Genomic DNA, 141,851 nt, shown 5'->3' on the forward strand with positions numbered 1-141,851 from the left:
ACCATGGTAAGGGGAGGCCTCTGCATCCACTCTGTGTTCACCGTGCACGTCTGTGTTGTTCAGGGAGCGAGGACGCCAGAGGTATCCCCGTAAGTCTCAGAAGCCTAGATAGCTAGGTAGGACCTTGTTCTCCCCCTCCCTGTTCCTTCTCCCCAGTGACCCCCATCCACAGTCAGACCCTGGGAAAACCAGGCAGCAAGTCCTCCACCCCAACTCCCCTGCTTCCCTTTGTCCCTCGCCATGTCTGCAAAATGAGAAACTGCAGCCCAGGCAGCGTTTTCCCTCCCAGCTCAAACAAAAAGATTCCACAGACTTGAACAACTTCTCCTTTCAGCCAATAACCAGCCTGGCCAGCCCATGATTCATCCCAGCAGCCTGGCCCTTCTCCCTCACCCCGAAAGCTCCCCCAGACATACGCCTCCCCCTCCCCTGTCCTGGGAAGGAATACAAGGCTTGGAGAGCCCCTCCTGCCCACCCGCCTGCCACCAGCACTCTAACCCAACCTCAGAATGTCTCCGGCTCTGTCTGGAACAACTTTGGGGGGGGGGAGCGGGGTCCCCCCTGGGACTGGGACCGGAAACGGCAGCAGAAGGCAGGCTGGCAGAAAGTGCTGACACAGCACAGAGCGAGGCTGAGCTCCAGGGCCGCCTCCGCCCAGCCCAGCCCAGCCCTGCACCAGGCAGTGTGGGCACCTGAGGGGGGAGAGGACACAGGGAGGGGAGGGAGACGGGGAGGGAAAGGGAGGAGGGGAGAGAGGAAGAAGAAGGGAGGAAGCAGGGAGGCAGGAGACTCCCTGCCTGAGGGGGTTTGAATCCAGCATCCCACAGTGAGGGAAAGAAAGCTAGGTAACGGTCACTGGCTATGGTGGCCCAAAACTCAGCACTCTACGACTAAAGACGCGGATGCTGCAATGGCATCCCCCTTCCACGGGGGTCCAAGAAAAGGTGCTCACCGCTAACCCACTAGGAAAACCTCTGACCTTCACCTCCAGCCTCATGACCTTCACCTCGGCCACCTGTCACCATTACCAACATCGTCTCCTCCTCCTCCATCACTGTCACCTCCGCCTCTTCCTCCCGCAGGATCACCTCCGCCTCCATCATAGCCTTTTCCTTCTCCATCATCATCTTCACCTCCTCCTCCTCCATCTCCTTCTCCATCATATCCTCCTCCTCCTCCTTCTCTTCCATCATCTTTTCCTCTGTCTCCTCCATCATCTCTCCCATCTCCTTCTCCATCATCATCTCCCCCTCCATCATCTCCTTCTCCATCATCATCTCCCCCTCCATCATCTCTCCCATCATCTCCTTCTCCATCATCATCTCCCCCTCCATCATCTCTCCCATCATCTCCTTCTCCATCATCATCTCCCCCTCCATCATCTCTTCCATCATCTCCTCCTCCATCATCATCTCCCCCTCCATCATCTCTCCCATCATCTCCTTCTCCATCATCATCTCCCCCTCCATCATCTCTCCCACCATCTCCTTCTCCATCATCATCTCCCCCTCCATCATCTCTCCCATCATCTCCTCCATCATCATCTCCTTCTCCATCATCATCTCCCCCTCCATCATCTCTCCCATCTCCTTCTCCATCATCATCTCCTCCTCCATCATCTCTCCCATCATCTCCTTCTCCATCATCATCTCCTCCTCCATCATCTCTCCCATCTCCTTCTCCATCATCATCTCTTCCTCCGTCTCCTCCATCATCTCCCCCTCCATCATCTCTTCCATCATCTCCTCCTCCATCATCATCTCTTCCTCCGTCTCCTCCATCATTTCTCCCTCCACTTCCTCCATCTCCTCCTCGTCTGTCATCTCTTCCATCATCTCCTTCTCCTTCCCTCCATCATCATCTCTTCCTCTGTCCTCCATCATCTCTCCATCGTCTCCTCCTCCATCATCATCTCTCCATTGTCTCCTCCTCCATCATCATCTCTTCCTCTGTCTCCTCCATCATCATTTCTCCCTCCATTTCCTCCATCTCCTCCTTCTTATCTGTCATCTCTTCCATCATCTCCTTCTCCTCCATGATCTCTTTTTCCTCCTCCTCCACCTTCTCCTCCATCATCACCTTCTCCTTCCCCTCCATCATCTTCTCCTCCATCAACTGTTTCCTCCTCCTCCACCTTCCCCTCCTCCATCATCTCCTCCTACTTTTCCATCATCTTCTCCTCCATCACCTCCTCTTCTCCTCCTCCTTGTCCTCCTCCATCTCCCCCTTCTCTTCCTCCATCATCTCCTCCTGGTCCTCCTCCTCCATCTCCTCCTCCCTGCTTTTCACAGCCACTGCCACCCCCCCATCACCACATCCACCCCCCCCCCAGCTCTGCAGGCCCTCCGCACTGAATTGGACATGGTCACCATCGCACTAACACCCTCCCGAAATGTGGGATGTGAACAGCAGAAAGGGAGGGAGGAGACAGCCCCCCACGGGGCGTCCACCTTTTCTTGTCTTCTTTGTTACAGGGTTGGAGCCTTACACATGCTAGACAAGGCTCCACCGCAGCGTTACATCCTTCACCTTGGTATTTTGAGTCAAGGTCTGTGCATGTAGCCCAGGCTGGCCTCAAATGGGTGGGCCTCTTGGCTTCAGCCTCCTGTGTGCTGGGATTACAGACAGGGTATGCCTGCCACGGCAGTTAATCCTTGAATGAGGGTTAAACCATCAGGTGGCTGGGCTGGAGAGCTGTTTGCTTGCTCATGAGCTTTCTGCACACCTTCAGGTGGCATTTCCCTGTCTGGAACTTGAATGAAGAACTACAGAGACTCTATATAACCCATGCTCCCCAGGTCCCAGGTGGCCTCCACCATCCCTTTCCCCAAGGACACAGCTCTTTGCCCAAAAGCCTCTGTGTGAGGCTCCCACAAGAGTCAGCCAGTGCCAAGGATGCCATGCCAAGTACAGACTGGCATCGACACCATGCTCCACACTAGAGGGACTCCAGAAGGGACCGGCCCAGCATCCCCAGGGAGCTGGGCCGTAGCAGCGCCAGGCCTTCCTCTCGGGAGCCACGGCAGGGAGGTGAGGACACAGGATGGACTGGGAGCGCCAGGGCGGAGACTGCGAGCGCCTTCTGCCCTGCCAGCCAAAGCTGCACACACACACATGGACACTCATGGGAACATGGCCCCCAGCTCTGTCACCGGGGCCCCCTCCCCCTGCCCAGGGAGGCAGGGTCTGAGCTGGCACCTGAGCAGGTGGCTAACAACCCGGGGGGGTGACTGTGGATGCAGCCACCAGCACCCTGGAACACGCACCACAGCCCCACCAGCACACACACCCCCTCCCAGGACCTTCTGCTGGCAGGTTCCAGAAGCATTTCCAGGTCAAAGGGCAAGGACATTTACAAACTTGCTAGGTGTGCCATGGGAGCCTCTGAAGGCAGATATTTGTCTTCCACTCTAGGCTGCTCAAAACCACACACTGTATGCTCAGATCCTGACCGGGGGAAAAATGTCCTTATCTTGGAAGAGGTCATGGGAAGAATTCAAGAGTCTTGCCTGGCTGTGTGCCGTGGCTCATGCCTATAATACTAGCTGCTCCAGAGGCTGAGAACAAGACGATGATGGCGATTGAAGGCCAGCTTACTTCATGGGATTCCATCTCAACCAATAAGCCAAGTATAGTGGTTCACACCTGTCATCTCAGCTAAGGGAGAAGCATGAATAGGTGGATCTTAGCACAGGCCAACCTGGGATTAAGGGTGAGACTTTATTCAAAACATAATAATAACAACCAAAGTGAAAGGGGCTGGGGTGGTGTGGATCAAGTGGTAAAGCACCTGCAGTATCATGTGCCACACTCTCCGTTCAAACTCAAGTGCCGTCCAAAAGAAAATGACGATTGCTAACATGGCAAGCCCAGTGGTTCTATCAGAAGTGGATGTGCGCAGGCTAGGCGAAAACTGGTCTTTGATGCAACCTGCTTGATATAGGTTAGATAAAAGAGGGGACTTCCTGAGCATGCTAGAGATGAGAGAGGGGACTATCTGGGCAACTTGATTGCTCCCATTCCCTGCTCCCCAGCTCCATCTCAGACACAGGGAAACCTGAGCTTGGGCTGGATTGCAGGCAGCAGGCATGGTCGCTAATGCCTGCGGCGGGAGGGCTGGCTAGGGACGAGGCTACCGTTTCCTCCTAAATATAAATGCAGCTCTTGCACAAGAAGGGCTGGGGAGACAGCCTTCCTGGCCTCCTCCTCCTTCCATGCATCCCAGACACCACCCCTTCCACTTCCCCATTGTAAAAGACCCTACCTACCCCCCACCCCCCGCCGCCAAGACAGGAGTTGTGGCACACACCTGTAGTCCCAGCACTTGTGAAATGGAGCTAGGAGGATCTTGAGTTGAATTTAAGGACAGCCTGGACTACATAGTGAGGCCCTGTTTCAATCTCCCTCCTCAAAAAGAGACAGACAGACAGAGCGAGAGAGACAGAGACAGACAGAGACAGAGATTGTTTCCACCCTGGGGTGGTGGGCCTGGCCTCTGGACCCCATGGGCTCTCAGCTCACCCCACATCGGGGCATCGGGGTCCAGGCCCAGGCCACTGGTGTCCGCAAACACAGCCTGGTCACTTACTGCCACCCAGGGCGGCCACTCCAAGCTGGCCCTTGCTCAGGATGGGTAATCGGCGGCTGCTTGTGTGAGGTGTTGGTCTGCGGGCTTCCCGCCAGGCCAGGCGGGCACCGGCGGCGGTGGGTGCTGATTGTGAGCAGACAGGAAGGCCCTGACGCGGATGGGAGGCAGATTGTGGTCAAAGCGTCTTCCGGACCCTTCCGCCCTGCAGAGCACATGGGATCCGGGGGGCCAGCAGCTGACCTGCGGGGCCTGCAGAAGTCTGGACGCGTTGGCCTTGGCCCCGTACCCTGATGTGTCATTCATTCGTTCCTTGCTACAGCTGGTGCCGAACAATGGTTAGAAGCCAAGGCCCCCTGAAGTTTAAAAGCTCAGCTCAGACATTGCCTAGCTGTGTGACCCTAGGCCAGCCCTGACCTCTCTGAGCTCCTCATCTTCCCCTGGGCAGCAGCAGCTTTCTCTCAGCTTCCTGGGGGGGGGGGGGGGGGGAGGGCAAAGCAAGTGCTTGGTACCGCCCCACCCTGGGCTCCAGGCTCAGGAAGCAATGGAAACCAGGGGCCCGTGGCTCACGCCTGTCATCCCAGCTACTCAGGAGACTGAGATCTGAAGATCACGGTTCAAAGCCAGCCCGGGCAGGAAAGTCCGTGAGACTCTTATCTCCAATAAACCACCAGAAAACCTGAAGTGGCGCTGTGGCTCAAGTGGAAGAGCTGAGGGACAGCGCCCAGGCCCAGAGTTCAAGCCCCAAGACAGACAAAAAGAAGAAAGAAAATGAAAAGAACCCAGCCTTGACAGGAGTGACAAGCTCCCAGCCCTGGCACCTGCCCCTCCCCCCCAGCCCCCCAGGGCCCTCCCACCCCCCCACCCCCCCCCCCACCCACCCCCCCCCCCCGCAGCTCCTACACACGCATCAACTCCCCAGTGTCGGCTCCCAGGCTGGGGGAGGGAAGATCAGGGACAGCTGAGCTGTGACCTCTGACCCCATGGGGGAGGGGTGACATAAGCTGGTCTCTCTTCGCCCCTCTCTCAACCTTTCACACCACCCAGGGGTCCCTGGCTGCTGTCACTCCTCTGACTTCCCCAGCATTTCCAGAACCTTCCTTCCTGCACGAATCACTCTGATGACTCTCAGATCGCTGATCCGACGGAGCCTCTAAGCGTGGCCTCTCGAAGAACCCAGTGGTTTACGCATGGAAATGTCCCTTTGCCCTGGGGCTGAGAGCCACGCGTGGCCACCACGGCTCCGTTCACTGAGTGCTGGGAGCCCACGCCACGGTCCGAGCCACGCTGTACCCCCTTCACAGACCAGGAAGCCCAAGCCCAGAGAGGTGACGCCATTTATCCAAGTCACACAGCTGGAGGGCTGAGCAGGCTTGCCTGGTGCACTGCACTGCCCGGCACTTATGCCCACGGGGTTCCCACTCAGAGCCTGCTGGGGCTCCCTCCAGTGTCCTGCCTTCTCCCCCACACCTTCTGCTGCCTCCAGTCCACACTCCTGTGCACCCCAAGGCCCTCCTCCGCCTCAGCCCCCTGCATTGAGTCTGGCTCCCCAGGACCCTAAGGGAGAAGGCCTCAGGGGACCCCAGGCGTCCCCCCAGGCCCCAGGGGGCAGTGCACATGGCAGCTGCCGCTGGCGTCACCACCCAGCAGACGCAGACTTAGGAGCTGCGCTATTTTCCACTCTGCAGCTGCTGCTTCAAGCCCTGGGCGGCCCCGGGGACGGGGAGCAGCTGCCAAGGACCCTCTGCTCTCCTGGAGCCAGCGCCAAATCCTCCTGCTATTTCTAAGCAGCCAGAGGAAACCTGAAGCAGAGCCCTGCTGTCCCCTCCCGGCATGCATCCACCACCCACCCATCCATCCACCCATCCACCCACACAGACATCTATCCATCCATCTACCCACCACCCACCTACACACCACCCCCACTCACCCACCCCTCCATCCATCCATCCACCCCCACCCCCCCACCCCCCCCACACCCATCCACCCACCCACCCATCCACCAACCCATCCACCCACCCACCCACACAGACATCCATCCATCCACATACCTACCACCCACCCATCCATCCACCTGCCCACCACCCACCTACACACCACCCCCCACCCACCCATCCCTCCATCCATCCATCTACCCATCCATCCATCCACCCACACACACACACACCCATCCATCCACCCACACACATACACACTCATCCATCCACCCATCCTTCTACCCATCCATCCATCCACCCACACACACACACACCCATCCATCCATCCACCCACCCACCCATCCATCCACCCACACACACACACCCATCCATCCACCCACACACATACACACTCATCCATCCACCCATCCATCTACCCATCCATCCATCCACCCACACACACACACCCATCCATCCATCCACCCACCCACCCATCATCCACCCACCCACACACACACTCATCCATCCACCTACCTACCACCCACCCACCCACCCACTCATCCATCCACCCATCCATCCACCTACCCACCACCCACCCACCACCCACCCATTCATCCACCCACCCACCCAGCCAGCCAGCCATCAACCTATCCATCCACCCATCCATCCAACCACCCACAGGCACACCCATCCATCTACCCACCCACTCATCCATCCATCCATCTATCCAACTATCCATCCATCCAGTCATCTACCCAGCCAGCCAGCCATCCACCCATCCATCCACCTACCCACCACCCACTCATCACCCACCCATCCATCCATCAACCTATCTACCCATCTATCCATTCACCCACCTACATACCCACTCATCCATCCATCCTTCTATCCATCCACCCATCCCTCTAACCAACCGCCTTCCACCATCTACCTCTCCCCTCATTCCTCAAAGAAGTAGAGCCCCATCAGAGAATACAGAAGCCAATGCCAGGTTCCCAGCTGCCCCTTTCTGGCCTCAGTTCCTTTTCTGGGACAGAAATGACAGACTCACTCCTAGGGTTGGCAATAAGTTCATGTTGTCAAGTGTTGGGGGCAAGGCCTGGCACTAAGTCCGGGGGACACGGAAGGGGCAAACCTGGGCTGATGGGAAAGGAACAGGGGGGTGGGGGGAGGGTGTGTAGATGACAAGGCATCCAGGGCAGAAGCTGAGGCAGAGGGAAAGTTACCCTGGCACTGGGAGAAAGGAGGGTGGAAGGAGATCATAGGCAGAAGGAACAGCAGCTAGAAAAGCTCAGAGATGATACCAATGTTGGTTCTGACCCGGAGCTCAGCTCAGGCCACCTCCTAAGTCCCCACCAGCCTCGGGGGACCCAGGCCAGGGCTATGGCACGTGCCTCGCCCTCCTGAGGACCAGCGGGGCTGCTGACCCCCAGCTCTCCAGTGTCCTGGGTTTGTCACAGGCGGGAGGCGGGAGTTGTGAGGATGCATTTCCAGCCTGTCAGTGCCTGAGTCCCGGGGCGGTGGGGGCGGGGGGGGGGGGCGGGGGGTGCTCAGGAGCAAGGAGCGTGATACCCACAGACACTGGCTGATTGGTTGACTTTGCCAGAGCCACACCGCATCCTGGCATTCCGCTCGGCCTCTTCCGGAGGTTCTCCACAGGAGCCGGGCTGAGCGGAGAAGGCAGGGCCGGCCCTCCCCACTGCGAGAGGCAGACAGAGGCCGTTGTGTGGGATGAAACCCAACCCGGGCCCCCTCTGGCTGAGGTGAGGCCGTCGGAGGCGGGTGAGGGCTGGGGAGGGGGGAGCCTCCTGCCCCATCCCCCGCCCCACCACCCTGGGGACCTCACACAGGCTCCAGCCGCACATCTGGATCCCAGCTGGCCACCAGGACCCAGGACGAGGTCTGGGGCAGGGGAGGGACCGCCACAGAAAACCATCAAAGGCAAGAAGGAGGCTGCCCGGAGGGCAAGGAGGCCAAGACAGAGGAGGCCGCCGCCCAAAGGCCGGCCCAGGCCACACACACACACACACACACACACACACACACACACACCACCACCACCACCAGGGCCTGGATCTGTTTCCTCAGGGAAGATGGCTCCCTCCCCCAAGAACTGTCCCCACCAGCCCCCCCCCACTGCAGCCTCGTCCCCACCCCCCAGAAAACCAGCGCCACCCAAGCCAGATTCCGATTTTATTATGCTGGCGTGTTACATCTCTGCCCCCGTGGGATCTGTGTGAAGGTTGGGGGGGCTGGGAAGGGGTTCCTCAGAGACACCCCAGAGAGGTCGGAGGCCAGGCTCCCTGTCGAAGAGCAGTGTGGCCTTCCGGCCATGTCGTTGTGAGTAGAGGATGCTGCCCACTTCCCTCCCCACCCCACAGCCCTTCAGGCTGCAGGCCAGACACCAGAATGGAGGGGGGACTAAGTGCGGCCCCCACTCAGCTTCCAGCCTGCTTGGGGGGGGAGGCAGCCAATAAGAAAGGTTCAATTCATGCGTGCACTCCAATAGCTGTAGTGGGAGGAGAAACAGCCCTGAACCTCTGCACCCCCAGCCCCAGAGCAGCTGGACAGCTAAGAAGAGGCACCTTCAGGAAAATGGGGAGCAATGTTTTTCAAAGAGGGAGTTACGGGATTTGACTTTGTAGCTGTGAAAAAGAAAAGAAAAGGAAAACAATTTGGGAAAGCGTTAGCTTAAACCCGACCCAACAGAAGCCCTTAAGGTGGTGTTGGGGGGCTGGGGTGAGGGTTTCTCGGGATGGAGGGGTCTCTCAGGGTGAAGCTGTGGAGGGAAGTCAGGGAGCGCTCCCTCCGTGCCTTTGATGTTTACACCTTGTTCCCCCCCGGGGAGGGGTGGCCCACGGAACCCCACGTGGGAACCCCTCAGGAAGGCCCTAAATCATGGTCTTTGCTCCCAGAACCTTCTGAGCCACAGGAAGATGCTGCAGGTTGGGGAGACACAGAAGGGGGGGTCCCTTTGGGTTCCCAAAGCCCAAGTTCCCAGCCGTCCACTTGCTCCGCCACCCATCCCGTGTGGCGGACGCTGTGGGGTCTCCTGGGGACACCCCAACCCCCATGAGCACTGGCAGGGCAGGGGGCAGCCCCTGAGACCCCCCAGGGGCATTCCAAGCTGCTGACATCTGAGGGAAGATTCCTGGGGTGCAGCAGAGTCCGGCAGCTCTGCCAGCTGGAGGACAGGGCCCCCAAAGAAGGCTAAGGAGGGGTGTCAGGAATGGTTGGAGTTGGAGGCCTTTTGCTTGAGGGGGTGAGCACAGCTCGGGGAGGGGAAGGAGAAGGTCCTCACGGTCAAGGCCAGCAGCTCCAGAACCTCTTAGACGCTGGGGGAGACAGTACTGCAGGCACATAGGCCTTCAGGGGGACCCGCTGGTCCCTGGGCTTCCTGGGCTGCGAAGGAGGTTTCTGGAGCCTCATGGCCCTCGCTGGCTGCCACAGCTCCCTCCGCTGAGCGCATCTCCTCTGGGACTTCTGGTTTCTCCCTGGAGGTCCCGGGGCCTGGGGCTTCCTGGGCCTCCTCCTGGCTGCCCTGGGCGCTGCCCCTCACCAGCCTGGCGCCCTCCCCGCTGGCAGGGGCAGCTCTGGCAGGTGATTTGAGGTTCTGGGTGGCGGCCAGGATGTCAGCCTGGAGCTGCAGGGAGGAATCGAAGCCCTCGTCGGGCCGGCTGTCGGGAGCTCTGTCGGGGACCTCGCTGAAGGCTCGGGGACCCCCGGCGCGGTCACTCTGGTCCACGTACTTCTTCTTGGGGAAGGAGGACGGGTAGTAGGCCGTGGCCTTGTGCTTCTGGCGAGTGATGACGGCGGCGCAGACGATGAACATGAGCAGGAAGGCCAGGGAGCCCACCACGGCGATGAGCATGGCGTACTGGCGGAAGAAATCCACGAGCCCCTCCAGGAGGCTAGTGGGGGGGGCCGGGCCCCCCCGGGGCGTGGGCTGCGGTCCCACGGACGGTGTGGGGCCCAGGGCTGGGGTCCCCGGGGGCGGGAGGCTCGGAGAGGAGGCCGACGAGCCCTCGGCCTCCCCGCTGCCTCCCGTGTCCTCCAGGAAGGCCGCGGGCAGGGACTCGGAGTGGGGGGCCGCAGGGCCTGGGCTCAGGAGCAGCAGCAGAGCGAGGAGGAGGCCGGGGACCATGATGATCCCCCCCGCCAGAACCTGCAGGGAGACGAGGGAGGGAGAAGTCAGGACCCAGAAACATGGCTGCCCAGACCCCGACCCCCCAGGATCAGACTATACCCCAGAAGTGTCTTCCCTTCTGCAGTTGAACCCCCACAGCACAGCGGGTCTCATTCATACAGAGGACGCCCCTGATCCCCGCCTCCCTCGGAGGTCCCGAGCAACGGCGTTCCAGGAACATCTCCTCAGTGGTGGGACTTTGTGGGAAGTCTGGTATACAGTAGGTGCTCAATCATTGCAGGTGGCCTGAATCAGTCAAGCACAGGCACACTTTCACCGTTTGGCGTGTCCTGATGCATTGGGGGTGGGGGGTTTGTTTGGTTTGGTTTGGTTAGTCATGGGGCTTGAACTCTGGGCCTGGACGCGGTCCCTGAGCTCTTCAGCTCAAGGCGAGCTCTCGGTTTATTATCAAAGCCTGGGCTGGCTTTGAACCGCGATCCTCAGATCTCAGCCTCCTGAGTAGCTAGGAGGACAGGCGTGAGCCACCGGTGCCCGGCTGGGTTTGTTTTGTTTTGTTTTAACCAAGGATTTCTCACTGAATTCTGAGAACGTCTTAATAAGGAGATACTACATTACCCCATTCTCCAGGTGGGTAAACTGAGGCTGGGAGGGTCAGAAAGGTCCTACGTCTCTGAGCCCTGCAGGAAGCGTGGAAGCCAGAGTTCCCCCCCCCCCGCCCCCATGGCTGACCATACCTGGCCCTGAGGCCCCAAGCAAGGCTGAGGGGGACCCTGGGAGACCCCCCTCATGTCCAAGGCAAAGTGGGAGCTGCCCTGATGGGCTGGGACCCCCAGAGAGCCCAGCTGATAAACAACTGCACACGGCCCAAGGGCATGGCCGAGTGTGGGATTAAAGCTCTAGCTGTCCCATTGCAGGAGAGTGGGCGGCTGGGGCCAGCGGGAGGCCCGGGGCCCTGAAGCTGGCCGGGCCGAAGCTCTGGCTCACAGACGCTTCCCAGCCCTCTCTTAGGTCCTGGCTTCGAAGCTCAGATGGGAGAATGGAGACACAGAGCAGGAGCAAGGCCAAACAGCAAGCTCCCAGGGCCACCTGCCCAGCCTTGAGGCCTCGGGCCCTGCTTCGGGACAAGCCGCATTGTCTGGGGGCTCAGGAGGTGAGGGAGTAAGCCCGGAGCGGGTGGCTCACGCCAGTCATCCTAGCTACTCGGGAGGCTGAGACCTGAGGATTGTGGTTCGTTGCCAACCTGGGCAGGAAAGTCCCTGTGAGAATTTTACCTCCAATTATCCACACACACACATACACAAAAACACTAGTGGCACTGTGGCTCAAAGTGGTAGAGCACTAGCCTTGAGTGAAAGAGCTCAGGGGCAGTGCTTAGGACCTGAGTTCAAGCCCTACGATCAACAAGAAAGGAAGAAAGACAGAAAGATGGAAGGAAGGAAGGAGGGAAGGAAGGAAGGAGGGAAGGAAAGGAAGGGGGAGGGAGGGAAGAGAATGAGAGAGAAGAAGAGAGAAGAGAGAGAAGAGGAGAGAAGGAGGTAAAGTAACAGGGCCAATTCTAGGTGACCTGGGGCCTTCGCCTGCAAATGACCGCCACACCGTACTTGTGCCGGCCACTTGGTTGCTCTGAATTCTTTGAGTATTTCCTGTCGTCTGCAGTAGGCCGGGCCTCGCGGCGGTCTGGCCTGAGACACAGGGCTGGCCCTGGTGAAGGGGCGTTTGGCCGAACTTGCGCTGGTGGCGGATGGCGCGGACGCACGTGGGGGCTGTGAGGAGGTACCAGGACGGGGGGGCTCCGTGGATCCCGTGCCTCCTTCCCCCTCCCCGTCCCAGTGGACCAAGGAGAGGAGGTGTTCAGTGAGGAGCTCCCCACTCCTGGGCTGGGCCTTGCCTCCCTCCTCCTTCCCCACCCCACCACCTCCTCCTCAGGTCAAGACAAGGGACTCAACTCTATCGAAGGTGTCTGGGCCACCACTGGGACAAACATGGCGGCCGGGCAGCCACATGGGTGTGAGCAAAGGGGCTGGCCTCCCGGCTCCACCACGGCTCATTCTGCCAGCTGACTCTTCCAGGCCTCAGTTTCCCCATCTGCCATGGGCCGCAGTAGGGGGTGGCCACTTCACGCTGTTAAGACCTCGTGAGGGGACACTGGGAAAGTGCTCACCCAGGAAAGGTGGAGTTCAGGAACAGAAAGCTTCAGGACTAGCCGGCTCCCCCCAACCCCCCCAAATAACTGTGTGAAATGAGTGCCCATTTCCTCAGGCCTCCTCACCCCCAGGAGAAGACCAACTTTGTACCCTTACCTCCAGCCACCGAGAAATGCAAGACCAAAGTTACACACACACACACACACACACACACACACACACACACAGCACCAATGTACCAGAGAAAGGACTTACGTGGAGCCACTCTAGCTCTTAGAGGTTGATACCCCAACTCTGAGAGTCCCCCAGCCCCTCCTGCTCCCCTGAGGAAGATGGCAGCCCGTAGGAAGGCACCGTCCGGCGTGGATCCCGCCAGGCCTCTCGGGAGGTGGCTGTGTGGCTCTGGACAGGCCCTCAGCCCTCTCTGGGCCTTGGCTTCTCTTCTGCAGCGGTGACAGCGTGGCCCGCGCAAGTCCAGCTCCCCCCCCCCCCTTCTCACGGAGGAGCTGGGCTCTGGGTCCTGCTTGCACCCGGACTCGAACCTCGGGCTGCAGGCGAGAGGGTTGGGCTCAGGCCTAATCCTTCTATTCTCCCTCGAAAGGAAACTGGAGCCCAGAGACAGCACGGCCTGCCCAGGGAGCCTCAGCGGAGCCCCGGAGGCAGCTGGGAAGAGCCACGAGGCACTTCCCAGCTGTGGGTGGCGGCGCGCAGTGCCCGTGGTGGCAGGCCAGTGGTGGGGCTCAGCCAGGGGACCCCCCCCCACTCCGAGGCCTCTTTTAGCATGAGATGACCCTACTTGGGGTCACAAATCTGCCAAGGCCTGGGTACTCCCCCAAGACTTGAGATGGAGGGGCTAGAACAGCTGCCCCACCCCCACCCAGAGACGGTGGCGGGAGGGGGAAGGGTGACCCACGGAAAAGCTGGCTTCAATTAGTGGGCTGGGGGGAGGGGGCTGGAGCGCACCAGGCTGGGGCGGGGGGGGGGGGGGGGGGGGGCCTTGTGAGGGGAGAGCGGGAGGGGAGATGCTGAGGGCCCAAAGCCACAGGCGTGCACACACACACCCACGCACACACCCACGCACACACACACGCACACACACACACACGCACACGCACACGCACACCCACGCACACACACACACGCACACACGCACACGCACACACCCACGCACGCACACACACACACACACACGCACACACACACACCCACGCACACACACACACCCACGCACACCCACGCACACACACACCCACGCACAGCCGTCAGCACAGGGGTGCACAAGCCAGGCACGGCAATAGTCCCCCACAATCCCGACACACAACTAAGATCCCACCAACTCATCCCCCCCAAACCGTCCCCCATCCCCCGGCCCGGCTCCCAGCACTGACACACAGCACAGGAGCCTCACACCCCACAACCCGCAGAAAGCCAGGCGGCCTGGGACAGTGCGATCCACCAACCCTCCTCACACCCCTACCTGCACCCCGCAGCCTCCAGGGGGCTCCCCAAAGTTCACTGGCCACCGGCCACGTGGATCCCCTCCACCAGTGCACGCAGCAGCCCGGCCCGGCCGGGGCCTGGGGACTCACCGCTTCCCCGCGGCCCGCGCTGCCCCGGGGGCCCTGGGCGCCCTGCAGCCCTGCAGCCCAGCAGCCCTGCACGGAGGCGCCCGCCCTGCCCGCTCTGCCTGGCGCCCGCCTCGGCCTCCACCTCCGCCTCAGCCTCGTCTCCTCCGCCCCACTGGGCTGCGGGGGCCAGCTTGATTTCATTAAGGGGTTTTGGGGTGGGGACAGGAGGAGGGCGGAGCTGGCAGGGCCACACACCATCCCAGCCCCCTCCACTCCAGCCGGTCTCTGGGGAAGGACTAGGGCTTCCTCCCCTGACCTCAAGTCCCCAGGGCAGGCGCAGACAGACAGACAGACAGACAGACAGAGGGATGCAAGCCGGGGGCCCACCACACCCCCCCACCAGGCTCCAAAGGAGACATTCCAGGCCCCTGGAAGTGTGAGAAGGGAAATTCCTCTTTGGAGTTCCAGCTGTGACTCAGGTTTTCCAGGCTGGGGTGCAGAATGAGCTGGGGGGGGGGGGGCGGGCTGTGCTGGGGAGGGGGGAGGCCTGGGTGGAAAGTGGAAGCCTGAGGCAAGGCGTGGAGTCCGGACACCTGCTCTGATCCAGGCCCTTCGCCTCTCCGGGCCTCAGTTTCCCCATTCCTAAGGGTGAGCGGGAAGCTGGCTGAGCTGCCCCTGGCTCTGACATTCTGGGTTCTTCGATCTGAACGTGATGGGAGTTATAGACCCACGTCACAGACGGGGAGGGGAGGCCCGGACCTCACCGGGTGAGGCCCTCATCCGGGTCCTCAGGTGAGCTGCTGCTGGCAGGCCCTGGGCCCGAGGCCCGAGCAGCGCCCCGCGTGCATGCTTTCATGCCTGCCCCGTTTGCTTCCTCCCGCAGCGGCTCAGGGCGTCTGTGACTGAACCAGCAATGAGGAGAGCTTGAAGGCCTAATCCCCAGAGGCTGAGACCCTGAGCACTGTGGCATGAAGCCAGCCCAGGCAGAAAAGTCTGCAACCAGCCAAAGGCCAGGCTGGAGGCGTGGCTCAAGCGGTAGAGCACCAGCCACGGAAGCAAGTTGAGCGTGCGCAAGGCTCTGAGTTGAGAAAATAAAAAGGGCCCACCAGGATGCACACACACATACATACATGGACACACATGCACAAAGGCCTAACACACACACACACACATGTACAGACCTACAGCAACATGCACGTGCACACACACATACACACACACACACACACACACACACACACATCGGAAAACATAACAGCAAACCTCGGTCATGATCACAAACCCAAAGAGGCTGTGCACCCTAACCAGACTCCAGTACCAATGAGGGTGTCTGCCCCAATTGCTGCCCTCTCTCAGGCCCTACAAAGTATGGACTTCAGCTCTGTGTTCCCTTGAATGATCTCAGGCTTCAACCCAGCAATGCCTTGAATATTTCCAGTGCCTTTGTGTGTGTGTGTTTGTGTGTGCGCACGCACGCACACGTGTGTTGGTCCTGAGGCTTGAACTTGGGGCCTGGCCTTCGCTCAAGGCTAGCACTCTACCACTTGAGCCACACACACCACGTCCACCTTTTTGGTAGTTCACTGAAGATAAGAGTCTCTTAAGACTTTCCTGCCTGGGCTGGCTTTGAACCATCATCCTCTGGTCTGAGCCTCCTGAGTAGTTAGGATTACAGGCGTGAGCCACCAGCATGGGGTCTCTGAGCCCTTAATTTCTATCTGTGCAGCCAGCAGACCCTGGGAGGCAGAGAGGAGCTAATGTGGACTGGAAGCTGCAGTGAGCAAGTTATCACAAGACTGGTCCCTCATTGCACACAGACCGACAGAGACTGAGAGGAGTCATGGGGGAGGGGGTTCCTACGGCCCCAGCCCCCACAGGGTCCTCCAGGAGGCAACAGATGAGGGGTAATTTAGGATGCCGAGGAGACAGAAGGGTTTTCGGCATGAAAACAACAGGTGCAAAGTCCCTGAGGTAGACGGTAGCATGGTACCCTTAGGACAGCTCTTCAGGAATATTGTCACCGGGCATGGCAGCTCAAGCCTGTAATCCCAGCTACTCAGGAGGCTGAGATCTAGGGATCCTGGTTTGAAGCCAGCCTGGGCAGGAAAGTCTCTGAGACTCTTTATCTCCAATGAACCACCGAAGAGCTGGAAGTGGCGCTGTCGTTTAAGTGGGAGTACCCAAACACTTGAGCACAAAAGCTCAGGGATGGCGCTTAGGCCCGGAGTTCAAGGCCCAGGACCGGCACCCAACAAAAACGAAGAGCCACAACAACAACAAAATGAAGTCTGTCCTTCAGGAGGAGATGAGCTGGGCCTGCAGGCTTTGCAGCCGGGCCTCGTCTTCCCACACATCCCCCCGTCCATGTGCTCTCATTCTGGGACGCGTGTGGGGCCCGGCCCGGGTCTCCAGGAGCGTGGGCAGGCCCGTGGCACTGGCAAGCTGTAATTTCAGAGGCCTGGCGCGGGGCCCAGACCCCGCCCAGCCTGAGGGCACTGGGAACCCCGCCCCGTGTCCACTGTAATTAGTGGCCGCAGCCCTGCCCTACAGAACAACCAAGATGGGGGTCTGGGGAGAAGCTCCCCCCCCCAGCCCAGGGCTTGGCCAGGATCACGCCCAGCTGAGCTCAAGGCCCAGCCCGGGCTTGGCCCACCTCAAGCCCCGGCCCCTCGTGGGTCCAAAACCACTTCTAATGACACAGTTCCCCCGGGGCAGAAATAGCCCGGCCTTTCATGTGGCTGGAGGGGCCTGACTGGCAGAGGGGCACCCGTGGCGTGGCCTCCTTGCCTGGTTGTTCTGTGGAGGTAGAATGGCCTCCTCCGGACAGACCAGAGCTGTGGGTGTGCTGTGATGCCTACCCGGGCCTCAGTTTCCCCATCTGCTCCATGATGGGAGCTTTGACCTGAAGACCCTCTCCAAACCTGGTAGCTCAGCGGTCACCAACTCCAGGAATCCCAGCCTGGGGGGGGGCCCGCTGGGTAGTGCCTGGGTACCCCTGTACCCCCAGGGGCTCCCCAACTTGATCCTGAGGACATCGGGTCTGCTGTGGTCTCTATACCCGACTCGAAAGACCGTGAGCCTCTTGGGACCAGAATCAGAGCTTTTCTGTCCCAGCACCTGCTCGACCAGTGCCCACCCCCTGGGCAGTCCATGCAGCCTGCCGGATATAGAGAGGGAAACCGAGGCCAGGCTGGAAGTGGAGACAGATGCAGAGGACAGATCAGCCAGGAAGAAGAAAAGTCACCAGCACTAAGCTGATGTGGAGGAAATAGAAAAGTCAAGGAGATGGTGTAGCTTGGATTGGGGCAAAGGCAGTTATTTTAGCAGCTGAGGGGTGGCCTCTTGGAGAGAGGCTGAACTCAGTGCGCAAAGGCAGAAGGAGCTCCCAGGCCAAGGGAAGAGCAAGTGCAAAGGCCCTGGGGCAGGAAAGGGCTGGCCTGAGACTTGCTCTGGGAAGACTAGACTGGGGACTGGGCTGTTCTCGCCAGGGGAGTGGGCAAGGCTTGAAAACTGGGAGGTCCTCTATGTGAGCTGAGCCTCGGTTTCCCTTTTCAGGCTGGGAAGGGTCAGCGCCAGATTCTCTACCCTCTGATATTCTGTGATTCTTGGTATAGTTTCTCCTTGTGTCAGGAATTCCCGCCTACTGCTGTCCCTCGGTGGGGGAAGGGACACGGATGTGGTGGGCCACGCATGTGCACGCCACGCCACGCCACGCCACGCCACGCCAGAGCAAAAGCACCCTTGGCAGGGCTGCATCGTCATGAAGCTTTAGAATGAAGGTCAGACTCGGGAGCTGTCACTTGAGGGAGGCTGGCCAGGGGCACAGGGAAGGTTCTAGAGCGGGGATGTGGGTGTGGCTCTGGGGTGCACACACGCACGTGCAAGCCTGTGCCCTTCAGACCTGCCTGTTTGATGACCTTGTGACTCAAAGGGGTGTGTGTGTGCGCTCGTGTGCGTGTACGTGTGTGCGTGTGCGCCTGTGCGTGTGTGCACGTGCGTGCACGCTCCCCCTCAGCCCACACCGGGCCGTGGAGATGGCCAAGGCAGGAGTGGGGGCCCACCGCCCTGGGCACAGCCGCCCTCCTGACCAGGGTGGATGACACGCAGGGCCCGGGCACGGGGGAGGGCGCGGGGCCAGGCACGGGGGGGGGGGGGGGGAGAGCGCGGGGGAGGGCGCGGGGGAGGGATTGAGAGCTGAACTCGGGGCTCTGCTCACCCCACTTCTCAGGAGCAGGGCCTCACACAGCCAGCCTCTCCCCCTCCTTGCCTCCCCTCCCCTCCAGTGACTTCTCCTCCTTCCTCTCCCCCCTCCTTCCTTCTCCTCTCCCCCCCTTCTTTCCCCTCCTCTCCCCTTTTGTCCCCCCTCCCCGTCCTCCCCCCCCCCCCCGCGCTTCCCCTCCCCTCCCCGGGCGAGAGGGACGCGGCCACACACACCTCAGGGCCCCCACCCAGCCAGCCCGCGGCTCCCGCGTGCAGCTGCCGACCCTGGTGACCCGCCGCCCTGCGCGGACCACCCGCGCTATAGCCCACCGGGCTGGGCCGCAGCCGAGACGGGGGACAGGGCCGGGCGCTGAGGCTGCCACCCTGCAGGCCCCCCGGGGTACGCTGCTGCTGCCGCCGCCGCCATCCCCAGCAGGCCCGGGCCTCAGTGTCCCCACCGGTGAGAAGCCTGGGCTGGGGTGGGGACGGGGTCCTGTCACCGCGGCCTGGCCTGGCAAGGCCGGGGGAGGGGAGGGCGGGTGGTGGCAGGGCCGTGGCTGGCAGGGTCACCCCCCCCCATTTAGCAAGGTGTCCCAGCCCTGGGGGACGGGGGAGGGGCTGCGCACACAGGCCCAGACACTCCCCCCTCCCCCCCAGCCCGATCCGCAGCTTCGCTGGGGGGGGGAACAGCTGGAAACATCTGGTTTGAATTGTCAGTTGGAAGCTGGGGCCGGGCAGCCAAGGAATCCGTGAGCTAATTTTAGGCCAACACACAAAGCCACAGGGCGGACAGGGCTGGGGGGAGCGGGGAGGGGGCAAGAGGCCTCCACGGCGCCCCCTGGAGGGTCCCATCGCCCCTCCATGGGGACCAACCGGGCGCCAGCAGGCAGTGCCCCTCCTGAACCCTCCCCCCTCCACCACACGCTGAGCCGGCAGGGCCGGGATTTGAACCCGGTGACCAGATAACGAGTCTTAAATCCGAGGCCCCACCAGTGTCCACCCCCCCCACATCTCTTCATCCCCAGATATCTTCCACAGTGCAAACCCAACCACACCACCCCATGCCAGACCATGCCCAGCAGGGGAAGAAAGCCGGGCACCCTGTAGCTCAGCTACTCAGGGGCAGAGATTGAGAAGATGGCGTTTCAAGGCCAACCCAGGCAGAGCGACCCCATCTCAAGCAGGCCGGGTGACGCACGTGCGTGTTGTAGCATACAGGGGGCATGAGCAGGAGGATCGAGGGCCATTTGCCCCCCCCAAGTGGGGCAGGTGGGTGGGAGGGGCTGCTAATCTCTGTGCCCAGCAGGAGTAACCACAGGGCCGGGGTTTTGCCAGCTGGGAAGTCCTCCACGCACCCCCCCACTTCCTTTCCCGTCCCCAATTTCCTCACACAGTTTTATCTTGTCCGCTGAGGAATATGAGGATCACAGGAAAAGTCAACAGCAGGAAATCCAGTTCACCCATAGTTCCACATGCCCCCCAATACTGGGATGTATTTCCACCCAGATAACTTTTCTTCCTGGGCTGGTTTTGAACCACAAGCCTCCTCATCACAGCCTCCCAAGCATCTGGGTTTTGTGTGTTTTTAATCCTTGTAGCTGCTGGATGAGGGTGGCTCACGCCTGTCATCCTAGTTACTCAGGAGGCTAAGATTTGAGGATGGTGGTTCAAAGCCAGCCCAGGCAGGAAAGTCTGTGAGACTCTTATCTCCAGTGAACCACCAGAAAACCAGAAGTGGTGCTGTGGCTCAAGTAGTAGAGCGCTCGCCTTGAGCAAAAAGAGCTCAGGGACAGCACCCAGGTCTTGAGTTCAAGATCCATGACCAACAAAACAAACCCTTGTTACTTGAGTACTTACCCTTTCCTGGGCACAATGCTATGTTGGCCTCTTTAACTCTCTGGACCCCCTGGGAAGGGGCCACCCCCCCCCCACCCCAGACTTGGAGTTGTCCCTTCAGGAGGAAGATAACCAGAGCCAAACAGGCCTGGCAGGACTAACTGCCCTATGGGGACCATGGACAGGCAGTGCCCAGGGTCTATGTCCCAGTGTGACACAGCCCTTCCCCACCAAGCTGGGGCTGGCAGAGGCTGAGAGTGGTTTCTGGGGAGGAATTCTGCAGCGGGCGGCGGCGTTGGCCCGGGGCTTGTCTGGGAGACTTGGCAGTATTGGAAAGCTGCCAGCCCTTCCTCCGGGAGCCGGGCTCTGGTCACTCACGGTTGGCACCAGTAGGTCCAAGGCGTTTGATCCTGTGTCTGGGATGTTCAAGCTGGTGCCTACACCCAAGTCCCGCAACCTCTCTGAGCCTTCGTGTACTCAAATACGAAATGGGACCTGAGAGAGGGGGACCTGGGTTTGGGGGGATTCTAGCCCCACCTACCTCACTTCCTACCTGCCCTCCTCCCTCCCCTCCCTTCTTCCTTCTCTCCTTCCTTCTCTACCCCCACCCTGCTTCCCCTTTCCCTCTTTCCATCTCTTTCCTCCTCCTTCCCTTCTTCCTTTCCTTCCTGCCTCCCTCTCCTCTCCTCGCAGACAGGACAGGACAGGACGGGAGGCCCAGGCTACTGAGGGCTTCGCGAGCTGGTGGCGGGTGCCCCCTGGTGGTTATTTGAATATCCACCATCAGTGCTGTGATTACTGGGGGGGGGGGTGGATAGGGAGGTAGTGAGAGGGGGAATAGTGGGGGGGTCCCCCTCCTTCTCCAGGTAGAAACCCAGACCTGTGCGATCCATAGCATCCAGAAGCCCTCAGGGAGGTGGGGGACAGAACCTCGGGGATCAGCTCAGAGTCCCCCAGTCCTTTGGCCCCTCGGTCTGCGACCCCATTGTGGGTCCTTAGGCTCCTTATAAAAATGATTCTCACAGCCGGGCGCCGGTGCTCACGCCTGTCATCCCAGCTACTCAGGAGGCTGAGATCTGAGGATCGCTGTTCAAAGCCAGCCCAGGCAGGAAAGTCCTTGAGACTCTTATCTCCAATAAACCACCAGAAAACTGGAAGTGGTGCTGTGGCTCAAGCAGTAGAGCCTCACCGTGAGCTGAAGGACAGCGCCCAGGCCCAGAGTTCAAGCCCCATGACCAACAAAGATAATAATCATAATTCTCACTCAGTCTCCTTTTGGAACTCCGATGGAAGGCCGAACGGGAGCCTGAGAGCGAAAGGACCTTTACCCTCTCCCAGTGGGAGGTATTTTCTAGAAGAGGTGAATTTTATTCCTCTCCAGACAAGGCAGCGCCTGCTTCCGGCCTTCGGAGGCAAGCAGCCGGCTCTTGGTAGAACATCCACTCTGCCGCGCTCACCCCTAAGCACACAGCTTCCCAGCGTCGGTTCTCTGCTCTGACCCTGGAAGGATGGATGTGGTTTTGGGGGTGAAGTCATGCCAATGCCTGGTGTGTGTTACCTAAGTAGGGGCCAGCAGCCCTGCTTTTCCAGGGGGGTGGGGGCTAAAGAACCTCTCCCGGTGCGGGTCTGGAAGCGCTAACATCGGAGGGTCCTGGCCAGCTGGACGGCTGGCCACCCTATGCTGAACTCAGGAGTCAGCACTCCACCCAGCCTGTTTGTAAATAAAGTTTTATTAGAACACAGCCGTGCCCGTTTGTTGATCCAGGGCACTGAGAATAAAGGGTGGGAAGTTAGAACACCAACGACGTGTTACGCACAGCCTGGAAAATTTACTGTCTTGCCCTTTGAGAAGAAGTTGGCCCCTTGGAATCCCCCAGGTGGGATGGGGGAGTGCTGTTAGTGGGCGGGGGGGGGGGCCAGCAAGGAAGGAGAGGCAGGGGTTCGTCTGGCCTGGACACAGACAGGTGTGTTTGTCTAAACTGGGGAATCTGATTCTACCGCCCAGAGCTGGGTCATGGGGTGGGGGGGCGGTGGAGGGGGGCTGAACAAAGTCCTCCGTTTCCCCCCCCACCCCGCGTGGCAGCATCAACCTAGCAGCCCATTTGAAGGGCCGAGGCTACGGGCAATCAGCTCAGGGATGATGAATTCAGGGAGGGCTGCCTGAAGGAGGCGACCTTGACTCGGTGAAGGACTTGACATTTTCCACCGTGGGTAGATTCTATTCTGGGCTCCACAGGCAGCCCTAGAGTCTGCAGTCCTTTCTCTAGCTGGTAGCATTTGCTAGCGAGACAGCCATGGCCAGAGACGACTCTATCTTCTTCAGGGGTTCTTACCTTGCAAACTCACAACAAAGGGCAAGTGGGAAGAACTTTACTCAGGAGAGAAGCGACCCAGTTAAAGGCAGCAGCTGCTCTGCCTTCTGAGGGCGGAGCCTAGGAGGGTTTTATACCGTGGGCTGTGTGCTGATTCGCCACAACCTATGTAAACCAACCAATCAGAGCAGACCTGCTGACTCCTACACCTTGAGACTGCAGCCGGCAATGGGCCTGCCTTTGATGCCCCCCACCCCCCAGGCACACACCTGACCGTTGTGCAAAACTAGGAAAGATGGAGATGGAAGTGGGATTATTTTTAGTCTTCTGTTTTCTGGAGTTTGGTTCTTCTTAAGCCAGTAATGCCTTCCGCGGGCTGCAGGGTGCTGGGGGCGGGGTCTTACACCTGCAATCCTAACTCCGCAGGAGGCTGAGATCTGAGGATCAAGGTTCGAAGCCAGCCCAGACAGGACGTCTGTGAGCCTCTTATTCAGAAAAAGCCGGAAGTGGCTCAAGAGGTAGAGCACTAGCCTTGAGCACAGAGAGGCTCAGGGACAGCACCCAGGCCCTGAGTTCAAGCCTTGGGGCTGGCAACATAATAATAATAATAATAAAAAGTTCTACAGGGGGCCCTGGGCTCTGACGAATCTCCTGAACGAATCTGTTGCCCTTCTCCACGAAGTCTACCCGCTCGTAGAGTTCTAAACGCCTTTGCTGCCGCTCTGCTGGTCCAGGCCCTGGGCGGCCGGGAGGTTGTGCGGCGTATGAGGCCAGGGTCCCCGAGGGCCGCATGGGGTCACTCTATCACCAGATGGACGCTGATCCCAAGAGAGGGTCTCCCCTAAACCCACCCGCCCCTCCCAGGCAGGGGTCTCATCCTGGGCCACCCAGAGAGGTGCCAGGAGGACCCCAGCTGTCCCTTGGGGGGGTAAGGGAGCAGGACATGGCCCCCTGTCCACGTGACCCTTCCTTCCTGCTGAGTGACCTGGACAAGGAGGGAAGTGGGCAGGCGTGGGGTGCACGAGGGAGACCAGAGACACAAGGAAGGAGAGGGCCTGTCTAGGCAACATGGCGCCTGCCAGGGTCCTTGGCCTGCAGGCCCAGGGGCCAGAGGGAGGAGAAGGTAGCTCTGCTGGCCAGTCCCACATGGCTGCAAGACCCTTGTCTCTGCTGAGGGCAGCCAAGGACCCCGGGGAGGAGGAGGGGGTCCAGTGGAGAAGCCCAGACCTGTGGCCTTGCACCGCTGCGGCCGGGCCACAGGGGGCGCCCGCGGGCCGAGGAGCAGGGGGGCTACGGGAGGAAGCTGTGCAGAGTGAGATTATCGCCGTCGTGGTCCTCTAGGGGCTCCGCCTTCCCGCACTGGCCCTTGGGCAGCCCCCCATTGGCCACGGCGGGGGCCCCCTCGCCCGCGTCGGGCAGCAGGGACGAGATGCAGACCATCTCGGTGGGAGAGTAGCTGCGCACGGGGTACGTGTGGCTCCGGCGGGAGAGGCGGACGGCCAGCACCACGGTGCACACGAGGAAGACGGTGGCCACCAGGGCCAGGATGAGGATGGCCAGCAGGCACTGCCTCACGGGGATGCGCCCCAAGGCCCCCGTGGGACTGGGGGCCACGGAGCTCACCGCGGGGACCACCTGCCCGGCCTTCCAGTCCGTGCCAGGTGAGCTGCTGGCAGCCTCCAGCGTGTTCTGGGGTGCGTCTTTCCCCCTGAAGACGGCGGCGAGAGTGGCAGGGGGTTCTGTGGACTGAGACTTCGTGGTGCCGGGCTCTGTGGACGGGGCCACTGTGGAAGGGGCTTCTGTGGACACAGCCTCCGTGCCCGTGGGCTTCGTGGTCAGCACCTCTGTGGCCGGTGGCCACGTGGTCTTTGCCTCCGTGGCCAGTGGTGGGGCAGCCTCTGCCCCCGTGGCTGCCGTGTGCGTGGCCTTGGCTTCCGTGGCTGCCGGTTGTGTCGTCTCTGCCTCTGTGGCTGCCGGTGGCATGGTCTGTGCTTCCGTGGATGCTGGTTGTATGGTCTCTGTCTCGGTGGCTGCGGGTCCCATGGACAAGATTTCGTTTGTGGTTGGAGCCACCACAGTGGAAACAGTTGCAGGTGTCAGTTCCGTGGCCCAGCCCGCTGAGACTGGTCCCCACTGTGTCCCTCCTGCACTGTGCCCTGCATGGGGGCCCACAGACCCCCCAGTGGCAGCATCCACAGTGGCTGGATCAGGGGTTCCGGGTCCTGAAGAAGCCCCTTGTCCCAGCGTGGTCGTGGCATTCAGAGGTTCAGCGTCTGCTCCCAGTGCCCTGGTGTAGTTGTCCAGTGTTTCCGGTGGGTCCGTGTCTACCGGGAAATAATCCTCATCCTGTTCTTCATCCAGGGCCACCTGTCTCCGGATGCGGGCAGGGACGGGGCCTGGGGCTGCCTTGGCTCCATTCCTCCAGGGGTCCCCCAGCGGGAGGCCGCAGCCCGGGCCCAGCAACGCCAGCAGCAGCAGGAGCTGTGGAAGCATCGTACCTGAGGGACACAGGGACAGCGTCACCCCGGGCTCCACCCAGGACCTCATGCCCGCCCGGGTCTGGTATGGGGTGGGTATTAGGGCTTGAGCCATGCCCGTGGACCCCGGCACATGCCTGGCCAGTCCCTCTGTGGGCGGCAGCTGTTATTTATTTTTAAAATTATTATTTTTATTACCTAATAAAAGTATTCCTCTTGGGGCTGGGAAGGTGGCTCAGTGGCAGAGCGCTTGCCTTGCATGTATGAGGCCCCTGGGCTTGAATCCTCAGCACCACATACACAGAAAAGGCCGGAAGTGGCGCTGTGGCTCAAGTGGTAGAGTGCTAGCCTTGAGCTGAAGAGCTGAGGGACAGCGCCCAGGCCCAGAGTTCAGGCCCCACCACAGACCAAAAAAATAAAAGGCATTCCTCCTGACAGAGTAGAGAAACTTTGCCTCTTCTTTCTTTCTTTCTTTCTTTCTTTCTTTCTTTCTTTCTTTCTTTCTTTCTTCCTTCCTTCCTTCCTTCCTTCCTTTCTTTCTTTCTTTCTTTCTTTCTTTCTTTCTTTCTTTCTTTCTTTCTTTTTTTTGCCAGTCCTGCAGCTTGAACTCAGGGCCTGGCACTGTCCCTGAGCTTGTTTTGCTCAAGGCTAGAGCTCTACCACTTGAACCACAGTGCCACTTCTGGCATTTTCTGTGTATGTGGTACTAAGGACTCGAACCCAGAGCTTCATGCATGCTAGGCAAACACTCTACTACTAAGTCACATTCCCAGCCCCATTTTTTTGGTCATATATATATAAATACTGGTATCTCACACCTATAATCCCAGCTACTCAGGAGGCTAAGATCGGGGATCACATTTCAAAGCCAGCCTGGGCAGAAGAGTCCATGAGACTGTTATCTCCAATAAACCACTCAGAAAAAGCTGGAAGTGGTGCTGTGGCTCAAGCTGTAGAGTGCTAGCCTTGAGCAAAAGGAACCCAGAGACAGCAGCCAGGCCCAGAGTTCAAGTCCCAGAACTGCAGGGGGACAAATGTGCCAGGCAGCCAAGTACTTGTGGCACATTCCTGTCATCCTAGCTTACTCAGGAGGCTGAGATCTGAGGATGATGGCTCACAGCCCAGGCAGGGAAATCCTCTTATCTCCAATTAACCAACAACAACAACAACAATAAAAAAAGGAGGTGAAGCTGTAGCTCAAGTGGTAGAATGCCAGCTTTGAGGGGAAAAGCCAAGTGAGAGCATCAGGCCCTGAGTTCAAGCTGCCTCAGTACCAGCACGCATGCACGCTCGCACACACGCACGTGCGCACACACACACACACACACACACACACACACTATGGCAGAGGCAGACAGACAGTCTTTGATGTCTTCAGGGCAACAGACCCCCCTCTCCCCTTCTGGGGAGCCCTCCTGGGGTTGGGGGCTGTGGGGGAGAAGCCTGGCCTGACCTTGGCCCTGCTTTCCTAGGGGGGGAGGGACTCCAGGAAGGAGCCACCAGCCCAGAGCCACATTTCACCACGGCGAAGCTGCACCTACCCACTGCCCCACTCGGGCAGCTCCGGTTCCCGGCAGCCAGAGCCCTGGCCACTTCCTGGCAGTGGGGGTGGGAGGGTGGGGGGTGGGGTGGGGTGTTTCTGGGTGGGGCAGGCATCAGGAAGAATCAGGGACCCACCTACCTTGGGGGGGGCAGAGCAGGTTCTGAAGGCCCCCCTCCCCATCAGATGCCCTGAGGCCTACAGCACCCATACTGCCCAAGCACAGAGTCACCCGGGGCAGGGCGTGCGGGCCTGAGTCCCACAGTCACCCCCCCCACGAGCTGGGCTACCCTGAGCTCCTCTCTGAACCCCAGTTTCCGCCTCTGTGAAACGGGAGGCTCCAGCGAGCGGGCTGCCACACCGAAGGCCTGGGGACAGAGGAGCAGGAAAGCAAGGCGCAGAGATCCCACCTTGGCCATTGTGCCCGGGATGTGGCCGGTGGGCACATGGCAGCCTGCCCACGCCCTGTCCCCCCATACTTCAAGCTCGTGGAGGGCAGGGACTCTGCGGGCACCCCAGCACCCCCAGAGGCTCATCCGGAGCCTGTGGCAGGCCTGGCAGCAGAGTGACCAGCCCCGAGCTGCCCAGCACACTGCCCCACCCACCCGAGCCTCCCGCAGCCTTGGCCCCGCCGCAGAACACTGTCTGGTGATGAGTTTGGGAGCTCTCCCCCTCCTCCCCTCCAGGACTCCGGGGTGTGGCTCAGAGCGGAGGTGAACAGACAAATGGAGGAGATGGACGAAATACCCATGTGCCTGGGCAGCCCAGCCAGGCCAGGCCCCTCGACCCCCTCCTCCTTCCATAGGGTGCGGAGAGGCCCAGGCCTGGCCCCCCGACGGGTCCCCACCAAGGACCACGCCCGGCAGAGCCGGCATCGTATTCCAGCTCAGCCCGCTCCTAGCCACGATGCCCGGAGGAGATGCTGCTCTCCAGGGATCTCCCAGTTTCCCATGGGTCAAAGAGACCCCTGTCCACCTCCTGGGGTGCTTGGAGGACACCCCGCCTTCCCTACTGTGTAGACCCCACTCAAGCCGAGCCCTGGATTCCAGGACAGGCTCCCTTCTACCGGGCTGTCAGAGTTTCACCCCTGGTTGCCAGCCAAGCCTGGCGGGCTGTGGCTGCTCCCCCAATCTCTGGGGCAATCCCCAGGGAGGCCCCGGACCTAGACCCTACCCCACCCCTGCCAAGAGGTGGGACCCTGGGCCTTCAAGCCCAGATCCCATCCAGAGACGGAAGGGTGGGGGGCCATGGCTGAGAGGGGGTACCCCCAGATAATAAATCTGTCTGTGGTGTGTAGGGGGAAATGCTTGGCTCTCAGCTCTCCATAGCCCAGAAAATACCCCAAACCCAGATGAACAGTATTCTAATTATTATTTGTTTTTTAGTTTTGATTGCATTTAATAATGCGTATCCTAAATCTAATTTTCTTTGTTGTTGTTGGCACCAGGGTTTTTGTGGGGTTTTTTGGCCAGTCTTGGGGCTTGAACTCAGGGCCCGGGCACTGCCCCTGAGCTTCTTTTGTTCAAAGCTAACGCTCTACCATTTGAGCCACAGCGCCACAGCCGGCTTTTTCTGTGTGTGTGGTGCTTAGGACCCGAATCCAGGGCTTCATGCATGCCAGGCAAGCACTCTACCTCTAAGCCACTTTCCCAGCCCGACACTAGGGTTTGAACTCACAGCCCCGCACTGGCTAGGCAGGCACCATGCCACTCCCTAAATCTAATATTTTCGTGGTTTGTCACGACCAATGCAGTCTTCTCCATCTGATTAAAAACCAAAACCAAAACTGCTGATGGCAGCTGGGCGCGCTAGCGCACACTCGTAATGCCAGCCACCGCGGAGGCTGAGGCAGAAGGATCGAGATTGTGGGTAGCCAGCTGGGCTAACACAGGCCAGCCTCATTGCAAAGACACAGAATCAGAACACAAGCCAAGAATGGCATGTTCACAGCTCCATCATATAGATGAGCTCAAGACAAAGCTCATGCCTGCCGGGGGTCGGTGGCTCACGCCTGTCATCCTAGCTACTCAGGAGGCTGAGATCTGAGGATCACGGTGCAAAGCCAGCCCAGGCTGGAAAGTCCGTGAGACTCTTATCTCCAATAAACCACCAGAAAACAGGAAGTGGTGCTGTGGCTCAAGTGGTAGAGCACTAGCCTTGAGCTGAAGAGCTGAGGGACAGCGCCCAGGCCCAGAGTTCAAACCCCACGACTCTCCTCCCCCCTAAACAAACCAAACACCCCCCAAAACAACAACAACAACAACAGAAAACCCACACCGTTCTCTTTTCTAGAACCAAACAGACTAAAAATCAGCTCTGCTCCTCAATAATAATCAATGCCTTCCCTTCTTTGGGCTTGAGTCTCCCTCTCCTGAAAGGAAGGGGTGGGATATCTTCGGGGGGGGGACCCCCAGTCTCTGTGGCCCCCACGATCAGAAGCTTTCCCTGGGAGCTGCCCCAGCCTCCCCGGGGGCCGGCCTTCCCACCTTGGGCCCGTCCCAGGCTGGAGGCCCAGGTCCCCGGTCCCCCGGGACCCAGCCACTGGCTGCGGTTTCCCGAGGGGCACTCACCGCGCTCAGTGGAGCAGGAGACGGCAGCCGCACGGGCCCACAGGGGACTCTGCTTCTGTGACACCGTTCGCACTGCTGGGCCACCGTGTGGCACCCCCAGCTCCCCGCCGTGGCCCCAGATTCACCAACCCCCAACAGCAGTGTGTGGAAGAAGGAAGCGAGAGTGTGGTTACTCAGGCTGGTCACGTGACAGCCCACACCCCCTTGTTTGTGACAGTTTGGGTGACAAAGTTGACCAAGAAGGGTGGGCAGCAAGACAAACAGACACCTGCCCGGCCTGCCATCGTTCTTGAACACACCAAGAACGTTCTGGAAACCATCTAGGGCCAAAGGGCCCTTAGGTAGCAAGAGGACCCAACAGATGGAACACTCCCCACCATACACACCCCAGAAGGGCTAGAGAGTTACTCAGCAGTCAGGGAACCGTAGGGTATAAAGGGGACCCTGCCTGGAAAAGGCAGGGGGGTGGGGTGGGGGTTGGGTGGGGAACAAATGAGGAAGAGGATGGGTCTCACGTCTCACCCAGGACCGGGCAGGAAGTAGAACCCACAAAGCACAGAGCTCCGTGGGGTTCACAGATAATGGTATAGTTTCACATTTAGACATTATCTCTGGACTCACGTAGGTCCCCGAGCAGCAATGAAGAAGTTCCCTGGGCATCGGGGATACCATGACTCACCTTCATAATCCCAGTTACTAGGGAAGTGGAGATGGGGAAGATCTGAGCTGGAGTCAGCCCAGCAAAATGTTAACAAGACCTCATCTCAACTAACAAGCTGGGCATGGTTGAATCTGTGAATAATCCCAGTGACACAAGAGGCTGGTATCAGACAAAAACTACCTAAAACCCGAGTCTAAATCCCATACCACCACCACCACACACACACACACACACACACACACCATTAGATTACAAGGCTCGGCTGAGATCTGCCGGTGTTATTTCCCTGGCCACCTCTGCCACCCCAGGCTAGACACATGTTGGGGCTCTTGGCTCCCCTGTACCCCCTGCACCCCAGGGAGGCAGGCTAGCAAGTAAACAAGAGGGCAGGCCATTACAACAGCCAGTGTGGCAAGCTTGCCACCTTGGGATGAGCAGGGGAGGGGAGGGGAGGGGAGGGGAGGGGAGGGGAGGGGAAAGGAGAAAGGGAGTGCTGGCCCAGGGCTGGCTGGCCTGACAATTCCCAGAACAGGCTCTGAAGGGAAGGGATGGCGCCCAAGGCCAGGGGTCAGGACCCCCCCCCACACACACAGAGAAGGCCGCACTCCACCTGCACACAGCTCGTGTGAAAATGAAACCCAGCTGGGCCACGGCAGCTCACGCCTGTAATCCCAGCTGCTCAGGAACCTGAGATCTGAAGCTCATCACGGTTCAAAGCCAATCTGGGGCAGGAAAGTTCATGAGACTCTTACCTCCAAAGAACCACCAAAAAAAGCCAGAAGAAGAGTTGTGGCTCCAAGTGGTAGTAGAGCACTAGCCTTGAGTGAAAAAGCTCAGGGACAGCGCCCAGGCCCTGAGTTCAAGCCCCATGACCACCACCACCACCACAACAACAAAATAGAAGCAGTGAGTGAGCAGAGACAGAGGCAGGATTGGAACCCAAACCCTTGATCATCTTCACTCCCAGCCTGTGAGCGTGCAGGCTGACTGGGGGGAAAGTGACACTGGCTATTCTTTGCATATCAGCAGGCTTTACATTATTATTATTGCTGTTGTTGTTGTTGTTTGCTGTTGCTGCTAGGGGTGAACCCAGACCCTTGTGTGTGCCAGGCAGACTCTAGCTCTGAGCTGCACCCCAGCCAGGCTGGTTCTCTCTTCATGTAAGGGACAAGGCACCTCTCCACTGCAGGTCAGACGTGAGCCTCTCGGTCTATCTTTGAGGGGATGTCACATTCACAAAGACTCCGGTTTGTATTGTCACTGTGAAGGCCGTGACACCGCATCTTCACTGCACCTGGTGCCTGCGAGATGCGAGTGTTCCGCATGAACGGACTTCTCCTTCTAGAAATGCAACCCAGAGCCGGTGCGGTGGCTCATGCCTGTAATCCCAGTCACTCGGGAGGTGGAGGAGGTTGGGGAGGTGGAGCTGTGGCTCAACTGGTAGAGCATCAGTCTTGAGCAAAAAAAAAAAAAAAAAAAGCCAAACAAGAACTCAAGTCTCTAAGTTCAAGTTCCAGTACCAACACCAAACACACAAACAAAAAACCAACACCTCAACAATGACTGGGTACAGTGGAGCAGACCTGTCACCCCGTGGAGGAAACCGAAGTAGGAGGGGTACAGCCCCACCCAGGCACGAAGCGAGGCTTCACCTCAAAAACAACCAACGTTGGGCTGGGAAGGTGGCTTAGCAGTAGAGCGCTTGTCTAGCAGGCATGAAGCCATGGCTTTGATTCCTTAGTACCACATACACAGAGAAAGCCAGAAGTGGCGCTGTGGCTCAAGTGGTAGAGTGCTAGCCTTGAGCAAAAGCAGCTCAGGGACAGCGCCCAGGCCCTGAGTTCAAGCCCCAGGACTGGCAAAACAAACAAAAAAACAACCAATGTTAAAGAGGGTTGGGGATGTGGCTCAAGTGGTAGAGTACTTGTCTAGCAAGTGTGAAGCCCTGAGTTCAGTCCCCACGGACCACCAGAGAGAAACAGACAGAGATAGAGAAATCCCATACTACGTAAATCTCCCTTGATGGAGACATTAGTTTTATTTATTAATTTTGTGCTGGTCCTGGGGCTTGAACTCTGCTTCATTCATACACAAGCAAAACCTAAGCCGTTTCTTGGGAATGACTTAAAGAAAAACAGAACTTAGGCTCCACCAATCACAAAGAGCCTATCAATTTAACAGTTGGTAAATAGGAACAAAGACCCATTCAGCCAACCACATGACCAGTCAGGTCTCTGCTTTCCTTCCCTGCCCAGCCATGGGCTAGCCTGGGAACCCTGGCTGTTTAGGAGCTGGGTGTGACTCAGGCTGGCTGGATCTCTGCGGCAGAGGCTTTAAAAATATCCCCACTTTGCAAGCCTCTGTTCCTGTGAAAGCGAAGGTCGGGGGACCAGGGATGTATGGGGGACCGGGGGAGGGATGGGTATGCCAATCTTAGTTATCTGAAGGGGAAACAGCTACTCCAGCCACCATGTTCAGGATTCTATTCCCCTCTTCAAACAGGAACTGAGCTCTGGGGCATGTGCATTTCAGCCCGATTCTGGCTGCTAGTCCAGGCCGCGCTAGGAGCTGATTTCCAGGTTACCGGGTAGAACCATTTCTCCACGTGTAAAGAACAGGGGTTTTCCTCAAGCTCACTGAGTAGCCTAGGCACCATGAAGCTTGGTCCCAGACCTCAAGAGCTACAGAGCGAAGATGAGCATGGTGACACATGCCTATAATCCCAGCTCTTGGGATACTGAGGTGGAAAGACTGGGACTTTGACAGCTTGGGCTATGTGACACACACACACACACACACAATAACCACCACCACAACGACAAAAACAATAGCCGGGTGCCTGTGGCTGACACCTCTAACCCTAGCTACTCAGAAGACTGGGCATCTGAGGATCACAGTGTGAAGCCAGCCCAGGTAGGAAAGTCTGTGAGATTCTTACCTTCAACGAACCACACAAAAACTGGAAGTGATGCCGTGGTTCAGCGGAGTAGAGCGCTAGCCTTGAGCAGAAAAGTTCAGGGACAGCACCCAGGCCCTGAGTTCAAGCCCCACGACAAGATACAAGACAAGGATCTGGAAGGCAAAAGCATGCTCCAGATGGAGTGACCATCCACAGCAGGGGGGGGGAGGGGAGGTGGGGCAGCAAAGGCTTCCCTTGTAGCAACCGTCCCTGGGCACAGAGCCCTCCTTGGGCTAGATGGGTGTATAGGGCCTGCTGCTGCAGGCAGGACTGCAGATCTCAGATCTCATAGATTACACACAGATGACTGGACTGCAGACAAACCCAACACTGCCAGACCTCAGGCACAGAGCTGGGGAGCCAGACCCAGATGCCTTGTCACCGCCGCTGTACCTGTTTCTACCCCACCCGCTCCTGGCTTCCGCAGTCCCCCAGGGACCTAGAAAGGAAAATTCTGCCCTCTCTGGAAGTTGTGCCAAGGGACTCATGGAACTCAGCCCGGGGACTGTCCAGGCTGGCTTTGAACTGCGATCCTTCGATTTCAGTGTCCTGAGCAGCCTGGAAAGGCGTGTCACCGGTGCCTGGTCAGAAGTCACATTCCTGGAGCCAGTGGGGAGTGACAGGGAGCCTGGAGGAAGAAGCCCCTGAAAACCAGAAGAATGAGGACGGGGAAGGCACGGGCCCCAGCCCCACTGAAAAGGTCATGGATTTACCGTGAGGAGAATGCGAAGCCACGTGGGCCCGTCACGATTTAAGGGCCGGGCAGCCTGTATGTGTCTGTGGCATGCTGTGCCTGTCCTGACCCAGCTCTGAAGAGCTTCACTTCCTACCCCAGGAAAGCGAGCGCGCTCAGGTTAATGTGGGGGAGGGTGACTTGGTTCACAGGCTGTGATGGCTAGTTCCGTCTGTCACCTTGCCTGGGCTACCAGTGTCCGGATATATAATATATGATCAAATGTTTTTTTTCTTTTTTCTGGGGGGGGGTAGTTGGTCATGGGGCCTGAACTCTGGGCCTGGGCGCTGTCCCTCAGCTCTTCAGCTCAAGGCTAGTGCTCTACTACTTTGAGCCACAGCACTACTTCCAGTTTTATGGTGGTTATTTGGAGATGAGTCTCATAGACTTTCCTGCCCGAGCTGACTTTGCACTGTGATCCTCAGATCTCAGCCTCCTGAGTAGCTAGGATGACAGGCGTGAGCCACCTGCACCTGGCTGGTCAAACTTTTTGAGTGCCACTTTTTATCCTCCAGACAAGGGGAGAACCGGACTCCTTCAGAGAAATTATTCTAGAAAGTTCTGGAAGCAGTGGCAGGAACAGGTGGATAGAGACCGGGAACAGAGTTGTGAGGTTGTGCAGCCCATGCCCGGCATCCTTACAAGGGGAAGTGTCTTAGGTCAGAGTTCATGAGAATGTTCACCTTGCCTCTCCCTGTGACAGTCCCACATCAGTGTGATGGTGCTGGGAACAGAACCCAGGACCCAGCACTCAAATAGCTGCTTATGTTAGAGACAGGGGTGACCACAGTGCGTGTCACTTGGAACCCCTATCTGAGCAGTGTGAAGCTGAGGCTGTGAACCACAGGTACTTGGTCTGCTTCACCCAGGACAGCACTTCCCGATAGGAACAAGTCTGCAACAACTTCCTGTGACGGAGGCCTAACTTCTGGTCCTGTCACAAACCCCAAAGCTGATGGGTTGTGGCGGTGATTCCTCTACCCTCAGCCCAACTTCAGACTGAACGCCTTTTCCAGCTTGCACATCATCCCCTACCATCCTCTGTCCCCTTCGTATAGTAGTTTAAAAACACATTTCCCAGTTCCTATGGCTTTTTTGGGGGGGAGAGGGGAAGGGAAAATCAGTATTTTCTTAATGTGGCCAATCTATGTTTTGTGACTCATTCCATTGCTTTGGTGTTTAATTATCTTTCTCCTAACCTGAAGTGGAGATAGTGACTCATTTCCTTTAAAAGCTTTTTTTTTTAAAGTTTCAGTTGGGTATTGGGAGGCTAAGATGATAAGGATCACAGTTTGGGGACACAAGACCCCATCTCAATGGGAGAAGCTGGGTATGGGCACACATCGATTATCCTAACTATGGCAGCAAGTCAAAAATAGAGGATCACAGTCCAGGCACTGGGCTGGGCAGGAAGACCCTATCTCAAAAAAAAAAAAAAAAGAAAAATCCACACCATGGGAAAAAAACTGGTGGAAGGGGCTGAGAATGAGACTTAGTAGTAGTAGAATGCTAGCCTAGCATGCATGAAGCCCTGAGTTCGATTCCTCAGTACAACTGGAAGTGGCTCAAGTGGTAGAGTGCTAGCTTTGAGCAAAAGCAGCTCAGGGACAGCGTCTAGGCCCTGAGTTCAAGCCCCAGGACTGGCAAAAAAAAAAAAAAAAAAAAAGCTGGCAGCCAGGTGCTAGTGGCTCATGCCTGTAATCCTAGCTACTCAGGAAGCTGAGATATGAGGATCATGGTTCAATGCCAGTCCGGGCAGGAAACTCCAATTAACCAGCAGAAAACTCGAAGTGGCACTGTGGCTCAAAGCAGCAGAGCACTAGCTTAGAGCTCAAGAGCTCAGGAACAACGTCCAGGCCCATAATTCAAGCCTCACAACCAACAAAAGAAAAAAGAAAAAAAGCTGGCAGTGTGGTTCAGTGGTAGAGTAACCCCCTCATAAGCCTGAGTTACCCCAGTCTCTTCTTGCAAGTTTCATTTCCCTCCAGCTATTCATTCCATTAGGACTATCTTGGTGTATGCATCCCTACTGAACTACAGTGATTATTTTAATAATTACTAACTTGTTAATATATTCAATTAAAATTTTGTTCTGGAATACAAAAATCATAGGGAACTGAGACTATTATAGTCACGAGTTTAAGACATTGTCTTGCTATGTAGCCCTCAACTGTCTCCAACTCGATCCTTTTGCTCAGCCTCTCAAGTGCTGGGATTACAGGTGTGGACCAGCCAGCCGTAGATATATTCTTAAAAGCTAGAATTAACATTGTTGGGTTGAAGGTCAGAACAAGGCTGGGTACTCGTGGCTTACACCTGTAATCCTAGCTACTCAGGAGGCTGAGATCTGAGGATCTTGGTTCAGAGCCAGACGAAGCTGGTCTGTGAGACTCTCATCTCCAATTAACTCCCAAAAAGGCAGAAGTGGAGCTATGGCTCAAGTGGTGGACTGCCAACCCTTCAACAAAATTTAAAAAGCTCAGGGACACAGCTTCTGTCCCAAGTTCAAGCCCCAGGATTAGCACAAAAATAAAGGTCAGAATGTTAAGACTATGGACGTTAGCTGGGCACTTGTGGCTCACACCTGTACTCCTAGCTACTCAGGAGGCTGAGATCTGAGGAGTGTGATTCAAAGCCAGCCTGGGCAGAAAGTCTGTGAGATTCTTATCTCAAATCTTATCTCCAAATAACCACCAGAAAACTGGAAGTGGCTCAAGTGGTAGAGTGCTAGCCTTGAGCTGAAGAACACAGGGACAGTGCCCAAGCCCAGAGTTCAAGGCCCACCACCACCACCAAAAAAGACCATGGATGTCTGTGTGCCTTCCTCCAGCAAGCTGTGCCATCTAACACATCATACTTTGCCACTGAGGGGACAGGGACTTCTGTCTGGGACTAAAGAGCCTCGTCCAGTCTGGGCAATGAATACTGCCCCTTTGAAGGAACGCTGTGCCCTTGATAAAAGACCCCATGACAAGTTTTGGCACTGAAGATGCCACCAGAAAGAGAAACGGCCACTTCAAAAATTAACAGGTTCTTAAGACCCAACAGACTTTTTCTGGACACAGAACATCAAATAAGTGAAGGAAGTAACTCTTTAAAAAATAGAAGTTGTCCCAGACAGGGTCTGGCTGGCCGTCTGGGGAGAAGCGATGGCCCCCAGGTCTGCTGGCAAAGAATCAGGCAGCCGAAGCAGACTTGTCCCCGCTAAACAGACCACTGTGCCTCCCGCCTGGCGCTGTCTCTGAAGTCTGCAACTCCTTCCTGCCAAGTGCTCCCTTGTCCTGCCTGCCCGATGCAGGCCTGCTAGGCCAAGGCCCCCCAAGAAAGAGATCATGCTGCCCTTGACCTCATTTACAAACGTTTGGAAAAAGGTAAATTTCTGGCCACACTGAAATGTCGGCAACGGCATCCTGTTAAGGGTGAAGTGGAGGGAACGGGGGTTCACAGGATTAAGACACCCATGCTACTGAAGGGAGCAAGCTGGCCATGGCAACGGCGGCAGTCAGCCACAGCGGGCATGCGCAGGTGAGTCTTGAACCACAAGGAATGTCACCAAGGGAAGGGCTCAGAGGCTGAGCTGGGGGGGGGGGGGGGCAGCAGGTCCTGAGGCTATTGTAATGGAGGAGGCCGGGTCCCCTTGAACAACAGAGACCCCTGGTGGCTCAGAGCCAGAGGTGTCACGGTGGGCAGCCTGGGTATGAAAGAAACACGGGACACGGAGCTGTAATCAATGATTTTTATCTTTGAAAATGGAAGCAAGTGTTTTTGACAGAACACTATGGCCGCTCTATAAGAGCCGATCGGGGGTGTGCACTGTCCTCCTGCGGACGTCTGGCTTTTAAAAGACGACGCTTGGCGAGCAAGACTTGGGAGACAGGAAAGAATCCACAAAGCTCCAGGCAACTCTGGGCCGTGAATGGAGGCTGCAGTCGGGCCGGGAGCGCCAGGCCCGGCCCCCCCTCTTCTGTGAGCCACAGTCCCCTGCGGCATCACCACCGTCCGCAACTTTCTTTCCCTCTTCTTTTGCTTTCAGAACCTCAACACGTTTCTGCATCTCAGAAGAGCTCATCCGAACAGTGCAGCGTGAACGACAAGTCACTGTAACTTTACATCCCATACCTATGTCAATATTAAACACACACACACACATGCGCACACACACATCACCACACCAAACATCCAGATGTTCTGAAACTGTGAGGGGAGCCGGGTATGGCTGGTTAGGAGTCTGGTTCCCTTGCCAGCGGCCAGGTCCCCCAGTTGGGCCATGCGATCTAACCAGCTGTCACGCTCCGCCTACATGCTGGCTCCCTGTACGTACCCATGCGGCCAGCCCCCGCCCGCGGCAGTCACCAACAGCCCTTCCGGGACAGAAGTGCCTTCCTTCAGTCTGCCTTCACAAGCATGCGCTGTGAGAACAGAAAAGCGCAAAGCTCCAGCGGGCCCAGGCATGCTGGCCATCCGTGCTTACCAGGGGCCTCTGTGATCAGTTAGGATGAGGACATGAGCCGCAGAGACAGAACGGGCCAGGCGGAGGGCTCAGAGGGACAGCAGAGGTCCTGTGCTCCTGCCCCTGCATCATTCTAGATCATGCTTTTCAGTCTCCACATCCAGTGTTCCCTGAGCCTCGCCTTGCTGACCGTGGTGAGGGCCGAGAGGCGGGCGGCCAGGCAGGACTGGTTGGGGAGCCCTGAGAGGTCGCAGCAGGGTGAAGAGGAGGAGGAAGGAGCGCTCTGTGGGTGTTGGGGACAGCAGGGGGTCATGCAGGAGATGGGACCATATGGCAAAGGCTTTCCCGAATGCCCTCCAGCCCCTGCTCTCGAGAACCAGGCAAGTCACTGTCACGGGCAGGGACACTCGGCAACATGCGAGTCTGCCCGTCTGGGGTGCCCTGGTCAAGCATGGACCAAACCTGAGCCGTCATGTTCAACGTGATGAAGGCGACATTCTGTGTGGGTAACAAAACCGCAGAAACGCATGCGAGTTTAGGTTAGATTATAATCGTCTGAAGCACAGGGTCAAGCAATGTTCCATTCTGCTACACCCACCCGATTTCTAGAAAAGAGAAAGGAAAGCGAGGAAGAGACAGGATGTGAGCTCTTTTTGATCAGGAGACTCGACAGAATGCGGATGGTAATGTGGTCCACGTGATTTTTTTCAAGTCTTCCTTCCATAGTCACTACAATGACCAGGTTTGTGCTGCAAAGGAGCCAGCACCATGTGGCTTCCGCTGATTGTTCTCAGATGAGTGTTTATACAAAATAATATCTTCATTTCCTTATAAACATACACAGTGCTGTCCCTTTCAAATTAAGGAAAAAAAAAACCCACACAAATACTGCAAAGTAGCAAAATACAAAGAAAAAAAAGCTACTTTTGGTTTTGGCAACATTAAAAAAAAAAAAAAGAAATACAAAAAGCAATGTGGCATTGGTCCCTAGTCATTAAAAAAAAAAAAAAAGGTACTTGGGCACGACACTGAATCAGAATTGATTTGTTTTCTAAAATTCAGAAGATCTGGGATTTTAAAAGTAGCACGTTTGTCTTTTAAAAGTTCAACAAGTCACATAACACTTAAAACGTCAAAAAAGCTTTCGGATAAAAAAAGCTCAGCTCTTGATTTTGCAAATTTAGGAGAGGAATTGAGTTCCTACTGGAATGTGGCCTATCGCTGGTTGACAGATCTGAATGGAATGTCTCCAGATGGCAGTGCCTCCCTTCCCCCCGCCCCCCCCCCCGCCCGAGGACCACACCAACAGCCAGCTACCCAGCACAAGTTCTTGCTCCCAAGGGTTAGGGGCGGGCCTTCAGGCGGCTATCTTTGCCATCTGCTGTTCTAACTTGGAAATGCGCTCATCTTGATTGCAGATTGTGTCTTTTATAGATTTGATCTCTTTTAAAATCTCATCCAACTTGGCTTCATTTTGCTAAAAGCAAAGCAGAGCAAACAAACAGAAAAGTGGTGAGCACAGGGCAGTAAACCAGCTCCATCCAGCACAGTCCTTCCAATGCGACTTTCTGTTCTGCAGATGGCAAGCCACAGCCACCAAGCGGAAAAAGGTCAAAGCCATGGCATCTGGGCCTCAGGAGGACACAACTGATACGGGTCAGCCCCGCTGAGAGCTCAGCGCGACCCCTGGTCCCGTGCCTACGCCTTACCCACCCGGGCAAGGACTCCCAGGTGGCAAAGTGCAGGATGAGAGCATCCCTCAGGCCGCCCGCCACAAGCCCACGGGAGCAGCTCCACAGCATCGCCACCCTCCAGCCTCCTGGCCCCCACACTCCCCACTCCACTCCTCTTGGCACCTGTTCCCCTGGGGTGGCAGTGCTCCAGTGGCCACCCCATCTCCTCAGGGGCAAGTGGTCCTGGGCCTCTGCCCCAGGCTCAGGTCATCTGTGTTGCTAGCCCCACCCACTGCTGAAAACTGCTGACGGAGACTATGAGCCACACCCCAATTCTAGCCACTTCCTCCTGCCAAGGCTTCTCTTCCTGCCTCCTGTGACCCCACACTTCATATCTTCCTATTTCTTCTCTATCAGGAGGGTCTAGGGGAAGACCCCCGAGGTCTTGTCCTCTCCCCAGAGACAGCAGGACACTGCTCTCCACTGCCAGCATTCTAAAAGCCCGAGCCGAAGGGGCCCAGTGTGAACGGAGCTCAGTGGGCCCCACGCCCCAGGACTCTTGCCTGTGCCCCGAGTCCACTGTCCACTCCCTGCATGGGCACGCACATTCCTGTCTGCTTACCACGCTGGCCGTGTCTGTGCTTTTCTTGGGGACATTGATCAGGTCACACTTCTTGTTTGCTGTGGGCTTGCTGTCCAGAATGTTCTTCTTGACCACTTTGAGATCCCTGTTTTTGCCAGGAATGTAGCCGTGCTTCAAGGAGATGAGGATGGGATCGGCATTCTTCCCCTCGAACCACTCCTCAGCCTCCAGCGCGGCTTCTGGCCCTGCTGTGTCGGGGTACAGGTCATCCTGGAAAAGGTCGGACTGCAAGAGACACGTGTGGGCCCTTCAGTAAGGAAGACAAGGTGTTGGCTCGCTTTGATTTTTAACATGTCTTGCCCCAAACTGGGTACCCACCTTCCTGGGGACTGTCATGATGACAGGCTCACACTTTCTCTCGTGGAGCTTGAAGAACCTTCAAAGGAGACAGAAAGGCAGCATCTCATGAAGTGACATGGGATGAGAGAGCGGCATCTCACCCACCTTCTCCCAGCGGCCCAGACAGGAAGTGCTTCTTACTGCCCCTCATGTGACCCCCTGGGCAGGAGGCAAGGCCCACAGTCCCACTTTACAGATAAGAAAGCCAAGTGGGTGGCAGGGGGATATTGGTACAGGCAGCAGCGCGGGAGCAAGTCCCTTGTGAAAAGTCACCGTGTCATTAGGCAGTGGGAGCCGGGTCCACGCCCTGGGTGCTGGGTCCTCTTGAAGTACTGGGGTTCGAGCCCAGGTCCTTATGCGTGACAGGCAGGCAAGCTCTCTACCACTGAAACACACCACTAGTCTGGATAAAATCTTAAGACCGAATCTATTTTGGATCACATCTTGGTTAGTTTGGTTTAAACCGCTATTTTAATTATTGGTGCCAGTTTTACTTCATTACTTTAGCTACTTTTTTAAAAAAAATAAATCTATGATGAAGCTGGATGTGGTAGTACATGCCTGTAAGCCCAGCACGTGAAAGGCGGTGGTTAGAGGATCTTGGTTTGATACCAGCACAGCAAGACCCCTTTCTCAATCAATCTTGATAATCTTTAATGACCAATAAAAAAGGGATTTATAATATTCTCCCATTTTTGGTAGAGCGCTAGCCTTGAGCTGAAGAGCTAAGGGACAGCGCCCAGGCTCAGAGTTCAGGTCCACGACTGGACCTCCCTCCCCCTCCCAAAAAAAACTTGGAATAAATATTCTCTCATTTTTTTTGGGGGGGGGGTCCAGTCATGGGGCTTGAACTCTGGGCCTGGGTGCTATCCCTCAGCTCTTCAGCTCAAGGCTAGCACTCTACCACTTGAGCCACAGCACCACTTGCAGCTTTTTCTACTTATGTGGTGCTAAGGAAACAAACCCAGGGCCTCATGCATGCAAGGCAAGCACTCTACCACTGAACCACCTTCCCAGCCCCTCTCCTATTATTTTTTTTAAAAATTTTTTATTGTAAAGATACTATACAGAGGGTTACAGTTACATGAGTGAAGTAATGAGTACACTTCCTATTGAGCATTGTTACCCCCTCCATTGTTTTCCCCCTACCATCCCTTCCCTCCCTACCTTCCCTGAGGTTCTTTTTTGTTTTTTTAATTGTGATTAAGTGATTACATAGTTTCCCAAATTTCACAGTATTGTGGAATAATGATGCTCATTTAAGGTCACAAGTTCATTCTAACTTTCCTGGAGCAAACTGTCTATCACGGTCTATAACATATAACGGTGTACACATATACACCATACATGTGATCAGCAGCATGGGGATATTTAGTAGTGGTTCGACCAGATGAGTGGGAGTTCTTTGTTTCTTAAGTCCTGTTAATTTTGTCGTATCACCTAATATTTTGGATTTAGCATCCACTTATCAGGGAGACCATGTACCGTTTGTCTCTTTGCTCTTGGCTTACCTCGCTCAACATGATTCCTTCTAGCTCCATCCATTTCCCTGCAAATGCCATTATTTTGCCATTTCTAATGGCTGCATAATATTCCATTGTGTATAGATACCACAATTTTTGGATCCATTCATCTGTGGTGGGGCATCTGGGTTGTTTCCATATCCTAGCTATTGTGAACAGTGCTGCAATAAACATGGAGGTGCACGTGTCCTTGTATATTGGTTCCTGTTGTTCAGGGTAGATGCCTAGAAGTGGTATGACTGGGTCGTAAGGGAGGTCAATCTTTAGCTTTCTAAGGACCCTCCAGACTGCTTTCCAAAGTGGTTGTATAAGTGTACATTCCCTCCAGCAGTGTAACAGGGTTCCTCTTTCTCCACATCCCTTTCAGCATTTGTCGTTGGCTGATTTGTGGATGTGGGACATTCTGACTGGGGTAAGGTGGTATCTCAGGGTTGTCTTTATTTGCATTACCTTCACCACCAGGGATGATGAACATTTCCTCATGTGTTTCTTTGCCATTTTTATTTCTTCATCTGAGAAGTCCCTCTTTAGTTTCCTTGCCCATTTAGTAACTGGTTTGTTAGGTTTGGGAGAGATTAGTTTCTTGAGTTCCCTGTATATACTGGATGTTAACCCTTTGTCTGATATATTGCTGGTAAATATTTTTTCCCAATTAGTTGGTTGTCTTTCTAGCTTGGTTGCAATAGATTTAGCTGTGCAGAAGCTTTTTATTTTAAGGTAGTCCCATTTGTCGAGTCTCTCTCCAATTTGTTGTGACCCTGGGACTCTGTTAAGAAGTTCCTTCCTGTGCCTATTAGTTCAAGTGTCTCTCCTACTCTGTCCTGCAGTAGTTTCAGAGATTCAGGTTTAATGTTAAGGTCTTTAATCCATTTTGAGTTGATGTTGGTTCATGGTGATAGGCTGGGGTCCACTTTTAGTTTTCTGCATGTTCTCCTATTATTTTTAAAGATGCAAGTATCAGTTCTTTCATATTACCAAGACAACAACACGCTTAAGTTCATATAGTTAGTTAGTTAGTTTGTTTATTTTTGGACAGTCCTGGGGCTTGAACTCAGCTGGGGTGCTGTCCCTCAGCTCTTCAGCTTAAGGCAAGTGTTCTACCACTTGAGCCACAGCATTCTGGTGGTTAATTAGAGATAGGAGTCTCACAGACTTTCCTGACCAGGCTGGCATTGAACCATGATCCTCAGATCTCAGCCTCTTGAGTAGCTAGGATTACAAGCGTGAGCCACCAGTGCCTGGCAAGTTCACATAGTTATGTCACACACCAGTACTCAGCATGATCACACATCTGTCAATCGCATACATGATTGTAAAGCTCTGGTGTTCACCAGGGCCGGTGGGCAGCCTCACTGTGGATCTTTTGTTGGGTGTGTGGGACAAGCCTGCTCTGGAGGAAGTTCACTAGCATTATGATGAGAGGCAGAAACCACAACACAGGCCAGCTTGCCAATCCAGCAACCTCCACCCCTGGCAGAAGCCTTGACTTCTCTACTTTAGGACACTTTTGGCTGGAACCTAGTTCTTTTCCTCAAGGACAGGAATGCCACTGGGTTTCTATCCCAGGGCCTGCCCGCCCACCAGGCCACGAGCCACAGCTTCACTCTGAAGAGTAAAGGTTTCATTATTTGATTAAGTTTGAGATATACTTAATCAGCTCCATGTGCCATGTAACTATTCCACTCTAGTAGTGAAGGCAGGAAAGAGATAATGCACTCCAAAACACACCCAGGTAGGAAGCCTTGCATTATAGAATTACTGGTACTGGCTAGAAGTCATGGTACAAGTGGTAGAGCACCTGCCTAGCAAGCTCAAGGCCCCAAGTTCAATTCCCAGTACTACCAAAAAACAAAAAAGTCCCTCTCTTAACTGGGCACCAGTGGCTCACAACCTATAATTCCAGCTACTCAGGAGGCTGAGATCCAGAAGGCTGTGACTAAAGCAGAAAAGCCCACCAGATTCCATCTCCAACATAACCAACAAAAAGCTAATCTGGCAACCATGACTTGAGTGGAAGAGCACCCGCCATAAGGAAGCAAGCCCAGCAAGAGTGTGAGGCTCTCCGTTCAAACCCCAGTAAACGAGTAACTACTGATAGTCATACTGCTCCAGCACTCACTAGACGGGTGGCACACCGCAGCTAGAATATTCTTTACCTGGCAATCTCACATTTGTTGACATCCAGTCCTCTCTTGGGCATGTAGCCCATGCCCCTCTGCGGCTCCTTGCTGCTGAATGTGTTGAGGTAGTGAACATACGGGGACTCGTCTGTGATCTCGAAGTAGCGGATACTGCTGTCACCCTGCAAGACAGCAGACGCAGGCCTGAGTTCCGTTAACGACAAGCCTCGCTCAGCAAGGCATCTCTCTCTTCCATATCCAGGTCCTGGGGTGGGACTTTGGAGCTGACCTCGCTCCTCCCTCACAAGAGGCTTGCCTACACACATGACAGCGTCTTTCCTGGAAGACTTCCCTCCTAACCCCCATTATCAGCCACGAGTGCACAGTCTCCGCGACCTCCTCAGGGCTCTTCCTTTATCCTGAGCCTAGAAACCAGGTCAAAGTTAGGGTGACAACAGCAATGCCCCTGATGAACCAGTGCCGATGATCTGACTTGACCGGGAGTGCGGTTTGGGACCTTAGGATTTGCTCACAGACCAAGGACATCAACACTAGACAACCAGAGGACAAGAGAAGATGACAGTTTTCTAATTAGAAATGTCCCTTTTTGTGAGTAGCCTAAAACTCAGGACAAGTACTGTCTCGTTGCACTGTGGAAAATTCTATGATGATCTTGCTTAGAGTGGTCAAATTCTTTGGAAAGGTGAAGCCCGAGGCCTATCATAATCCAAGTATAAAGAACTGTCACATAATCATGCTAGCCTGCACACTGAGGGTGACCCTGCCAGGGGGAGAGGACATGTGTGTGTTCATGTGCGTGCGCTTACGCACACTCACACAGACAAAAAGAATGGGGCAGTTTTATGCCCTGACAGAGCTCTTGGTTCTCATAGTCTCCATTTGTTTCGGTGATCTAAAACAATGGAGGAGAAGGCAAGTTTTTCGTACCAGTTGTTTTCTGAATTCCCAAAATGCATTTCCTCCTTGTGTGAACTCAGATCTAAACCACCAATCGTGAAGTGCTAGGATATGATTTTCATATCCTGGGTTCATTTTGAACCCAGAATGCCCCTCTGTTCACTGGACTGCCTGAGCAAGCAGTTGACTGTTCTAATTGCAGCTAGGCCCAACCCCGGCTTGGGCCAGAGCATCAAGCACAGGTTGCTATTCGTGACCGGCCTGCAAGACTCAAAACGCCAAAACTGTTTTTATCTCAGCTGGCGATGACCAAGTTCCCCGACAAATTAAAACCTGCTAGTGCTACAACACAGGGTCCCTCTCCTCAGTCTCTGGGGGCCAGGCAGGCACTTGACTTGAACCCACAGCCCACCTTCCCACACAGGTACACGACGCTGGTGTCGGGGTCATAGAAAGGCAGCAGCACCCCGTTGCTCGTGTCCATCTCGTGAAGTGCGATCGGTTCTTGCATGTTTTTCTGAAAACAAAATGTACACATGTGCGCATGTTTATAAAGGTCAACTCTTTTTGTGTATATGTGTGCCAGTGCTGGGGCTTGAACTCTGGGACTAGGCATTGCCCCTTAGCTTTTTCACTCAAAGCTAGTGCTCTGTCACCTGATCCACAGCTCCGTGTCCAGCTTTTTGGTGGGGCTGGCTTTGAAATGAGATCCTCAGATCTCAGCCACTTGAGTAGCTAGAATTATAGGTATGAGCCACCTATAATCTAATCTCAAAGACAATTATTTTTTCTTTTTGGTCGGTTGTGGGGCCTGAATTCGGGGCCTGGGCGCTGTCCCTCAGCTCTTCAGCTCAAGGCTAGCACTCCACCCCTTGAGCCACAATGCTACTTCCGGCTTTTTCTGCTTATGTGGTGCTGAGGAATCAAACCCAGGGCCTCATGCATGCAAGGCAAGCATTCTACCACTGAGCCACCTTCCCAGACCTAAAAGACAAATTTTTGTAATAACCTTATTATATATTCATGGATTAAGGGAGTGATTTTCCTCTAAGAGAAATCTAAAATTTGAACAATGTACACATAATCTTCATATACGTAAACACTAGATATCAAGCTCACTGAAGACTGTGTGCATCTGACATATCATTAATGCATACACTGGTGTGGGTCCATGTGATGGTGCCCTTCTCCTTTGTGCTGTTTCTCATTTTCTTAGGAATACTTTGGTTTTTATTGTAAAATAAATATAGGTAGTTCCAAGTATATAATATGATATATAGAAAAAAAATATAGAAATATATATCATGATTATCATAATAATACATGCTACAAAAGTAAGAAAGCAAATGTAAATAACTAGCCAGGAGCCTGGTGGCTCACGCCTATAAGCCAAGCTATTTATGAGGTTGAAACATAAGGGCCAAGGATCAAAACCAGCCTGAACACCAAAGTCTGTGATATTCTTATCTCCAATTAACTACAAAAGGCCAGAAGTAGAGCTGTGGCTCAAGTGGTAAAGCACCAGTGTTAAGTTTGAAAAAGCTAAGGGACAGCACCCTAGGCCCTGACTTCAAGCCCTGGTACTAGCACAATAAATAAATAAATAAATAAACAAACAAACAAGAACAAATACTTGTAAAAAATGAAGAGACAAGAACATAAAAGCCATCCCATCTTCCAGAACTGTCTAGTCAGTACAAAGAGCAGCATCACAAGCTGCCTCCTTCTCTGTCTGTCTGTCTGTCTGTCTGTCTGTCTGTCTGTCTCTCTCTCTCTCTCACACACACACACACACACACACACACACACACACACACACGTATGTGTGTGGAATGTATCATCCACACCACCCAGGAGTTCTCCACCTGTTAGTCCCGGTCACCAACCACAGCTCTTGTTTAGTTAGACATCTGATCGATCATTCACTGTGAAATACAACTAAGTGCAGAACTTAGTTACCAAGTTTAAAATTTTGGATTCTCTGTCCATTCTTTTCTGAAAGCACAGTTGACACACGCTGCTAGGGAACACCCAGAATGCATTTTTGTGCATATAGTTGCCCGTGAGTCTCCAGGAGGAGGAGCACTTGACAGCAGTTAAGAACCCTGAAACCCATTTCCCAGCCCAGAGCCCTGCCTGGAGCACAGAGAAGGAGCAGAGCCGAGGGCTGGGAAGGGGCCTACCGGGTTCCAGAGTGCCAGCTGCCGCTCGCTCATGCGGCTGAAGCCGGTGGTAAAGACGTTGCCATCAGCCAGGAAGATGGCTCGCATGGGCCTGGCTCCTTCGTGTGCTTTCTCCTTCTCCTGGGAGAGGGAAGAGAGGTGAAGAGGTCTATCATGTCTCACACACCTGGACTGCAAGGGAAAGGTGCATGGGAACCCCCCCCCTGCACCCCAAACCGGACCCAATTTCAGCCCCCTCCTCTGGATTCATGTGTGCTCTCCTAGGTGAGACCTCAGTGCTAACCAGCTCCACCCATTAGCAGACAGTGACACCAGCAGGCAAGAGCACCAGGATGCAGCTCAGATACAGGGGGCTCAAGGCTCTGCCAAGGGTGTGCTTCTCTAGATTCAAATTAGTCTACAATTTCACCCCATCACAGTTCACACAGAAGCCCAGCCTTCTTCCCTAAGCTCCTTGTTTAATGAGGGCAGGAATTCCCAACCTTGGGCCAGTGGTCACTAGGCCCGAACCTCTATTCAGAAGTCATGCTGCCAAACACATCACATCTCAGGAAGGGCCCTAGAGTGTGGCAGAAGTGAGGCATGCTGGGACTAAACTCCGACTGAAGATCCCATGTCCACCTCTTTGTCAGGAGATGGGCTTTGTGAGGCCTGAATAGAGAACCCCACACAGCTCTGAAAGGTACCAAGACAATACTCTTGGAGACAGGGTGAGGAATTAAGTCAACGGTTAGCAAGGCCAGGAATGAAGTCAGGCTTCGCTGGACCAAACTTGTAAACTCTTAAGGATGCCAGTGAACAGATCAAATCTGATCCTTCATGAACATGGCCACCACTTGAGTGAGCGGAGTGGAATCTGGAAAGAAAAGTGTCAGGGAACAGCCAGTAGCCTGAACCCATCCCTCTCCTCACTCACCATTGGCACCTGTGCTCAGCAAGGCCCACTGAGCGGCGGGAACGCAACGCGACTCATGTGCCACATGCACTGGGGTTTGTCCCAGACAATACTCACAGCAACAATCTCCTGTTTCCTTGGGTCGATGACTCGCACTTTCTTGTCTTTGGAAGCGGTACAGATGAGACTGCCGTTGCGGTTCCAGCTCACGTTGTAGATCATGTCTGAGTGCATATCGTCCAGGTTGATCAGGGCTTCCCCTGTCCCCACGTTCCAGATGATAATGGCATTGTCACAGCCTGCAATGAGCAAACCACGCCCCTGAGAGATGAGATACACCTGCACAGCAAACACTGGATAAACTGTGAGGCATCACGAGGACAAAGCAGATGCACGGGAAGGCAGGTGCTGAGGACCGGGGTGCTGCTTACTTGAGTCCAAAGTGACAATGGGAAAAGACTTACAGAATCAGACTGTAAAAGAAAACCTGTACCCTGTTAAGTTTGGCTTCATTGGAACAAACCAATCAACCAACCCCAAACAACACAAATCTACTTCAAACAGAATCCTACTTTTTGATGGGTAATTGGGCTAGTGGCCCCAAGTCATTTCAAGTTTCCTTCCCTAGTGAACACAAGCACAGAATCCAATTCTTCTCTTTTCCCAAAGGAACTTTAGATGGCAGGCTTTTGGCATGAGCAATGCTGTGACATCTGACGACAGAGAAGGGGGCATGATGGATCTTCATGCTGTCACACAGCAGAAAGGTAGGCCAGGAGCGGCTTGGTCCCATGACACGTGCGATCCATGAAATAGTCTGTGCATTCAGAAACCGAGCCCCAGAGAGGCTCATGGCCCTTCAGGATCACTAACCCCACCCTGCCGTCCAATTACTGTCACCCCAAGGCCTTCACAGGACACTAGAGTTCAGGAAGAAACAAAATCAGAGAAGGGCACATAAAAAATGAATTTTTGCCAATAAAGCCATTTTCTAAGTAGCCAGAAGTGGTGCTGCGGCTCAAAGTGGTAGAGCACTACCCTTGAGCAAAAGAGCTCAGGGGCAGAGCCCAAGCCCTGAGTTCAAGCCCCATGACCGACAAAACACACACACACACACACACACACACACACACACACACACACACACACACACACACACACACACACACACACACACACACACACACACACACACACACACACACACACACACACACACACACACAGAGTGCAGGCAACTTTAAAGGAGAAGATAGTCTCCAGATGGCCTATGTTGGCCTAGATGATTTACTCAGCAGGAAATTTCCATGATGGAATTCTGCCTCTGGGAGTTTCTTCTCTATCAGACTGAGGTTCTCAATACAACATTGAAAGAGTTCCCAAGAATGATGGACAAAGGTGATTTAAAAAAACCCTAAACCTCAAGCAGCATATCCTACAGTAATACCTTTTTTTAACCTAATTTTTTAATCTAATCTTTTTTTAAATCTAATTTTTGTTGTTGTTGTTGTTGGTCGTGGGGCTTGAACTCGGCCTGAATGCTGTCCCTCAGCTCTTCAGCTCAAGGTGAGCACTCTACCACTTGAGCCACAGCGCCACTTCTGGTTTTCTGGTGGTTCTTTGGAGATAAGAGTCTCACAGACTTTCCTGCCCTGGCTGGCTTTGAACCACGATCCTCAGATCTCAGCCTCCTGAGTAGCTAGGATTATAGGCATGAGCTACCTGCACTGGACTTAATCATAAACATCCCCTATTCCCAGTTTCAAATGGGCCTGTGCCTCCCTATACGCTTTCTTTTTACTGGCAAGGATAAAACCCTTAGAACTCCTACCATTAATATTAGTATAGTTTTGTAAAATAAGTCAGTGGTGTTAAGGTATAACATACTGTATATAATGCATCCATCTAAGTATACTTAGTAAATGTTTTGATGACAATCCATAATCCTGTAGCCACAAGCAAGACACAGCTTGTCTGTCCATCACCCCCAAGCCCTGAGTTGCCTGTTATGCTGCTTCTATGAAAGAAAATAGAATCTTGAATTTTGGGCAAAGGACAAGATTTCTGTAAGATAAACGCAGAAAACACTCCAGTGAGAAGCCAGTGCGCTCAGGAGGAGACAGACACAATGCTGTGAAGCATTTGTTTAGACAGTGGAAATTCCCAAACTGGACTGTTAAATAAACTAAGGTACACCCAGATAAAACTGCCTTCTGGAATGATCAGAACATTTAAGGCAGCGTGTCCCAATCCCCCTCTGGGTGTCAGGTAACCGCCATAGGTGTAGTTCACTGTTCTGCGCTAAGGCTCAGCTCTGAGACCATAGCACATGCGCACCAGTCAGTCACCCCCACACCCCACCCACACAAAGGACTTCAAGAGGCCCAGGCAGGGCACGGAAGGACTGCCAGCCCCTACCTGCACTAAGAAGAACGTTGCGGGCCGTCGGATGCCAGGCCACGATGCCGACCCTCTTCGAGTGGCCTTCCAAAATCACCACAGGTTCCGTCAGGGAAAGGGTAAGTCCATTTTCTGGGATCTGCCACACCTGTTGGGAAAGAAAGGCTGAGGAGCCACAGGAAATGGATCGCCTGTCCTCACCTTTACCACAATCACGCCGCCTGAAGTCCTGCTCTGCCTTCTGGAGCACACTGATATTGTGCTGGGATGAAAGGCACCTCACATTTCACTGTGAAATGATGGTACACGGTCTCAAGATGTAACATAGTAAAAATCAGAATAGTAACAGGCCTACAACGTGTCACCTGCCCTCTTTCATTTGGTATTACTTGGGATTTTATTTTAAATTCTCCGGTTAGAATAACATTCCCAGCACTCATGAGAAGGAGCACTGGGGCAAAAACCCTTAGGGGGAGATCAGTGAGTAACACAAGATGCTGGGTGCTCCCCCCGCCCCCCCCCCCACGTACCTGTGCATACAGACATATATACTCCCGTGTGCACGCACACACTCTGTCTTAGCGAAATCTCTAGTTCTTAAGGGAATGGTGCAATTTCCAAAACAACTTTTATAATTTTATGTTTGGAAGTGAAAATATTTATAAACACATACTATAGAAAATATCAACAGAGGGCTGGGAAGTTGGCTCAGTGGTAGAGCGCTTGCCTTGCATGCCTTAGGCCCTGGGTTCGATTCCTCAGCACCACATAAGCAAAAAGAAAAAAAGCCGGAAGTGGCGCTGTGGCTCAAGAGGTAGAGCACTAGCCTTGAGCTGAAGAGCTGAGGGACAGCGCCCAGGCCCAGAGTTCAGGCCCCACGACCGGACCCAAAAAAAAAAGAAAAGAAAATATCAACAAAGACAAAACCAGATAACTGGGTTTCATAAAAACTTAGAAACTTGTCCTAGGCATGGTGATCTGCACCTGTAATTCCAACACTTAGGAAGCCAGGGTAGAAATATCTTGGATTCAAGCCTGACCCAGGCTACACAGCAATGCGCTGTCTCAAAAATAAACCAATACAAAGAACTCCCGCTCATCTGGTTGAACCACTACTAAATATCCTCATGCTGCTGTTCACAAATATGGTATATAACATGTGAACACTGTTATATATTACAGACTGTGGTAGACAATTTGCTCCAGGGAAGTTAGAATGAACTTGTGACTTTGAAATTATGTAATCATTTAATCACAATCAAAAAAAAAAAAAAGAACCTCGGGGAAGGGAGGGAGGGGGGGATGGTAGGGGGAAAACAATGGAGGGGGTAACAATGTTCAAGAGGAAGTGTACTCATAACCTCACTCATGTAACTGTAACCCTCTGTATAGTAGCTTTACAATAAAAAAAATAAAATAAAATAAACCAATAGTTAGCTGTGTGCTGTAGCAGGCTGGGAAGACTGTGGTTCTAGGCCAGCCTAGAGGGGAAAGTCAAAAGACTCCATATCAAACAGTGTGGTGAGATGTGACACTCATCCCTGCTGTACAAGTAGTGTAACTAAGAGGATCAAGATCCTGGCAAGCCAAACAGGGCTAGAGTGGGAGGCCCAAAGTTCAAAACCCAACAGTGTTATAAAAAACAAAAACAAAAAAACTATCCAGGCACCAGTAATCCTGTAATCCTAGCTACTCAGGAGGCTGAGATATGAAGATCACAGTTCAAAGCCGGCCTGAGCAGGAAAGTCTGTGATGCTCTTGTTTCCAATTAATCACCAGAATAGTGGAAATGGAGCTGTGGCTCAAAGTGGTAGAGTACTAGCCTAAGCAAAAGAACTAAGGGACAGTGCCCGGGCTCTTAGGTCAGACCCCATGAGTGACCCCCTCCCCCAAATCCAGAAATAATGAACTCAATAACAAAAGGATAAATAACTCCCAACTAAAAGTGGGCAAGGAAAGCTGGTAGTGCACACCTTTAATCCTAGTTACCCAGAAGGCTGAGAGCAGAGGCTCATACTTCAAAGCCAGCATGGGCAGGAAAGTTCGTGTGAAACCATCTCTAAAATAACCATAAAAACGCTGGGCTAGAGGCAGGGCTCAGGTGAGAGTGCAGTCAAATAAGCAAAGCAAGTGGAAGGGACACAAAAACGAGGGAGGGAGGGAGGGAGGGAGGGAGGGAGGGAAGGAGGGAGGGAGGGAGGGAGGGAGGGAGGGGAGGAAAAGGAAAGGCAAGGAAACCAATTAGACATCTCTGCAAGGTACACAAATAGTCTAGCTATTCAGGAGGCTGAGATCTAAAGATCGTAGTTTGAAGACAGCCCAGGCAAGAAAGTCCATGAGACTCTTACCTCTGGTTAATTGCCAAAAAACTAGAAATGGAGCTATGACTCAAGTGGGAGAGCACTAGCCTTGATTAAAAAAAAAAAAAAGCTGGAAGTGGCGCTGTGGCTCAAGTGGTAGAGCGCTAGCCTTGAGCTGAAGGGCCGAGGGACAGCGCCCAGGCCCAGAGTTCAGGTCCCATGACCAACCAAAAAAAAAAGAAAAGAAACTTTGGGAAACACTGGCAGTTAAATTCCTCACGTGAACACAGACACAAAGCTATTATGAAACCTGGCTATTCTCCCAAGGAATCCAAGAGGAATGAAAATGCATGTCCACACAAAGATTTGTGTATGGATGTGTATGTATAAGTCAAAAGATAGAAACAACCTGTCTATTGATAACGAATAAACAAAATGTGATATACTCATGCCACAGATTACTATTTGGCCCTGAGGCAGAAGCGCTGGTCCAGGCTACCTGGGGAAACCCTAAAAGCATTCTGCTGAGTGGAAGACATCAGATACAACAGGCCACTGCTGTAGGCTCCCATGGTGGCAAGATGCCTGGCGTGGGAATCCAGAGGAGCAGAAGGCAGGCGTGACAGCTGAGTGCTTAGCGCAGGGGAAGGGATGACTGATAAAGAACCCAGGGTTTTTCTAGGAATGACAAGAATTTCTCAAGGTATCTGTGGGGACAGTTGTGTGTATCTGTGAATATCCTAAAACTCCTCGAGCGCATTTTACATGTTTTTTTTTTTCTTTTTGCTTATGTGGTGCTGAGGAATCGAACCCAGGGCCTCATGCATGCAAGGCAAGTGCTCTACCACTGAGCCATCTTCCCAGCCCCCTGCCCCGAGTGCATTTTAAAATGAATACTTGTATGTGAATTATATCTCAACAAGACTGCTCATAAAAACATCCTCTTATCCAGGTGCCAGTGGCTCACGCCTGTAATCCTAGCTACTCAGGAGGCTGAGATCTGAGGACTGCAGTTCAAAGCCTGGGCGGAGAAGCCTGGGAGACTCTTATCTCCAATAAAACTATTCGGAAAAAGCCAGACATGGCATTGGGGCTCAAGTGGTAGAGTGCTAGCCTTGAGCACAGAGAGGCTTAGGGACAGAGCCTGGGCCCTGACTAGCACAGAGAGGCTTAGGGACAGAGCCTAGGCCCCAGTAGTACTGGCAAAAAGAAAAAAAAAGTCCTGATTGGTGACAACATGTAGGTGAACCTGGGGTAGGTACTCTACCGTTGAAGCCACATCCTCAGACCATTTTGTTTTCTCAGTATTTTTTTTTTTTTAAAGATCTTGTGTTTGTGCCATGAACCTCAATCCCCTCCTATTTATACCTCCCACACAGCTGGAGGGAAGGCATGAACCACCTCAACTAGCTCACTGGTTATGATGGGCTGGCCTCCATCTCCTGAGTACCTGGGATTATAGACCTGAACCGCTTTGCCGAGCCCCACAGGAAGATTTTTTTTTTTTTTAAGGAACTAACTAGTTCATGAAAAAATTAGCACTTGCTAGTGAAAAGTCACTCAATGTGGAATAAGTGAGAAACAGCATTTTCCTTTGTAGGAACTTTGAAGGAGACAGAGCAGTGACTGTTTTCAATTGCTTAGTGGAGGGCAGGGTTCTAGACTAGATGAGTTCTTTTTTTTTCTTCTTTTTTTTTGTCGGTCGTGGGGCTTGAACTCTGGGCCTGGGCACTGTCCCTCAGCTCTTCAGCTCAAGGCGAGCGCTCTACCACTTGAGCTACAGCGCCACTTCCGGTTTTCTGGTGGTTTATTGGAGATAGGAGTCTCACGGTCTCTCCTGCCCGGGCTGGCTTTGAACCGCGTTCCTCAGATCTCAGCCTCCTGAGTAGCTAGGATTACAGGCATGAGCCACCAGAGCCCGGCTAGATGAGTTCTTAAGGTTCAGCTCAGTTGTTTCCTATGAGAGACAGAGATAGAGACAAGAGACACAGAGAGAGACACACACACATACACACACACACACACAGAGACAGACAGAGAGAGAGAGAATATAGCTGGGCCTAGTGGTATACTCTTGTGATCCCACCACTAGGGAGGCTGAAGCAGGAAAATCTTGCGGTCCAGGGCAACCTGAGTGACAGAGTTAGGCCCTATCTCAAGTGGGGGAGAAAGAAAGAAAGAAGAAAGGGGGAAAGAAAGAAAAAGAGAGAGAGAAGAGAGAAATGGATGTTATCTTTAAGAGTAAGAGGGAAAGTTCTGATTCATTCAAGCCTGGAGGTTACCTGATGGCCCCTATCCCATCCTCAACCAAAAGCTGCCTGGAGGTAAAGGCTTCTCCTCCCCCTCACCCAGAGCACAGCGCCTTCTGCCGTGAACAGGAAGCTGTTCCCCCCTCCCCTGAGAGGGTGTGGGAAATGGCTTCCCTCCAGCAGGACAGGTCTGCTTTCATCCCAATGTGCACTGTTATGATTCCAAGGTTTATGATTAGCAAAGACAGCTCCACACCTCACTTGACTATCCAAATACAAAGCGGAACTGAAATTGTGGACACAGAAAACAATCTACTAATTTGATCAAAGCATGAAGTCAGCAGAAAAAGTTATGAAATGGGACTTTAGTGACTCAACAGGAAATGCATTTTGCAAGATGACTCTGACCCATGCCTCTAACAGGAAGTGTGGTGACACCAGCCGCCACCGCCAGATGGCGCCATAACCACAGACTGACGGAGGACTGCAAAACCTCTGCCCGACTGACCAGGTAAATGCCGGGTTTCTAAACCCCAAGGGAGCAGGAAGCCATGGTAGTTTTTGGTTATATGTAATGGGCATTTTTGCCCCTAAATATGAGGCACAAGCAGAGTTTGTAATGAGACTTCACCTCTCTCTAGCTTCAGCCGTCTCTAGTTTTTTTTTGTTTTTGGGTCTGGTCATGGGGCCTGAACTCTGGGCCAGGGCGCTGTCCCTCAGCTCTTCAGCTCAAGGCGAGCGCTCTACCACTTGAGCCACAGCACCACTTCCAGCTTTTTTCTTTTTGCTTATGTGGTGCTGAGGAATCGAACCCAGGGCCTCAGGCATGCAAGGCAAGCGCTCTACCACTGAGCCACCTTCCCAGCCCCGAGCCGTCTCTAGTTTGAATTGAGAGAACATGTTAATTATGGAGCAAGACACAGAATAACTTTCACAGCGAGGCAGCTCGGTGCTAGCTCCTGGCGCTCTCCACCGGCTGATGCATCTTCTGCCTCAGTCACACATGCATGCAACACATTATTCAGCAGATCTCGTCCCAGTGACCACACAGGGGCCTGAGCTAGAGCAGTTCTTGGAGCAGAGGCTTCTGGAAGAGTGAAAATCAAAGATACCATGTGATGGGCTGTAGATAGTTAAAGGCGGCCTCTGGAGCTAGGTGGACCCTGGTTCAAATCCTGCCCAGACTACTTACACTGCAATGATCCTGGGCAGACACAGATGAAGAAGCGGTGCCTATACCTCCTAGAGCTGCTAACGGGACTTGAGTAACCAGTGCCTTGCCCGCTTCTGCCAAGTGTTCAATGAAAATGCAGTGCTACCAGCTGCCTTGCCAGCCAAGCCAGGAGAAGGTTCCTACGAGACCACCGCTAAGAATGAAGCGTTAGGAGAAAGGAAGCAAATCAAAACAAGCAGCACAGATGTATAAAGCTGTTTTCTAAGAAACAGGGGCAGCATTGAAACAATGCCCCGGAGAGGCTGGCAGAGAGGCCAGCAGAGAAAGGCACCAGGCAAGAGAGCAACCCAGAGGCTGGGCGGACGTCAGCCTGGGTGGGGGAGTGGCAGAGAAGGCCTGTGAACTCTGGCCTGCTGGGAGGCGTGCACCACGGGGAAGCTGTGGGGCTTTCCACGCTAAGCACACTCATCCCCGGGCTGATGTGGACGGGCCCATCCTCACAGCCTGGCATTACGTGGCTTTCTGCCCTTCCTGGTGATGCCTGCCAAATTGGACTGCAGCCTTGCCTCCTGCAGCGCGTCCAGGACAACAAAGGGCAGGAGTGCTCCTCCTCTGTATACGGCCAGTCGTGTGTGTGTGTGTGTGTGTGTGTGTGTGAGAGAGAGAGAGAGAGAGAGAGAGAGAGAGAGATCTGGTACTCCGGCCCCTGGGAGAGCTGGGACAGAATGGCCATGTTGGCATGAAGCAGGGTCTCCCCTTCTGGGAGCCTCAGTTTCCTTGTGTGCCACTAGGGACAGCACAGAGGTAAGCCCCTGTATTTACAGGGGGGTGACTGGAGGGTGAGATGCACTAGAACATTCTGCCCAGCCCAGTGCTAATGGGAAACAGCAGAAGTAGGGAGAAGCCCTCGCTCTGGGGTTAGAGGGACGAGCTTTCGTACACACTCCTCGGCTGCATGACCTCTGACAAAGCTGCTACTCTCTGGGCCTTTGTTTCCTCGGCTGTGGCGTGGACCGCGCTCCTACCTTGGCGTGCACGGCTGCAAAGATGAAATGCAATCGCACCCAAGATGAAATGCAATCGCACCCAGAAGGCTTGGCACAGCTCGCTGAAGCTTGTCTGCCATGTCTCATGACCAACTCTTCGTGCCCTTAGTGTCACCGCCATTGTCCCATCTGCCCCTGTCCTACAGACATCAAGATTTCTTCCATTGAGTCCTATCTTCAAATTAACTCAGCAACCTACCTAGCTAATTAATACTAATTTACATGCAGGATACTACTGTATGCATGTAGGCCAACTCGCGTGGCCAGACAGTCAGTCTCTGCGCTCTGGTACAGTCTGGCACTCTAACAGAAAACACCGCTGTGCAGGGCACCCAGGGCAGGCAGCCGAGCCCCACGGTTGCTGCCCTGCCCGCTTACAGAAACCAGGGCCGTGTGTTTCCGAAATGTTCCATTTGGATCAAACATTACTATGGCGATGTTTTGTTTTGTTTTGAAAGAAAGGACAAAAACACAATCAGTCCCAAGGGCTTCCAGATGAAAAAGTGAATCAATCACTGAAAACCCACTGAGGTTCTGGAAAAAAACAAGTTCAAGCACATGTTCGGAACCGCTGCCTCACGGCCTCCGTTTCCCACGTGAAAGCACATGAGGACCAGGGCCGCGCCAGAGAGCCCCAGCAGCAGAGAAGAGGAACTCGCAGCCTGCGGCTTCCTGAGTAGTAAAGTGCAGCGAGTCTGATGGCTTTATTTTTCAAGCCATCAAATGTAAATCACACGCCAAATGTTTCCAGACCCTGCTTTCCTCTTTTAATCACCCACCATGAACTTGCTACTTGGGCTAGGCGCTCGGGCTCCAGCCATAAAGAGTTACCCTCTCCAAAAGCCAGTCTTTGAAAAGCGAAGGGAAGGGCTGCAGAGGGAAATGGAAGGAGCTGGTCCGAGGACACACACGGAGGCGTGCACACTTGGGAGCAGCTGCAGAGCAGTGCACAGCCTCCAGCCTCCAGAAACACCAGGCCCCGCGGCGCAGCAGCCCCCACTGGGCAGAGCACCGCACCATGCTGTCTCCCAAAGGACCACAAATCAAAGATGAACACTGATCTTCTCTACCAAGGTCAAACACTCACTGGTAAGTGGCCCAGACACAATCTGAACGAACTGAAAAACTGAGGAATCACAACATCATGTCTATTTCTATCTTTCTATTTCAAGGTACAAAGATTCATAGCAAGTTTTACAAGAGAAGCTGAAAGGAAGAAGGCCAAGAGGTTGGGAAGAAGCGGAAACAGCAGCCCCTAACTAAGCAGAGGCCTAGGAGTGGTCCCAGTGGCTAGGAGGGCACCGGGCACCCAGCCCCACAGCCCCTCCCCTCTCCCCTGTCAGGTGATCCCACGCCTGGCCTCAGCAGCACAGGGATGTTCTCGCAGCCGGCTGAAAATAATGGCAACCCTCCAGTTTACTAAGGCCATGATCTGCCAACATCTACCCATCTGCTTCAGCTGGGGCCAAAAGGACAGAGCAGAGACAAAGCTTGAGAAGCAGCGATGGTTGCATCCATTCTCCCTCCATTTATGAATGAAGTTTTGGGATTTCCCTCGCTTCCTGCGGGGTTTGAACTCAGGGCTTTCACTTGCCAGGCAGGTGCTCTATTATTTGAGCCACACTTCCAGCCCTAAGTGTTTTTACTTCTTTTTGTTGTTGTTAGCATTATAAAGGTCATGTACAGAGGGGACTTTTTGACTTCTTAACAATAATTTTCAGGAAATCTATTGGGGATGGTATTAACATTTGCACTGTGAGCCAATGGGTCATCATATCATTCATGGCATGCATAATACGATAAAGCAACGATCATAGAGCAAAGTGTTCTAGCTTACCCTGTGCGCCTTGAGAACCAGGATTCTAAGAGCAAAAGGAAAGCAGACAAGAGACAGTAGCAAACTCAGGCCTGAAGCGAACTAGATAATAAAATAACCCAAGGCCTTGAATCTTTACACATACATTCACTCACTCATTTAAACAATGATCACCCTGTTGTAATGCTGACACTCCATAGTTCGCAGGCCAAGATGTAGAAACACCATATTCTAATTCAGAGACACCAAGGTCTTCTGAAAGAAACAGCAGCTTCAAGGACTGGGCAGAGATGTCCAAGGTAAGCCTGAAACACCTTGATGTTTTAGACAAGGAAGCTGTAAAACACCATTGAAATGGTGGGGTCACTGTAAATGACCTCAAAATCTTGAAGACGTTCTCATTAGCAAAGACAGGACAAGCTGAGCTTTGAGCTTCAGGAAATACAACAAATTGGAACCCGTTAAATATATTCAAATCTCTGACATCAAAGTGAAATGAAAGGAAGAAAAATAACCCTGACTGGTCACTTTCTGAGGATAACTAAGAGTCCAGTCCCTACGAGTCCAATCATTTCCTTGAAAACTGGGTAAATGAAAACCAGAGCTTATTCCTCTTTCCTACGTGAGATGTGACACTGGGTCACTAAAGAATCAGGAAGCGGGGAACTGGTGGCTCAATGCCTATAACCTAGCTATTCAGGAAGCTGAGATCTGAGGGTCATGGTACAAAACCAGTCAGGGGGAAGCAAAGTCTGTGAGACTCTTATCTCCGATTAACAACAGAAAGCTGAAAGTGGCTCTGTGGCTCAAAGTGATAGAGCACTAGCCTTGGAAAAAAGAGCTCAGGAACAGCATCTAGGCTGAAGTTCAAGCCTCATGACCAAAAGAATCCGGAAGAGGGAATATCACCTGATAAAAGTTTACAACTTAAAAACTGGAAACAAGCCAGGAACTAGTGGCTCACACCTATAATCCTACTACTCTGAGATCTGAGGATTATGGTTCAAAGCCAGGCAGGCAGGCAAGTCTAGGAGTCTCTTATCTCCAATTAACCACCAAAAAGCTGGAAGGGAAGCTATGGCTCAAGCAGTAGAGTGCTAGCCTTGAGCAAAAAAACTCAGGGTCAGCATCTAGACCCAGATCAAGCTTCAGGGCTGGCACAAAATAAATAAACAAACAAATATAACGAAAGGAAAGGAATAGGTAAAGGCAGCAATTTTTCAGCCGTTTAATGATTTACTAGATGGAGGCATTCAGCACCCACACTTGCACAAATCAAACAAGAATGGAAAGCATACACTATGTGCCTCCTGAAGGAAAAACGTAACTCTAACAAGTCTCCCTCAAGGAGCTGAACATAGATCCAGATAGAGTAGCATGTGAACAAGGGAGCAATGGGAAAAATCCAGATAGTTGAACAGCACAGGTCAAAGGTCACAATTCTTCAACAGATAGTGCAGGAGGAGGAAAAAAGAATGAAAGGAATCCACAGACGTAAAGCCAACCTCTCAAGGTTTTTTAACTGGCCAGGCAAAGTCACAGTGTTTAAAGATGCACACTTGTGTGACTAACATCATAAAGAAAGCAAGGACACCAATAAAATAGAAGTCAGTTATTCTGATATCAGAAGGGGATGATGGGATGGGGATGGGCGGCAAGCAGTAGTGGGAGGAGACTGAGGAAGTTCTAGGTCTTAACACAGTAGCACATTCACCATGTGCTAAGAAATCACTCGATCCACTTTTCAGTATAAAAGGTTTTTTGTTTTGTTTTGTTTTTTGTTGCCCCGTGCCAGTAGCTCATGCTCATACTCAGGAGTCTGAAATCTGAGGATCACTGTTCAAAGCCAGCTGGGGCAGGAGAGTCCATGAGACTCATACCTCCAATAAACCACTCAGAAAACCAGAACTGGTGCATTGGCTCAAGTGGTAGAGTGTTATCCTTGAGTTGAAGAGCTGAGGGACAGCATTCAAGCCCCATGACCGACAAAAAAGAAAAAAAAAAATTGCTGGTGTGTGTGTGAGAGAGAGAGAAGAGTGTGTGTACTGCCTTAGCTCTTTTTTTGTTCAAGGCTAGTTAGTGCTCTACCACTTGAGCTACAGTGCCACTTCCGGTTTTCTGGTAATTGGAAGTAAGAGTCTTATGCACTCTCCTCCCTAAGCTGACTTTGAGCCCTGATCCTCAGATCTCAGCCTCCTGAGTAGCAAGGATTATAGGCATAAGCTACCAGCACCCAGCTAAAGGTTTTTGTTTGTTTCCTTGTCTGTTTGAAGGTAACATGACCAGGAAGGCTGGACAGGGAGAGAGAGAGATCAGAACTGCCTTTTAGAAGCTTAAAATTCAAACTTAGTTGTACATTTTTGGCCACAGATCCAAATGGTATTCCTTTCCTTTTGCAAAACGTGTTGCAGCCAGTGAAAGGATCCCCTTAGCAAGACCTACTAAACAGAACAAGTCCTCTTAACAGCAGCACGACAGACTGCAGCTGCCAAAGTGAGCAGATCACAGAGAAGCCAGAAGCCCACGAGGAAAAGTGGGTAGATGTTTAAATAACACAGTTCAGGAATTAATTTGTTTGCATAAAAGAATTGCAACTAATAAGGCATTCCAAAAACAGAGAAACCATGTTTTGGGCCACAGACAGGAAAAAGGAAAATCAAAATAGCACGGCACTGCAGGCTCTCCTCAGCCTCACTGCCCAGGGGAAGTAGCACTTGCCACCTGTTCACTGGTCTTCAACATTTTTGAGCAAGGATTGAAAAAGGGGATCCAAACCAATAATCCTATTTTAAGGCTAAAGCTCAGAACGAAGAATAAGAGTCTCTGTGTTAGAAAGTACTTTGGAGCTCACACCTGCAACCCTAGCTCCTCAAGAGGCTGTGATTTGAGGATTCAAGGTGAGAAGTCAGCTCAGAAAAAAATAAGTCCAAGACCCTCATCTCCAATTAACCAGCAAAAACTCAGAAGAAGAACTGGAGTTGTGGCTCAAGTGGTAGAGCACCAGCCTTGAGTGGAAAAAAAAAGCCATGCAAGAACTGAGGCCCCAGTACTTACTGGCAACAACTAAAAAAGAACAAAAAAAAAAAAGGAAAGGAAGTACTTTTGAGTAGAGTATGGCCATGTGTGACTATAGGCCCAACTACCTAGAAGGGAAAGGTAGAAGGACAGCTTGAGCCCAGCAGTTTTCAAAACCAGTCTGGGTAACAGCAAGACCCTGCTCCAAAACAACAAAACCCCCCAAAGTATCCCAAAGCCCCGTTTCATACATAACCTACTAGTGGAATCTAAAAGAGGGACTACAAAGAACTTACAGGGATTTGTATTTCTTCATGAAAAGACTCCCGAGCAGTGTCCGCCATACAGCAAACATGTGCCTTCTGACAGGACCTCAGAACAAGCTCTTGCTAAACTCTTTCCTCTCCCGGTGCCCACCACACTGCTTACTGTGTGGCGTCTTACAGCACTGGAACAGACAGTCGGTGCCAGCAGTTTCACTTTTTGAGTGAGGTGTCATGTAGCCAAATGGCATTCACAGACCAGGAATCATTTTGCTTGATCTAAAATCCTCCCCACATAGCACATGTGAGCTGTCAATATGCACAAACATAGACACATGCATACAAAGAACAAAGTCAATACAATACAAGCAACTGGGGCAGGGCTTGTTAAGGGCCATTTACAGTTAAGCTTTAAGGTCATAACATCCTGACGTAATTCAATATAGAGGCAAAATCATTATAGATTTTTCTGCCCCGCCCCCTCCTTTTTGGGTGCCCGTACTGGGGTTGGACTCAGGGACTAAGGGAGTAGGTGCTTGTCCTTTAGCTTTTTTCCTCACAGCTGGCACTCTACCACTTAAGCTACATATCCAGCTCCAGCTTTTTGGTAGTTGACTGGAGATAAGACTCCTACAGACTTTCCTGCCCAGGGTAGCTTTGAACTAAGATCCTCAGATCTCAGCTTCCAGACTAGCTAAGTTTACAGTCGTAAGCCACTGATGCCCAGCTGATTTGCTGCCTTTTTTTTTTTTTGGGGGGGGGGGTGTCAGTCGTGGGCCTGAACTTGGGGCCTAGGCACTGTCCCTCAGCTCTTCAGCTCAAGGTTAGCGCCCTACCACTTGAGCCACAGCGCCAATTCCAGCTTTTCTGCTTATGTGGTGTTGAGGAATCAAACCCAGGGCCTCATGCATACAAAGCAAGTACTCTACCACTGAGCCACCTTCCCAGCCCAATTTGCTGCTTTTTAAGCTCTCTCCCCCTATTTACCATATGCATACGCACGCAAGTGCAAGCGCGCGCGCACACACACACACACACACACGCATGCACACACGCACGCACACACGCATACTTGAAAGCAAGAGATAAGTCTCAGAGGCCCATCACTAGGAGCTTACCATAACTGTGCAGTCCTCGGAGCCGCTGGCAATGACCTGATCGTTGTGAGGGCACCAGTCTATATCCAGCACTGGTCCTGTGTGGCCACATACTGTAGGGTAGGACTTGTCAATTCGACCGGTCTGAAACAAGAGACAAAACGGTATGTAACATCAACACCATGATCTACACCCACAACTCAACCTATGATGGATGATATCTGTGTGTCAGTGAGTATAAATCTGCCAATTTCCACTTCTAGAAATAGCTAGTACCAAGGATAGGCCACCAAGTTACAAGGATCCACATTTCCAATCTGCATGAATAAAACACAGCAAAGAGAATGCGTAAGTCTTTTTACCAGAATGTAATTCTACAATAGCATAACTGTAGATGGTTTTTACAGGATTAAAAAAAAACACCAAAACTTGGTATTACTCAAAATTCAATATGCAACTCTTAATGTAATAAATAACATAGTGTCTTTGACAAAGTGTCCGTTCTAGAAATGATTGTCACTGCTAACATAAAAAAAAAAATTAAAAGCCAGGCACCAGTGGCTCACGCCTGTAATCCTCACGCCTGTAATCCTAGCTACTGAGGAAGCTGAGAATCAGTTTAAAGCCAGCCCAAGCAAGGAAAGTCTGTGAGACTTTGATCTCCAAAGAACCACCAGAAAATCAGAAATGGCACAGTGGCTCAAGTGGTAGAATGCTCGCCTTGAGCTGAAGAGCCTAGGGACAGCACCCAGGCCCAGAGTTCAAGCCCCAGACCACCAAAAAAAAAAAAAAAATTCTTTAAAATTTCTTAGGGATTAAATGGCAACACTGAAATGTCTCCGTCTCCCCCATTCCTCAGTCACCAGGAACACCAGAAAGACAGTGGGATCCACACCAACTTAGACTTACCTCCTTCCAGCTCTATAGCCCACGAGTACCAGCACTCACGCATGGTCCACAACGGGACAGAACAAGCTAGCCTGGCTCATCAGGCCAGTGTGGGGTAACTGAGACCAGTGCTGCCATAGCCACAGGTGTTACAGGTTCAACAGGTCAATGCCAGCCCCTGCTAGATGTGCCCCAAGAGCAATGTCCACAAAGGAATCATCACAATATACAATGGAACCCCCTTGCTTACATCATTCTCTTATTAAAGGAGGCAGGCTTCAGGCTTCAGTCTGTCCCCTTTGCAATTTTACAACATCAGTTAACTGTATGGCTTTGGTTCCCCAACCTTATTTGGCTTTGGAGACAGAGAAGCAATGAGTGGTACAGTGCCAAACCAGAGACTCTAGAGCCAGACAGGTAGGAGTTTGAATCCAGGCTCTACCGCTTAAAGAGGCTGACCTTAGGTAAGTCAAAGAATGTATCTAGCCGGGCACCAGTGGCTCACTCTTGTAATCCTAGCTACTCAGGAGGCTGAGATCTGAGGATTGCTGTTCAAACCTGGGAAGGAAAGTCTGTGAGACTCTAACCTCCAATAAACCACCAGAAAACTGGAAGTGGCACTGTGGCTCAAGTGGCAGAGTGCTAGCCTTGAAATGAACTGAGGGACAGCGCCCAGGCCCAAGAAAGAAAGAAAGAAAAGAATGTATCTAAATGCCAGCTACATCATCTGTAAAATAGTTAACAATAATATTTATCTCCCAAGACTACAATAAGGACAACTTGTGTAGGTAAATCATAACTTAGCATTACTATTTGTGTAAAGTGGATAAAAAATTAATTATAGTACCTGGGATATAATAAGTACTCAATAAAAGTTCTCATCAGAATATTTATAGTACCGCATCATTAAGAATTAACGACTATGAGTTACTGGTGAACTTTTATGGGCCAGACGCCGGGCTGAGTGTTGGAGACGCAGCGTGACCAGGGCAGCTCTGCTTTGGCCTGAGCATGGCATTCCACGAGAAGAGAGAACTTGTGATAGGCAGTTACAACGCAGATAAGACGTGGTCCAGGAGGACACAGGGGTAGAGGAACGCGGAAGGCCACTGCAGGCCTGTGTGTGGCCACTGTCTTGGGAAGGTTTCTGCTGAGAAGGCAAGTGATAAGGTGAGACTTACGATATGGTCCTATGTATGATGTGGCTGAGATTTAAGATATAGTACTATCTACAGAACTGAGGCCTCAGTTTCTTCATGGTTTCCCCCTTTTCCCTTGCAACTCATTACCATTAGGCCCAGGGGCTGGGAGTGCAGGTTAGAGCATGTGCCTAACATGCTAGAGTCAGGCCCCAGCACTGTGGGAAAATGTCCACGAACACTGTAACACATAAGATCTGTGACCTGCCCTGGCTGGGTGCTCACATCTGTAATCCTAGCTATTCAGGGAGGCTGAGATCTAAGGATCACGGTTCAAAGCAAGCCTGGAAAGGAAAGCCCATCAGACTCTTATCTCCAATAAATCACCAGAAAACTGGAAGTAGCACTGTGGCTCAAATGCTAGAGTGCTAAGCCTTGAGCTGAAGAGCTGAAGGACAGCGCCCAGGCCCAGAGTTCAAACCCCACAACTGACCGCCGCCCCCCCCCCCCACGGCCCAAGTGTTTTTACATGTAAATTTAACCAAATGTCCAGAAGAGATGGCTTCAAACACAAAATGTCCAGAGCACAGAGCTCTTATATATGAACTCACTGCATATGGAATGTATCACAAAGGACAGTACTAGAAGGAAAGGACCCATAGTACAGTATAAGGAGGAATTATTTTTATTTTTTTTTTTTGGTCGGTCGTGGGGCTTGAACTCTGGGCCTGGGCGCTGTCCCTCAGCTCTTTAGCTCAAGGCGATCGCTCTACCACTTGAGCTACAGCGCCACTTCCGGTTTTCTGGTGGTTTATTGGAGATAGGAGTCTCAAGGTCTCTCCTGCCCGGGCTGGCTTTGAACCGCGTTCCTCAGATCTCAGCCTCCTGAGTAGCTAGGATTACAGGTGTGAGCCACCAGCGCCCGGCTATAAGGAGGAATTATTAAGCCTATATGACTTAAAGAAAAACCTCCTCAAAGGAAAGAGGGGAGAAAAGGGAAGGAGAGGGAATGGTGCATAGCTCAAGTGATTGAGCACTTGCTTATTAGCAAGGGTGAGAGCCTGAGTTCCAGCTCCAGGACTACAAAATAAAGGGGAAATAGGAGGAAGGGAGAGAGAAGAGGGGAGGGAGGGAAGGAGGAAGGAGAGGCAGACATGAAGACCAAATTCAGCAGTACGGCTTGTAAAAAACAACAACAAAAAACCTCACAACCAAAGGCTGTTTTGAGGCCAGTCTGGGTTATATAGCAAAACATTGTCATAAAATAACACATGCATGCACATGTGTGCATACATGCACATACTTACGCGCACGCGCACACACAAAGTGGAAAACGAAATTACAGAGAAAAGATATGGCATATGTGCACTGTCCAACAAGTCAAGGAATAACTGAAGAGGCCAGTGGGCAGTGAGAGTGGGGGGGGACCTGATGACCACAGTATAAGAGGACTCCATTTCACTGGTAATTCACTACTGGCAAAAAATGTACATGTGAATAGAGTGAGCAGGGAAGGAGGGACTCACACAGGGCTCCTACAATTCCTTTGGCAAGCAGAGCAGCCTGGTCCCAGGTCCCAGGTAGAAAAGACAGAGAGGGCATCCATGCAGCACGCAGCCCCTGGGCAGTGTGGAGGGGAAGGGCTGCCATCTCCACAGGGAGAGGCCTGACCGCAGAGCTACTGGAAGCAGGGGCAAAGGCAGAGCAGCCTCTCCCTCTCCCTCTCTCAAAAGTACTTTTGTGGCAGACAGGTACAGGTAGGACACAAACACATCTGAGGACACATTTTCCCTTGGCAAAGAACAAAACAAAGGGGCATGGTACTTTACCTACATCTGGTTATGCTTTTTTTTTTCTTCCCCCAAGAGGTAGAAAACAAACATAGCAAAATATTAACATCTGTTTAATCTTGTGAATGAGTACATGCATATCCTGTCATTTTATTTCATATGTTTCCTATTTTGAAAAGAATAAAAATGATGTTAATGTATTGCTACTAATTTTATACTGAAAAAAAATTTTTTTTTCCCTCCCAAGAAGCAAGTCCTTTTCTACCTGAGTTGTTTTCTCTCAGGGTCTTTTCGTTCCCAGGTTGGCCCCAGCAAACCACATTTGGCATCCCTGCTAGCAAAGCATAGTTCTGCACTTGAACTTCCAAGAACAACAAAATGACCTTTTCCAATCTAGACTAAGTAGAACTTTTGGTCAGACATAAATGGATTTTGAGAGAAGTCTGGAAGTACTAGTACTACCTGTGCTCAATTACATATGAAGGGGCATACTACATGACCTTCTGCCCTGACCTGGTTAAAACTAAACAGCCTTGCCTAAAAGTTAATAGTTCTTCGCCAGTATTCTTCAAATAAGATATATGAGGACTGGGAGTGTGATTCAAGTGTTATAGCAGTGGTTCTGAGTTCCAATCCTAAACACACACACACACACACACACACACACACACACGAGAGAAAGACTAATAACAGCACAGCTATTATTCCCACCTGAATCCTATTAAGCTTGCAGCATAAAGGTGCTAGGCTACAAAGGTACCATAAAGGTATCTTTAATGTACATTTGCCCAGGAAGCTGAAGGTCACTGAAAAGACAGCCCCATCTATTCCATCCTTTCTATAAACAAATAAGCAAACAAAAAACAGTATTAGCAACCAGGCACAAGATTCATGCCTAGCTACTTAGGAGGCTGAGATCTGAGAATCAAGGTTTGAAACGTATCTTATCTCCAAGTAATCAGCAAAAAGGGAAAAGTGGAGGGATGGCTTCAGTGGTAAAGCACCAGCTGTGAGTGGAAAAAGCCAACTGAGGCTATCGGCCCTGAGTTCAAGTCCCAGAACTGGCCAAAAAAACAACTTTTAGGAGACTTACTTTACATGCTAGGAACTACTTGAAAATCTTTATGTCTGTGTCCTCACAAGACTATTTATAAGATGGGAATGTAATCATCCCTACTTTCTAAATTTAAAACGTGGAGACACAGATAAAGTGAAGAAGGAGAGACCTAACATATCCTGGATCTTCCAGACTTGGAGAGGGAAAGAAAATTTCCATTATGCCATGGATTGTGAATAGGGCACAAAAGTAATGTTCATGCCATTGGCAGCTGGCCATTAGCCACTCAGAGTTAATAACAAGTGATATTCTGTGAGCAGCTGCTTCCTCTGGTTGTGATGTCACCATAAATCCTTACAGTAAATAAACCCCACATGCAGCATCATATCGCAGCATAAGAAAAAGGAACTGACTATCTGATAGTAGAAAAAGAAAAAAAGTGAGAAAAATGGCATTTCCATCATTTGGCATACTGAATGTTCACAATTCTCAGCGCTCTTGCTCACAAGGGTTTATACCTCTGAGTATATTCTTATATTTATAACAATCAAAACCAAACAAGAGCACTACATACACCATCACCACTACCCCCACTGCCGCACACAAGCTACTAAGGGCTGAAGTACCTGGAGACCTACGGATACCATCCTAATAACCATCACCTGGTAAAGAGGAGGAGACGGCATTCTGAAAGACACTGCACTAGGAGCTAATGAGCATCCAGGTCTCTACTCATCCTCAGAACACTCATTATCGGGCAGTGCAAACACCAAGGAATCCATGTCTAATCTGCTAGATTGTGTGGGCCATTCAGAAAGACAGCCACCACCTGCTCCCTCAAAGCAGCAAATGGAATTCACTACGGAGGCTGAGGGCTCATGAGAACTAATGCCAGATTATTGTAGATACATTTGGGGGGGGGGGCGGGGGCAAAGAGTTGATTGATGTTAAGAACCTTTCATCAATTTCTCCAAGTTTGCACATATAATGATTTCCTTCTACTAGCCAATCAAAGTATAGTTTTGTAAGTCACTCACATCACCTAGAATGGTACTAGTTTTCTAGCATGGAAATAGGTTTGGCTGGGTGTAAAAGACATTTATATCCCCAGCTTTAATTTTTTTTATTTGTTCATGACTTACTAGCCCTACTTACAGGATGGCTTCTATTGTGCTTTCTAGCTAAAACCCCCGTACCTGAGATTACCTGGATGTTAATCCAACAGGAGATAAAATGACCAACACATGCTTTCCAAAAGCTCTGGCCAACAGCCCAGTTCATAAAACTGAAGGGCACTGTGAAATGGGTCAGGACACTGTCTTACAGTCCTTAGTACCTGAAAGATCCAGTGGCCAGCCCAGAGCCAAGCAACATGAGCCCAAGGGAAAATTCAACCTCTGAAGCCGGTACAGTTTCCATGGGGCTGGCTCAAGCTAAAGGTGATGGTTTTGAGTATGCTCCAGCCAGCAACCCTCACTGTGCATAAAACATCCTAGACACCCTATCATTTGATTTGTGCTTGAGGAAAGTTCTTAGACATTTCAAAGGACAGCAGGTCACTAGTGGGTCACACCTATAATCTTAGCCACTCAGGAGGCTGAGATCTGAGGACTGAAGCCAGTATAGGAGACGTAGCTCAAGTGGAAGAACACTAGCCATGAATGCTCGAGGTCCTGGGTTCATACTGGTATGGACACACAAAAAACAACAAATGAAAAATAGAGCTCCTACAGAGGGCTTATATCTCTCAACTTGCCTATCAAATTAGGTGCCATTTTTCTCCAATGCATTCTTTTTTTAAAGAAGAGAAAAAAAAATCAAAATAGCAGCATGAGTAAGTATGAAATTATAATAGCTCCAAAAAGGAATGTTTGTAATTTAGAGGTATACAAAATTCATGTAACATTTAAGAAATGACATTTCTAATCTGTAAGGATATTTATCATTTATCAACTTCAACATAAAACCACAACAACTTCTGCTTAGATCTATTAGTGTATCTTTTTGGTTGGTCATGGGACTTGAACTCTGGGCCTGGGCAAGCGCTCTACCCCTTGAGCCACAGTGCCACTTCTGGTTTTCTGGTAGCTTATTGGAGATGAGTCTCAGACATTCCTGCCCCAACTGGCTCTGAACCGTGATCCTCAGATCTCAGCCTGCTGAGTAGCTAGATTACAGGTGTGAGCCATTAGCACCCAGCTAATAATGTATCTTATTTATCTGCCTTACACTTCATTCCAAAAAGGAATCCATATTTTATTTATTTTTGTTGTTGTTGTTGTTGTTTTTTAATATATTTTTTTTTATTGTAAAGCTACTATACAGAGGGTTACAGTTACATGAGTGAGGTTATGAGTACACTTCCTCTTGAACATTGTTACCCCCTCCATTGTTTTCCCCCTACCATCCCCTCCCTCCCTCCCTTCCCCGAGGTTCTTTTTTTTTTTTTGATTGTGATTAAATGATTACATAATTTCAAAGTCACAAGTTCATTCTAACTTCCCTGGAGCAAATTGTCTACCACAGTCTGTAATATATAACAGTGTTCACATGTTATATACCATATTTGTGATCAGCAGCATGGGGATATTTAGTAGTGGTTCAACCAGATGAGCGGGAGTTCTTTGTTTCTTAAGTCCTGTTAGTTTTGTCGTATCACCTAACCTTTTGGATTTAGCATCCACTTATCAGGGAGACCATGTACCGTTTGTCTCTTCGTTCTTGGCTTACCTCGCTCAAAATGATTCCTTCTAGCTCCATCCATTTCCCTGCAAATGCCATTATTTTGTCATTTCTAATGGCTGCATAATATTCCATTGTGTATAGATACCACAATTTTTGGATCCATTCATCTGTGGTGGGGCACCTAGGTTGTTTCCATATCCTAGCTATTGCGAACAGTGCTGCAATAAACATGGAGGTGCACGTGTCCTTGTATATTGGTTCCTGTTGTTCAGGGTAGATGCCTAGAAGTGGTATGACTGGGTCGTAAGGGAGGTCAATCTTTAGCTTTCTAAGGACCCTCCAGACTGCTTTCCAAAGTGGTTGTAAAAGTGTACATTCCCACCAGCAGTGTAATAGGGTTCCTCTTTCTCCACATCCCCTCCAGCATTTGTCGTTGGCTGATTTGTGGATGTGGGACATTCTGACTGGGGTAAGGTGGTATCTCAGGGTTGTCTTTATTTGCATTTCCTTCACCACCAGGGATGATGAACATTTCCTCATGTGTTTCTTTGCCATTTTTATTTCTTCATTTGAGAAGTCCCTCTTTAGTTCCCTTGCCCATTTAGTAATTGGTTTGTTAGGTTTGGGAGGGATTAGTTTCTTGAGTTCCCTGTATATACAGGATGTTAACCCCTTGTCTGATATATTGCTGGTAAATATTTTTTCCCAATTAGTTGGTTGTCTTTCTAGCTTAGTTGCGATAGATTTAGCTGTGCAGAAGCTTTTTATTTTAAGGTAGTCCCATTTGTCGAGTCTCTCTCCAACTTGTTGTGACCCTGGGACTCTGTTCAGGAAGTTCCTTCCTGTGCCTATTAGTTCAAGTGTCTCTCCTACTCTGTCCTGTAGTAGTTTCAGAGATTCAGGTTTAATGTTAAGGTCTTTAATCCATTTTGAGTTGATGTTGGTGCATGGTGATAGGCTGGGGTCCACTTTTAGTTTTCTGCATGTGGCTGCCCAGTTTTCCCAGCACCAGCGGTTGAAGAGGCTGTGTTTCTTCCATTGTATGTCTTTGGCTCCTTTGTCGAATATCAGCTGGCTGTAGGCCTGTGGATTTATATCTGGATCTTCTATTCTGTTCCATTGGTCTTCGGGTCTGTTTTTGTGCCAGTACCATGCTGTCTTTGTGATTATAGCTCTGTAGTAGAGTTTGAAGTTCGGCCTGGATAGCCCTCCCATATTGTCTTTATCCCCTAGAATTGTTTTGGCTATTCTAGGTCTTTTGTTGTTCCATATAAATTTTTGGACTGTTTTCTGTATTTCAGTGATGTACGTCATTGGGATTTTAATAGGAATTGCATTGAATTTGTATATTAGTTTTGGAAGTATCACCATCTTTACTATATTAAGTCGGCCTATCCAGGAGCATGGGAGGTCTTTCCATTTCCTAGTGTCTTCTGCAATGGAATCCATATTTTAAAAGAGCACCTAACCAGCTATGGCGATGCACGCTGTAATACCAGAATTCAGAAGGCTGAGGCAGGAAGATCAGGAGTTCAAGGCCAATCTGGGCCACATAGACCAGTCTCAAAAAAAGCAAAAATGACAACCACCATCAAAAAAAGAATGGAGTACATCCTACATAGACAGCAATACTGAGCAATCAAAAAAAGGGGGGGGGGCTTTTAATGTACACAACAAAAATATACAGAAAATTTCTCATATGTTTCAAGAATTCTGTGTGTGTGTGTGTGTGTGTGTGTGTGTGTGTGTGTGTGTGTGTGCGCGTGCGCCCGCGTGCGTGCATGTGTGTGTGTGTGTGCGTTGGTCCTGGAGCTATAGGGTTCAGGACCCTATCCCTAAAGGTTTTTGTTTTTGTTTTTGCTGAAGGCTAGTGCTCTACCACTTGTGACAGTGCTCCACATTCTGCTTTTTGAGATTAAAAGTCTCACAGACTTTCCTGCCCTGGCTGGCTTCAAACCACAATCAGATCTCGGCCTCCTAGCAGCTAGGATTACAGGCGTGAGCCACCAGTACCCAGCTTATTCTGGGTAAAATTTTAAAGCCAATGATATTTGCAGGTATGTTCTCCCTCTGTTGCCTCTGATATATCCTACATACCTTACAAAAGACCATACAGAATGACTTCTTAATGTAAGAGAGCTTGTCACATCACAAAATTGTTGTCAACCCACACATTGGCTCATTCAATATAGTCTTAGGATCAATTAATAATCACTGGCTTTCTCAAGAATGGAATCATAATATTCTGTTAAAAATCGCATAGCACTTCGCTTAGCAGGGCGACTCTTTTCATAACTAACTCAAGGCTTCTTCTTCTTCTTCTTCTTTTTTTAATTTAGGTGACACCGAGGAATCGAACCCAGGGCTTCATGCATGCTAGGCAAGTACTGTACCACGAAGCCACCTTCCCAGCCCTCATAACTAACTCAAAGTGAATAAACTCCCATGGTGATAACAGGCACACACAACATCTTATCAGTCAAACCCATGGTCTCCACATGATGATGCTCAGGTATTCCACATGTCATTCCTTCCTAGCTGACATCCTGAAGTGCATCGATTAACCCAAGCCTGTCGAGAGTGCTGGGCTCTGCTTGCTCCCCTGCTCCCTTATCTAGGCAGCTAGCTGGCTCACTTTCCAGCCCTTCCCAACTTCTCAGCTGCGGTCCTCATGCTGGCCACACCACCTGCATCTGTGCCTATAAACTCTTCTAAGTTTGCATATTAGGAAATATGTATCAAAACCACTTGATGGTCAGATTGGTTGGAATACATTGTAAACATGTGTGGAAAAGTACCAGTGAAATCCCACATATACAACTAACGCAAGCTAATAAAAAAATAAATAAATTTCAAGAACCAACGATGTGGCTTTGGGGTGGGACAGTGAGAATTCTTGAACTCCCAGCAAGGAGAATGCTAAGTCTCACACATGTGTGCTGGGAAGCAGAGGAAAGTTTTCAGTCCAAGCATAAGGCCTCCATTCACACTGTGCAGAGTTCAAAGGAGTCAGAAAAGGACATCTATTGAAGTGGGTTTTCCTTTTTCCTCTAACTTCCTTTTTCTTATGACAGAATTATTTATGTGGTACATGTTCCGTTGGAATCTCTTAAGCCTCCGCTGCTCCCTAGGGAGGAGCTTTGGTGATTGTGGTCAGGGACAGGGGTAAGTGGCATGGGTAACAAGGCAGGCACCCAAAAGACCAAGACCCACAATAACGATCTGGTGATGGGTTAACCTGGTGATTTGAAAGTGACAATTCACAGCCCAAGAATAAGACATCCTGAAGTTTTACTTTAAGAGAAGCAGAGACACCAAGCTTGGTGCGCTGGAGTAAAATGGACAGACTGAGCTGCTGGGAAGTGAAAGGATGGAAACTGCCTACAAGTCAATGAGAACAGCCGCTACGACCAAGCAAACAATTCTGGCACTACAGGTCCTCTGCAAGAACTCATTTAAGCTGGGCACCAGTGGCTCACACCTGTAATCCTAGCTACTCAGTAGGCTAAGAAGAACTGAGGATTGTGGTTCAAAGCCAGCCCTGGCAGGAAAGTCTGTGAGACTCTTATCCCCAATTAACCACCAAAAATTTGAAAGCGAAGCTGTGACTCAAATTGGCAGAGAGCTAGCCTTGAGCACAAAAGCTCAGGGGCAGTACCCAGGCCCTGAGTTCAAGCCCCAGGACTAGCAATAGGAAAAAAAAAAAGAACTGACTTAATATTGCATAGCCAGATTAAAGTGTATGAAGAACTTGAGAGCGAATTCTAGTAATATCTTATTACCCAAAAGCCAGAAAGTGAAAAGTTTTCTTATTCAACTATGTCTAAATATGCAATAGCAACCAGAGAAGCTGTTTTTCCCAACTTTCTGACTTAAGAAAACATTTATACAGTGAAAACCTAATACTTCCTGCTCATCACTGCAGACAAGTAATTCCATATGATGCTTCTGAGATGTGAATCAACAAAAGCCAAGGATCTAAGATGAGGTAGAATCTAGTTAAAATAAAACACAGCCTGAAAGCAAAGGCAGACATGCAAAAGAACTAACTACGAGCATGAGAATACTGTAGGAAATTAAAGCATCCGCCCTCGCCCTCGGATCAGAAAGGAGAGCAACTGGTTGCCTAATCCCTGCTAGTAAGCAAAGTGCACTGGAGATGTCTCCACTGGGACGCTCTTGGGACGAAGAACACACTTCGGGGCCAGCCGTGGTTTATCCACAGCTCTGTGGTTTATCCACAGCTTCAGAATGGAAGTCCACCTTCCTGAAGTAGAGGTGTTTTTTTTTTTAATTTAAAGAAGGAAAAACAGAAAAATAATTACTTGGGTGTTTTTTTTTTTGGGGGGGGGGGGGAGTCTTTTTTTTTTTTTTTTTTGGCTATGGGCTCCATGGCCCAGCTATTCGTATCTTGTAGTTGTAAACAAGCTAGAGGACTGGAGTGTGGACCCAATTCAGTAGCCTGTATCACTTACACATGGCTTAGAGCTCAGCCAGAAATGAAACCTGAGTCCCCAAAGGAAGCAGACATGTGCTGCACCCCTGGCGACCCAGCTCACTCTTCCCTGGACTCTACATTCAGGTCCTACTCCTAACCAGCAGAGATCAACAACTTGGCGGGAACAGTTTGCTACATATGGTTAGAAAGTGGATTCTGGGCAGATCACAACTGCAAAACTGGGTTCACATTTTCAGAGCAACCTGTACTCAGAACCTGGCTTAGCCAGAGCCAAAGCTGAAGCCACCTCTCCAGCCTGAGGCAATCCGGGCTGACACAGAAGGCTTCAGCCCTCAAGCACAGGCCCTGTCTGCGTGCACTCACTCACACTTTCCAGAAACCCAGGAAAGAGTTAAACATTCTTTGCACTTGACTCTGTGGCTTCACTTCACCACACATTCCCAGATCCCACCATTCTCTGAGCCACTGTGCAGCCAATCAAAGCAAAGGAAGGAAATTATCCTGGCCAGCTGTCAGCCGCGGAGCTCTGATGGCCATATATGGTAAAAACCACTGTCAGGGCTCCTCAGGCCTGCAGGCCGGCTGCTGTGGACATATCTGTGAACTGCAGCAGCAGAAGCTGGCCCAGGAAATGCACAAAGGACAGGCTGCCTGCTCATCCCTGGGGAGTGGGGGAAGGGGCGGGCAGAACCGTCATCTGCCAGGGCATACTCTCAGTGAGTCACAGCCACTCACTGTCATCAGAAACAGCCCCCAGGGCACATTGTGAGTTCCTTCTGCCGGGACTTTGTGCTCCATTGTTAACTGGGTGTCTCGCTCCTCCTTGCCCCTCCAGAGGCTGTGGAAAACACAGGCACCAGGGAGAAAATGAAAAGGCCCTTCTGTGGCACTTCATGTGGTAATGAGGCTGTGCAGTGTGCCTATGGCTGGCAGCTCAGTGACATAATTTGGAAGCCATTGTTCTGCACCTGGTGCCCTCCCCCTGCATCCTCCTCCCCTCCCTAAGCACCCTCCAGCCTTCTTTCACAGCCCACACACTTGACAGTTTAAGGTGCTCTGGGCATCAGACAATCTATTTCAGTAGGGAGTGAATGGGCAGGCCACAAGACAAGAGACCAGGACCTGGAATAAAAAGCCTCTGCCCATGAACCAATGCTACCAAGTGTCAAACACCCACATCTGTACAAAGGCCTACCGGCACTGTTACCCTAGCTCCAAATCCCAAGCACTGCTGTTTGCAGAAATGAAAATTGCCTGTCAGCGTGTACAGCAGGCAGAGATGCAGCCAATGCAAATCTAGCAGGTGCTGGCAGGAGCTGCGGATCCCACAGAAAAGCACCCTCAGGAGACTGCCATTCCTTTTGAAGCAGCCCCTGAAAGAAGGCACTTATCAGCCCTGCGCCTGGCACTTACACCAGCCCTCAGTAAACTGAACGGCAGGGATTTCATCACCACTATGGCTGCTTCCACACAGGCTGGGGACAGACCAAGCACTTTCCAAACCTCACGACAATGCTCTGAGCTGACACAATCAAAGCCTGGGCAAACAATAACTTGTTTTTGTTATTAAGCTTTCTACCCAGAGAAAGAATGCAAAGGATTAAGTGTCAATAGACTACAGTTTCTATACGAACAAACCCCTTCACACCCAGTAGGGAAAATGTTAACAACAACAACAACAAAAATCTACATGCACAAATTAAAGAAAAATCCAGAGAGGCAATTTCTAAAACTACAACAGACCCCCACAGTCAGAGGCTCAGTCCAGGATTGGCACAGTGGCGGGAATGGCAGCAACCCTACTGAGTACACAAGTGCAACGCTACTTAGGAAAGGCCCCTCCAAGCAGGCTTAACTGGCTTTTATGAAGGACAGAAGTCACCGCCGCCTCCTGAAGATGATACAGAAGAAACAAATGCCATGTTGATCTGGTTACAAAGGTGATCCCATAGGCAGATTCTGGCTTCTAATCAAGGAAAATTCCAGCTTTGTGTAATTCACACTAGATGTGAGGAGTCAAGAAATGTGTGATTTTTCTACCAAAAAGCTATCCTTCAACTACCATTCCTTTCAAGATGGCACACCCACATGGTGGGTGAGTTGATGGTAGCTGTGGGCTGACCGGCCTGAGGACCCCTCCACAACCTGCTTAAGTGTGCTCATAGTACTGCGGCTCTGAAAGAGACAAATTTGAAACCAGGGGCTTTGATGGACTGATCTCAGGAGTTGCAGTCCTCAAATGTACTCAACAGTTCAGCTCTACTGATGTTGATGAAATCACACAATAGCATGAATACTGAGTGATGAAAACCACGGGACTCCACTTAGAGTCTGCATACCACAATATAGGAAGGCAAGATTTGGGGGAAATCTGAACAAAAGGACCCACAGACATTTCCAGGCAGCCTTTGAACAGGTGGCGTGGCCTGTGCAAAGGCCACCATACAAATACCACTCTGTCTATATCCTCTATCCAAGTTGAGTCACAAGATCAAGAGCATATAATTCTATCATCCCTATCTGTTAAGAGAATGAGAAAATAGTCACAATACAATGTAATGATGCAGCCTGTGGTACTAGACAAGCAACTAAGAGAAATGAAAGGATAATTTCCTCAGCTCAGCAATTCACAGGTAATGCGTGAGCCGGGTGTTAAACAATAAGAAACAATCAAGTACTTATTAGAAACTCAGAATACTGACAGAAATGAAAGTCAAAATGTCTTCATTAAGAAGCCCTTGCTGACCCACGTCCTAGAAAAGATTTAAGTCATAATGCCCTTTGGCAGCTATTATATAGGTAGTGAGTTCATTTCTCTCATGCATCTAGAAGACATTATGTACCATTACTTGCAAGAACTAAGAGTCAGCTAAATGATTTTCTGAAGGGCTGAATTCTTTTCCAAAATGCTAGTTGAAAGGATAGCAAGATGCATGAACAAGAGAGTTCACGGAAAGTTAAGCAAGATTCCAAATATTTCAGAACACGATACCCAAAGTGAATAGGAAAAACAAACTATGGATAAAGAAATACTGTGCAAGCTGGATGCTGGTGGCTCACACCTGTAATCCTAGCTACTCAGGAGGCTGAAATCTGAGGATCACTGTTCAAAGCCAGCCCGGGCAGAAAAGTCCATGAGACTCTTATCTCCAATAAACCACCAGAAAACCAGAAGTGGCGCTGTGGCTCAAGCACTAGCCTTGAGCTGAAGAGCTGAGGGACAGCGCCCAGGCCCCCTCCCCCCCAAAAAAAATACTGTGCAGCCATACCAAGGAACTAGGGAGAGGGAAAGATAGGGACCCAAATGTTAACAGAGATCTGGCTATATAACCCCACCCATCATGGCCCAGACCAGATCTCCTTCCATCACAGGTACTGCAAGGATGAAATCATCCATCACTTCAAGTCTCTTCCCAGTAGGGACAGCCAAGGGAGAAAGCAATTAGAGGAGAGGCCATGCAGTTTACATCCTCCATCAAGTCAATGTCAAGGGCATATAGTTCTTCCAGGCATCAGTGGCTCATATCTGTAGTCTACACTGCTCAAGAAAGAGGCTATGATCTGACAACTGAGGTTCAAAGCCAGCCTGGGCAGGAAAGCCTGTGAGACTCTTATCTCCAACTAGCCACCAAAAAGCTAAAAGTAGAGGTGTGGCTCAAGTGGCAGAGTGCCAGCCATGAGTGAGAGCATGAGGCCCCAAAGTCAAGCCTAGCACTGGTGCATGTGCACGCACATGTGTGTGCGTGCACGTGCACGCGAGCGCATGCACGAGCAAACAGTCCTAACCAACACCTCCACCCCTATTTAAGTCATGATTAACATATGTGCTGAGATCTGAGATATGTGTGCACGCGTACAGCTCAAATGTAGCTGTGTTTGTATGAGCAAAAGGAAGGGAAGGCTTGAGTCTCACATCAGAGTGAGCCTAGCCCACAAAGGAAAAGTTTGTTCTTGCCAACATGGTAGACAACATGGGGGGTTGAAAGCTGTATGCTCTTGAGACAAAGCAGCTTATGCAATGGTGGCAAAAAAAAAAAAAAGCACTATCCATTTGGCCACAACCACAAAGCCAACTTGTGTTCAACAAGACTGCTATTTATTATTCGCCCTCTGAAAGACTGAAGAAAAGAAAATGTACCAAGCCACACCTGGAAGTCTGGCAGAATGGCTTGCCACAGCTTGACAGAAGCATTACAAAAGAGTGCTGATCACGTGGGCCTCAGTGTTGAGTACTTGACATTTATTCCTTAACCAGTGACATCTTACTATCTACTCTCTCTACTAAAGTCTCACAAACCATACACATGAAATACACACGCATACTCTAGCATGCTTCTGGTATGTGTGCCTGTGTGTGTGTTCTCATGTGTTTGTCCCCATTGCTTTTTCCAATTCTTTATAGATTTTTAAGTCCTGGAAGACAGAAACGATGTCTAGCTTATTTTATACTAGCCCAGAATGTAGCCATAAGCTATATGAGATTTCATTTACTATTTACAGCTGAACCAACTGGTTTTCAAGTGAAATCCATACAAGGCCATGTTATTAAATATGAGACTTTTCTGAAAGGGATGTGATCTGCCCAAGAGACAATATTTATGTGTACAAAGACCCCCAAAACAATGACCAAAACGATCTGCCTGCCAGTAACCAGAAGAAAAAAAAAAAACCTCATCAGAAGCCCCTGAGATAGTTATTAAAAACCATACTCAGGTGCTGAGTACCTGTAATACTAGCTATTTAGGAGGCTGAGATCCAAGGATCATAGATCAAAGCCAGCCTAGACAGAAAAAAAAAATCTATGTGACTCCTATCTTCAATTAATCCCTAAAAAGCTGAAAATCAAGCTGTGGCTGAGGCTCAAGTGGTAAAGGACCGGTGTTGAGCAAAACACTAGGGACAGCACCCTGGCCCTGAGTTCAAGCCCTAGTATCAACATCAAAAAAAAAAGCCAAAGAAAAAAAATCCCACATACTCAGTTCTCACAGTTCACTCTGCTACCAACATGCACTGTAATCTAATACACTTAAAGCAACATTTCTCCTTTTTTTACTTACTTTCATTAGACAAGTTTTATTCTATAATCCAGTTCTACCTGTGAATTAAGAGATGATGCATTTTCTCCCCCACAGTATAACCCGTTTTCACTGTATTTGATGTCGGTATAATTTGGGGAGGGGAAGGGAAAAAACAAAATGTTTAAATAGGGATACAGGTTGACCCATTGTAACAATGAGATGTACAAGACCCTATGTTGAAAAACAAACTTTACAATTTGAGGGGGAGTGGGGGGGATAGTTGTGGAAGTGGGAGGGAAGGGATGGTAGGGGAAAAACAAAGGAGGAGGCAACAATGCTTGATAAAAAAATGTACTTAGTACCTGGCTCATGTAACTGTAACCCCTCTGTACAGTATTTTCACAATAAAAAACTTATTAAGAAAAAAAAGAAATGATGTGTTTCGCTAGGCTCTGGTAACCCATGCCTGTAACCCTAGCTACTCTGGAGGCTGAGATCTGAGAAATGCAGTTCAAAGCCAGCCCAGGCAGGAAAGTCCATGAGACTCTTATCTCTGATTGCCATAAAAATATGCAAGTGGGCACTGGGAAGGTGGCTCAGTGGTGGAACGCTTGCCTTGCATGCATGAGGCCCTGGGTTCAATTCCTCAGCCCCACATAAACAGAAAAAGCCGCAAGTGGCACTGTGGCTCAATTGGTAGGGTGCTAGCCTTGAGCTGAAGATCTGAAGGACAGTGCTCAGGCCTAGAGTTCAGGCCCCATGACCGGAAAAAAAAAAAGGAAGTGGAGCTGTGGCTCAAGTTGTAGAGCACTAGCCCTAAGCAAAAAAAAGCACAGTGAGACCCGTGGTGGGAGACAAGCAAACCTGAGATTATCTGGACAGAAAATGCCTTTTCTATACAGCTCTTCATTACAGAATCAGAAGAGCTAACCACTAGGACTGGACTTCCCAGACCACATCTATTCCTCCATCTCCATGCCATCCTGACAGTAAGGACAAGCACAGTTGGCCACATATAGCCCATTCTCTCCCTCCTCTCTCTCCTTCTCTCTTTCTCCCTCTCCCTCTCCTTCTCCCTCTCCTCCTCTCTCTCCTTCTCCCTCTCCCTCTCCCTCTCCCTCTCCTTCTCTCTCTCTCTCTCTCTCTCTCTCTCTCTCACACACACACACACACACACACTCTTTTGAGCCTGTCAATGATAAAAGTTAATCTACACCAGGCCCTATCCTTATTTCTAAGGACTGTCACAGGCTTAATGTCACCTCCTCCAAACCAAATTAATATTTAAGGAGCAAAACTACAGAGACAGCAGTATAGCCTGGAAAAGAAAGACACCTAATATTTAATCCAAATATGACAATTTTGAAGCAATGTATTCTATACTAATTCCGGTAAGTCTGGTTAAAGACTGAAAGAATACTAATATTTATTAAGTGTACGCCATTAATGCAGATGAAAACCATATCCTAAGAGCAAGTTAGTTCCGGGACTGCATTTGTGTCTCCCTCAATGGTGCAAGTGAAGCTCAGTTTCTCATGGTTTACAGAAGCCAAAGTCAGACTCACAGAGCCTTTTGTGGATGTGGAAGCTGAGGGAACTGTCTGAACTTGGTAGAATTACCCATTCAAATGTCTATTTTAGGCTTATTAATTGGCTTGTTCTATTTCTCTGAAGGAAAGAATGTCTTAAATTTATCCGTCCACTTATAAAGGGAGAAATAAAAGCTCCAAAGTAGATGCTGCTGCTCCAAGGCCTGGACTGGGGTTGGGGGGCTAAGACTCTTTCTCGAATGGCCACCCTAAAACCCATACGTTAAAGGGCAATTTGCTTAATGCTCCTAGCTCTTGAAAAGGAATACCTAAACAGTTGTGAGGAGTTAATGCAACTGACATTTCATCTAAATATCTCCTCTAAAAATCAAGTTACACACATAATAGATTAGTATTGGTATTTGCCATTCCACAGAAATTTTCTTCATAAAGTACACATATCTAAGTAGAAAAGTTCAATCAATGAAGAATTCCTCTGTGAGAATTCTCAGTTTAATGAGAAGTTTTGCCTTCACTGATCAGAAGATACCTTTGGAAATGTACCGAATTTGTCCCCCCTCAAATGTGTCTAACTTCTCTATTTCTGTAGAGAAATAGTACTACTGTGTAATATCACATCAGCCCAGTCAGTAAAGAAAGATATAGATGTTAAACTAAAACTAGGTAGTCATGAGCTGCTTGAGAGAAAACCGCAAGAGAGTTGGAACATTTCCTAAGAGGGAAAAAAAACATCAAATATAATGTGAAGCAGAATTTTGACAGAACCACCCACTCTGCTGAGACAGATGTGTCCTGACATGCACGCAGCAAGTACAAGGGTGAGGTCCACTTCCCCACTGTCTGGAGCAGAGTGGAAACGGCTATTCCTGCTCAACACAGGCACCCACGACAGCAGAGAGCCCCAATCTGATCTCAGAGCTTAGGCTTCACCAAGTTCATTGTCCACCTGTAAGCTAACTAGAAAACAATTGTTTCTTAGTATTGTTTCTCAGCTCTCTGTATAGCTTTTTCTCCCCCCTCCCCCCCCACGGCCCTGAGTTCTGATATTTGCTAATAAATGAGGTATGATCTTTACCACTTAAGTACAACATTCTTATCTTTTTCCACCTGGAGACTGGCTTCTCTGGGAGGGCAAAGTAAGTAGGAAGAGGTGTGGAAGCCCACTGAGGATGAAGTACACAAAGACCACTTTTAGTCAAGAGCTTTCAATTCTATCACTAGAAGCTCTGCTTTTACAAATAAACACTGTTAAAATCCTACACTAAAGCTTCATATTGTCAAGAAATGAACTCTGTATTGCATTTGTTACTGTGGAATGTTTTCTTTACCTCTTGTTCCACTTTACTATTCAAAACCCAAAAAGCCTTAGTACTCCTGACTTTACAAAAAAAAGAGAGAGAGAGAGAGAGAAAGAGAAAGAAAGGGGGGGGAGGGAGTTTATTCTACAAATGTTCACTAGGCTTTTAGCTGGGTAACAGTGGCGTATACCTGTAATCCTAGGTACTCTACTGAGGTCCAGAGGATTGCAGTTCAAAGGCAGCTGAAGCAGAAAAGTCTACAAGACTACAATTAATCAGCAAAAAGCTGGGTTGGAGGTGGGAGGTGTGGCTCTAGTGGTAGAGCAAGTCAGGCAAGCAAAATGAGTGAATGCTAAGTTCTAAACTTAAACATTAATACCAGGTGACGTGTGTGTGTGTGTGTGTGTGTGTGTGTGTGTGTGTGTGTGTGTGTGTGTGTGTGTGTGTGTGTGTGTGTGTGTGTGTGTTTAAATCAACCTCCATCTTAAACATTAATACCAGGTGACGTGTGTGTGTGTGTGTGTGTGTGTGTGTGTGTGTGTGTGTGTGTGTGTGTGTGTGTGTGTGTGTGTGTGTTTAAATCAACCTCCATGCCCTCCAAAAGAAAAGTATGTGTGAAAAGCCATGTGCTGGTGGCTCATGCCTGTAATCTCAGCTACTCAGGATCACAGTTCAAAGTCAGGAAAGTCTATGAAACTTTTTTTTTTTTTGTCGGTCATGGGCCTTGAACTCTGGGCCTGAGTACTGTCCCTCAGCTCTTCAGCTCAAGGCTAACGCTCTACCACTTGAGCTACAGCGCCACTTCTGGTTTTCTGGTGGTTTATTGGAGATAAGAGTTTCAGGGACTTTCCTGCCTGGGCTGGCTTTGAACAGTGATCCTCAGATCTCAGCCTTCTGAGTAGCTATGATTACAGGCATGAGCAACCGGCACCCGGCCCATGAAACTCTTATTTCCAATTAACCACCAGAAAACCGAAGTGGAGCTGTAGCTTAAAGTGGTAGAGTCACGGCATTGAGCAGAAAAGCTCAGGGACAGTGTCAGGCCCTGAGTTCAAGCCCACGACCGACAGAAGAAAAAAAAAAAAGTGTCTTGAAAAGTGATTACAAATCAAATCATAAAATTCTTATGCCTATGCTCACATCCTCATAATAATCTTTTTACCCAGAAGGCACACCCAGGACAGAGGTCATTATGTATTATTTAATGTTTTCTCTGTTAGAGAAAAACTGATGTGATTGGGACTTCAATTACATCAGAGTCTAAGAGTCTTAGTCTTGGTCTTAGCTTCAGTGTCAATCAACATCAGTATGGACGGACACTCCAAGAGGCCGTGCAACGGAGGAGAGGTCAAACCACTCACCTTGTGCAAAGGGAGCACCAGGAATGCTCCTCCCCCACTGGCTTCTATGATGATGGCAACAAATCTGGGATTGACAGCACAAAAGGAGCTATCCCAGGTCACACGAGAAACCCGGATGTCATCATAGCACTGGTCATTCTTCACGGCTTGTCCAAATACATGCCGGAACTTGCTCTGTCGTACCACTCGCCGCATGGTTTCTGCAGAAGAGTAGGAATTCTGTTAGAATTTCACACCAAACTGAAGAGGAATGGTATGGCATTTTGTCTGCTCTCTTAAAAAGTGGCCAACTCACAAATCCAAATTTCCACATACCCAGAAAAAACTGCAAAATGTGAAAGGGAAAAAATTACAAAGGAATAAAAAAATCCCCAACCCAAAGCCCAGAAACAGCTCACTTTTCATTTCACGAGAAAGAGTGAAGCAAAGACTGGACAATTAGCCTTTCGGGGATAGGCGGGAACTGGTGGGCAATGCTCTCTAACCCCTTCCCATTTCCAAAGATAAGAAAACTCCCAAGTGTTACGTGTGAAGCTGAAGAAAGCCCCCACACAAGTTATGCTTCCCAACCACTCCTCTCAGCCTGCCAAGGTAGCTTTTTCAGTTTTTAAGCATTTTCCCCAGACATCAGCAGTCTGCTGTCTGAGAACTTTGCCTGCTACCCAGAGGGTGCCCACAGATCAGCTATGCAGGGTGGGGAGTTAAAGAGACATAAGCAACCATCCTGTCTTCAATTCAAGAGCCTTTTAACATCTCTTGTAAGACAGGCATGAAAATCAGAGCAACTTACTTCCAACTGCCCCACACCCAAGTGGCACACAGTGAGAACAGAAAAACCAGCCATAGCTGCCGTAGGTCAAGAGCTAGGTCTTGAAAAAAAGTGCTTAAGTGGGAAGTAGGCCGTCAAAGCCACATTTAGGATAACAGGAAGTCTAGCAGTAGCATACTGGAGGGATTAGATGGAGAATCGGAGGGCAGGGAGAGGTGACAGAGGGCCAGGTTCCTGGGTTTTGCTCACAGGCCAGATAGACAGGTGCAGTGACAGATTTGTGCTTTTGGGTCATCAGGCTGCACCTGGCTAAGATTTCCTAGACTGTGCTGTGATTTTCCAATCTGCAACATTCTGTTCAATCTACAACATTCTGTTCAAAATGGTTATAGAGTAGAAGGAGCCTGGACGGAGCCTAAGTGGAACTGGAATACAGTCAAACCTCATCAACTGAGCTGAAAACCAAATCTCCATGAACAGAGGTGGGTTGACACCTGTCCACTCCTTCCAAGTGGAACACCAGTGGGTTGCTGCTAATCCTCATCCTTCAATTCCCTTCCTCATGGCCCTGGGCCCACTGCTAAAGGTGGAGAGAACTCATGTTTACCAGAGCTCCTTCTCGCCTTCCCAGGCACGTGCAGAAATGGCCTCTCTCCAATGCTGGGGGCATTTTGGCATGCCATACCATGGTGTTCCTGGCCCAGCTGTTACCATGTTACCAGATCTTCCCAGCATACTGCCAGAACTATACATTTTGAGTTCTTGCTAGAGGAGATGGCGAACAATATGCTTATACTTGGCCAGGCTCCTTCACTTTTGAAACAGTATGAGTTTCAAGTATACGTTAAAGACAGCTTCCATGAGATGGTAAGAACCAGAAGGAAAGCACATCCAAACAAATGCCAAGGTAGAGCCAGCTGGTCTCAGGATCCATCTCCCTGCATGACCAGAGTTTTCCAGCAAGTATTCTGAGTTAACATGGAAGAAGAAAAAAAAAAAAGATTGCAGCAGGCCAACAAGTCAATATGCTTCATATAAAAGTTCTTAGCTGAATGTGTTAGCTCACATCTGGAATCCTAGCTACTCTGGAGGCTGAAATGGGGAAGACTGTAGTTTGAGGCCAGCCCAGACAAAATAGTTCATGAAACCCCATCTCAACTAATGAAGAGCTGGGCATAGTACCCCACAACTGTCAACCTAACTGCTTAAAAGGTACAAATAGGAGGATCAAGCTGGGCACGGGTGGCTCATACCTATAATCCTAACTACTCAGGAGACTGAATCTGAGGGTCACAGTTCAAAACCAGCAGGAAAGTCCATGAGACTCTTATCTCCAATTAACCACCAGAAAGCCAGGAATGGTATTGTGGCTCAAGTGGTAGAGCACTAGCTTGAGCTGAAGAGCTCAGGGATAGCACCCTGCCCAGAGTTCAAGCCCCATAACCAACCAAAAAAAAAGAAAGAAAAAAAAAAAAAAAAAGGAGGATCAGGGTCCATCCAGATGGGCCTGTGGTAGGCAAGCTAGCAAGCATGAGGCCCTGAGAACTCAATCCTCAGTATTGTTAGAGAAAAAAAAGTTCTTACAAATTCATACAACTAAAATCCAATAGAAATCAGGCAACAGATATGAGGTAATCCACACACGAAATATACATGGGATTTAGCACCATTCCTTCTGAAATCCTAAAAAAGCCCCAGTAAAGGAATACAAGTAGGGACAAGCACCAAAGGACAAGAGAACAGGAAAGGAGGCTGCAAGAGGAGGAATAACAACAAAATACTGAATGCTGGGAGGTGGTGTGCGTGTAACTGGTTGAAGCTGAGTGTCATTCACTCAGCGGAGTACCTCAGGAGGAGCCAACGTTCTCTGCAAATCCCCAGAACAACAACAAAAAGTCCCCAGAACAACAAAAAAAGAACGTGTGTGTACCTCTAAAGAGGGGGTGGAAGAGGGATGAACAGAGGACTAACTAAAAGCCTGAAAGATGAGAGTTACTGGACAGCGGATCCCCTCCCTCCACAGCTACCTAACTAGGAGATTGGCTGCTCCCTTCCCAGCAGAAGCCAGGAGGGGCCAGGCATGGCACTGAGAGTCACAGTCTCTGCTGTCAATATTCTGCTGAGCATCGTCTGGACAGGTAAAACATCACCACAGGCCACACAAAGTGGCCAATCGAAGCAGACAGCCCCAGGGCAGCCAATGAGCAGCACGCAGACATATGTGCCTATCCTGTCACTGTGCCCAATGATTCTGCAGGCTTCAGGCTGTTCCCCAATCCTGCTAGATCCCACAATTCCAACAGCCCCACCCACTCAATCTTGAGGAACAGAACTCGCTGTACTCAAGGAGCTTCTCTTACTTTTCCCGGGATCAGGCCAGCATTCACACTTTTCAATGTGAGAGTACAGGAAGGTCTCTAACTAACTCCCCATCTAATGTCCTAGTAATATGCAGAAAAAGATGTATGTCATCCTGTGCCTATTTGGTGGATAATACACAAATTGGCTGTCTGGTCATAGAAAGTCACTTCTCCATCATACATGGGGACAACTATTGTCACCCTATCCATGTTTGGGCAGAAGGGTACTGAGTAATGCTAGCTGCAGAGCATCATGGGAAGAGCCAGTGTTTCCACAGTGCTGTGCTGAGTCAGGCAGGCTGGAGAAAGGCTTGACGGGCGCTGCGAGCCCATTCACATCCAAGGTCAAACCCGATCTGGGCTCAGCTGTGCACACGTGACTCCTCTGTTTCAGCTGCGCGGTGCTGTGTCTCAGGCCCTCCAAGCGCACAATAGAGAACGGCAATTAAGAGAGCAAGCTCCAGAAACAGACAGCTGCCGAGAGTGAGGAGCACGGCTGCGCCATTTACTTCCTAGCCATGGTTCACTAGGCAAATCACGGAATCTCCATGTCACACTCTCTATTTAGAGGCAGACAATGCACATACAGTTGAACTGATAGTGAGGTCAGCACTCGGTGATGGGATGGTGGCAAGAGATTACCATGTGTTCGCATCTAGTATAGTTAGTCACACAAAACTAAGCATTCAATGAATGTCAACTACTGTTATCCTCCTAGGAATTGACACAAGACCACGGACATCCTGGCTCTACCACTTACTGTTAGCAATTACTTAACCTCTCTGAGCATCGGCTTCCTCACCTATAAAATGAAGGGAATGATACCTAAAGTAAGAATTTAAACCAAAACCTGACAAAGAAAGCCCATGTCCAAATGACTTCACCCTAATACCTATGAAACAAGTAAAGAATATCAATTCTTCACAAATCCTTCAAAAAAACCTAAGCAAGCACTTCCAATGAATTATATAAAGTCAGGATTACCTTCACGCCAAACTGAAGACAGTATAAGGACTACAGAATAATATTTTCTTCAGAATAATATTTTTATGAATATGGATGAAAAAACCCTCAACAAAATAGTAGCAAACCTCTGAGCATGAGAGTATATGCCTGTAATCCCAACTACTTGGGAGAAAGAGATAGGAAGATCATGTCTGAGGCTACCCCAGGCAAAAGCTCATGAGACCCTCTGAAATATAAATATAGGGAAAAAAAGGCTGGAGGCATGTCTCAATGGGCAAGCTTGAAGCCCTGATTTGAAGCCTTGATTTGAAACTTATCCCAATCCTCCATCCCACAAAAACAAAAAGGAAATCAAATCCAATAACATATAAAAGGAACTATATATATACAATGACCAGGTGGTTTTATACCAGGAATTCAAGGAAGGTTGGTTCAACACCTAAACTAATTAGTGTAACTCTCACAACAGGATTTAAAGTAAAAAATCATATGACCATCTTCAACAAAGCATTTGTCAAAATCTAACACACATTCACAGGAAGATATTCAACAAACTAGGAATAGAACTTTTTCAGTCTGACAAAGGGCAAACATGAAGACACTACATCAAATATACTACATAGTGGTGAAAGGTACTTTTTCCCTAAGATGAGAAGGAAGGCAAGGAAGGACCTGTGCTCTGGCCACTAGTTCTTGTCCTACAGGTTCTTGCAGGACAATTAAACAAGCAAGGAGTAGTAAAAGACATGCATACTGAAGAGGAAGAAATAAAACTTTCTATATACAGATGACACCATCTTAGATTGAGAAAATCTTAAGGAATCCATTAAAAGAACAACAATAAACAAATGCACTAAGGTTACAATAAAAAAGGATTAGCACATAAAGCCGGGCACCAGTTGCTCAGCTGTTGGTTCACGCCTGTAATCCTAGCTACCCAGGAAGCTCAGATCTGAGGATTGCAGTTCAAAGCCAGCCAGGGCAAGAAAGTCTATGAGACTTTTTTTTTGGGTCCGGTCATGGGGCTTGAACTCTGGGCCTGGGCGCTGTCCCTCAGCTCTTCAGCTCAAGGCTAGCGCCCTACCACTTGAGCCATAGCGCCACTTCTGGCTTTTTTTTTTTTTGTTTATGTGGTGCTGAGGAATGGAACCCAGGGCCTCATGCATGCAAGGCAAGCGCTCTACCACTGAGCCACCTTCCCAGCCCTCCATGAGACTCTTATCTCCAATTAACCACCAGAAAACTGGAAACCATGACCAACCAAAAATAAAGTTAGCACATAAAAATTATGTGGTTTTAAAAAAATTGGTACTGAAGTTTGAACTCAGGACCTGAATGCTGCCCTTAGGTTTTTTTATTCAAGACCTGTACTCTACCACTTGAGCCACAGCTCAACTTATGGCTCATGTGGTAGTGGACTAGCATCAAGCAAAATAGCCAGTGAAGCTAGGAATGAATAGCTCACACCTGTAATCTACTCAAGAGGTTGAGATCTGAGGATAGCAATTCAAAGCCAGCCAGGGCAGGAAAGTTCATGAGATTCTTTTTTTTTTTTTTTCTCCAGTCGTGGGGCCTGAACTCTGGGCCTGGGCGCTGTCCTCAGCTCTTCAGCTCAAGGCTAGTTCACTACCACTTGAGCCACAGTGCCACTTCTGGCTTCTGTGGTGCTGAGGAATGGAACCCAGGGCCTCATGTATGCAAGACAAGCACTCTACCACTGAGCTACCTTCCCAGCCAAAGCCTCTTATTTCTAATTAACAACCAAAATGCCAGAAGTGGAGCTGTGACTCAAGGGCTAGAATACTAGCTTTGAATGAAAAAGCTCCAATACAGTCCCCATGTCCTGAATTCAAGCCCCAGGATTGGCACACAAAAAAAGAAGCCAAGCAAGTGTGAGGTCCTGAGTTTAAACCCCAGTACAGCACTAAAAGGAAGAAAGGAAGGAAAGAAAGATGTAAGGAAGGGAAGGAGGGAGGGAGGAAGGAAGGATACATTTGACAAGTACATTATATACAATCTATAGTACATAAACATTATCTATTATTTAAGAGAATATGAATAGGTTTTCCCAGTTCAAAGAAAAAATTCAGGTCAGCTCTCTAGTGATTATGGGCCCAAGAATATAATATTCATATATGAACCAACACTGGCTTATCAAGGATCCTTTATAAACTTCTATATTCTCTTATCTCAGAAACGGTATTTACTACACTTTAACTTCTTTTCAAAGTGAAGAATAAATTGGAAACTAACTGAACCACAAAAAGTGTCTGTGGCTCAAGTGTTAGAGCATCTGCTAGCAAGCACACAGCACTAAGTTCAAACCCCAGTATGCGGGGAGGACATCAAACTTAGCATTTATTTTACTAGACATTTTCTTTTCTTTTTTCTTTTTTTTGTGTCCGGTCGTGGGGCCTGAACTCTGGCCCTGGGCGCTGTCCCTCAGCTCTTCAGCTCAAGGCTAGCACTCTACCACTTGAGCCACAGTACCACTTCCGGCTTTTTTCTTATGTGGTGCTGAGGAATCGAACCCAGGGCCTCGAGCATGCAAGGCAAGTGCGCTACCACTGAGCCACCTTCCCAGTCCACTAGACATTTTTTGTTTTATCTTTTTGTTCTTGAGAGAAGGTTCACTATATAGCCCAAGCTGGTCTCACAACCCTCTGCACTGGCCACATAAGAGCTAGGATTACAGCATGTGTCACCATCCCTAGTTAGTGTCTTATTAGGTATCTTGTTCCAAACTGGTTAGACAAATTACAAAACAAAAGTATTCCCCAAAGCAAAGGGTTCCTTCAAACTAAAGTACTTCATAAGTGAATCTCATTCTCCATCACACCAAAAAGAATAAACAAATGCAATCAGCCCTAATCCAATGATACAATAGGTACAACTTCAAATCTCTTGTCAAGAGAACAATTCAGGAGGCTGGGAAGGTGGCTCAGTGGTAGAGTGCTTGCCTTGCATGCATGAGGCCCTGGGTTCGATTCTTCAGCACCACATAAGCAGAAAAAGCTGCTATGTCTCAAGTGGCAGAGTGCTAGCTGAAGAGCTGAGGGACAGCACGGAAGCCCAGAGTTCATGCCCAAAACACCTGAGTAAATGTTACTATATTTTTCTCTTCCTGCTTCCATCAATCTCATTTTTTAAAAAAAAATGACCACAAATTGGACATTTTCCTGTTTGTTGAGAAGTTATCTGTTTAAAGATTCCAGCAGATGTATTCCTATTGCCCACATGAAAGGAAACACATCCTGCTAGAAGCACATACAGGAAAATCCCTGCCAGTAGCCAAATCCTGCTAGGCTACAACCCAGTGTTAGTGCCTGAGAGGACTCAGGAGGCCTGGAACAGGCTCTATGTATGGATCTGTGGCTCAAGTGATAGGATACCTTGAACAAAAAAGCTGAGGGTCAGTGCCCAGGCCCTGAGTTCAAATCACCGGACTGGTACCAAAAAAAGAAATGTAGTAAGCCTATGCAGAATACACATTCAAGAGAACTAAGGACCAAAACAAATAATTAAATACAAAAACTCAACATTTATCATTATGAATATGAGATGAGACTTTCCCCAACTTTCCTACATAAAATCCATCAGTGACACTTCAAGAAATTCTAACAACTCAAGCTTTCTTCCTGCATCTGTTTCATAAAGCTGCATAAATGAAACATTCCAAGGAAAAAACCAATTTACCCATTAAATGTAATAAGAGCTATTTTAAAAAGCAAAAAGACTACATGCAACGTTCACTATAAAGCACAGCAGACAGCCTGACACATGACAGACCTGCTCATCCACAGCAACCGTGTCTGAGACTCCACTCCGCTGCTGACATGGACTTGTGAGCAAAATGTTCTTTCTGAGAAACTGCTGACGGCCTTGCTATTGGTTCCATGTATCAGGTCAACAAGAATGGTAAGAAGAGGGGAGGGGAATTCAAGCTCAGTGAAGCCTTCCAAGTAGTTTCATTCCATTCTTCAACCAGGTAACAGACAAAATGTCAAGAAGTATAATCATTGTTAATGCAAATTCCATAGTCCAATATAGTCTTTTAAATGATTCTAGGAACAAAGAGATTATACACAGCAGGTCCAGGCCCTGGTCTCACGGAAGCCCTGAGTAGAAGGGATTCCTGAGCTCATCATTCCAGCCCCAAGCATTAGGTGACTGGCCCACTGACGGATGAGTCACAAGGTAAAGGGCGGTTCACCTTCCAACTCACAGATACAACTCTCCTCCAAGCCAGTCACACAAGTTTTCTTCCTGTTGTTGTTGGTTTTTGTTTTTTTGGGGGGGTGATTTTTTGTTTTTGTTTTGGTGGTCGTGGGGCTTGAACTCTAGGCCTGGGTGCTGTCCCTGAGCTCCTCAGCTCAAGGGGAGTGCTTTACCACTCGAACCACAGCACCACTTCCGGTTTTTGACTGGTGAATTGGAGATAAAAGTCTTGCAGACTTTCCTGCCTGGGGTGGATTTGAACAGCGATATTCAGATCTCAGCCTCCTGAGTGAAAAACTGAAGCCTGGCTTAGGGAGAAAGGGAGATTGTTGTTTTGCGCGCGTGTATGTGCCTGTGCCTGTGTGTGTGTGTGTGTGTGTCTGTGTGTGTGTGTCTGTGTGTGTGTGTCTGTGTGTGTGTTGAGGTACTGGGATTTCAACTCAATGCCTTGCACTTGCTAGGCAGGCACTCTTCCATTTGAACCATGGCCCCAGCCTCTGTGCATTTTTAAAATATAAAACTACGGCTGGGAATGTGGCTTGGTGGTAGAGTGCTTGCCTAGCATGCATGAAGCCCGGGTTAATTCCTCAGCACCACATACACAGAAAAAGCCAGAAGTGGTGCTGTGGCTCCAGTGGTAGAGTGCTAGCCTTGAGCAAAAGGAGCTTGGGGGCAATATCCAGGCCCTGAGTTCAAGCCACAGGACTGGCAAAAAGTTTAAAAAAATTATATACATACACACACACACACACACACACACACACACACACACACACACACACACACACACACACACACAAAGAAGCCAGCCTATCCTTTGTAAACATAGGTAAGAATAGAAAAATCAAAAGATGAAAGAGGCTCTAATCATTCAAGTGTCTGGAAACAAACAGACAATTAATTAGGTACATCCAAGAAAGTGAATTGTTTCTTCTGCTTGAAACCCCTTATAACTCAATTGTTGAAAAGGAAACATGAAAGAACTGACTAGAACACTAGAAATGTGTATTTCAAGGGCAGTTTCTAAAAGGTAAGATAAAATGAAGACGGTCTGAATTTAAAATTTTTAATTTTAAAGCTTCCAAAGAAAAGTGTCTTTGCAGTTCATTATCTGCAAACTTAGGAACTTCTCAGAGATGCTGGAGATTGCCTAACACACAATACATAAACCTTGACAGTTGAAAGTAAACGGGTGGATAGATAGGAAAACAACCACTGTCTGTGAGACTCTGAAGTTCCATTAACCAGCAAAAAAAAAAACCAAAGGTGGAAGTGTGGCTTGGATGGTAGACCACTATCCTTGATCAAAAAAACTAAGGGTAGCACTCAAGGTTCTCTAAGTTCAAGCTACAGCATCAGCACCAGAAACACACACACACATATTCAAATGCACTCTCTACCTGTACTAAGAGATCCTTTATGAACTGAAAGATGCCATAATGGAACCTAACTCAACTACAGCCTAGTAAATAGAGCTGATAATACAGAAATCTTACAATTATTAAATCATGAAATGATAAGGCCTTAGGAGAATCACTAGTTGGCCAACATCATCGAAGGCATGTATTTTATTGCAGAGATAATGTGCCAGGATGACATGTTTATAACCCCTCAGAGCTCCCAGTCCTCTACTAACCACCAGCGACTTTACACACACAGCTACCCCATCCCTGGAGCTTTGGAGAGAACACTGCAGGAGAAACCACCTCCTGAATCCGGTGAAGGCGCTCCCTGCCAGAGAGAAAAGCAGCACCACCGGCACTGCCCCCGGCTGCAGCTACCTCCCTGAAGTGTGTCCCAGGAGACTAGATATTAAAGCTGAATTCTGCCTCTCTCTGCAAAGAGGTAAATTAGTCCCAAAGTTCTGGAACCAACTGCACAACCTTTATAAACATGAATGACCCAGTGATCTCACTTAAAATCAACATGAATGCATTTCAAAATTCTTTTACTATACTGATGACACAGTTCTCTTGTCAATAACAGGTTTAAAAAAAAGCTATATATGACTGTCCAAATTTGCTAAGTCCGTTTTCCACTACTTAGTCGGATGGAGTTTCTCTTGAAATAAAATTTTAATAATTCTTTGGCAAGCTTCTTCTACTAGGAAATGAAATTACTGAACTCTCAGATCTTTGAAAAACAAAAGAATAAAATGGCATTCTTATGAAGAACCTCAGAAAGCCAGGCACAGGCAAAACTAGCAGTATAAAAAAAATGAAACCGTCTGCTGAGCGTCGTGGCACACACTGCAATCCCAGCACTCAGGAGGTGAAGGCAGAGGCAGGAGCCAGCCTAGGGGTGCATATTGAAATACTGACTCAAGTTGTTTTTTTTTTTAAACCTTCCACTAAAGAATTTCAGTCTTGCTGGGCACCAGTGGCTGACACCTATAATCCTAGCTACTCAGGAGGCTGAGATCTGAGGATCCCAGTTCAAAGCCAGCCCGGGCAGGAAAGTTCGTGAGACTTTTATCTCCAATAAACCACCAGCAAACCGGAAGTGGCACTGTGATTCAAGTGGTAGAATGCTCACCTTGAACTGAAGAGTGCAGGGACAGCACCCAGGCCCAGTGTTCAAGCCCCGAGAGCAACAACAACAACAACAAAAGAATTTTAGTCTTGCAGGGAGCCTGTGGCACCTATAATCCTAGCTACTCAGGAGTCTGAGATGTGAGTCAGCCTGGGCAAGGCAAGTCCGTGAGACTCTTATCTCCAATAAACCATCAGAAAACTGGAAGTGGCGCTGTGGCTCAAGTGGTAGAGCGCTCACCTTGAGCTGAAGAGTTAAGGGACAGTGCCTAGACCTAGAGTTCAAGCCCCACAACTGACCAAAAAAGAAAAGAAAAAAAAAAGAATTTCCATCTTCTTTTTAATGCCCTATATCCTGAGCAAGCAGGGATTTAAGTGGTCGAAATGAACATACTCCCAATCCCCACCCACTAAAACCATTCCAAAATCATTCTGCTATTGGCTTCTTCAAATATAAAATGTGAAGCTGAATAGATGATTTCCAGGGTCCTATCACAGTCAAAGCCTCTTTCTTTTGCTAGGACTAGTCCACACCCCGTAAGAAAACACAATTGACTGAGAACAAGCTAATTACCAAGGTTATAATCCCCAGGGTCATACATCACACATACACTCTGATGTGAATGCTACGTAAGTCCTTATTGCACTCTTTTATTCAACCACCATGTGTCAAGATTTGATCATGTGCCAGGCACCGGGCCAATAACCGAGCAGGCTGTTCTGGCCCTGGCTCTCATGGGGCTCAGTCTATGGGTGGAGACACACCATAATCTGATAGTCACACAAGTGTGACGAGCAATGGGATAAAGAAGTGTCTAAAAGGATCAGTCAATAATCACAGGGCTAGAACCTGTACAGGAGCTCAGAGAAGGGCACTTAAGCTGAAACCAAAAGAATAGAAGCTACTTGAGCAGAAGAAAATACAAATGAGTTCCAGCAGAGAGCAAGCACTAGTCAGAACCCATACTACTAAGCAAAGCAGGGGAAAGGGGACATGGAGCCCAGACAGCCAGGCTACAAGGCAATGGGTGGAGAGCTGGCCGGCCCCAGGATCACACAGGGTGTAGGCCAGGTTATCATTCCCTGAAAATGCTTGGGAGTCACAGAAAATTGCTAAAATCTGACACAATCAGATTTGCATTGAAGAGGTCTCCCTGAATGCAGCTGGAAGACAGCTGCGTAGCCAAGGGCATCCACAGGATGCAGGGAAGCAGTAGGAATCCCCTACTTCTCCAGGCCACGAGTGACAGTCCCAATAGAAAAGAGGCAAATGGGTAAAGGCAAAAGACTGATGGCGGCTGGATTTCACAGTTCCAAATAAGGAGGACACGTAACAGTGATGCAGAGTTTTGACTCATGAAACCAGATGGCTGAGCTTTTGGGGACTAAAGATGACATACTACCTTGTAGCAGTAGCTCCTTCCCATTACAGCTAGGATATGTGAAAAGAGTAAGGCCATAGGGGAAACAGTTTTAAATATATATTAAAACATAATTACCTTTTCAGATTAATAATTATATTTAAAAGGCACAATACTATGAATTGGAGGCACAGCTCAATTGCAGGGCATTTATGTGGTAGAACATGTGCCTAACACACAGGAAGGCCAAGGCTCAATCTTCAACAACAGCGCGCGCACACACACACACACACACACACACACACACACACACACACACACACACGAGAGAGAGAGTGAGGGAAAGGAAGAGAAGGAAAAAATTACAATCATTTGCCTAAAAAGATGTTTGAAACGAGTGAAAACACTGAGCGTGCTATTTGAAAATAAAAGTAACATGGTTTAGAATAAAAATCTTCCTAGGGCTGGGAAGGTGGCTCAGTGGTAGAGTGCTTGCCTTGCATGCCTGAGGCTCTGGGTTCGGTTCCTCAGCACCATATAAGCAAAAAGAAAAAAGCCAGAAGTGGCGCTGTGCCTCAAGTGGTAGAGCGCTAGCCTTGAACTGAAGAGCTGAGGGACAGTGCCCAGGCCCAGAGTTCAGGCCCCACGACCGGACCCCCCCCCCCAAAAAAAAAGAAGAATAAAAATCTTCCTATATTTATGAAATTTTCAGACATCCTATAGAACAGGAAAGTATGCCTTTGACAATCTTACTCCTGCACCTTAGGAAAAAATCTTAGCACAGCAGTGTTCTTACAAAGAGTTTGGGATGACTACAGTAGCACTACTTTCAAGAGAGTACAAAAAACTGCAAGAAGGTAACTCACTGAGGAACATGGAATTACAACAACCAGATATTTTACCACTACCCCAATGCCTTTACAAATCTCAGCTCTTTCAGAAGAAAACACCATACATGCAAGTTCATCAACAAAACAAATCCTTCCCTCCCCCGCTCCCAAGTAGAGACAAATACACAAGCCCATTTTCAGGAGGAAGCATTTGGGACATCATGTGAGTGACTACTGTATGAGCAGCATTAGCAGGTAAAACCCTAACTTGAAAGAAAAAAAAAAAATCCACCTCCCTTCCAGCCGGTTCAAGACTTCACCACAGCCCTTACTCACGTGTGTTAAGTTACTGAAACTCTTTGAAGCAACTACATTTATGGTTCGTAGTAATCTCCAAAAATAACACACATAAACACAAATGCAATAACAATTCACAACTCACTACCATTTATAATATCACTAGTAAAAAGATAAACCTAAGCCTAGAGTTTCCAAATTGTTAAATACTGATGGACTCGTAAATGATGCAGTGATGGAAGAGATGAAATGGAGTACAAATCACCTTGTATTATTTACTCGGTTCTTGTTAATTTTCCACTCAATTTCAAACGCATGCCAGGTGCCAGTGGCTCATGCCTATAATCCTAGCAGAAGGCTGAGATATAAGGACCGTGGGTCAAAGCCAGCCCAGGCAGGAAAACCCAAGAGACTCTTATCTATAACTAACCACCAAAAAAAAGCTGTGAGCGCAGCTGTGGCTCAAGTGGCAAAGTGCTAGCCATGAGCAAAAAAGCTCAGGGACAATACACTGGCCCTGAGTTCAAGCTTAGTCTCACACACACACACACACACACACACACACACACACACACGCCCCGAGTTCAAGCTTAGTCACACACACACACACACACACACACACACACACACACACACACACACACACACACACACACACACACACACACACAGTAATTTCAAACACATCAAATGCCCCAAGCCCTGCCGTCTGATTCCTCTGGGGCTGGCCTACATTCTCACTAGGCCACTGTGGATAAACCTTACTTCCTTCCCCAGGGAGAATGTGAGGCCATGATGCCTGCTGGGCTGGGCCATCTGTGCCATTAAGGAGAAGCTCTACTGTCTACAGACATAGAGAAAGTAGACATTCAATAGCGATCTTAACACAAAATCCTCATCTTGAGAAAAACTATGGTTCTTCCCATATCTACTATGTCCAAGACTTTCAGAGAAAAGTGAGCTTTAGCCAGGTGCCAGTGGCTCACGCCTGTAATCCTAGCTACTCAAGAGGCTGAGATCTAAGGATGATCCCAGTTCAAAGCCAGTCCAGGCAGGAAAATCTGTCAGACTCTTATCTCAATAAACCACCAGAAATCCAGAAGTGGCGCTGTGGCTCAAACGGTAGAATGCTCACTTTGAGCTGAAGAGCTGAAGGACAGTAGCCAGGCCCAGACTTCAAACCCCATGACTGACAAAAGAAAAAGTCAAACTTACTAAGCCAGAGCAACAAATCAAAGTCACAAGAGCCATAGATCTCCAATATTTTCCAATATTTACTCACAAAATCAGCTAAGTAAACTCTCAATAAACATCACAATAGGACGTCACTCTGCTTTTCATGAAATTTAGACTTTAAATAAAACTCTAAAATTCACTTTACAAATAAAACATTTTTCAATAAACAAAGGTACTCTGGGTTCAACCCCCGTATGGCAATAAAAGGATAAATACATGTGCATACACATCTTGCTAAGGGATTTACATAGGACAATTATGAGGGGGACTAATCATAAATACAAGTTTATAATAGGGCTCCTACACCTCAGAAACTTCATTCCTTTCATCTAGAAAAACAGCAACGCTGTATCACAGTGTTGTTATCCACAGTGTATGAGGCAGACGTGAGCCGGCTATGCTACTCACACGTACTGAGCATTAGCTGCGCACTAGGCACAGGCGAGGTAACCGAGGCATGGAAAAGGGAAGGCAGGTAGAAAATAATGGCTCACACTTCGTGTTTAATTTTTCACTTACTTAATCCCCAAAAGTAATTAGTACTGGCCTAGGAACCACTAATAACTAGCAATACCCACAGGTTAACATTTCTTTCTTTTTTTGCAACTCCATCTCCAAATATTATCTGCATTTCATTCAGACTCTATAATACAGAAGTACATTCCTTAATGTCACAACTTCCCACAAGCTGGCCACCCCACTGCCCATCTCATACTGCTCCCCAATTACACCTGTTCTCAGCCGGCTCAGTACATCATACACCCTGGGCAGGAGCCCATGCTCAGACTTACAGAGTGATCCAACACATCTCTCGCCTGATTTCCCACCAAAATTCAGCACCAAAGTAACATATACTCGAGGACTAGAGGAAATTTATAGTGTATTTTCTCAACTTTTTATACATTTCTAAAGTAAACATTAAGCTTGCCATCAAGAACCTTTAGTATAAATATATTAATGGCACTAGAAAAAAAATTCCTATTACCCTGAGGATCATAAAATGTCTGTGTGAACAGTGTGCTTGGAAACGAGGTAGCCCAAGGCTCCACAGAGGCAGTAACGCCTGTAATCCTAACTGCTCAGGAGGCTGGGATCTGAGGACTGAGGTTCAAATCCAGCCTGGGCAGGAAAGTCTGTGAGACTCTCATCTCCAATTAACCACCAGAAAACTGGAAGTGGCGCTGTGGGTCAAGTGGTGGAGCACTTGCCCTTGAGCTGAAGAGCTGAGGGACTGTGCCCAGGCCTGGAGTTCAAGCCCCATCACCACCACCACCACCAACAACAACAAAATTATTAATGTCAGGCTGACCCCCCCCCCCCCAAACACACACATTTGGAATCCTAGCTACTCAGGAGACTGAGATCTAAGGATTGAGGTTTGAAGTTAGCCCTCACAGAAAAGTTCATGAGACTCATATCCAACTAACCACCAAAAAAATGTAAGTGGACCTACTGATCAAGGTGAGTGCTAGTCTCGAGCAAAAAAGGTCAGACAGCACCAACACCCTAAGTTCAAACCCCAGGCTGGCACAAATATACATACACGTTGTAGCTCTAACAGGAGTGTGAGTAAGGCAACACATTGACCTAACAATGGATAATTGTGGTGGTAGTAGTGTAGTAGCAACTGTAGTCAGCTACAAATATATTAGTGGAAATTCATTTGAGCCATTTGCTTGGCTCCCGCTATTTAATCAGCCCCAAAGTAGGAGAGGCTGAAGGAAGAGGAGGCCCTTGGAGGGCCTCTCGATGTGGCATGCATCCTCTGAGTGCCACATGGCCTGCAGGGAGGACTTGGGGGGTGGAGCATGGTCCCTTATTTCTCTTTCCCACATGAGTCTCTGCTCCCAAGATCCAGACTCCCACTATCCTCACTAATAACTTATTAAAAACCAAAACAAAACTGTGCTGTGAATTCATTTTTCCAAGCTGGGAACTTACCCACAGCTTCTAATGCTGAATCCATAAGGAAAAATGCCATCCAAGTTCCAAGTGAGCTTACAGTCTCTGGGGACCAAATGTACAACTTGGCTGTGAAACAGCAACTACACCAGGGCTCTCAAGGGGTCACGTTTGGTCACAAGTACCCTATGCAGGCGTGCTGCACAAGGATCCACCTGACAGGGCAGTGCCGCCCACTGCATTCAAGGCATCTCTGCCTTGATCACACTGGAAGCCTTTAGGGGAAGAAAATCGAGACTTTCAATTCACCTTTTCCTGCAGCAGCTACAAAGCAGCACCGAAGGGCTCACGTAAGAATCTAAAGGACAGCTCCTCTATTTCTAAAACAGACAACACATGCGTTAAGTATCACCTCAAAGAACAGTGGCCAGCCCTGGTTGGCTCCAGTCTCTCTTGCTTGCCAAGAAAAACTCAAATGACAATGTTAAGCTAAAGATACGACTAACCACAAACAGCTCACCACCATCTAGCTTATAAAGTGACTAGTGTCCTCATAAATCCCTCTGCCTAACGGAAAGGCTAGCTCAAGTTCACGCATGTTCCTCAATCGCCGCTCAGGCAGCATGTGAGCTTTCATATTAATAAGTCAGTCTCGATTCTTTAAGTTCCTAAGAATGAAAGGAATTACAATCTTTAACTAGAAAAGAATGCTTGACCGCTATGAAAAGGAATTTAAGTATCTTTCATATGAAGTAAGCAAATAACAGTGATTAAACATTTGTCATAAAGAAGGGGTGCTTAAGAATTTTGTCAAGCACTCCATAATGTCAAGAGTGGAAAACACACCCCCAGGGGCTTTACACTCCCAACTTCCTTTCCCATGTATCTGGTAAGACTCTCATGAAATAACTCCAGGGTTGTTCATCCTGGATGAAGACCTTCATAGTGGCTGGCACCTGGGGACCCACACTGGATTTCACAAGAGGATAAGCAAGGCACTTACTTGTCAGACCACCACGTGACCAGACTTGCTGACTGGCTTGGCTCCCCAAAGACAGAGGGACTACACTGAGAAACAACGGCCAACTTTTACTAATCCCAAATAGTCTTCTTTATCCTCTACAATCTAGTTCCAGTACCGCAATTGTTTAACCTGTCCAGACTTAATACTTTCATATACAGATGATCTGCTGGTACCAATTCTTCTGGCAAGGTACAATACAAATGCACTCTAGTAAAATTAACTGGTCCTTAAAAGTCAAAGACAAATCCTTATAAACCACTGCTGATGGATGCTCAGACTGTAAAATTGAGAAAACTGAAAGTTAATGAGACACTGACAAAGAATGTCATATTAAAACTAGGAAATCAAAGCCAGGTACTGGTGGCTCACACCTGTAATCCTAGCTACTCAGGAGGCTGAGATCTGAGGATCACAGTCCCAAGCCAGCCCGGGCAGGAAAGTCTATGAGACTCTTACCTCCAATAAGCCACTCAGAAAACTGGAAGGTATGCTGTAGTTCAAGGGGTAGAGCACTCGCTTTGAGCTGAAGAGCTGAGTAACGGTGCCCAAGACCCCAAAGTTCAAGTCCCATTATGGACTAAAAAAAAACCTAGGAAATCAGCCAGACTCTTGAGGTTGAAGCAGAAGGATCCTAAATTCAAGACCAGACTGGGCTGTAGGAAGAGTCTCCCCCAGCTGGCCCCAAGGAAAAAAATCCAGGAAATTAAATATACCAAGATTCATCAAGGGCCATCCAAGAGATTCCCTATATTTTTCAAGTTTCTAAAATATACACGTAAAATCCTTCCGACAACATGGGCCAATCATCACACTTTAGTACATCTGAGGATGTGGAAAAACAACTGTGTAACAAACTGAAGAGATAAAACCTGGATGCAGTCTCAGTGTGCAGGTCTGGCACAAGACTATGGTGCAAGTTAAGAAAGCTGAATTGAAGCCCAATACCAGTGGCTCATGCCTGTAATCCTAGCTACTCAGGAGGCTGAGATCTAAGGATCGCAGCTCAAAGGGCCAGCCTGGGCAAGAAAGTCCCTGAGACCCTCTCGGATTAACCAGCAAAGTGCTGGAAGTGGAGGTGTGGCTCAAGTGACAGAGTACTAGCCTTGAGTGAAAAAGGGACAGCACCTAGACCCTGAGTTCAAAGCTTAACTGTTGCACTGAGTCAGAAACTAAAAATGGACAGCATGACCAGGTTACATTACAAAAAAAGGGGGAGGAGCCTAAAAATTAGAATAAAAATGGAAACTACTATAAATCCACTCTAATAATTAGAAAAGAAATGCAAAGGCCACATGGCATGAAGTCTGAGTGGGGTGGGAACAGTTAGACTCCTGGTTGGGTAGGTTGCTTCTGCCCTGGGAGCTCACAGCAGAGCCCAAAGGCACAGTCTCTCAAATGTTCCTCAAAGGACAGATTATTCAAAAGGTGATACAATATAGCATAAAGCCGGACCAGTGGCTCACACCTGGAATCCTAGCTACTCAGGAGGCTCAGATCCAGTGATCACAGTTCAAAGCCAGCCCAGGCAGAAAAGTCTGTGAGACTCTTATCTCCACTAAACTACAAGAGAAAGAGACAGAGACAGAGACAGAGAGAAAGTAAGGAAGCAAGCAAGCAAGCAAGCAGGCTGGAAGTCGAGCTGTGGCTCAAGTGGTAGAGCATAAGCCTTATGCAAAAAAGTCAAGCACAGAGCCCAGGCCCTGAGTCCAAGCCCCAGGACTGGCCAAAAACAAAACAAAACAAAAAATCCTGGCATTAGATATGATCTATTACTCAGGATTTTAAGTGCAAAGAATGCCTTAAATCCAGTAGTCCAGAGTCCTGACTACTCTGGTACATGCCAGTCTCTCTCCCTCAGACCTTGGCATCACTAATTTCTCAATACTGCATCAAATAGAAGGAACTGGTTTTTGCTGTTAATTTTTAAGACCCAAATGATAGGCCTAATGATAGGCTCTTTTCCCACACACAGATTTATACTTTATCATAATGCCACCAGTCATAATATGACCAGGTGAGTATCTCAGGACTGAGTACTATCTCCTTCTAAACCCCGAACCCCTACACAGACAGAATGAATACAAGCAGAAGGCCTGAATAAGGGAAACTTGTCTGAATAGGCAGTTCCAACTCAGACAGATGCAAATATACTCCCTATTTGTTGTTACCTCCCTCTCCTCCCAAAATAAGACACTGCTCCCTTCAGTGGTGGAAATGAGAATCCATACTTAGCAGCCTAACATCACAAGTACAACGTATCAGACTTCCTCCATTTCCTTCTCCACAGTTGTTCACTAACAGCTGGAGTCTACTCTGTATCACAACTTTCTCGTCCCTTCCTCCACTAACTGTTGGCAAGAACCCTGGAAGGTAGCCAACAGGCATCTCTCTACTACCAAGGAGGAAACTGAGGCTCTGGCACGGCCAAGAGCGAAACCCAGATCAGCCTAGCTGTAAAGGCCTATACAGCTGTATGTATGTGTTGATACTGGACTTAAACTCAAACACTACATGAGGGGGGAAAAAAAAAAAAGAAACTTTCTTTATGGTCCTGGGGCTTGAACTCAGGGCCTGAGTTCTGTCCTTGAACTTTTCAAAAGTTAATTATCTATTACTTGAACCACAGCTCCAGGTTCAGCTTTTTAGGTGGTTAATTGGAGATAAGCGTCTCATAGACTTTCTGCTTGGTCTGGCCTTGAACCATGATCCTCAGTTCTCAGCCTTGTGAGCAGTAAGGACTACAGGCATGAGCCCCTGACATCTACCATAAAATATATTGAATACATTTATAAAGACTAGGAGACTAAGTATAGCTAAAGATTACGGACTCAAATCAGGTTAGTTTAACCTAAATATAAGGATGTTAATAATCAGACAAACCCTCTGACCCCAGTTAAGCTCAATAATGCACGCTTCTCCCAGCAAATCCCAATAGGCAGTGGTAGACAAGTGGGAGCAGCGATGGCAGTGCGCCTTCCCTCTGTGGAAATCTCTTGCCTACGCTGCTCTCTGGGAAGAGCCGCCACACTGCAAGCTCAAATCATCCAGGCTGGGCTCCTCAGCACTCAGGAGCAATGGCCGTGTGCTACACCAGGACAGAGGCACCGCCTGCTTGTGCATGCCGGCACCTGCCTTTGCGGAAGAGGCGGTGTGTAGGGAGGGAACGTCACACCCACTTGCCCACAGGTCTCACGGGATTTGGAAAGTAAAAGGGGGCCAGTGAGTAATGAGTGCATCACAAGACTAGAGATAGGACGGTTCAGGGAGTGGCACTGGGGAGGAAGACTGGAAGGAAACAATGAGCAGGCCCACATCAGAAACGTGTGTGTGATCCACACACAGCTAGAATGCAATGGGGGGCAGCTAGAGGACGGGAACAAAGGACATGGTCCCTGATGAACCCTTTGCATCAAAGCACACGTGAAAATGAACTAGTTCAAATCTTTCCCAAGCCCTTTCACCCCTGGCTTCTAATTTACAGACCATCAATGACTGATGATGATGTCATGTGAGGACTTGTAAGTCTATTATAAATTGGGTATCATCCAAATTTAAACTGTTGACAAGCACTGGTGGCTCACACCTGTAACCCTAGCTACTCAGGAGGCTGAGATCTGAGGATCACAGTTTGAAGCCAGCCCAAGCAGGAAAGTCCATGAGACGCTCATCTCCAATAAACTACTCAGAAAAAGCAGGAAGTGGCATTGTAGGTCAAGTGGTAGAGCACTAGTTTTGAGCAAAAAGAAGCTTAAGGACAGTGTCCAGACCAGAGTTCAAGTGCCAGGAAAGGCAATAAAATAAAATAACAAGTTTTTGTGTTTCAGTGCAAGGGATCAAGAAAGTCAAAAGGCAACTCAAAAATGGGAGAAAATCATTGTAGATCACTTATCTGAAAAAAGCATTTGTATCTAAAACAGAAAAATAACACAACAATTAAAACATAACCACGGACTGGGGTTGCGGCTCAAGTGGCAGCATGCCTATCTAACTGCCTAGCAAGCAGAAGGCCCTAAGTGCAAACCTCGTTATCATACACACACAAAGTTGAAGCCCCAGCTACTTGGAGGCAGACACAAGGAGGATTCTGGTTGAAGGCCAGCCTGGGGAGGATTAGAAATACTGCACCTCAACAATTCAGATGTGGTTATGCAGGTCTGTCAGCCCAGCTACTCGAGAGGCACAGGTAGGAGGATCATGAGCACAAAGCTAGAGCAAAAGGGCTAGGTGCGTGGCTGGGAAGGTGGCTCAATGGTAGAGTGCTTGCCTTGCATGCCTGAGGCCCTGGGTTCCATACCTCAGCACCACATAAGCAGAAAAGGCCAGAAGTGATGCTGTGGCCCAAGTGGTAGAGTGCTAGCCTTGAGCTGAAGAGCTGAGGGACAGCGTCCAGGCCCAGAGTTCAGGTCTCATGATCAACACACACACGCAAAAAAGGGGCTGGGTACATGGCTAAAGTAATACAGCACCTGTCTAGCAAGGTGCAAGACCCTGAATTCACACTCTAGTCCCACCAAGAGCAAAGGGAGAGATTACATAAATCTTAAAAACATGCTAAATGAACGAGCTAGACACAAAAGCCTACATAATGATTCTATTTACATGACATGTGACACAGGCAACCCACTGAGATGATAACTGTGGGGTTACAAGGACTGGAGAGGGAGAAGAGTAGTGAAGGGAGACTGCCTGCTTTCTAATGGGTAGTGGGTTTCTGCAGTGATGAAAATGTTGTAAAACTGCAGTGGTTAATGGCTATCCAACTCGGTGAATACACTAAAAACCCCTCAACTGTGCACTTATAAATGAGTGAACTGTAGCTAGGTAGAGTGGCTTATCCCTATAATCCTAGCTACTCAGAGGTCAGAGGATCACAGTTTGAGACCAGTCCAGGAAAGAGGTTTACAAGAACCTCATCTCAAACTCAACCAATAAAAAGCTGGGCTTGATGGTGTACAACTGTCATCCCAGCTACATAGGAAATACAATAGAAGTATGGTCCAGGCCAGTCCAGGCAAAACAACTTATCTAAAAAACAACTAAAGTAAAAAGGACTTTTTTTTGGGGGGGGAGGGGAAGGGAGTATCTGGGAAGGTGGCTTAGTGGTGGAGTGCTTGTCTAGCATAGATGAAGGCCTGGGTTCCATTCATCAGTATCACATACACAGAAAAAGTTGGAAGTGGGCTGGGAAGGTGGCTCAGTGGTAGAGTGCTTGCCTTGCATGCATGAGGCCCTGGGTTCGATTCCTCAGCACCACATAAACAGAAAAAAGCAGAAATGGCACTGCAGCTCAAGTGGTAGAGTGCTAGCCTTGAGCTGAAGAGCTGAGGGACAGCGCCCAGGCCCAGAGCTCAGGCCCCATGACTGGCAAAAAAAAAGAAAAAGAAAAGGTTGGAAGTGGTACTGTGGCTCAAGTGGTAGAGTGTTAGCCTTGAGCAAAAGAGGCTCAGGGACAGTGCCCAGGCCCTGAGTTCAAGCCCCAGGACTGGCAAAAAAAAAAAAGAGCGCCTGGGGGGGAGGGGACAAATAATAGAGTGCCTTCCTAGCAAGCAAAAGACTCTGAGTTCAAACCCTAATATATCCAAGAAAATGATACTTAATTTAATAAAGCTATCATAACAAAAAAAGATTCCATTATGCACCATCATAATACAAAGTGGATAGAATCTTGTTCACTCGTTTTAAAGGAACTCAACTAGGGCAATGAAACCCAGAGAGATTCTATTACTTAGCATTCTAGGTACTAGGTCATGCTGAAATATTCATGAAGAATTCGGAATTCTGTGTTTTAATACAGAAAAGCCAGCTTCCGTTTAAAAAGACAAACGCAAAAGTGCCAGATAAGTTTTTGTAACTCGGAGATAGGCTAAAATAGGGACAGCATCACTGGAAAACAAGCTAGAGATTTTGCTACATGGGTTTATATCTTAAACATAAAAGTAGCTCTCCAATTTTATTCTGTTCCTCCTTTGAATGATGTTAAAAATAAAACAGTCCATGGGCTGGGAAGGTGGCTCAGTGGTAGAGTGCTTGCCTTGCATGCATGAGGCCCTGGGTTGATTCCTCAGCACCACATAAACAAAAAGAAAAAAGCTAGAAGTGGCACTATGGCCTGTACGCTGTCTCTCAGCTCTTCAGCTCAAGGCTAGTGCTCTACCACTTTGAGCCACAGTGCCACTTCTGGTTTTCTGGTGGTTTATTGGAGATAAGAGTCTCTCGAACGTTCCTGCCGGAGCTAGCTTTGAACCTCAATCCTCAGATCTCAGCCTCCTAAGTAGCTAGGATTACAGATATGAGCCACCGGCACCTGGCATTTCTTTTGTTTTTGAGACAGTCTTTCTGGCTTGACATCTTTCTGCCTCTGCTTCCAGTGTGCTGAGATTACAGGCAAGTGCTACCACACCCAGCAATCGTATCTGTGTCTAAACCACCATTTTGTGACCAATCAAAATATTAAGAAATGAATATGATGACAAATTGAACCTTATACATTCCTATTTAATATAACTAAGAACTGATCATATATCATTTTGAACACTATCTCACAGACACTAATCTGACTTTTCCCATGGCTAGTCTGGATTCCAGAAATTACATATGTTAAACATAAAACTTACATTAAAAAATCCAAGGGTGTAGCCGGGCACTGGTGGCTCACGCCTGTAATCCTAGCTACTCAGGAGGCTGAGATCTGAGGATCGCGGTTCAAAGCCAGCCCGGGCAGGAGAGACCGTGAGACTCTTATCTCCAATAAACCACCAGAAAACCGGAAGTGGCGCTGTAGCTCAAGTGGTAGAGCGCTCGCCTTGAGCTGAAGAGCTGAGGGACAGCGCCCAGGCCCAGAGTTCAAGCCCCACGACCGACAAAAAAAAAAAAAAATCCAAGGGTGTCTGGGTGCTGGCTGCTCTCACCTGTAAGCTCAGGAGGCTGAGATCAGAGGACTGTTGTTCCAAGACAGCCCAGGCAGGAAAGTCGGTGAAACTCTTATTTCCAACTAACCACCAAAAAGCTGGAAGCAGAGGCGTGACTCCAGTAGTAGAGTGCTAGCCTGGAGCGTGAAAGCGCCTTGGCCCTCCCTAAGTCCAAGCCCCAGGCTTACCATAAAAAACAACAACAACCAAAAAAAAAAGTGTAAAAACACTATTTCCCCCATCCTGAATCTAATCTTGTCCATATACATAAATGAACATAAATACTGATTTGCACAATCTTCAGGCAAAAGTAACAAATAACTCTGAAAATCCAATATTGTATAGAGAAATACTCGATTGGCATTTGTCTATTTAAATGTATTAGGCTTTAACTCACACCTGTAACTAGCTACTCAGGAGGCTGAGCTCTAAGGATTGTGGTTTTAAAGTTAGCCTGGTCAGATGTCTATGAGACTCTAATCTCCAATTATCCACTCAAAAAGCTGAAAGTGGAACTGTGGCTCCAGTGGTAGAGTACTAACTTTTAAAAAGCTCAAGGATAGGCTGGGAATGTGGCTTAGTGGTAGAGTACTTGCCTAGCATGCATGAAGCCCTGAGTTCGATTCCCCAGTACTCACCTACCCAGAAAAAGCCACAAGTGGCACTGTGGCTCAAGTGGTAGAGTGCTAGCCTTGAGCAAAAGAAGCTGAGGGACAGTGTCCAGGCCCTGAGTTCAACCCCATGACCAGCATATATATGATATATATGATATACATATACATGTGTATGTATTTCAGGTTTTAGTATGCCATCCACAAGTAATCAAAACACAGACACATATATCATGCAAGCTTCAGATTTGTCTAAAAGATGTGTACTTGACCTTTACACCAATTCTGCTTAATCCTCAGTACACACATCACCATCCATACAAGACACTGACTTCCAGACCTACCATACAACACAATTCTGCTTTAAAGTTCAGTTTTTTCCTACTAAGTTATGCAATCACTCAGACCCAATGTTTAGTATCAAGCCTCCTACTCAAACATTATGAGTAGGAAACATACCTCCCCAGTAAAAAAAAAAAAAACAAATGCTTCTTTTTCCTTTTTTGTGGGGGAGGAGGGGTTACCAGTACTGGAGCTTGAACTAAGGGCCTGGAGCTCAGTTTCCCCAACCCTGGGCTGGCTCTCTTCTCTCCAGTTCCAGCTGTTTATTGGTTAACTGGATAAATCTCTTGGATTTGTCTGCCTGTGTTGGCTTCAAACATTGATCTTCTGATCTCAACCTCTTGAGTAGCTAGGATTATAGGCGCGAACTACAGGCACCTGTGTTATTTCTAGTAATTCTTCTGGTCATGTAGGTTTTGCCCATTTTTTTCAGTTTTAAGAGGAAATACAAAAGTGAATTAATATTAAACAGATACCTACATGCCTTCACCATTGAACCAGACTATAGAAAAAGGAAATGCTTACACTTAAATCACTTTTCTGTCTATTCTTGCAGGCCCTGATGTCAGGAGAGAGTTCTGCCAGACAAGGACAATGAGCTGCATTATTACAGAGTGACGAGAAGCCCTATAAATACTGTTCTACAATGTAATCCAGGTAGGAAGGTTGTGGCAGAGGGCCTAATATTTTGTGACAACTATTTTCCAGAAGCAAATACATTCACCATCCAGCACCAGCGTATAAAAGGCATACTACATTCCAGCCTTTATAATATGGCATAGGAAGGGAAAAGCCTTTACATGCTGCTCTCCTGGGAGAGATGAACAACTTGTGATTTTCTTCTCACTCAGAAACCCACATTTGCAACGTGTAGAGCAAGCACTTCAGACACCACAAAACAAGGACAGCCTACATTAAGGCCAAATATAGGATGTGATACTAAACCACGAGGCAGTAAAGCTTACATTTCCTTTTCCAGCAATCAAAACCCTTTGAACACTCCCAAAAAAGGCCGGCAGGGCCAGCACCTCCCTCCCAAGAGGAAGCCCCTTTCTTCTCGGCTCTCCCCCGCAGCCGGCCACTTCCCCCCAACACACGGCAATTATTGGAGAGCTCGGTGCGCGAGCCCTGTCGGGGACAGGCGGGAGACCTGGCTTCCTGCATCTCCACCCTCTCCACAGCAGATCTCCAGCCCAACCCCACCTGCACCGCGCTCCTTTTTCCTGCGACCCTAGCCAGCTGCCCGGCTATGGGGGGGAAGCAGGTCTCTGAATCACCCGGTTCGCTCAGAACGCCCCCAGCGCCCCCCCCCCACCCCCCAGCCCCAGCTCTGCAGCGAGCCTGCAGCCGGGTTCTTCCTCTTCCAAGCCTCCCGGCTCCCTCTTCCCTCGCCTCCCCCACCCAAATTACTCCAAGCGAGCCCCGCCCCGCCTGCCCGGCCCGGTGCCCTGCCCTGCCGGGGCCCTCGACCCCGCTCGCCGGGGCTCCGGAGGGGACGCGCGCCCCGGCCGGGCCCAGCTCGCCCCCCGGCCCCACGTGAGCCGCCCCGGCGGCCTCTCCCGCTCCCCGGGGCGGCTCAAGCCCCGCCCCCAGGCCCGGCGCCCCCGGGGCTCCGCGCCCTAACCTCGCAGCCGCCCCTCTCCACCCAGGACCTCACCCAACCCGGCGGCCGGTCCCGGACCCCGGAGGACTTCCCTGGAGCTGCCTTCCGCTCCCCTATCCCGCAGCGAGGACTGCGGACCACCACCACCACCACTTCCCACCCCCCCCGCACCACGTCCTCCCCAGGGCACCCTCCTCCCCACGGGGGACCCCGCCTCGCGCTCCCCAGGACACACGGGTGGCCCCCAAGGCCCCCAGGCTCCAGCTTCCAGCAGCGCACCCCCGGGATCGGCGCCCCGCGCGCGCGCGCCCCAGCCCTCCGCCCTCCGCCGCGCACGGCCCCGCGCCCCGCCGGCTCCTGTCAGCCGGCGCCGGCACATGCTGAGGGACCAGGTCCGCCCGCCCTCTCCGCCCGCCCGGCTCCCGAGCAACCCCGCCGAGCGCGCGCCCCTCACCAGGCCGAGGTGCCTGAGGCGCCGCCGAAGTCCCAGCTGCAAAGCCCGGCAAACCCTCCAACCGCTGCCGCCTCCCGCCTGGCACTGAGCGCGGCGCGGGGGAGGGGCGCGGACAGCCGCCACCGCCCCGGCCGCCGTGCGCGAGCCCCGCCCCCGCGCCGCGCCGCACCCAACCACAGGCCGCCGACTCGCGGCGTGCCACGCCCACTTCCGGGCGGGGAAGCCCGCTTCCACTCTACGCTCCACACCTCCGTCCTCTCTAGCGCCCTCTCTGGTCACCGTGATGGATGCAGGGGGCTGCAGAGGAGGGCGGTGCCCCCAGCACACGCCCCGCTCTCCAGTCACTTCACTGTCTGACAGCCACGCCCACAGGCGCCCAGAGCCACGCCCACTGCTCCTTAGAACCTGGGGCGGGGTTCTTAGAGCTCCGCCCACCGGCCTGCTAGGCTCCTCAGAGATTTCCCCAGAGCCCTTTTTTAAAGTTGGTCACTTCAGCTTCCTTGAGCCCTGCCCACTGGCCCAGCCAAGCTCTTAAACCAGCCTCCAGGCTTCTGGACGGGCCCACCAGCTCCAGAAAACAAACAAACAAACAAAATCCTAGTTCCGATTTCCAGAAGTCCCGCCCAGGGACCCACGATCTGATTTGCTGCATCCCAGGCCCCGCCTATTGTCTGTCAAAGCCTTCAAATGAAAGCTCCGCCCCGCACTCGCGAGTCCCCGCCCCGATTGGCGAAGCCCCGCCCCTGCTTCCGCCCCACGCTTCTACACCCCCCCACACACACCCCGCCCCCGCACCCAGGGTGGGGGGCCATTGGCACTCCAGACCTCTGGCCTACTGTATGTAGTGGTCCCAGCTCCGGTTAAGGGGCAGCTGCCCTGGGCTTGGGCCAAATGGAGATTCTGAAGTTCCTTAATAAATCACTGTACAGGATAGGATTCGACCCCTGTCAGACAGTGTCACCTGGGCCTCAAGGTACTAAGTTTATAGTATCTTTTCCAAAATACCAAACTCTGAAATGCCAGGATTTGGGGGAAATGGCCCTGGTGGAGACTGAGAAGCCAGCCCTAAAGGCAGATAATCTGTGCAATTCACAGCTTCAGATTCCTCAGGCCTGGGGATGTAGTAAAGTGGGAGGGAGCTAGTTTGGCATACACAAGGCCTTGGGTTCAATCCCAGCATTAAAAAGAAAAAAAGAAAAGAAAGGGGGAAAAGAATAAATGTATTTTGTATATGTATGCATTAAGGTCTAACTGAACCAAGACAGCTTTCATGGCAAATTACTTCCACTCTAAAATGTTTCTTTTTCCTTTTCTTTATTTTTCTTTTCTTCTCCCACCCCCCTCCCTTTCTTGTGGGTCTTGACCTCAGGTCCTGGGCACTGTGCTTTAGCTTTTTTGGGGGGGTGGTCATGGGGCTTGAACTCTGGGCCTGGGCGCTGTCCCTGCGCTCTTCAGCTCAAGGCAAGTGCTCTACCTCTTGAGCCACAGCACCACTTCTGGTTTTCTAGTGGTTTTATTGGAGATAAGAGTCTCACAGTCTTTCCTGCCTGGGCTGGCTTTGAATCATGATCCTCAGATCTCAGCCTCCTGAGTAGCTAGGATTACAGGTGTGAGCCACCGGCACCCAGCTGTGCTTTAGCTTTTTCACTCAAGGCTGGCTCTCTTGAGCCACACAGGTCTACTTCTGGCTTTTTTGGTGGTTAATTGGAGGTAAAGTTTCATGGACTGTCCTCTAGGGGCTGGCTTCAAACTTTCATCATCAGATCGCAGCCTCCTGAGAAGCTAGGATTACAAATGTGGGCTCTGCTATCTCTCAGTTTCTCAGTGAAATGGGGAAATGAAGCAGGGCGCTGGTGGCTCACACCTGTAATCCTAGCTACTCAGGAGGCTGAGATCTGAGGATTGAGGTTCAAAGCAAGCCTGGGCAGAAAAGCCCATGAGACTCTTTATCTCCAATAAACCACCAGAAAACCAGAAGTGGTGCTGTGGCTCAAGTGGTAGAGCACTAGCCTTAAGCTGAAGAGCTGAGGGACAGTGCCCAGGCCCAGAGTTCAAGCCCCACGACCGACAAAAAAAAAAAAGGAAAGGCAAGAAAAATGACTTGCTATTCCAATATTCCTAACTTTACTTAAACAAGGGCATTGTTTACAATGGGGAGTGTGAGGGGTTTGGGGGAAATGAAGATAAATAAAGTGCTTGAAGATGGAGCTGGGAACCCTTGAGTAAGCTGATTTCCTCCTAGGAAATCAGGCATGATTTGAGTGCCTTATGCCATAAACTCATCTGAAATTCCCCCAACAACTCTATAGCCAGGCATAGAAATCAATCCCAGAGATTTCCAAGAAGCAGAGACAGAGGCTTGGAGAAGTAAAAGTACCAGGATCAGTGGCTTCCCTAAGTGCAGAGTGTGCAGAATTAACCAGTTAGTCATTACACCAGACAGCCTCCCTCTGGGCTAAGGGGGGGGGGGGGGGGAGGGGGCGCGGCCCCGGAGGGAGCCATGGACTTTGGATGCTCACAGAATGGCTTTTCAATTATGGCTGAGCTTGGACAGTGTGTGATATAGGGCTCTGCTCTGGATCCTCTTCTCATCTATCTAGCAAGGATTGTGCAGGTACTTACTTCAGGAAGTCATTTTGAAAATTCAGGAGCTTGGAAGAGAGGTGGTTTGGTTTGGTTTGGTTTTCAGTGCTGGGGATGGAACTAGGACCTTGCTCACACTAGGCAAGCATTTTACTATCTGAATACACCCAGCCCCAGGAGTTTTACCTTCAATAAATGAAGGCAGGGCCAAATACCCAGCTGGTGATTAAAACATGTTTCCAACTGGTAATCCTAATGATAGAAGACTGAAATTTAGAGGATCAATGTTCAAGCTAGGCCAGGCCAAAAACAAAACAAAAACCAAAAAACAAAGTTCACCAATCTTCCTTTCCAAAATAACCAGCAAAAAGGTAGACTGGAAGTATGGCTCAAGTAGTAGAGCTCCAGCTGGGCAAGCTCAAGGTCCTGAGTTCAAACTCCTGTATGGGCATAATAATGAATAAATAAATATATGTTGATTCCCTTTCAGTTGTTTAAAATGATAGAATTAAGAGATTTCCAATGTGCCAGGTACTGGTGGCTCATGCTTGTAATCCCAGATGCTTGGGAGGTTGAGATTAGGGGATTAGAAGCCAGCTCTGGCAGACAAATCCATAAGACTCCCACACCCAGTTAACTAACAAAAAGGACAGAACTGAAAGCATGGCTCAAGTGGTAGAGCAAAAAAGCTAAGTGAGATTATGAGGCTTGGTGTGTTTGAGCTCCAATACACACACACACACACACACACACACACACACACACACACACACACACACACAGAGATTTCCAACCAGGTGCTGATGGCTGTAACCCTAGCTACACAAGACAAGAGGCTGGTATCTGAGGATCACAATTCGAAGCCAGCCTAGGCAGGAAAGTCTGTGAGACTCTTTTTTGTGTTTGTCCGTCTTGGGGCTTGAACTCAGGGCTTAGGCTCTGTCTCTTTTTGCTCAACTAGCGGTCTATCACTTGAGCCACAGCACCACTTCTGGCTTTCTCTGAAGACAAGAGTCTCATGGAGGGCTAGGAAGGTGGCTCAGTGGTAGAGCGCTTGCCTTGCATGCTCAAGGCCCTGGGTTCGATTCCTCAGCACCACATAAGCAAAAAGAAAAAAGCTGGAAGTGGTGCTGTGGTTCAAGTGGTAGAGCACTAGCCTTGAGCTGAAGAGCTGAGGGACAGCGCCCAGGCCCAGAGTTCAGGCCCCATGACCGGACCCAAAAAAAAAAAGTCTCATGGACTTTCCTGCCAGGACTGGCTTTGAACCACAATCCCCAGATCTAAGCTTCCTGACTAGCTGGGATTACAGGCCCCCACTGGGAGACTCTTAAAAAGCCAGAAGTGGCACTGGGGCTCAAGAGGTAGAGCACTAGCCTTGAAGCAGAAAGGAGCACAGGGAGAGTGCCCTAGGACATGGAAAAAAAAGGAAAGATTTCCAGTGATACTAACCCCCAGGACTGCCGCCGTGGGTCTGTGGACTATGCTGAGATATAAGGATCCTTTACAAACCGTATCACCTTCCTTCTGCCTGTTGCAGTTCCTAGTTTCACCCAGAGTTGGAGGAAGTGTTGGTTGCAAAGCCAGAGGCAACGCCTCACCTACATCTGCCTCCAGTGTGGCCAGCTGAGAGCTGTTACTCCCGGAAACAGCAGAAAACTGCATCACCTTTTGGAAAATTCCATCATCTTGCTCTGTGTGTGTGTGTGTGTGTGTGTGTGTGTGTGTGTGTGTCCATGTGTCCATGTGCATGTGGCTAGTACAGAGGCTGGAACTCAGGGCCTTGGGCCTGTCCTTAGCTTTTTTACTCAAGAATGGTACTCTACCACTTATGCTACAACTCTACTTCCAGCTTTCTGGTAAATTAAAAATAAGAGTCTCTTGGATTTGTCTGCCCAGGTTAACATTAAACTTTAGTCCTCACAACCCCTTAGTGGACCCCAGGGAAACTTCTCTGTCTGTCCAAGATGGCCTTGCATGGAAGGATTCAGATCCAAGTATGAAGTTGGATTTAACAGTGCTTTCCTGCCAAGCACCAGTGGCTCACACCTGTAATCCCACTACTCAGATGACTGAGATATAAGGATCAGAGCTGGAAGTAAGTCTGGGTAGAAAAGTCTGTGACACTCTCCCCCCCCCTGCTCCCAGGTCGTGGGGCTTGAACTCTGGGCCTGGGCTCTGTCCCTGAGCTCTTTAGCTCATCATGAGTGGTCTACCACTTGAGCCACAGCGCCACTTCCAGTTTTCTGGTGGTTTATTGGAGATTAGAGTCTCATGGACTTTCCTGCCTGGGCTGGCTTTGAATTGAAATCCTCAGATCTCAGTCTCAGTAGTAGCTAGGATTACAGGTGTGAGCCACCAGCGCTCGGCTCACCAAAAAGCTGGAAGTAGAGCTGTAGTTCAAGTGGGAGAGCACTCATCTGGAGTGAAAAGGCTCAGGAACAGTGCACAGGCCCTGAGTTCAAACCTCAGGACTAGCATACAAAAGAAAGAAAAGGAAGCTGGGCGCTGGTGGCTCATGCCTGTCATCCTAGCTACTCAGGAGGCTGAGATCTGAGGATCACAGTTCAAAGCCAGCCTGGGCAGGAAACTCCGTGAGACTCTTATCTCCAATAAACCACTAGAAAACAGGAAGTGGCGCTGTGGCTCAAGCAGTAGAGCGCTTGCCTGGAGCTGAAGAGCTGAGGGACAGCGCCCAGGCCCAGAGTTCAAGCCCCACGACTGACAAAAAAAAAAAAAAAAAAAGAAAAGGAAAGAAAGAAGAGAAAAGGGAAGAAGGGAAAAAAGAGAGAAAGAGTGATTTCCTCCTCTCAGTAGCTATAGATTCCAATGTGACAAATGCTCACAGAGAAGAACTTAATGATTAGGAAACAAGAGTGATCACAAACCCCACAGAGACCAGCCGCTCATGTACCGAGAGGAGAGAAAGATGGGCCTGCATCGGGAGGCTCCTTATGTCATTTCTCTGGTTTCTCTCAGGACCAAGTGTGGACATGAGTCTTAGGTTGCCAGGGCAACGTGGAAGCTGATGAGACAGCCCTGTGGAAGTATTCACAAGTAATACTATTAAGTAGGCAAGGCACTAGAAGCCCTGCCTCCAAGTAATCTTAGTAGGCAAATCTCTAATTGACTCATAGAAGAGAACAAAGTTTGGAAAATATTAAAATTCACCCTACAATCAGGGATACACAACCATTTTTTTTTTGCCTGGGGCTTATTTGGATATTTATAATATCATTTGAGTGGGCTACAAAATTCTCAATGCCAGAAGATGGCCTCAGGCAGCCAAAAAGAACCATACAAGAAGCATATGTGTGTGTCCTGTCATATATCAATGGCATGTTTAGCCAGAAAGTAGGATGTTCTCTACATCTGTTACAACTGAAGAATCTTTGTTCTGTCTGGTTAGGGCACTTTGTCCTGAGAAATAGGGGTAGAACAAGACCCTAATGACAGAGCTGTAGATGGGGCTTTGTCTCTCTGTCTCTGTCTCTCTCTCCAAGGCTGAAGACTGAACCATTGAACCACTGAACCCAGGGCCTTGCACAGGATAAATATGTATTTCCCATATTGACTCTTCAGGCTCTGCTTGCCTTTTCTAAAATTAAAATCTCTCTTTTGAGAAAATTGTAGATTCCTGTGTAGGAGAAAGAAAGAAAGAAAAAGGAAGAAAAAGAAAAAGAAAGAAAGAAAAAAAGAAAGAAGGAAGGAAAGAAAGGAAGGGAAGGAGGGAGGGAGGGAAGAAAGAAAAAAGAAAGAGAAAGAAAGGAGGGAGGGAGAAAGGGAGGGAGAAGAAGGAAGGAAGGAGGGAGGGAGAAAGAGAGAGAACTATCACATGTATCTTTTACCAACTCTACTCTAACAGTAACAATCTTACAAAATTGTAATACAATATTACAAGTCTGCATACTGGCATTGATACAATGAAGATACAAACTATTTCCCTTATTCCAAGGAACCCTCCGATCAACCTTATGTAATCTCACCCTTCCTTAACCTACTACTCATCTGTTCAACATTTCTAAAATGTTATCATTTTAAGAATATTACATATAAGGCCGGCAATGGTGGCTCATACCTAGAATCCTAGCTACTCATAAGGCTGAGATCTAAAGGATCATGGTTTTAGGGAATGGGTGGGGGGATACCAGAAAAACTCGGAAGTTAGTCGGGCACCTGTGGCTCACACCTGTAATCCTAGCTACTAAGGAGGCTGAGATCTGAGGATTGCAGTTCAAAGCCAGCCCGGGCAGGAAAGTCTCTGAGACCTATTTCCAATAAACCACTAGAAAACCAGTAGTGGCACTGTGGCTCAAGCAGTAGAGCACTCACCTTGAGCTGAAGAGTACAGGGACAGCGCCCAAGCCCAGAGTTCAAACCCACGACTGACAAAATAACTAGCAAAGAGCAGGGCAGGAGCTGTGGCTCAGGTGGTAGACTATCAACCTTGAACAAGCAAGTCCAGGCCCTGAATTCAAACCCCAGTACTGATAGTCTATAGTATAGATTCTAGTTCAAATGTGAAGGTCTGAGAGCCAGTAATCCCAAAGGGAGGAAGTCCTACCTCATACAGGCTTGGGGGTGGTGAGTCCCGTTCTCCTTGGCCTCTGGTTCGGGCCTGACACTCTCTGGGGAGAGTTATTTGCTTTTCACAGCCCACCAATTCAAATGCTTATCTGTAGCCAGGCATGGTGGTACACACCTCTCGTCCCAGACACTGGGAGGCTGAAACAAGAGGATCAAAAGGCTGGTCCAGGCTGTGTAGCCAGACCCTGTCTCTCTCTTTTTTCTTCCCCCCCCACCCCAGTTATGGGGCTTGAACTCAGGGCCTGGGCACTGTCTCTGAGCTCTTTTGCTAGCACTCTACCACTTTGAAACCTAACTCCACTTCTGCTTTTCTGGTGGTTAACTGAAGATAAAAGAGTCTTAGGGACTTTGCTGCCTGAGCTGGCTTTGAGCCACAATCCTCAGGTCTCAGCCTCCTTTGTTGTTGTTGTTATTGGTTGTTAGAACTTGAACAGGGCCTCGGTGCTGTCTCCGAGCCTCTTTGTGCTCAAGGCTAGTCCTCTACCACTTGAGCCACAGCATCACTTCTAGTTTTTTAGTGGTTAACTGGAGACAAGAGTATCACAGGGACTTTTCTGCCCAGGCTGGCTTTGAACCACAATCCTCAGGTCTCAGGCTAATTTTTTTGTTGTTGGGGGGGTTGGTTGTGGGACTTGATGCACTCAGGGCCTGGGCGCCGTCCCTGAGCCTCTTTGTGCTCAAGGCTAGCATTCTACCATTTGCCCCACAGCCCCACTTCCGGTTTTTGAGTGGGTCAATTGGAGATAAGAGTCTCACGAGGACTTTTCTGCCTGAGCTGGCTTTGAAGCACGATCCTCAGATCTCAGCCTCCTAGTAGCTAGGATGACAGGCAAGAGCAATCAGTACAATTCAGACACTGTCTTAAAAATCATCAATTTTTAAAAAGCATCCTGCATTTCTAACTTCAAAATTTGCATGCTTTCCTTCCCCATCCTCCAAATGCTGCCTTATTGCTACTATTGTTCTTATTTTTAGTTTCAACAGAGGAGCCAGAGGAGCAGGGTCGTGTGATCTCACCGTTCATTTTAAGGCTGTAGGCATGTATTCCCCGCGGAGCCCAGGCTCCTTCAGCACCTCTCTCAAGGTGACCCACCTCTGGCTGGGACCCTTGGAAACATCCTGAGCTCCTACTCCATGCCATTTGAAATGGTTCCCTTCTCCTCTCCAGGTTTTGCTCCTAGCCAGATCCATGGTGGCCTTTCTTAACCATGGTTAGATCTAAGACTATCTGTTCTCTCCCCAAGGGAATGATCACCTACTTTTCTGAAAGGCAAGAAAATGGCTTTTCCAAGGAAAGCTGAGAAGGGGAGCATCTGCTCAGAAATGACACTCCTGCCACCCAAATTCTAAGTAACAGAAATAAATGATTCACTGTGTAGGCTCCCACACAACTCTCTCTCCCCGTGCCTGCCCCCCCCAAGTCTGCAGGCACACAAATGGCTCATCTATCTATCTATCTATCTATCTATCTATCTATCTATCTATCTATCTATCTATCTATCTATCTATCTATCTATCTATCTATCTATCTATCTATCTTCTGTATCTGAGTTTGAACTCAGAGCCTCCCACTTGCTTAGCTTACTTGTTCAGCTGGTGCTCTATCTCTTGAGCCACACCCCCAACTAAGCTTTTTGCTAGTTAATTGGAGAGGAGACTTGTGGACTTTTTTGCTGAGACTGGCTCTGAGTTTTGTTCCTCAAATCTTTTTTTTTTTTTTTTTTTTTTTGGGTCCGGTCGTGGGGCCTGAACTCTGGGCCTGGGCGCTGTCCCTCAGCTCTTCAGCTCAAGGCTAGCGCTCTACCACTTGAGCAACAGCACCACTTCTGCCTTTTTTCTTTTTGCTTATGTGGTGCTGAAGAATTGAACCCAGGGCCTCAAGCATGCAAGGCAAGCGCTCTACCACTGAGCCACCTTCCCAGCCCTTGCTCCTCAAATCTTGGTCTCCCTTGTAGCTAGGGTTATAGGCCTAGCACAAGATTTAAGGAGAATCATTGGCCGGATCTTTTAGTCCATACTGTTTCTACTTCCTGCCTCATTCTACAGGCCACACTTACTTCTCTGAGGCCAAATGAGGACTTGCTCTTTAGGGTTCTAGCTACCCAAGGGGATTGCTGTCGAGTTTCTCAGAAATCACACCCAGGACACCAAGCCCAAGTCAGAGGCCTTTGTTACAGCATTGTATTGTGTGGTAATCCCTGCTCTGCTCTCCTAATACACTCTCCTAGTACAAGAAATAGATTCGGGCCTTTGTGCCTGCACTGGGCCATTAATCTATTTAACAATCCGACAAGCTACCTGTGCATAGACCTAGTCTTCAGATCACAAAACTGAAGCTCTTCAAAGTCAAGGCGCTTGATCCATGGTACATAGCTGGGCCTGCCTTCCTTTATGGTACAGGTTCATCCCTCACCACTGGGCCTTCCAGTAACAATGAACTCAGCATGTATTAACACATGCCCCCACCCTCTGTCTGGTACTGTGTTGTATTCGTATCTCATTTAGTTCTCAACATACCTCAAATACATAGAAACCATTATGCTTCTCTTTTTGAACAGGGAACTAAGGCCCAGAAAGGTCCAGGGTCATACAGCTTATAGGTGATATAACTGAGATTTGAACCTACTTCAAACTACAATATCTGTGAAGTTTTTATTTCACTTACTGCCCTTAGGAACAACTTCTACTACTGCAACTTTGCTTCTCTGAATCCTCTCAGAGCCCCAAATCATTCAGGATACTGAATAAATACTTATTGAACATTTGTGTGAATGAGAAATAAAAAGAGAGGTGGGAGGGAGAGAGAGTACACTGGGACTTGAACTCAGGGCCTAGATACTGTCTGTGAGGGCTTTTTCTCTTTGATTTTGTTTTGCTTGTTTTTTTTTTTTTTTCTCTCTCAAGACTGGTGCTCTACCACTTTAGCCACAGCTCCATATCTAGCTTTTGGTGGTTAATTGGAGATAAGAGTCTCACAGACCTTCCTGCCATTTTTGGCTGGCTTCAGACTATGATCCTTAGATCTCAGTCTCCTGAGTAGTTAACAGGTGTGAGCCACTGGCACCCGGCTTATTGAACATATGAATAAAGAAATGAGTGGAGGGCTGGGAAGGTGGTTCAGTGGTAGAACGCTTGCCTTGCATGCCTGAGGCCCTGGGTTCGATTCCTCAGCACCATATAAGCAAAAAGAAAAAAGCCAGAAGTGGCGCTGTGGCTCCAGTGGTAGAACGCTAGCCTTGAGCTGAAAAGTTGAGGGACAGCGCCCAGGCCCAGAGTTCAGGCCCCACGACCGGACCCCCCCCCCCCAAAAAAAAAGAAAGAAATGAGTGGAGGCCTAGGTACATCTACATGAGTCCACATAGTTTCTTGGGTGAGTGCCTCATGTGGGGGACCTTTTGAGTGTGTCAGCCAGGGAAATGGAAAGAGATTTCCTCAGTCCAACTCTTATTCCAGACATATGGAGGAAGTGCTCTCACAAGCCAGTGTGTTTGCTTACATCCCTTACAAAAGCTTTTGATAGCCAGGCACTGTGGTTCAAGCCTATAATTCTAGCTACGTGGGGGGTGGTAGAATGAGGGACTGAGAAAATCAAGGTTCAAAGCCAACCTGGGCAAAAAGAAGTTTAAGAGACTCCATTTCCACCAATGGTTGGGCACAGTGATGCACACCTGTCATCCCAGTTACAGAGGAAGCACAATGGATAGGTGTAGTGGTGCATGTCAGTGATCCCAAACAATACAAGAAAGCTTAAATAGGAGCACTGAAGTCCAGACCAGCCTGGGCATAATCCAGAGTCTACCTCAAAAATAACCAATGAGCTGGGTGCCAGTGGCTCACACCTGTAATCCAAGCTACTCAGGAGGCTGAGATCTGAGGATTGAAGTTTGAAGCCAGCCCAGGCAGGAAAGCCCATAAGACTCTTACCTGCAATTAACCACCAAAAAACACTAGATGTGGAAGCTATGGCTCAAGTGGTAAAGCACCAGCCCTGAGTGAAAAAGCTAAGGGATCACCACCAGGCCCTGAGTTGAAGCCACAGTTCCAGCACAAGAAAAAAAAAGAAAAAGAAAGAAAGAAAGAGAGAAAGAAAGAAAGAAAGAAAGAAAGAAGATGAAGAAGGAAGACAAAGGAGGAAAGGAAGAAAAAGAGGAGGTATACTGAGGGTCATTTGTGTGGGCAGACATGTGGCTGAATACCAGAAGTAGGAGAATAAGGCACAGGGAGCCTCAGGGTGGAAGCAGCTGAAGGAAAGAAATCAAAAAGTCTGGGCTGGGAAGGTGGCTCAGTGCTAGAGCGCTTGCCTAGCATGCCCTGGGTTCCATTCCGCAGTAAAAGCCGGAAGTGGCGCTGGGCTCCAAAGTGATAGAGTGCTAGCCTTAAGCACAAGAGTTCAGGGACAGGGCCCAGGCCCTGAGTTCAAGCCCCAGGACTGGCCAAAAAAAAAGAAAGTTCTCATGTATACATCTCTTCTGCCACAGCTACCTCATTCCCCAGGAAATAGAAGCTGAACATTTTGGCTTCTGAGTATTCATGTGACTAAAACACCCTTAGCCTAAGCCCTTTGGCCAGGCTGGCTCTTCACCCAGAGGCTCAGCTATTCCCTGAGTGTCTGATTTCTGGTAGCACACTGTCAGGCAGGTCTCAGAGACTGGTTGTGCTGCCCCTCTCTTGTCTCTGGTCACTGAGACCCAAGTGGACTGGAAGCACTTTCCTCAGGGCAAGGAAAGCAGGAGACAGGGGACGTGGTCCTGTGGATCATTAACAGACAGACTGACATCCCCCCCCCCCCCACACTCCATTCCTCCCTCCCCCAATTCAGTAGAAAATGACCAGCCATCTTCTTGAGCCCAGCACATGAATTATCCAGGGACTGCAAAGAAAGGGAGACCCTTTCTGGAAGAAATCTATGGCCTCCATCTGTCCCTATGTCCCAAAGGCTCCCAGGCCTCAAAAAGCCTTTTGTGGATGCAAACACAAGTTTCTTCCAGACACACTGCAGTCTCCTGCACACCAAAAAGCGTACTTTCCTTGGGCCCTGGACAGTTATACCCCTAAGGAAGAAGTGGCTGATTGGCTGACATTACACGCTTGCTCCTCAGCTCAGTCAGTAAGCTAGATGTGGCAGAGAAAGGCAGCATACTTTTCTACTATAATATTTATTTTTCTTGCCGGTCCTAGGGCCTAAGTACGTCTCTGAGCTTTTCCCCTCCATTAAGGCTAGTGCTCTGCCACTTGAGCCACAGCTCTACTTCCTGCTTTTTGGTAGTTTATTGGAAATAAAGAGTCTCATGGACTTTCATGCCTGGGCTGGCTTGAACCTCAATCCTCAGATCTCAGCCTCCTGAATAGCAAGGATTATAAGTTTGAGCCAGCAGTGCCTGACTTCTGCCATGATTTATTTTAGCAAGGATTTTTTTGGGGGGGAGAGAATGAGGGGAGGTCATGGGGTTTGAACTCTGGGCCTGGGCGTTGTCCCTCAACTCTTCAGCTCAAGGCGAGTACTCTACCACTAGAGTCACAGCGCCACTTCCAGTTTTCTGCTGGTTTATTGGAGATAAGAGTCTCATGGAGCTCACGCCTGTCATCCTAGCTACTCAGGAGGCTGAGATCTGAGGATCACGGTTCAAAGCCAGCCCAGGCAGGAAAGTCTGTGAGACTCTTATCTCCAATAAACCACCAGAAAATCAGAAGTGGTGCTGTGGCTCAAGTGGTAGAGCACTCACCTTGAGTTGAAGAGCTGAGGGATAGCGCCCAAGCCCAGAGTTCAAGCCCCATGACTGACAAAAAAGAAAAAAAGCCTCATGGACTTCCCTGCTGGTGCTGGCTTTGAACCACGCTCCTCTGATCTCAGCTTCCTGAGTAGCTAGAATTAGGTGTGAGCTATCAGTGCTCGGCAAGGATTTATTTTCATATCACAGAGTTAAAGTAGGGAAAAATGGAAATGAGAGAAAATACTTCCTGTTCCTCCAGGCAGGAAATGAGTTAAAGACTCTATATAATTTTAATATTCATGAAGCAGTTTGGCATATGAACACCAGCTCTGATGATAGAACCTGTCTTAATTTTCATCTCTGTCAAGTTATGGCTCTGAGAAAGTCACTTCTTCCCTCTGCCTCCATTTCCTAACCTTCAAACTGGGAGTATAAGGGCCAGGTGTTGTGGTGCATACCTGTAATCCTAGATATATGGAAAGCAGAAGTAGGCTTGTGGTCTGAGGCTAGCTTTGGTAAAAGCATCAGAACTATCTCAAAACTAAATGAAAGCAATAAAGGGCTGGAAGCCAGGTTCACATGGTAGAATTTTTGCCTTGTGAGCAAGAGACCTTGCACTCAAACTCCAATACAAAAATAAAGAAAGAAAGGGAGAAAGAAAGAAAGAGAGAGGAAAGGAAAGGAAAGGAAAAGGAAGAGGAAAAGAAAAAGAAAACTGGGCTCTGGTGGCTATGCTTGTAAACCTAGCTACTCAGGAGGCTGAGATTTGAGGATCATGGTTCAAAGCCTATCTGAGCAGGAAAGTCCCTGAGACTCTTATCTCTAATTAAACACCAGAAAACTAGGGCTGGGAATGTGGCTTAGTTGTAGAGTGCTTGCCTGGCATGCATGAAGCCCTGGGTTTAATTCCTCAGTACCACATAAACAGAAAAAGCCAGAAGTGGTGCTGTGGCTCAACTTGATAGAGCTCTAGCTTTGAGCCACAGGCCCTGAGCTCAAGCCCCAGGACTGGCAAATAAATAAATGCTTATCACAATTATACCAAACTCTCAGGACAGCACATAATTTGATGGGACAGTGACAGGATGTACTTGTTTTAAACCTGGAAATACCCATTGTCCCATCCCACCTGCGGCTTCCCATCCTCATTACCTCTGGCTAAATTATTCCTAGTAGGGAACTTTGGTGTTTTTTCTAAAAAAAAACTCATCTGTGGCTTGTTTATCCAGAAAAGAGGAAAAGTGTTGGAGACACACCCTGGAGCTGAGCCTAAGTAATGGATTTAATACTAGATATTTGGAAATGGAGCTGTGCTCAAGTGGTACAGTGCCAGCCTTGAGTTTTAAAAAAAAAAAAAAGCAAGCCTTGGAGCCAAGCCCTCTGGCTCACGCCTGTAATCCTAGCTACTCAAGAGGCTGAGATCTGAGAATCATGGTTTGAAGCCAGCCTGGGCAGAAAAGTCTCCATGGAAACTCTTATCTCCAATTAACCACTCAAAAAAACTGAAAGTCTTGAGTACAAAGAGACTCAGGGACAGTGCCCAGGCCCTGAGTTCAAGCCCCAGTACGGGTATCTCTCTGTGTCTGTCTGTCTGTCTGTCTGTCTCTCTCTCTGTTGGTCTCAAGGCACCCATATGTAGATGCAAGTCTGCACAACTTCAATGCATTTTGCAAGACTTGTTGGCCACCCCTGCCTCTCCCTCACTTCCCAGGTGCCCTTTCTGCCCTCGTGATCACCACGGAAGGCCCAGGACTCGGCTCCTCCCGCAGGCGCTGTCGCTGTCCGCGAGCCCGCAGCCCCCCCCCCCCCCCCCCCGCCCTTGCCCCCAGACCCAACCTCCCTGCCCGGGCCTTACTAGGCAGGGCTTGGATCCGGTTGTTTTGTGTGTGCCATGGTGATAAGCTGACGAAGGGAATGCAGGAAGGAGAGGGGCGCCTCTGAGAACTGAGGGGTGCTGGCCAGCCGGAAGGGCTGGGGTGGGGAGGCGGCACGGTGGGGCGCAGGCACCGCCGGCTGGGTCTGCACCATTCCAGCCCCACACCCACAGGTGGAGCCCTCTTCCCACCGAACCCCACGGCCCTCCCCTCCCTCGTGACGGGAGCCGAGAACTGAGGGTCCCGCAGGGCCTGGAATTCACCGGAGGTCATAGGTCAACTGCCCATGCAAGTCTGCGGATGCCCCCAGATGACCTTCTCTGGTGGGGCTCCTTTCTTCTGTCAAACTTTGGTCTGGAGGGTGGGTGTTCCCTGGGGGGAGGGAGGTGATCAGAGGAGCCCCCTGTGTCCAGACAGGGACCCCGAGTCCCCAGGCTCCCAGAGATGCAGATTCTGGGGCCGTCTAAGCCCTCCGGGAGGAGCGGAGCGGGTGGGGGAAATGGCAGCAAGTCAGTGGGCGTGGCCATACGGGGGCGTGGTCACACGGGGCGTGGTCGTCTGGAGGCCCCGCCCCTCCGCTGGGACCCGGGAGCAGGGCTGGGCTGCTGCCGCGGGGACCGGGCGCCCTGTCACTTCCCGTCTAAGAGGTCTGGGAGGCCGCAGCTCTGTGAACAGCAGAACACACTAATGAACACTGTCCATCTCCTTAGACCATCAGATCCACCGCGGAGGCCTCCACCCCACCCCACCCCTCCATCTTGGGTAGCTCACTTCGTCTCTCTGAGTCTCAGTTTCCCCGTGTGTACAGCCGGAGAGGACCGTGCTACAGCCCCCCCGCCCTCCCCCCAGGACTTCCAGGATTGAATGAGAAAAGCAGCAAAGCCCTTGGCACCCAGGCGCCCCTCAACAATGGGGGCTGGCAAGGGAGAAGCTGCCTCCCCATCTCTCCTCTGCCCACCCACCCGCAGCCCAGGGGGTCTGGACTGCCCCAAGCCCAGCCCCGCCCTGCCTGGTGCTTTGGAGCTGGCAGGAGAATGGAGCCAGCAAGAGACAGGCTCTGAGACCTTGGAGAAGTCCCTGCCCGCTCTGGGCCTCAGTCTCCCCTGAGTGGAAGACAGATGCTGGCCACCACTATTCTGAAGGAATGTAATGCCAGGTGCATTTATGGAGCACTCACTGTATGCTCCAAGCGTCCCTCTTTTCAGCAACTCTGTGCGTCCTCTACCCACGCTGTTCAGGAGATGGTGATCAGAGAGATGGAGCCACCTGTCCAGGGATACACAGCTGAAGAGGTGCTGAGGGCTTCCCCTCCCCTCCCACCCCTTCCCAGCCTGCACTGGGAGGGGCTGGCCTGGAGGAGCCCCTGCCACCGGCCTCCACCCCACAGCACATAAGCCAGGGCAGGGCTGTTGCTCCGTCTCCATATATGGAGGGGAGGAAGAGGGATGTTCTGGAAGCAGCACCAGCCTGGGAACATAGAGGAAGGGGCTCAGGATGGCTTCCCGGAGGAGGTGGCTCTGTCATTCCATCAGCCTCTGGCTGGGCCATCTGGATAAGTCATGTGACTTCTGAAACTCTTCATCTGAAAAAAAAATGGTGACCACAAAGCTCCCTTTGTCCAACATGACTAAAGAAATGTCACCTATGATCCCAGCTGAGTGCCCACCACAGGCCACAGAAAGTAGGTGAGGTGCGTGGGGGTGGGGGGAGAGGGAGTCGGAGAAGATGGGTGACCAACGGAAGTTCAAGCTTTGGGAGAAGACAGGTGGAGAAGGCAGGAGGCCTTTAGAATCTAGAATCAAGGGGCAGACCACAGGGGGAAAATCCCTAGGGGCTTTGGACAGGGTGCAGCGTGGACCGGAAGTCTGACCTCAGCTGGACCCATGATCTCCAGCAGAATGAGGTCAGGCTTGGCTGTGGCCTCAGGGAGACATGGAGGGTTAGAAAACTAAGAAAAAGCCACAAAGGAGGGGAAGAAGGATTACAAGTGATAGCTTTAGGGTTGGTTTGACCTGGGTTCAGATCTAGTTGGGCCGTGTGACCAAACTAGGCAGGTGATATCACCTATCAGGGCCTCAGTTTCTCATTTAGACTTCCTGTGACACCCATTTTTTGCTGGGATCAGATCGTGTAAATCATCCTTTAATTGGACAGAGTACTTCCCTGGGGCCAGGGGCTGTTCTGAGCACTTTAGAGATGTTTGTTGCTTATGAGACCCAACTGTCCTTTCCACAGCACATGGCTTTGTTACCATGGATGTAGGTTTGTTTTTTTGTTTGTTTGGTTGTTTTTTTTGGTGCTGGTACTGGGGCTTGAACTATGGGCAAGGACACTGTCTTTTAGTTTATTGCTTTTTTCAAAAACTTAAGGCTAGTCCTCTACCACTTGAGCCACAGCTCCACTTGACTTTTTGTTGCTTAACTGGAGATACAGAATCTCATGGACTTTCCTGCCCCAGCTGGCTTTGAACTACGATCGTCAACTCTTCAGCCTCCTGAGTAGCTAGGATTACAGGTGTGAGTCCTGATTGTGTTTTCCTGGCAGATCAAAAAGAACAGTGAGTTCCCCAAGAGGGGCCAGGTAGCAAGATGGGGCCTGGGGCAGTTCCATGGGCCCCGAGAGCAGGACAGGATGGGGAAGTTGGGAAATTGGAATGCTCTGCCCTGTCCCCTGGGGCTATGGTCTCAAGACCTCTAGGAAGAATACTGAGAATTAGGAACTCTTTCCTAGGGGAAATCTCCTTGTACAGGAAGTCTACCTTGCCTTCCAGATAGAGGGTGTGTGTGTGTGTGTGTGTGTGTGTGTGTGTGAAATCTCCCTGTACAGGAAGTCTACCTTGCCTTCCAGATAGAGGGTGTGTGTGTGTGTGTGTGTGTGTGTGTGTGTGTGTGTGTGTGTGAAATCTCCCTGTACAGGAAGTCTACCTTGCCTTCCAGATAGAGGGTGTGTGTGTGTGTGTGTGTGTGTGTGTGGCCTGGCTCCCTCCAGTACCCAGCCTGCCCAGGCTACAGCCCCTCCACAGCTCCGCTCCAGCCACCAGCCCAGCCATGTGTTGTGGCAGATGTTTTTGGATGTACCATGGCAACGGCAGCACAGGATGTACCTCTGGATTGCAGCAGGAATGAGCCCACGCTCACAGGCTGCCCATGTGTTCCCCTCCCCAAAGACTGGGGACAAACTGCCCAGGTCCAGGTTGGGGACAAATGGTGTTTGTGTCTAGAGAAGCAGATCCTGTGTCTTCCACAGAGTCCATGGCAGGGGGGGGAGGCGAAGAGGGGGAGGGAAGATGTGCATACAGAGAGCTTTCCTGGGCATTCCTTGTTCGGGAGATGAGCTGCCTGTCAGAGGGTCTGGTCACTGGGAGGCCTGAAGCTAAGCACTCAATATAATACATAATACCCAAATTCAGGAGGAGATTTCCTGAGTTCATTACAGCATTAATTCATTTTTCTTTTTTGGTGTCAGTCATGGGGGCTTGAACTCAAGAGCCTGGGCACTGCCCCTGAGCTTCTTTTACTCGAGGCTAGCACTCTACCACTTGAACCATTGCTCGTTTTCTTTTCTTTTCTCTTTTTTTTGTCAGTCATAGGGCTTGAACTCTGGGCCTGGGCGCTGTCCTTGTGCTCTTCAGCTCAAGGCGAGTGCTCTACCTCTTGAGCCACAGCGCCACTTCCGGTTTTCTAGTGGTTTATTGGAGATCAGAGTCTCATGGATTTTTCTGCCCAGGCTGGCTTTGAACCATGATCCTCAGATCTCAGCCTCCTGAGTAGCTAGGATTACAGGTGTGAGCCACTGGCACCCAGCTCATAGCTCAAGTTTTCAGATAGTTTATTGGAAGTCTCACAGATGGGCTGGGAAGGTAGATCAGTAGTAAAGTGCTTGCATCGCATGCATGAGGCCCTGGGTTCAATTCCTCAGCACCACATAAGCAGAAAAGGCTAGAAGTGGTGCTGTGACTCAAGTGGTAGAGTGCTAGCCTTGAGCTGAGGGACAGTGCCCAGGCCCAGAGTTCAAGCCGCACAACCAACTAACCACCACCACCACCACCACCAACAACAACAACAACAACAAAAAGAGTCTCACGGACTTACCTGTCAGCTGTCTTCAAACTTCAATCCTCAGATCTCAGCCTCCTTAGTAGGTAGGATTGCAGTAGTGTGCCATCAGTGCCCAGCACAGTATTAGGTTTTTAATTGTTGTTGTTGTTGGTCATGGGGCTTGAACTCTGGGCCTGGGCACTGTCCCTCAGCTCTTCAGTTCAAGGCAAGCACTCTACTGCTTGAGCCACAGTGCCACTTCTGGGCTGCCTGGACTGCCTTTGACCTGTGACCCTCAGATCTCAGCCTCCTGAGTAGCTAGGATGTCAGGCGTGAGCCACCGGTGTGCCTGGCCACAGTATTGTTATTATAGGGCTCTGAGGTTCTTTCTGCTTCCCAAAGGATAAAACAAGCAGAGAGCTGGGACTGGGACCTGAAACTATCTTGCTCTAAACCTTTGATCTGACAGTGACACAGTCACAGCTTGGCTGCATTATTTGCCAGGCCTAGTGCCAAATGAAAAGGCTGGCCTTTGTTAGAGACATATTGGGAATTTGGGAAGGGCATGATAGTGCATATGTATAGTCCCATCTACACAAGAGACTGAAGTCTAAGACCATCTCCTTGAGATACTACCTATAAAATAAACTAAAAAGCTAAAAGGGCTGTGGCAATTTCTAGATCCTGAGCTCAAACTTCAGTACTGTCCCTCCCCCAGAAAATTATTAGATTTTTTTTGGGGGGGTCTGGTCGTGGGGCCTGAACTCTGGGCCTGGGCGCTGTCCCTCAGCTCTTAAGCTCAAGGCTAGCACTCTACCACTTGAGCCACAGCGCCACTTCCAGCTTTTTGCTTATGTGGTGCTGAGGAATGGAACCCAGAGCCTCATGCATGCAAGGCAAGCACTATCACTGAGCCACCTTCCCAGCCCCTAGATTTTTTTTTTTTGCCAGTCCTGGGCCTTGAACTCTGGACCTGGATGCTGTCCCTGAGTTCCTTTTGCTTAGGGCAAAAGGTATACCTACCAACACCAGCCACAGCACCACTTCCAGCTTTTTCTGTGATTTAATTGGAGATAAGAGTCTCATGGACTTTCCTGTCTGGGTTGGTTACAAATTGTGACTCTCAGATCTCAGCCTCCTGAGTAGCTGACAGGTGTGAGCCCCTGGTGCCTGGCAAATTACTAGAAATCTAGAGACTGTAACAAGCAGAGTAGTAAAGCCAGCACAGATGCCTTAGAAACTCCAGGGCCTGTGCTGGGAATGTGGCTTAGTGGTAGAGTGCTTGCTTAGCATGCATGAGGCCCTGGGTTTGGTTCCTTAATACCACATACACAGAAAATGCCGGAGCTTTGGCTCAAGTGGTAGAGTGCTAGCCTTGAGCACAAGAGTTCAGGGACAGTGCCCAGGCCCTGAGTTCAAGCCCTAGGACTGGCAAAAAAAAAAAAAAGAGAGAAGAAAAGAAAAACTCAGGGACAGCTTCTAGGCCCCGAGTTCAAGCCCCAGGACTGACAAAAACAAAAACACACCCTGGGGGCTGGGAGTGTGGCTTAGTGGAAAAGCATGTGCTCAGCATGCACAAGGTCCGGAGTTCAATCCTCAGCTCTAAAATAAATAAACCTCAAATCTCTCTGTGTAACCTCGCTGCGATTAGCAGGGGGTTTGTTTCCTCCCCGATTGTCAGGATCTCTGGTGATAAAACACACCACCTCCTCTTTTTCCAGTGCCTGGCACGTGGCAGGGGCCCTGGGAAAAGGGGAATTGTGCCAGTATGGGTGATGTGATTAAGGAGTTTGGCTGGCACGATCTTTCAGATTTTTCCAGTCTAGAAACCTCAAGATTCTCTGATTCATAGTGAATATCTGGCCCTGACCCCAAAGCCAATGTGCCACACCCTTGCTGGGGTTCCTGAGGTGACAGAGCTAGGTCCTTGCCTCAGGAGACCTTGATTTAGGCAATCATGGGTATCTTCAAGCCTCGGGGCTGGGTATGTGGCTTTGTGGTAAAGTGCTTGCTTAGCATGCATGACGCCCTGGGTTCGATTCCTCAGTACCACATGCACAGAAAAAGCAGGAAGCGGTGCTGTGGCTCAAGTGGTAGAGTGCTAGCTTTGAGCAAAAGAAGTTCAGGGACAGTGCTCAGGCCCTGAGTTCAAGCCCCAGGACTGGCAAAAACAAACAAAAAACCCCACAAGACCTCTTCAAGACTAATCAATGAAGTTGGGAATCTCACAGACTTTCCTACTTGGGCTGTCTTTGAATAGAGATCCTCAGATCTCAGCCTCCTAAGTAGCTAGGATTGTGGGTGTGAGCCACTGTTGTCCAGCAGGGGGCTATTTTCTCTGTGTTGATAGCCTCTCTTGCTTTCTGGCTATGTAGTCCTGACTCTTGTTTCTAAGTATCTCTGAGAAAAAAGTCACAACTTCTGCTGGAAAGATTAACTCAGCAATGGAGTCAGCCAGCCCTCTGCAGTCTCCATTTCCTTATCCAGGGACTGGGTAAACCTCAGATCGAAAAATAGTAGGGGAAAATTGCATTTGCATTGAATATGTCTAAGGTTTTTTTTTTTTTAATTTGTCATTGTTTATTGTCATCATTTAAATCGTGGTTCATTGGAAATAAGAACATCACAAATTTTCCTGCTGGTTTTGAATTGTGATCTCAGGTCTTAGTCTGCTGAGTAGCTAGGATTACAGCTGTTGAGCCACCAGCACCTGAGTTATTTATTTATTTATTTCATTTTTCTTATGCTTGAACTCAGGGTCTGGGTGCTGTTGCTGGGCTAATTTTGCTTAAGGCTAGTGCTGTACCATTTGAGCCACAGTGCCACTTCTGGCTCTTTCTGAATAGTTTATTGGAGATAGAGTCACATGGACTTTCCTGCCTGGACTGACTTTGAACCTCGACTCTCAGATCTCAGCTTCCTATAAATAGCTAGGATTAGACAGGCATAAGCCACAGTGCCCAGACTATTATTATTATTATTATTGATGGAGCCCAGGGCCTGGAACATGCTAAGCACATGTTCTACCACAGAACTTGGCTGCCAGGCCAGGGAAGTATGTCAAGTTCCCAGCATCCTCTCCTGTATGGGAGGATGCTAATGGGTGTGTGTCTGACATTTATTTGCCAGGACAGTTGACAAAAGAAAAAAATAAAAGGATCTGGGGCTGAAACTGGACAAGTGTACTTGGAAATGCATGAATGAACAGTTTCCCTTTAAAACATGGCAAATGCCATCTGGGGAGGGAGACACACCTGTGTGGCCAATGACACAAGTGTCATTTCTTTGGGACAGGAGGCTTCACTTTTGAATCCTCTGCTTTCTGGCTGATACCTAAAGGGAGATCAAGATGCACCTTTGGCTGGCTTCTTCCCACCACTGGGTGGGAAGATGTAGCTTGGGAAAGGGGGCAACAGTACCTGTCCACTTTCATTGCTTTATAGTTGCAAACTGGCAAATGATTCAGGCTTGGCATGCCAGTTTCCTTATCTGTAAAGGGAGGATAAGCCCAACATAGTTGTTGCGTGAGGCATCCATGGGCATCCCTAAGTAAAGTGCATAGGAGACACCTGAGAAATTGGGTCAGGCCTCTGCAATCACACTTGAAGATCCAACTAGACACAGATCAAAAAAATATATTTTGGGGTTGGGAAGGTGGCTCAGTGGTAGAGTGCTTGCCTTGCATGCATGAGGCCCTGGGTTTGATTCCTCAGCACCACATAAGCAAAAAGAAAAAAGCCGGAAGTGGTGCTGTGGCTCAAGTGGTAGAGCGCTAGCCTTGAGCTGAAGAGCTGAGGGACAGCACCCAGGCCTAGAGTTCAGGCCCACAACCGGACCCCCCCAAAAAAAATTGGGGGGGGGGAAATTACCCATATGATGAGCATCTTCTTATCCCTCATTCCATAAAGAACACAGACTCTAGCTAGGCATGCATGGCTCATGCCTGTAATCCTAGCTACTCAGGAGACTGAGACTTAAGGAACCCAGTTCAAAGCCAGCCTATGTAAAAAAGTCTATGAGTCTCCAAGTAGCCAACAAAAAAGCTGGGAGAGCCAGTGCTGGTGGTTCACGCCTGTAATCCTAGCTACTTGGAGGGTTGAGATCTGAGTCAGTTTGTCTCGGAAAGCCTGTGTGGAACGTGACTGTAACCAGCAAACTATAAGCCTACTTAGGCATCATTCTCATGTATGTGCATGGTTCCTAACCCTGACCATCAGAGCCCCCGGGCATCCACCAGAAGTTTACAGACGGCTGGATTCTGTCCCCAGACTATGATTTATGTTTGGACCCAAAGAGAATTGGTTGCTATCTCCAGCCTCACTAAAGAAGAGTTCCTGAACCACAGCCCTTAGTGTGTTTAAAAACCATCTCATGAGCTGGGCACTCTAGCTCAGGCCAGTAACCCTAGTTATTCATAAGACTAAGATCGGGTGCATTGAGGTTCAAAGCCAGCCAAGGCAGAAAATCCTGAAACTCTCCAAAAATAACCAGCAAAAAGAGGCATGGCTCAAGTGGTAGTGTGACAGTTGAATAAGCATGCAGGCCCTGGTCATGGCAAAAAAAAAGAAAAATAGTAAGAGGGGCCATGTTATAGCTTGACAACACTAATCACTAAATTTATCCTACTAACCTCTCAATTTGACTTCTAACGCAATAAGCAATTCCTAGCCAACTTTGGTTTTCATACCTACTTACCTAAAACTATTTCAGAGGTACTGAAGTTTGAACTTGGGGCCTCACATTCGCTGTTGGCATTCTACCACTTGAGCTATGCTCGTTTTTCTTTTTTTGCTATTTATTTTGAAGATAGACACCCCTCCCCCACCACAGCTGACCTTGAACTATGATCCTCTGGATTTCAGCCTCCTGAGTAGCTAGAATTACAGGTGTGAGTCAATGGTGTCCTGTTAGGACTGGTTTTTTTTTTTGTTTGTTTGTTTGTTTTTTAATTCAGTCACTCGACTGTTGTAATTATTACAAGGTAATGAATTTACACTCTGGTTTATCTATCAGTCTCTCAGGAGTCCAGCTGAGACACAAGTTGGAACTGAGTCTGCAGCCACTGGACTTTAGGGTCCTACTTATGCGCATGAGGCAGGCAGTGCTCACCAAATCCTGTGTCCAGCCTACCCACAGTCATTGGCTTGAGCCTTGGTCTCCGTCATGGTCTATGTGGTGCCCACGGGGGGAGGGGGGGATTGGGAGACACCTGCTTCTTTCCCACAACTGCTAGAAGGCTCTGGGCAGCAGCCAGCCTATCTTCCTGAGTCAACAAGTGTTAGGGCTCAGGTACTGAAGGCTCCGTCCCCAGCAGGAGGTACTGTTGGGAGGTGGAGAAACTCTTGGTGGGGCCCTGGAAGGGAATAGTGGGGCCCGCTCTGCTCCTTTCCTGTCTTTTGCATTCTGGCCAACAGGAGGTGAATGGTTTTCCACCCCACCCTTCTGCCACGACGCTCTTTTCCTCACCACAGCCTCCAAGCTATATGGACGGAGAGTTTGAGAACGTGAGCTGACAAGCCTTTCCTCTTTATTTCTTGTCAGTTGTGGGGCTTGAACTCAAGGCCTAGGCACTGTCCCTGAGCCTCTTTGTGTTCAAGGTTAGTGCTTTGCCACTTGAGCCACCGTGCCACTTCCGGTTTTTGAGTGGTTAATTGGAGATAGGAGTCTCACGGGGACTTTTCTGCCTGGGCTGGCTTTGAACTGCGATCCTCAGATCTCAGCTTTCTGAGTAGTTAGGATTACAGGCGTGAGCCACTGGTGCCTGGCTTTTTAAGTTGTCTTTCTCAGGTATTTTCACTCAGTGATGGGAAGCTGAAGAGACTGTTCCTGGGCAGGGGGGTGGGGTGGGATGGCTGGGGCCTCTTCCAGGCTCTTTGGTTGGCCTTGTCTGGGTGTTTGAGCAGAGCAGCTACTCAGGACTGCCCTTGATGCTGCTGGTGGGGGATGAGGACCAGGCTGTCTCATTGAGGGCTCAGGGCAGTTTCTTTTTTTTTTTTTGGTTGGTCGTGAGGCTTGAACTCTGGGCCTAGACGCTGTCCTTCAGCTCTTCAGCTCAAGGCAAGCGCTCTACCATTTGAGCCACGCCACTCCCGGTTTTCTGGTGGTTCAATGGAGATAAGAGTCTCACGGACTTTCCTGTCTTTCTGGCTTTGAACCGTGATCCTCAGATCTCAGTCTCCTGAGTAGCTAGGATGTCAGGTGTGAGCCACCAGCGTCCGGCAGGGCAGTTTCTTTTGCACGTATTCATAGTCATCAGGCATTTATAAAAGGTTTATTTTCATCACAAGAAATACAGACTACACAGTACATACCAACAGAAGTAAAAAAAAAAAGTGCATTATGCATCTTCTACTGCCAGTTCACAGTACAAAAGATACTGCCTTTTAAATACGTAATATAAAAAAAGGAAAAGCAATTAAAAAATCATTGATATTGTAATGTAACACACAGGAATCCATCGGCAGCGTCTCAAAACCCAACAAAACTCTGGTGGAGCTCTGAGCAGGGGTGGGGTTGACTGTACCTACAGTTTACTGTAAGAGAGCCCAGGACACTGATAGAGGAACCAGGTGGCCATGATGGTAATAAAAGCTCAATCAAACAGGAGTACAATCCGGGGCTGGGGAGGTGGGGGCTGTGTTTTAGCAGGTGTCAGGCTGCACCAGTCCGCAGCTACCTGGCCAACCAAACTGTGTTCCTTCTCTGGCCACCATAGGCAGCACCACCCTGGCCAATGCCCACCTGGCCTGCAGGAACTCGGCACTGTTTCTAGCAGGCTCTGAGGAGTAGTCGTGAACACAAAATGTCAAACTGCATAGCAGAATAAACATGAGTCCCAGGGAGGACCAGCTCAAAGCTTAACGCCAACCACCAAGACAGGACAATGTACCCAGTCACAAAAGATGAAAACTTACAAAGAGTTCTGCATAAATACATAGTATTTATAAACTATTATTAAGGCACTCAATTGTAAAACAATAATTACAGTGTAGGAAGCAGCTTCTCCTCATGTAGCAAGGCCGATAGATAGTGAGGGCAGCAGAGGCCGGGTGGGTGGGCAGGAGGGAAGTCTGCTACACAGACTGTTGTTTGAAAGAGGGACTTTTGACAGGCTGCCAAACAAGAACAAGGTGGCACTGGGCAGCATCAGTGCAGATGGGAATGGAGGATTCCATGGTGGCCTGGGTGACACAGCATGTGGATGAGAAAAACGATGCACCATTATTTGTCTCAAGCCATATATGGTTGTGATGCACACACGGAAAGACAGATGGGCACACAGATGTGGGCAGAGTGGCTCTCCACTAGGTACTCAACTGCAGAGGGGGCTGAATGTGGGGGGTGTCACTGAGCTTCGCTTGGTCCATTTTGTAGTTGGAAGCTGGGGTGGGGACGAGGACACATGCAGCTGTGAATGTGCTATGCTGGCCAGATGCTGCCGTGCTGTCTCTTGAATCTGCCTGGCTCTCTTGCCCAAGTGAGCTGGATGCTCTCACAGGGTTTTGTGAGGAGCCCTTTTTGATGGCCAGCCAACCAGCAGGGATGAGGAAGTGAATTCTGGCACTAAGACATTCTGGCCTTGGGGAAGCCATTCTCTATCCTTGGGAGCCTTGGGGCCAGGGTCTTTAGTATCTCCGGTAGATGATGGAGTACCTGCGCCTGTTGGGGAGAAATGGCCCCAGGGAAGCAGGGAAGAGGTTCAACTTTTGAGGATAGGCCCTGGGACAAGAGTGGAGAGGAACAGGGGTTCCCTAGAGACCTAGCCAGCCTTAGCCCAGTCCTCTGGGCTCATCTGGGGACCGGACTTGTGGACTGATTGGGGAAGGTAGTGAGGGATGTACAGGGCTGGGCCAGCTGCAGGCACCTGGACATCTGAGCAACATGGTGCCAGAGAAGGAAGGGCCTGTTACCCAGTGGTGAGCTATGTGGCAGCCCGGAAGTTGGCAGGGATCTCTGCACGGCGAACAGGAAACAGGGAATGGGGAGAAGAAGAATCCTGTTCTTAGTTCACAGGGACAACGCTGGAAGACCCTGACATTTTTCAGGGGAAAGCAATGCAAGTCAGCGTGGCTCTCTGGCTTGCTTGCTTTCTCACTGAGACCACCATCCCCCTATGCTTGACAAACTGCTTTTCTCTACCATGCACAAGAGGCAGGCTAACTTTTGGCACACTATATGAATTCAGGTGGGATGGAAGGAGGAAAAAACAGAGAATCCAGAGTATCAGGTTCATCAGAATTGTTGTCTTAATTCAACACAGGCTGTAATGAACACAGAAACCAATGACTTGCACAGCCTAACTCCTGCCTTCGTCCTCTGCCTGCTGCTGTCTGGTGCCACTGATGCTTGCAATCTCCCCATCGCCTAAGATTATGTGCAGAGCAGTGGCCAAGTGTTGGCCTAGCTTACACAGCCAACTTGTTCTGAGACCAGTATGGGGCAGTCACTGCCAGGGTGCCCCCAGTCTGGTGGAATGCGTTTGTTTTGTTAGTGTAACTTTAAGAACCAGATGCTATATGTTTAGAGGCAACTGGTTTGAATCTCTGAGAAAAATCTCCACGCTTTTCTCTAGGCTAGAATGGTGTAAAACCATGTGATGATGGGGCTGGAGCCACTGGTCTGTTTGGGTGTTGTTTGATATATATATATATATATATATATATATATATATATATATATATATATATATATATATATATATATATATATGTATACTGAGCTTCTAGAAGAGGAACGGGTACACTGCCAGAGCCAACAATCCCTGCGGGTGTGGAATCCTCCCACCCCCACTCTTCAATAGGAAAAGGAAAATGATGGCTTTCAAAAGTAAAGTTTTCAAAAACACACCACTCTCCTACACAGACTTAATTAAAACACCAACGTAAGCCTATCATCACCAAGTCTCAGGGATTATTTTGACACAAAAATTGATCTACTATGTGAAAGTGAATTTGGCAAAACATATTGAACTTGCTTTTTTTTCCTTTAATATGCTTTCGTTGGCTGAGGGAAAGGGGAAGAAAACCCATAGGGTTTTGGAACAAGAGCATAATCACCTGTTAAAGTGATTACAATTACTGCTAATAAGAAAACAAATCCTTATAAAATAAGCTTCCCTAACCACCCCCCCACTCAAAAAAAAAAAAAAATCATACCAGGAAGAAAAAGTTCCTGATGACAAGGGAATTTGCCAAAACGCTTCCCATTAGCTGAAGTAAGAACTGGCTCCATGCTTGTCCATCCATCCCTGGTGCTCTTCCAGGCAGCTATTTTGGGGCTCCATTCTGACAAGGAGAGGTGGCAGCCCATTACCGTGGTCAGATTGTGGCAGGCTTTGGGGAGGGGTTTCTGGTATCACTGAGCTGATACAGCTGACACAAGATGGTGTGGGCACAAGCTGGAATACTCCCAGATGATGGGACATAGACTGGACAAACAAGACAGACAATTCCATTCTGAACAAGGGGCTGAGAGGGTGTGAGTTGGAAAGGCCTGGGGTGGGAGGGGGCCAGGGTCTGGCCTGAGGCAGAAAAGGCCTTCCCATGAGTTGTTTCTTCCTACAGGGCCACAGGCAGCCCAGTGTCATCACATAAACCTGGCATTGGCCAACAGTAAATATCTAAAGCTCTGCAGGACACATGATCATTTTAACTTTTTCTTTTAAGTTTACTTTTTTTGAGCAGGGTCTTGGTACACAGCCCAGGCTGGCATGGAATTGGTAACCCTCCTGCCTCTGCCTGCCGAGTGCTGGAATTATAGGCATGAGCCATCACACTCCACTTATTTTTATAATTCCTTAAAAATGTAAAACTGGGCAGGCACTGGTGGCTCAAGCCTGTAATCCCAACTACTCAGGAGGCTGAATTCTGAGGATCACAGTTCAAAGCCAGCCTTGGCAGGAAAGTCCATGAGACTCTTATCTCCAATTAACTACCAAAAAAGTGGAGCTTTGGCTCAAGTTGTAGAGTGCTACCTTTAGCACAAAAGCTCAGAAACAATGCCCAGGCCCTTAGTTCAAGCCTCAGGACCAGCACACACACAACACAGAGACACAGACACAGACACACACACACACACACACATACAGTAAAACCATTCTTAGCCCTCAGGGCTGTACATACAGTTTGGTGAACCCTGAATCAGGCACTTCTGCCTTTCTACTATACTGCTTTATCTGTCTTAAAATGTTAGCATTTTGTCTTGCTGACAGATGAGCCCTTTGATTTGAACCCAGCACCTGGGACTACCTGCTACACTGAGCCCATCTGATGTTTAAAGGTGCTACGCTGAGCAGAGGCTCAAGACCCAGCACCCTCCACTTGTCACTGCGGCTGGGAGAGCTGGGAGAATAGGAAGGAGTATTATCTGGCAGGAAGGGACACCTGTAAACATCTGGGAAGTTTTTCAACAGTCTCACACCCCAAAATGAAGTAGATAGGACCTGACAAGGCTGAGGACCAGGCATCCTATCCTAGCAGGATGTTCTGCATCCTAGACCTGCCAGATGCTTGAGTCCCCCTGAAACCTAACTGCAGCCATGTCTCAATTTAGTAATGGATTGCAGCCCAACAATGCTTTGGGGTCCTTCCCCACCTGACCGGAGGCGATGTATGTGACACCACTGCTAGCGACAACATGGCCCACATTTCTCCC

At 49.7% G+C, this 141,851-nt stretch overlaps 3 protein-coding genes across 4 annotated transcripts; all 3 read right to left on the minus strand.

Moving 5' to 3' along the window:
* Nucleotides 1–8,850: 8,850 nt before the first annotated feature.
* Nucleotides 8,851–10,652, minus strand: Tmem119 (transmembrane protein 119). Its single transcript, XM_042673413.1, has one exon. It carries the CDS (start codon nucleotides 10,643–10,645, stop codon nucleotides 9,830–9,832), a length of 816 nt encoding a protein of 271 aa, XP_042529347.1. The 5' UTR covers nucleotides 10,646–10,652; the 3' UTR covers nucleotides 8,851–9,829.
* Nucleotides 10,653–23,255: 12,603 nt separating this feature from the next.
* Selplg (selectin P ligand) lies at nucleotides 23,256–29,416 on the minus strand. Its single transcript, XM_042673408.1, has 2 exons — nucleotides 29,296–29,416; nucleotides 23,256–25,206 (listed from the first exon to the last, which is right to left on the minus strand). Exon 2 carries the CDS (start codon nucleotides 25,199–25,201, stop codon nucleotides 23,999–24,001), a length of 1,203 nt encoding a protein of 400 aa, XP_042529342.1. The 5' UTR covers nucleotides 25,202–25,206; nucleotides 29,296–29,416; the 3' UTR covers nucleotides 23,256–23,998.
* A 9,631-nt stretch (nucleotides 29,417–39,047) lies between these two features.
* On the minus strand, nucleotides 39,048–112,518 carry Coro1c (coronin 1C). Of its 2 annotated transcripts, none has more exons than XM_042673402.1 (11): nucleotides 112,410–112,518; nucleotides 84,998–85,197; nucleotides 63,774–63,896; nucleotides 50,811–50,940; nucleotides 48,510–48,691; nucleotides 47,498–47,617; nucleotides 45,727–45,831; nucleotides 44,433–44,578; nucleotides 40,733–40,790; nucleotides 40,394–40,639; nucleotides 39,048–39,575 (listed from the first exon to the last, which is right to left on the minus strand). In XM_042673402.1, exons 2-11 carry the CDS (start codon nucleotides 85,190–85,192, stop codon nucleotides 39,456–39,458), a joined length of 1,425 nt encoding a protein of 474 aa, XP_042529336.1. In that variant the 5' UTR covers nucleotides 85,193–85,197; nucleotides 112,410–112,518; the 3' UTR covers nucleotides 39,048–39,455. The 2 variants fall into 2 exon arrangements, with proteins under 2 accessions (XP_042529336.1, XP_042529335.1); XM_042673401.1 differs by lacking the exon at nucleotides 112,410–112,518 and adding an exon at nucleotides 101,507–101,564.
* Nucleotides 112,519–141,851: the final 29,333 nt, after the last annotated feature.

Source organism: Dipodomys spectabilis, unplaced genomic scaffold (assembly GCF_019054845.1).
Source record: "Dipodomys spectabilis isolate Male_0828 unplaced genomic scaffold, ASM1905484v1 ptg000826l, whole genome shotgun sequence".
In the NCBI taxonomy this organism is placed as follows: Eukaryota; Metazoa; Chordata; class Mammalia; order Rodentia; family Heteromyidae; genus Dipodomys; species Dipodomys spectabilis.

Bases quoted from the DNA above. Each gene is read 5' to 3' on its own strand.
- Tmem119 (XM_042673413.1), bottom strand. From the start codon at position 10,645: ATGGTCCCCGGCCTCCTCCTCGCTCTGCTGCTGCTCCTGAGCCCAGGC.
- Selplg (XM_042673408.1), bottom strand. From the start codon at position 25,201: ATGCTTCCACAGCTCCTGCTGCTGCTGGCGTTGCTGGGCCCGGGCTGC.
- Coro1c (XM_042673401.1), bottom strand. From the start codon at position 101,546: ATGGCATTTTTCCTTATGGATTCAGCATTAGAAGCTGTGG. The intron at 48,692-50,810 runs GTAGGGGCTGGC...TGCTCATTGCAG, and splicing joins CAACGTTCTTCTTAGTGCAG to GCTGTGACAATGCCATTATC. The intron at 47,618-48,509 runs GTGAGTATTGTC...TCCCTCTCCCAG, and splicing joins GGAAACAGGAGATTGTTGCT to GAGAAGGAGAAAGCACACGA.